At 38.1% G+C, this 128699-nt stretch overlaps 8 protein-coding genes and 2 pseudogenes across 17 annotated transcripts; 7 read left to right on the top strand and 3 right to left on the bottom strand.

Annotated features, from left to right (window-relative positions):
* Window positions 1–8879: 8879 nt before the first annotated feature.
* On the top strand, window positions 8880–11801 carry LOC126787272 (F-box protein At5g07610-like). Its single transcript, XM_050513182.1, has 4 exons — window positions 8880–9527; window positions 9616–9731; window positions 9775–9862; window positions 11709–11801. Exons 1-4 carry the CDS (start codon window positions 8880–8882, stop codon window positions 11799–11801), a joined length of 945 nt encoding a protein of 314 aa, XP_050369139.1.
* A 200-nt stretch (window positions 11802–12001) lies between these two features.
* LOC126788252 (peptide methionine sulfoxide reductase B1, chloroplastic) lies at window positions 12002–15509 on the top strand. The gene is made up of 5 exons (XM_050514221.1): window positions 12002–12216; window positions 14394–14499; window positions 14810–14875; window positions 14965–15162; window positions 15262–15509. The coding sequence occupies exons 1-5, from the start codon at window positions 12033–12035 to the stop codon at window positions 15287–15289; spliced, it is 582 nt and encodes a 193-aa protein (XP_050370178.1). The 5' UTR covers window positions 12002–12032; the 3' UTR covers window positions 15290–15509.
* Window positions 15510–30523: 15014 nt separating this feature from the next.
* LOC126787271 (uncharacterized) lies at window positions 30524–31072 on the bottom strand. The gene has a single exon (XM_050513181.1). The coding sequence runs from the start codon at window positions 31070–31072 to the stop codon at window positions 30524–30526; it is 549 nt and encodes a 182-aa protein (XP_050369138.1).
* A 7827-nt stretch (window positions 31073–38899) lies between these two features.
* LOC126786810 (probable anion transporter 5) lies at window positions 38900–41459 on the bottom strand. 2 transcript variants are annotated; one of them, XM_050512741.1, is made up of 2 exons: window positions 41333–41459; window positions 38900–40836 (listed from the first exon to the last, which is right to left on the bottom strand). In XM_050512741.1, the coding sequence occupies exon 2, from the start codon at window positions 40598–40600 to the stop codon at window positions 39272–39274; it is 1329 nt and encodes a 442-aa protein (XP_050368698.1). In that variant the 5' UTR covers window positions 40601–40836; window positions 41333–41459; the 3' UTR covers window positions 38900–39271. The 2 variants fall into 2 exon arrangements, with proteins under 2 accessions (XP_050368698.1, XP_050368697.1); XM_050512740.1 differs by lacking the exon at window positions 41333–41459 and adding an exon at window positions 41220–41316.
* LOC126787267 (SUMO-activating enzyme subunit 2-like) lies at window positions 41388–53727 on the top strand (annotated as a pseudogene).
* A 2419-nt stretch (window positions 53728–56146) lies between these two features.
* Window positions 56147–59250, top strand: LOC126787991 (nucleolar GTP-binding protein 1-like). Its single transcript, XM_050513927.1, has 3 exons — window positions 56147–56278; window positions 56558–58602; window positions 58919–59250. Exon 2 carries the CDS (start codon window positions 56572–56574, stop codon window positions 58591–58593), a length of 2022 nt encoding a protein of 673 aa, XP_050369884.1. The 5' UTR covers window positions 56147–56278; window positions 56558–56571; the 3' UTR covers window positions 58594–58602; window positions 58919–59250.
* Window positions 59251–62224: 2974 nt separating this feature from the next.
* Window positions 62225–86770, bottom strand: LOC126785958 (uncharacterized). 4 transcript variants are annotated; one of them, XM_050511644.1, is made up of 35 exons: window positions 86546–86770; window positions 86245–86412; window positions 86061–86150; window positions 85013–85149; window positions 84830–84917; window positions 82416–82498; window positions 82189–82295; window positions 81711–81863; window positions 80924–80988; window positions 80272–80359; window positions 80094–80172; window positions 79827–79935; window positions 78142–78201; window positions 77901–78019; window positions 76374–76755; window positions 76104–76288; window positions 75899–75971; window positions 74705–74855; window positions 74455–74624; window positions 73501–73848; window positions 72725–72892; window positions 72351–72644; window positions 71956–72132; window positions 70707–70970; window positions 69870–69968; window positions 69596–69780; window positions 67307–67642; window positions 66745–66898; window positions 66523–66633; window positions 66212–66379; window positions 64830–64956; window positions 64352–64510; window positions 64152–64264; window positions 63183–63242; window positions 62225–62624 (listed from the first exon to the last, which is right to left on the bottom strand). In XM_050511644.1, exons 1-35 carry the CDS (start codon window positions 86702–86704, stop codon window positions 62424–62426), a joined length of 5430 nt encoding a protein of 1809 aa, XP_050367601.1. In that variant the 5' UTR covers window positions 86705–86770; the 3' UTR covers window positions 62225–62423. The 4 variants fall into 4 exon arrangements, 3 of the variants coding, with proteins under 3 accessions (XP_050367601.1, XP_050367603.1, XP_050367602.1); XM_050511646.1 differs by having other exon boundaries at window positions 64352–64507; XM_050511645.1 differs by lacking the exon at window positions 79827–79935 and adding an exon at window positions 79294–79402.
* A 7608-nt stretch (window positions 86771–94378) lies between these two features.
* Window positions 94379–99666, top strand: LOC126785932 (protein transport protein SEC23). Of its 5 annotated transcripts, none has more exons than XR_007671138.1 (6): window positions 94379–95181; window positions 95868–97537; window positions 98639–98730; window positions 98886–99097; window positions 99183–99237; window positions 99315–99666. XR_007671138.1 is itself a non-coding variant. In XM_050511613.1 (2 exons), the coding sequence occupies exons 1-2, from the start codon at window positions 94471–94473 to the stop codon at window positions 97521–97523; spliced, it is 2367 nt and encodes a 788-aa protein (XP_050367570.1). In that variant the 5' UTR covers window positions 94379–94470; the 3' UTR covers window positions 97524–97808. The 5 variants fall into 5 exon arrangements, 1 of the variants encoding a protein (XP_050367570.1); XR_007671137.1 differs by adding an exon at window positions 98369–98507 and having other exon boundaries at window positions 99183–99666; XR_007671136.1 differs by having other exon boundaries at window positions 99183–99666.
* A 6535-nt stretch (window positions 99667–106201) lies between these two features.
* Window positions 106202–109272, top strand: LOC126788576 (ABC transporter G family member 32-like). 2 transcript variants are annotated; one of them, XR_007671386.1, is made up of 5 exons: window positions 106202–106507; window positions 107407–107559; window positions 107919–108320; window positions 108443–108768; window positions 109106–109272. XR_007671386.1 is itself a non-coding variant. In XM_050514577.1 (5 exons), exons 3-5 carry the CDS (start codon window positions 108018–108020, stop codon window positions 108674–108676), a joined length of 441 nt encoding a protein of 146 aa, XP_050370534.1. In that variant the 5' UTR covers window positions 106202–106507; window positions 107407–107559; window positions 107919–108017; the 3' UTR covers window positions 108677–109272. The 2 variants fall into 2 exon arrangements, 1 of the variants encoding a protein (XP_050370534.1); XM_050514577.1 differs by having other exon boundaries at window positions 107919–108058; window positions 108155–108320; window positions 108443–109272.
* A 1575-nt stretch (window positions 109273–110847) lies between these two features.
* LOC126787266 (DNA replication complex GINS protein SLD5-like) lies at window positions 110848–121719 on the top strand (annotated as a pseudogene).
* The last annotated feature ends 6980 nt before the right edge of the window (window positions 121720–128699 follow it).

Genomic DNA, 128699 nt, shown 5'->3' with positions numbered 1-128699 from the left:
TGGTCATATATGTCAATGGTTAAATGTGTTTGTATAGCTTGATTAATACCGCTTTAGTTTTCATGGTCTGATCAATGAACTGCGTGTTCATCTTCTTTATGTACTCATCTATAAGAAAAAGCAAAATGGACAGTTGAAGCTTGATTTGACTCGTCAGGATATTATGGAGTATGGACTACATTCGGTCTGACAAGTTTAAAGGAATTAAGTTCAAGTGGGGATCAAGGTTCAAAGGTGCAAATATTTCTGGTCTTTGTTTCTCCTGACTAGATCAGTCACAAATGGATTTCAGCTACACATGTATGAAAGAAGCCGATCTCTCGGGTGCAAGCAGTGGCGGATCCAGGAATTTAAAGTTGTCTAGGCTAATTTATATGAGGACACCAAATTGTTTTTTTTTTTAGGTTTGGAACCGAGTGAGAGCCTCATCCTCACACCTTTATTACTTTCAATCAAAATATAGACTGAGGGGGACATAAAACCAAACCTCGTGAATTGAAAATTACAAGCATCAAAGCGTTATACGCAATAATAAGCTACCTAAAACGTACCCTACGAGACCTGCTCAATTCAAACTCTGTAATCACATGATCATTATCAATGCTATGGGTAAGTTCTTTTTCAATGTAGAGAACCATTAAATCATCAAGAAATTCATCTTCCATTATGTTTCGAAGTTTGTTTTTTTATGATGTTCATAGATGAAAATGCTCTCTCCGTTGTTGTTGTAGAAACTGACATAGTCAAAATAAGACAAATCAATATATAAATCATAGGAAAGAATGTTCATTTTCTTGACTCAACTAACCGCCGACACAAATCAGATATAGATGTTATGTTGGCAAATCTTGAATCCATCTGAATATCTGCTAGAAAATACCCGCACTCTATATCTAAAGCAAGCAACTCATATGAAGTAAAATCAGCATGATAGAATCTCAAAGCAAGATTGTGAACATCTATTCTTCTAAATGATTGAAAGTTATCATGTGTATCAAATGTAGCACTAAGAACAAGAAGCTCCACAGAATCATCAGGAAATCTACTATTCAACTCTGCCAACTAAAAGTCAATCACAGCATATAATACATTGACCCGATAAAATTGATCAATTGTGATATCTTGTTCACAAGCCCTTATGCCTTTCTTGTAAGGAGCATACATATCTAGAATAAGAATATCATACTCACAACAAAATGATATGACCTTCATAATCAAAGCATCCCAACTATTATCTCTCATATCTTGAAGTTTTGACTTTTTGAGTGAAAGAAAGCGGTGAGCATTCAAGATGTCTATAGATTTCTTTTGCAATGATTGACAAAGAAAATTAGTAATCATCATGACATCATACATCAAATACAAGCAAATCACAAAATCAAAGCGTTTCAATGCCTTATAAACACCACGTGTTTCATCTTGTACTTTATTTGGTCCACTTATAACTAAATCTCTACTAGTTATCCGTGTAGCTCCAAACAACTTGATTAGACTTGAAATAAGCGAAGTATGAACCCCAACGAGTAGCCCCTGCTCGTTGTAAAGTGGAAGACTGATTAACCCCTGAACCTGTCTTAAGTGTCCCAACAGCCACTAATTCAACAATTTCTTCTTTTCTAATATCTCTTAAAGTTGAATGTCTTTTTGTAGAAGAATCAGCAAAGTTAACAATCATATTTAGAGTAAAAAAGAATCCACTAATACTATGCACTCCTTTAGCTGAAGCATTCAGAGCAAAGCAATGAACATAATATGCAGATGGACATTCTCTTATAAACAAAGCTTGTAACCCATTATATATACCCCGTATATTGCTAGCACCATTATATCCTTGGCCACACATATCTTCGACTTAAAGTTCATTTTGGATAAGAACTTTCGTTATCTCATCTTTGAGAGTTTGAGAACAAGTGTCATTCACTTTGAAAAACCTCTCTCTAATAAAACCATGACAATCAACAAATTGAAGAATTATATCCATTTGTTCCCTATTGGCCACATCAACCGCTTCATCAACAATGATACAAAATTTGCCAACCCCTACTTCATCTCAAATCTTTTTTCTAACTTTGTTACCAAGTATGTTTACAATCCCTTTTTAGATACTTGGAGCAGGATACTTGGCATTCCCAGGAGCAGTTTTTTAACTCTAGAAACTTCTAAACTCACTCTTCTAAAAGAATTCACAACAACATCAAAATTTCCACCATTAGAAGAATTAGCTGATTCATCATGTCCTCTAAAAACACATCTTTGGTGTGCCAATAGCCTAGCACTTTCTATACTAGTAATAAGCCAGAGTCAGTTATCTACTATTTCTTGCGATGACTATGTACTAATCAATAGCTCAATGTGATGGGATGGGTTTCTCAACGACTCCCACTGATGCATGGCTTTTCTATGTGGGGAATTGATGCCTCCCATGTGAATGATCATGCTAGATTCTTAGAACTAACTGTAATAACCCGATTTTTTGGGATGATTTATTAGATTATTTCTAAAGTACTAAAGTTTGTGAAAATTATAAGTCGTGTTTGTTCTGCTTTGAGACGTCGGAAATCGAAAACGGAAACGTTATCGGAACGTTTATTTAGAAAAATGTTATGTTCTGCGACGTGAGAATCGATTTTTATTCCGTCACTCGATTGTGAAAATTTCCTTCACGAAAGTTGTAGAGCTCGTCGATACGAGTTTGTAGACGCATCACGCGTTCGAATCGGACGTCGGACGTGAAATTTATCAACGTCGGAAGTTAGTTTCTGATTTTGGAAACGAGTATAAATAGAACATTTTAGGGATTAGGGTTTCCATTTCTGGAAACCCTTCATCCGCCTCCCCCCTTTCTCTCTCTCTCCTCTTGCGATTCTCTCTCTCCCCGATTTTACCTCTCCCTCAAATCGCCTCCGGCGATCTCCTCAGCCGGAGCGACGTGGTCCTCACCGCCACGCCACACGGCCTCGCAAGGACCTCCGTGAAGCAGCGTGCCACGACCGAGCCTCCTACGATTCTCGCCGCCGCATGCTCCGCACTCGGTGACGCAGACCTCGGCGCTCATCCCCTTTGCCGCTACTCACTTCCAGAGCCACCAACGGAGCGACCGGTGCTCGAATCGCATCGCTCAAATCGCAGATTGCTCGATCTCGACTCCGCCGACATCCCGAGTTCTCCAGCCATTCTAGGGCATCATACGGGTAAGGAATCCATTTAATTCGATGATCTGATGTGTGTGGATGAATTTGGGATTGATTTGATGAAGTTTTGTGGCGAAATCGAAGGAGGAGGATGAGGAGAGATACCGCCGTCTAGGGCGGCGCGTGTAGGGGCGTAGAGTGGCCTAGAGGCGGCGTGAGGCCGTGGGAAGGGCGGAGGAAGGAAGAGGAGAGGATTTGGGGCGGCGGTGGCGTGCTACGCGCCGGCCTTAGGCTCGGCGCGTGGGCCCCACGCGCTGCCACAGTGAGTAGCGCGTGAGCGCCACGTGCGGCGGCGCCTGAACAGTGATTTCAAAACATAAATTTTGTAAACATTTTTTTACGTCGGTGAATGTAAAAAGGAATTTATGTACTGTAAATGTAAATTTATTTTACGTACAGTAAATATAAATGTAAATTACGTTCAGTAAATATAAAAGTAATTTCGGAAGGGTAAATTGATAATTATTATTTACTGAGACATTAGTTATATTTGAATAGTATGCATACGTACAGAAATACGTAAACAGTATGTACACGTACAGAAATACGTAAACAGTATGTACACGTACATGAGTACGTAATTGATGTGTATTTGTACAGAATTACGTAAATAGTAAATACGTGAAACGTAATTTTGTAAAACAAAAAATTGCTGAACAGTAACATATTATTACTGTTTCGGCATTTAAGATTTACGTAACGAATCTAAATTCTTTTCTTATCTTTTCAAGGTGATCGATAATTCAAGAAAAAGAACTACTGTCGGAATTGTGGAATTACGCTCGACTTTATAAGGTGAGTAAAATCTCACATATTTACGAATCTACCCTTGCGGAGATTCAAGATTTTGCAGAATTTAAAAGAATGAGATATGACATGTATATGATATAGTGGAATATATATATATATATGTATAAATGGGAAATAGGTACATATATATAGTTTGCTATATTATATACTGTCATGATTTCGTTGTGAATATGTTCACGTTGGTGATGAGATTTATATATCGAGCATGTGATTTGAATTGTACAATATAACATGATGATTATTGTACGTGGTTTTAACATTGAGTTTTGTTAAAACGTGTTTTGTCTTCGGACGTGATTTTGTCTTCGGACGTGATTTTTGTCTTCGGACGTGATTGATGTCTTCGGACGAGTTTTTGTCTTCGGACGTGATTGATGTCTTCGGACAAGTTTTTGTTTTCGGACGTGATTGATGTCTTCGGACGTGATTTTGTCTTTGGACGTGTTTATGTCTTCGGACGTGTTTGGCATGTCGGAACCAAGCCTTTGGCCGAGCGAAAGTTACGATACAGTTAGAGCTCTAGTCTGTCTGCCAGAGTACTGCATGTGATGTAACATATGGGTTATCGGATCATGAGTACTCATATTTTTGGACATTGGGTAGCAGGAGGTTGCCTAATGTCGGCGGTGTACTACATGAGCGGTAACAGAGGTGTACCAGCGCTCATGAGTACCCGTGTTATAAATGCATTTGGGTAAACAGAGGGGTTGCCCAATTTCTCATGAGCACATTCATTTTCATATTTTTGGACAACCAGTGGGTCGTCGATTGACTCATGAGTGCATTTATATTTGTTGTTGATTGTGGATTTTTCGTATATATTGATATGCGAGTTATATTTTTATTTTACTCATACGAGCTGAAAAGCTTACTGGGTTTGTGTTTACAATCCCGATGCACCTATCCGATGGTGTAGGGAATAACTCCGTAGGTGTGGATTAGCGGAAATCGACGGATCACTCAGAGGGCTTGAAATTATTCATTTCCAGCTTGTAGTGAGGACTTTGTGTGGATTCTTTGTGAGGATTTAGTGAGGATTATACATTTCCATTTGTTATAATGTTGAATTATAAATTTGGTTTGTAATAATCGGTTTGACTGAGTTGTATTTTGAATTCAGAGATGATCCGCTGTGACATTTAAATGATTTCGATTCATTGAGATTGTTTTAGTGTTTTTCATGATCGAAATTACGAGTTTCACACTCGAAATTTTGGGGTCGTGACACTAACATTCTTCCATCCATTAAATTTATCGACAGTAAATGCTGGATGATGAGATGGATAAGTATCAAATAAGAAACAAGGGAAACAAAATGCTTTATCCTTCTCTTCAGAATACTCAAGCTAAGGCCATTGCTTGAACTATTTGGAGTTAAACTTTCGACCTTGGCCTCCATCAAATGAAAGTGGGTAAAAACTTGAGCAAGGTCAATAAGGTCCTAATACCACATAAGCTTTTCGAATACGGTCACGCATATCCATAGCATGTGTTGATATAGGTTGGTGTAATCCCGGATCACACTGAAGAGAATTAGTATCAAACCTTTCAGACCTCTCTTCTAATGGAATGGATGGAGAAAAGTTCAAACCAATATCATTAACAGAATAAGAGGTCACTAGTCTACTCCCGCTCACACTTCCAATCACAGCCTCTGCCTCATCAACATTATCACTTGATGAAGCTACAAGTGGTGATAAAAATGAAAACAAATTTTTGAACCTCTTCGGTTTCCGGTGATCAATCATTTATCCTTACCTATTATATAGATATCACTACTAAGACAAAACAAAATAACAAGCAAATATACATGCTTAACAAGATGATTTAAATTAATCAAAATAAACGAACCTCAATTGCAGCCTAATTGCTTTACAATAACACATTCAAATAGGCAAACTGTATGAGTATATTTTATGCAAAAGCCTGCCAGAGGATGAAAGTAAATGAAAATGTGACAGAGACAAAGATTACATGGCTCAGAACCACAATTCATGACTTAATCAAAGAAAACAGGTACATATAAGGCATGCTCACATTTCATTCAATACTCACACATTATCAAAAAGAGAGTTCATGGTTGTTTGACTAACACTGGAAAAACTCAAATCTGTGTATGGTCTTGTGATATAGAGCATAGAGCATTTTTGAAGCACATGGTGACTAATTCTGCAATCTTAATCAACATGCCAAAACCAAAATCCAGGTATGATAAAGCCGACGACAACAAACATACATGCTACATTTAAACTAATAATTTTAGATGATGACATCCATGAAGAGATAGAGGCTAATATGAAACATGGAATCAGATGTGATATAGACATGATCACAGTAAGAATGAAATATTGAACTATAAGTTACTCATATTTGACTACAAATAACATTAATATCTGAGAGTAACTAAGAGGTATAGGTCTACTCGACATTTATCCAGCTGAGCTCTCTAAACAAGTAAGAGCGATCTCATTTCCTTTTGGTGTATACCACACCTCCAAGAACCAATACTAACTAATGAACAGTAATGTAGCTCTCAGGTTTGCTTATAAACTGACCTATGGTACCCAATAATTTCCATAAACATAATCAACATATTATGCACTCACAACTTCACATATATCCTCGTGTATGAAACATTATCAAAACAAGGGTACCCTCAAAACAACACTAAACTACACACCTTGAAGTATGAACTATCGAAGAACCAGCAACAACAATCAGACTCCATGTCTTGCTTTCAATTGCACAACTCCTTCCCTTCTCAAACACAATTCCACCTCTTACATCTGAAAACCAATCAATTGGAATCAACTAAACGCTTGAAACAGAGAAAAATAATAAACTTTCACAATCCCCACAACAGAATAGAATTGAACTTGGGCTCTCATATCACCACAATCTAAACCCAATTGCCCAAAAGGATACCAAACACAAACCCAGAAATGAAGAGCACATAAACTAAACATACTAATATGGCTTTGGAGCCTCGCTCCTTGAAGATAAAGAAGAGCTCAGCCTACAGTAGGCTTCACAAGTATTTAACTTGAAATCTTTGAGAGCAAATCTAGACAAGGAAGACATTGGGTCAAAACCAAGGGATTCAATCAACAGGAAAAGATCAAAACCAAGGGATTCAATCTTTTACATAGTAGACCTGGAGCTCCTACGACTTTGATGTGCAACTCTCCAACATAAAATGAAAGCTCTCGACTTTTAGTGTTGGAGTTCTTGACGGAAAATGCATGAAGAAAACTGCGTTTTTGGATCAATACTCTTCACTCTTGCAACTGCGGGGAGTTTGAGTTGTTTTAATACATATGTAATTTTTTTTGATAGCATATATATACTTGGTGTTTTTTCCCCCAAAATTTTGTATGGGCTCAAGCCCATAGAGCCCTCTGACTGCATCCGCCCCTGGGTGCAAGTCCTACACATGCCAAATTTGATCATGCAGATGGTGAGGACGCCTCGTTTCGAGAAGCAAATATGTAATACCCTGAGTTGTATCAGGCAAATTTTCCTAACGCGTCCTTTTCACATGCTGATCTCTACAATGCAAAACTGCGTCATGCATGTCTGAAAGGTTCTTTATTTCACGGTGCAAAGTTGGGTCACGCTGATCTTTCAAATGCTAATTTAGAGGAAGCCTACATTAGAAAATCGTCCCTGAAGTATGCCAAGTTTACTAATGCAAATCTAAAAGGGCAAATCTTCTAGGAGCTGAGTTAGAAGGAGTGGATCTTCGAGAAGCAAACACTGAGGAAATAAAATTACAGGGCTCAGAGTTCGGTTGGGGATATGATCCATCCTTCAAGGGCCGGCAGTAGTGAAGTGACTCGGTCTACTTTGATTTTAAATAAAGTAATGTTCGTTGTTATGGAAAAAAAGTGCTATGATTAATAACTGTTATGACTCTTTAGTTCAATTGAATGTGTTACGGTAACCTCAAACTTCAAATTTTCTTGTCAAGATGTTTGCGATGAACGTAGATAGAGTAGTACGTTTACGTAGCTAGGCATGAAGCAAGCAACGAATGTGCAACCCTCAAAATTCCAAATATATAGTTAGCCTTATACGCTAGCCAGTTAGCGTAATATCAAATTGCTGGAACTAAACAAGGATTTTCAGGCGGAGATCTTACAAGCTTAATTGGTTATCTCACTTATCTGTACTGCCGGCCTGTACGTACAGATAACAAAACTCGAAAAGATGGTGCTAGCTAGAGAAGTGAGCATGGCTAATCTTAAGTAAGCGGTACGTACGTGGACCATATACATCATTGAGCATCGAAGCCAGAATAACTTTCTTTGGACCGTCATGAATCGAAATAAAACCAAAATAGGGACACAAGGTATGATCGATCGGGTCGTCCACATTGTCACCAAATCGAACCGGAGCCTTCCTGTATAGACAGACGTAGTTTTAGGAGGAGGCACAAACTGATATGATCCTCGATGGGCAATGGCTAATAATGGTTTTATTGCTGCCCGGGAAGTTATAAGGAATAGTGTGCTGGAATCCATATGTAATATATATATTAGCTAGGGTTGAAGCACTGTGATCTTATTTTCTTTGCTTGTACTAGTACAGGGCATCAATTTGTAGATACTAAGAATTAGCAGGGCTGCTGACAGGGCATTCCCTCTTGCATGCAAACGGTATTTGAAATCACAATAGTCGTTAGCTATTATTATGTTCTCTGTGCTACATAATCCTTGGAGTCTCAACATAATTTATATCGAGCCTTTACCAAACCCTTATCTTACTATAGAACGGAAAAAATTAAATCCTAGTAGTGAGGGAATAGCAATAACTATTTTCTTATATATATTGTAGATCGATCGGTACTTAGATTCCGGAAGTAAAGAAAGCATAAAAATGCAGAGGAAGAGCAGAAGAATTGACCTTAAAATCAAATTTAGGGTTCGCTCAGTAGCAGCAGAAACCCTAGGCAACATCGAAGAACTCCTCACAGAGATTCTTGTGTCCTTGCCAGTTCGATCCTTGCTCCGTTTCAAGTGCGTCTCCAAGCATTGGCTCTCTCTTATTTCCAACCCCGAATTCTACGAGAGACACACCCTCCGAAATCCCAACCCTAGAGTCTCTGCTTTCTTCTCCAGTATAACCCACAACAAGATTTTCAATTCCGTCCCTCTAATTGGTAAACATGAAATCCCTATTCCCTTCAAAGCTCTTAACGAACAAGTTCCAGGAAGCCTCGATATTATTCAGTCCTGTAATGGTCTATTCCTCTGCGAGCCTAGAGATAGATATCAAAAAAGAATATATGTGGTAAATCCCACAACCAGAAAATTCTGTGCTCTTTCCCTTCCAAAGGGACACGGTAAAAGATCGTTTGTACGTTATGGCCTGGCTTTTGACCCTTCCAAATCACCTTATTACAAGGTGATCGGTGTAGGTAATTACACCTCCATCGTCGACGATCGATATGATGGCAATTATCAAATAGACATATATTCTTCCAGGACTCGAGATTGGGAGCTTCTTAATGTTCCTCTCGTCTCCGTACTATGGCTGGATTGACAGCTCAAGCTTTGACTACAGTAGCGAGAAACGTGCCGTGTACTGCAATGGTGCAATTCATTGGATACAGAGGCAAACAAGTTTAGACACAGTTGAGGAAAGACTTTGCATGTCAAGAGATGAAAATGATGTGACTATTTTGACATGGGTGAAGAAAGTCTGCGAATCACCGCACCTACTCCGCCTGTGCATCATCTGAAGGGTTTAAACCTCCACGATTAACACACAGGTACTTTGGGGAGTCTTGTGGTCATTTGCATTTGATTGATTTTTATGAGAAAAGTACCACTCAGTTTGATGTGATGGAGACTACTCTGGTCGGTTCATCAAGTACGTTGTTGATCTTAATGGGCTAACGACGCATTTTCATCGACATGCTTTGTTGAAATTTGTTGTCTTGTTCCTTTCACGAGAGAAAAAAGCAGATGGGATTCTTCATCTCTTTTGTTGCATATGCCTGGTAAGCTAGGTCATAAATTATAATGTTAGGAATAAGACCTTCAAGGCATCGGTTAGTTTAACTGGTAGCTTTCATCTCTTAGATATGAATTTCCCTTAAATGGAGACTTTGGCCTCTGTGTGAGGCGTGATGATGCATGATCCTATATTCCTGTTATGCTACGTATTGTTGGCATATATGTAAATATTTCTTGTGTATTTGAACTTACTGATCGATTTGCTTATATGTGCATGGTACGGGTTGTCATTCACATATATGTGGTTGTCTTCAGAAGGCCCTAATTTTCTAACCAATGTTGAACTACAATTTGTTCAAGAATTCCGTATGAAATTTCACTATGATCTTTCATAACAATTGACCTAAATATTTTCATGGGGGCCTTGATCAAATTATACCAGATGAAGTGCTCAGGAAAACTACAGTAGTATAAAATTTTGGTAGTTGATACGTACAGGAGTGAGAGCACATTATAAATTCATACGTATTCACCCAAAGTTATAGATACACAAACACACCTAGCACTTTATCAGCTATGGTTTGTTCAATCCCATGCATCCTTTTCAACAACTTCTCTAGCTATGCTCCGCAAACCTCAGAGCCTTTAGAAGTTTAAGAAACAAATTTGTAAGTACATTGTTCATCTTAATTGCCACGATTGGCTTTTCCTCGATCTACATGCTTCGGTGGCAATTGTTATCTTGCTCCTTTCACGTACGAGAAGAAAAGGCAGATGAGGAAGAGGATTCTTCATCTCTTCTCTTGCATATGTCGAATTAGGTCATAACCTTCAAGGCATCTGTTAATTTAAGCAATAGTAAAAACAATTCTAGTATTAATGGATAAGAATTCTCAGTCCGAAAGTTAGCCTGATCTGCTCCTCATGGTTCTTTCTGTACGTTTGGACATCAGAGTGCGTTTGAGATCGAGTATACTCCTTGTATCTCTTCATATGAATGAAGTTCTCCTTGATCCAAAAAAAAAACTTATTCATGAATTCCAATATGAAATAATTAAAAGAAATTTGTAGCCACTATGATTTTTCATAACAATTGACTTATATACTTACGTGGGAACCTTGATCAAATCATACCATATGAAGTGCTAAGGAGAACTACACAAGAATGTAGCTACATACGGGCTACGGTCCATCTCAAATTACTAAAAAATTTATCTTTCTAACTAAATTTTAGTATAAAAATATAAATTTTAAATATTAACCCACCCCAAATTTTTATATATAGTTAATAAATAATTATAAATTTTTTTTCTAACCCAACCCATTATGAAATCCTCGCTCTGCCCTTAGAATTACCAAGGACGTAACTACACGGGCTAGCCCACCTCAAATTACTAAAATATTTGTTTTTCTAGCTAAATTTTAAATATTAGCTCACCCCAAAATTTTATATATAGTTCATAAATAATTATAAATTTTTTTCTACCCCTACCCATTATGAAATTCTGACTCCGCCGTAGAATTACAGTAGTGTAAAATTTTGGTATTTGATTGTGGAGTGTATAATTCTCATATATTCACCTTAAGTTCTAAATCAACACCTAGCACTTTATCAACTCTTCAGAGCCTTTAGGGTTTTAATAAATAAGTTTATGTTTCGTCGGACGGTGCACTCCGGCGTAGGACGTTAGAGAATGACCGGCCCGATGAAGGTTAACTTTTACTCCTTAATGGATGGCTTTTCAAGGATGCGATGCAGTTGGCTGGCTGGTCTAGGGCATTGGGCTATAAATTTCCGTTCTTCGGAGGATCAAAGATTCCGATGACTTACGTGGCATAAAGAGAGCCTCTTTCTTCTATACACCAAACTTATCTAACTTAATGCCACGTGTCAAGAAATATGAATCACATGCTCGTTAGCTCATTTTAATACAGCTGCTCTACACCATCACTGTCGTCAAGAGACGGATCATACATATCTAAGGACTAAATTGACGGTTGAGATTCTTGTTACAGACGGCCAACGTTCTTAAAGGAAGTTGCAACACGTCGTAGCTTAAAGGTCGCCAAAATGGCATTTCGTGTTCACCATATGAACCTGAGCTTACCAACAACAACTAGTTGTGTTTCTTCAACAACCCAGTTCGGTTTTGCCTTGAAACCCAAGAGTTTAACGTTTGAACAACCCAAGAGGCTTTACTTCCCACTTCGTGCAATGGGTTCATCTGCTTCTTCCCCAGACCGCACCACTCAAGGTACATAGATATCATCACTTTCTTTCCCTATGTGTTATTATGTAATACGTAGTACTCTGACGCAATGAAGGATTCAATCTAATTGATAATATAGTGTTTGTGATGATATGTTGATTGGATTTCGAATCAAGATTTTTGGTTGTGTGTGATTGGATGAAGCTTGCTATTTCTAGGCAATTATTCTTCAACAATTGTTATCAATGGATTATGAATGCCTCGATCGAGTTTTTTTATTGAGCTTTTGAATTTGAACTGGTTAGATATGTTTCATATGAACTTGTGCTGTGTTCATTTTGTCTTGTCTGATATTTTGACAGTAACTGAAGGATATCCCACAAATTTACTTGGCCTATGTCCTCTATTAATTTTCTTTTGAACGTTTTAGTGCTTCTTATCATAATTCCTCAGAAACTTGACATAGAGTGTATTGTAACTTGTGGGAAGTTTATGTTTGGTGTTGCCTCCTCCATTCTATAGCATTCTCAGGATTACAGCATGGATTGTATGCCTTAACAGACTAAAACATTTATCCTAAAAACCTTTATTGAAACACTTGTTACTAGAGTCGGACACACTCCTTTTTCAATGGAAAATTTTCTCTTGGAAGTCTTGAGGATGTGCTTGACAAGGTCCGTGTACTAAAGCTTAGTTCTTCATTAGGTTACTCTCATTTAATTAGTTTCTTTAATTAGCCTTGGAGGATCCATCTCTGGTAGTTGTTCTCATCAATTCTCAAATTAACTGTCAATTCGTGTTTTAGTCTACAAGTCTGTATATATCGTGACCAGTTTAATCCTATGTTGCACGGATACGGCAGGCAGAGGCGTGTCGCTGTGTCCGACACGTCCCGACACGCCGATACGACACGATACGCCTTTTCGTCGTATCGGACACGCCATGTGGTGTATCGGAAAAAGTTGACTGTTGGACACGTTGACCGACACGTTGACCGACGTTTGAAACCTAAAAATCTCTCTCAGCCGTTCTGCTTCTCTTATGGCTTTCTCCTTCTCCTTGCAACTCCTTTCTCCCTCAGCCTCTGCCCTCTGCCTCAACCTCCAGCCCCTGCCTCCAGCCCCAGCCCCTGCCTCCTCCTACCTCCTGCCTCCAGCCCCAGGCCCCCAGCCCCAGCCCCAGCCCCAGCCTCCTGCCCCAGCCCCTGCCTACTGCCTCCAGCCCCTGCCCCAGCCCCAGCCCCAGCCCCTGCCTCCAGCCCCAGCCCCAGTCCCTGCCTCCTGCCCCAGCTCCTGCCTCCTGCCCCAGCCCCTGCCTCCTGCCCCAGTCCCTGCCCCCGCCCCCTGATCAATATGAGAAGATTTACTAGGTTCATATATAATTGGCTAGCTTTATCACTTGCATTTTGACTATTTGATGTTATTTCTTAAACATTGTTACGCAATTGATAGATTTTACAACTTTATAATAGTATTGTTAATTTATTTTATATATCAAATTATATATAAATATTTTTTATTTGCTGTATCGGAGCCGTGTCGAAAGATGAGTTTTTGAGATTTGCCGTGTCGCCGTGTCGCGCCGTGTCGTGTCGCCGTGTCCGTGTCCGTGTCCATGCAACATAGGTTTAATCTGTTATTTCTATATGTAATCTATATGTAATATTCCTTATGAGGGAGCTGTATGCTTTCTATTGGCGATCATTCTATTGCTAGTTCACTTCTGCCTTTGAACTAATTTAGTGGTGAAAACTGATAACTGGACAGTAAGGTTACTTCTTTTAGTTGGAGTGCCATGCATGTTGTATCATTCTTGACTAAATGTATTACTTCTTGATTCCTAATATACTGATGTTGTCGATCGACTGGTAAAATAATAAACGATACTATTTTACCTTAACTTCCTCAAAACCAAAAATATGAATCGTTCCCAAAACTTTGTACATTTTGAAGTGACATTTCAATTCTATGCTCTTTCTAGAATCCTCTGTCATTTGACCAATAAATTTTGTTCTCACTTATCAAACTTCAGATGTTCTGTACAGTTAACATGTTGCTAAAACTCTCCTATTAAAGTTTATGCTCTACATTGTATAGTAGGTATAACAAGCATAAGTAGATAACTGAATATGTTTTTAACATTCTTTCTGTTCACTTTAGTATAATCATATCAATTAATTCAGTTAAATTACTATTTAAAAACTACTTTTGGGACATGTGCAGAGGCCGGTGATTATAAGTCTGTAAGTAATGAGGAATGGAAAAAGCGGCTTACAAAGGAACAGTTTTACATTACTCGTCAAAAGGGAACAGAACGGGCGTTCACTGGGTATAATTCTTAATTTTACTTTTCTTCTAGGTGTTTGCCTTGTTGGTTTTGATAGGGGAATCAAGTACTTCACTTACTCTCTTCGGGAGCTTTTGTGGATCTTCTCAGATATTTTAATGAAAGGGTAGATGAGTTGCAATCACTTGAGAGCTTGTAAAATTTGAGTATCTAGTTCAGTTTTCTGCTACCCTAACTTCTTCTGACCTGATGAAGTAGTGAGGCTTCTTCTGTGCACTTTGATAGGGAATGTATGAGCAGATTAGTTTATTGATTCTGCCATCTCAGGTTCTTATTCACCTCAAATGTGCAGGGAATACTGGAATAGCAAAACTCCCGGAAATTATCATTGCATATGTTGTGATACCCCTCTTTTTGAGTAAGCAGTACTTATTCATTTTCATCAGTGTAACAGTATGTTCTTAAAAATTTGGCACACTCACATGAATTTTCTGTTTCTCCACTCAGATCATCAACTAAATTTGACAGTGGAACTGGTTGGCCATCTTACTACCAGCCGATTGGAAACAACGTGAAGTCCAAGTTAGACTTGTCCATTATCATCATGCCCCGCCAGGAAGTTCTTTGTGCAGTTTGTGATGCTCATCTTGGCCATGTCTTTGATGACGGTCCACCACCGACAGGAAAGCGTTATTGTATCAACAGGTAAGGAATCAGTTGTTTTGATTTTTTTTGTCCTTTTTTCTCAATACGTTTGAAATTGAGGAAAAAAAAACTGACTTCACGCAATTACTTTCCCTTCAGCGCTTCCCTGAAACTGAAACCAAAGTAGGAGTCGGCTCGAACAAAATTCTTACAGAAGAGCAACGCTTGTATACACGCATGCCACGGTGCCGCCCTATCACATAGTATGCTAGTCAATTGTGGACTTGACTTCACAAACTTATATATGTATACTATGAGATTGTAAGTAGGTGTAGTCCTGTTCACGTGATAAATAACTGATATCCATGTTCGTTAAATCGCTATGAGCTCATATGCTCTACTTCATTCTTTGGTCTCAATGTTACAGCCGTTCAAATTTTGAAAGTGAGTGAAGAGCAGTAAAAGATGGAAGAGCAACATCGTTTCTAACTACAAAAGACAACTGCAAAATTAGAAACCTTAATTTTTTTTTTCTTTTTTTCACTTGGAGTTGGGAGAAACATAAGTGTAACAAAACAGATTTCTCAGTTGGAGCAACTGATCAACTGGTAGCGGTTTCTAATCAAACCTCTTTGTTCCCATATTCCTGTGCAAGAATTTGAGAAGACAGTGGTACAATTCATCTTTATATTGTAGAGTAGTTGCAAATCATTTTCATATTTGCGTAGATCAAAGTTGTACATATATATCAAGTTATCAACCAGGTGCTCTGTATAGTATTTGAGCGACAGGTACATCACATTTCAGTGTTGGTTGTTCTGTTGGTTGCATCACTAAGTAATGATTATGTGTATTTGTGTGTGAATCTACCTACTGGTCATGTTTTAGTAAGGGAAAAGTGTAGAGTATCGTACCCAATGGGATTGGGGGAAACTCAATTATAACTAGATTTCCACAAGAAAAACTAGAAAAACATGCATTTTAACTTTTTACAAGTTCACAACCTTAGCCATTTGGAATCTAAGAGATGGAGATGGTATTAATAAGTGGTAGTGAATCGGCTTGATTTATTTTAGAATTAAGGTAAGCAAACTAATTCTTGCACAAAAACAACAAAGAAAGATAAATGTAGAGATATAATCAAAAGATGAGTAGAGACTTAGGCATTGCATCTAACCTTATTTATGCACAAATGTAACTCAAGATTAATGCAAAAACATATTTGACAAACTTCCCCCTAGTGCTTTGGTGAAGCTACCAAGAAACGAACTAATCATGCAATTTAATAAAGTCTTTTGGAGTCAAATTAAATCACACAACCTTAGTCTCAGTTATATTACCTTATAATACAAGTGGGCTATGTACCACAAACATAACACCCCCTTAGAGTAATTACACTCATGACACAAGCATTAAGTTCAAGGTAAGAAATTCAAGCAAGTTAATATTTCCCGTAAGTAACACTAAGACACCACCTAAAGGTTGTTACGACCCGAATCTTTTACGATTCGTGGCGATATTAGTTTAATCTTTTACTCGGAACGAGAGTCGTACTAAGTGTGACGACTCTAAAAGTTGACTTTTCGATACGTACGTTTTTCGAGAAAACTTCCTTCGCGAAAGTCGTAGAGCTCGTCGATACGAATTTGTGGACACATGGCACGCCTAAATCGGAGTTCGTATGAAGAATTTACTAAACGTATTTGGGCATTTTTGGAATTTAGTATAAGTAGGGGGTTGAAAATGGAAAAAGAAAGGGGGAGAGAAAAATCCGAAAATTAGAAAGTTTTCGCGCCACTGTTCATCCCCGACCCCGAGATTTCTCCGGCACTGTTCTTCGCCGTCCGGTCACCGATCGGGGCGCCACCGGTCCCGTTCGAACCCTCTCGCCGTTCTCTGTCGTTTGGTACCAGCCCCGACGCCTGCCGACCGCCGTGCACGGCGCAGCAACGCCCGAAAGATCCGGTAGAAGTCAACACCTCCGTGCGGCCTTTTTCCGGTGACTCCGGAGCTCGGGGTTATCATCATTCGACTTGGTTCTTCATTCTGGGCACGAATAGATTGGAGTTGGGCGACGAATCGAGCTAGACCGCGATTTGGGAATTCGGTGAACTGTTCCGACCTTCCTCTGCGTTTTCTGACCACTTCTCGGCCGATATGGGCTTCGACGCCGTCGTGAAAAATGTGTGTTTTCTTGTGATCTATAACTTTCATGTTGGAGTCGAGTTGATTTGGAGAGGTTGGAGAGGGGTGGCGCGTGGACCCACGCGCAGCCACTGTGGCGGTGCGTGCGACGGCGCGTGGTGTCATTTTTTGGGCAGTAGGTTGCCCCTTTGAGTAGCATTCGTCGATACGAACTTATCGACATATTAATCGACCTATTTGGTTGTTGTATGTTGTTGGTAATTTAGATTATTGTATAAAAGATTAATGTGATTGTTGTGTGTTTGATGGATGATGGTTATAGTGATGATTGCGTATGTCGGATGTGTTATTGTATGTGATATACGAATCGGAATGGTTATGCAGCGCGAGGCGTGCATCTGGGTAGCTCCGCTCTGATGGGAGACTTGGTTGCCGAAGCTAATCGGACTTTTGCTCCGTGGGGAGACTTTGACTATGCGGTTGCGCGATAGTTTGTTTGACGTTGCGTGTGTTATTCTGCGCTTTCGACCCTCCTTATATAGAGAACACAAATTGTTCTTTCTTGCGAATCAAGTCCTCAGAACCTCCTAGTTGATTTAGATTCACCTTCCTTAATCAACTCAGATTCTATACAGCGATAGTCCCTTAAATCTATTCCAATACGGCAGATAATCTTGCTTTGTGATATACTTTCCCCAAATATCCGGTCCACGGACCTAAGTAGTCTAAATAATATCAGAGTATTATTTTAGGCCCAAACAAAAAGAGCGAGATAGAGGCGATTACAAAGAACATCGATCCCATGCATGTAAGTAATCTGCAAAACAACATGCACGTTTAGCGAAAGGACGTTGATGATGATGAACTGTCATATTCTCAAGATTTCAATGGTGTCATTCCATCGATCTTGTTCGCAAAAGATAGTGAAATAGAACGAAGTTAAAATCTACCAACTAATAAAAAGAGAAAGTGTTGCAGGATAATGAAACGAGAATAATAACAACGTAATAGAACATAATGTAATCATTTATTGATTGACCATGTGACCTATATAAAGGCATTAAATAACCACAATCTCGTAAGATTCGGAATCCTAATCTATTACAGAGATGTGAATCTAGCTCTAATAGGAAACCTAATAAGACTAAGACACACAAGGGTATGATAGTAATTCTTCTGAAACACTCCTACTTGTGTCGCATGCCTATGTTGCATGGTGCACACATCGTTGCCTCGGTAAAAACCTTATCAAGCAAATTAAAAACCTATTGGGTGAAAAAAAAAGGTTGATCGAAGATAAAAATAGCACAACACACCGTCTACAATTGACAGCATCATGTGAGGTAGACTCCTCTTGAAGTCTACGAAACAACTCTCCCTGATTAGTGTCGTAATCATGGAGTACAAAAAACAACGTATACAACGTTCATCACATGTTTGTCAAAAGTAATCTTGGGCTAATGATTAATCATTAATCTAGCCATACATCCTTAGATCATACATGCTATACTTAGTCAAACTTAGATCTTAGGAAACAATATTGCATAACAATTCAAAACAAGAGTTTGCAATGAAAATCAGATTCTCGGGTAGAATGACCTTCACTCACTTAAATGGTTATAACTTCTTCGTCACAGTAGGTATCAGCAAACCGTAAAATGTTCTTGAAAGTAGACATCCGTGTCTTTCCAGTGACAATCTAATTCAATCGGAGCAGTTCATAGTGATCTGTCGAAGTTGACTGACTTGCAAATTCTCGAACATAACTGTCATACTTTGCTAAAATGGCTATAACTCACGCAATACGATATCTATGAACAAATGGTTGGTGACCCTGGAAAGTAGACACATAGGCCTTTCCAACGGTATCAATTTCATCATATTTCGTTGAGTGAGCTGTCCAATAGGTCGCATTGAAGTTGACATACGAACTGGACATATTCTGATTTGTCACATTCAATGTGTTTTTCACAAAGGAATGGGGGAATGGACCAATGAAGGACTGACTTTAGTCCGAGACTAAGTCAATACGTATCCTCTATGTTACCAGTGTCAACAACAACACTAACGTGTACGCTAGTGTGTATGAGCTGCTGGCGGCGTTGGTGTGGGAGGAATGTATTGATTCGCTAAATGTAGAACTAGACCCATGTCAATAGAACAATGCAAGTCCAATGACGATGCATCGACGCATAGTTAATCACATCATAATGAAAGTAATAGTGTCCCAACAACACTAACATATATGAATCCATAGATCATTGAATCTCTTCATCATCTTTAATTAGACTAAATAGAGAGTCCAAAATTGAATTTCTTATGAACACGTATGAGTTAAGTTCTTGCAACCGATTGTACTACGTTCTCTCGAACGTCGCAATCTAATTACATGACCCTCCGTAGTCTGGAGCCATTTAATCAAGCAATTAAGGTCCTTCAGGTACTTTCATATCTGTGTTAAAATCCCTGTATAGATATGTTATGACCATTATCATATGCTGCAAATCAGTTTTCATGGACACTACAACTGATCGAGTAGGAGAAAACAATTATATCCATAACGAGAGAATATAACTCATCGTAGTCAATACGTAGGATAATTAGACAATGTTTGCGCCATAAGTCCTGCAAATATCACATGACTTCATCTTTCTCATTACACTTACAAACAATGAGTAACATAACAAGTCTAGTTCAGCCTATATTGATTCTTTCCACTTCAGTTAAGTTGCTCATCGTTGATACTTTACAATGGAATAAGATCATGAGAGAATACATTATCATTCATGGGAGATTAATCCATTAAACACACGCACGCGCTTATACTATCAATTTGAGAGATTTTTTTTGTTCTCGAACATCAACAAAAAGGGTCTGTAGCGTCCCACATAAACTTAGTTGATACATATGTTCAAAGAATATCTCTTGATTATGGGTGAAATACTTGTGCTTACACACCTCGCTTCTTTCTGGTTTTTGATTCCAAAGAATTTGATTGTCTCCCCCTCCTCTAGGTAGGAGCCAAGACCGAAGCAATGACCCTTACTAGTCCATCTTTGCGTTTGCCGCCCTTGTTTTGTGGTGCAATACTAGGGGCGTCGACAACACCACAGCATACGATGGTGCCATTGACAGCTTCCTTCCCACTATCAGGGATGGTGCCAACGGTGCTAGGACCAATTCATGTGAAATTATCTCATATTCTGAGAATTCAAACTTTACCGGCACATCACAGCATTTATGTGCGATCTCATCACTTTCGCAATATTGGTAAAGTCATTAAGCATCGAATCTTTGACTTTTTGGAGATCGATAATGTGTTGCACTTATTCCTTACTCGGAGCAGTGCGGGATATTAATGAGACATAGTGCCACACCACGTCAATCCATGGCGTTAAAACCAGAATGAGAGCATTCCATATCTCCCCTATAACGACGGGAAGTATGTCTCATCAAAGAGACCGTCTGCGGATATCGCAGGATAGAAATCCACAGTTGTAGATTGGAAATAGCAGACAAGTGTTGGTGATTCATAAATCATAACCAACCAAAGTACTTAAGTGGTTCAAGTAAACCCATTGAGATTACTAGAATAGAGGCACATAAACAACGTAACCAAATAGGCGTTAGTGAAAAAAACGTAGAGATCATATCCAGTAACCATCTGGTACGCAATAAACGCTTGGTGAGTTGTGGGTCTGAAATGAATAAGTGTCACTGCATGCAACATCATTACATATCCCCATGCAAATACCAGTAGGTTAGTACCCATAACCAAGTCCGAGCCTCTGCTAGATCGTTTTGTGAAAGAACATGAAGAATTATATGTTCAACGACGATCCCAATAGACATGCAAAACGAAATCATCAAAAGTCTTGGAGGTGAATGCTCCAACAGTATCCAATCGAATAAATTGGAGAGGATGGGAAGGATGGTGAGCCCATAGTATGATGCTCATAGGTAAAAACTTAGCAAATGTAGCATTCAATGTGGATAGCAAAGCGACGTGTGACCAACGCGTCGATGCTCTTAACCTATACCATAAAAATACCAAAAAATGTCCACTTTCGTTTGGATAGGGTCAAAGTTCGGTTGGATAGGATCCACTAATGTCACCTTAAAATACTTTGTGAGAATGAAATATTCTCGGTTGGAGCCTTAGCAAATGAAGGACTTTCTTGAAATTTAGCAAGAGAACAAATTTTGCAAAATGAGCAACGAGCATTAGAGATTACCATGGAGGGATAGAAAATACGGGAGGCATCACAAATTCCTATGAAGGAGGGGATGCCGCCATCGACGAGAGGGGTAGCTCGGCCTCACCGTGTGGAGCACGGGTGAGGTGGTCCTCCAATCGCTTCCGGGATTTGAAAAAATGGATGACCATGTGAATTCGTAAGAATTCTAATCATCATATCATGTCGAGGATGCCCGGGAAGGGCATGCCAAAGATATAAAAGTCTGAATCACAAAAGTGGCATTCAACCGCATATGATTCAAAAATTTGAATGGAAGTAAGATACAAACTATCCCGAGACTCTTTATCTTCCCTAAGATGCGGCGCTGGGCTGCTTTCTTAGAAGTAACACAAAGATATTCCTCTCCATTCTCAATACAAGTAGAAAGATGAAAATGTATCATTGGCAACCAAGGCACGAAAATATAAAACACAATCTTCGCACAAGATCCGTAAAATAACTACCTGCGCCATGGGACAGTGTGGGTGACAGACCCGCTCCCAGATATCCCCCTTGAAATCCGAGATGGACATGTGTAGCCAAAATTAGAGAATGATTGTGTCGAAAATTCGGCATAACCTCCCCTAAAATTTGACTAACCCATAACCTGTAATTCAAAAATTGCACTTCTAATATCATACATAAGTATTAACTACCAAATAACACCTCTTGTCCCTAATAAAATCATCCACCACCAACTAAAATATGAGGTCACTAGCCTAACTATTATAACTAAAATTCCCCTATCCAACTTATGGTTACACTAGAGCATAAACTACTAAATCAATTGAAGAAAATAAAAGCAAAAGAATGCGAAAGGAACAAATCCTACAAGTCTGAAAGGATGACGGTGGATAAGGAGGATGCCTCAACGTGATGCGGTCCGACATCAGAGAAATCTACTACCTGGGCAAAACGAAAACCAAAGAGCCCCGAGAAAACATGGAAAATGTGAGACAAACTCAGTGAGAGGACAAAATTATAATTATAAAACTATATTTCAAGAGATAAAACTCATAAGAAAATATATCATTGTCATAATATAAACTCACAAGTAAAGGAAGAGCTGAAAAATAACAACAACACTCCTTGCATCTTGAGTTGGGAAAAACTTAAATTACTACCAAACTTGTACCCAAAACTAAATTGGTCATACACCTAATGTGACTAAGTCAAAAATTAGGCAGAGCGTGGCGAACTACTGGTCGTACACTTATGTTGAATTCGTACTCAACATAAGCAGAGCGATGATGAGGGATAACTAGTCATACACCTGTGCGCATCAGGCAGAGCGGGGGTAACTGGTCATGCACTTGTACGTCCGCCGATACACAAGCAGAGCGTGATGGTATACGTGCACGTAACTGGAGAAGCTGCATCACTGTATTCCTCTACTACTGGGGTTGGGTACTCGTGACTTAATTGAAAACAAAAAAATATTTTTCTCTGAACATATAGGCTGCCTATATCTTGTTGATTTCAAAGGAATAGCCGAGTTGATAGGGATTGACTATGCCTCGTTGATTCTAATGAGATGCCGAGTTGCTAGGGCTTGGAGGAGAAGAAGTGAATAACCAACTTAATATTAAATATGATTCTCATTCCCAAATAATAACTTAACTAGAAACCGAAAGTTCTAAACTCAACAACTCTTATAACTCAATATCAAAAAGAAAATATTCTCACTAAAATATAATCAATTATTTACGAAAGAACTTAATAAAATTCCATGAATAGTAGATTGAATAATAAAGATCTCTTAAAACATAGAAAATATATGTACTTTTATTTTTGAAACATAAATAACAAGGAATAATAGATTCTCATGCAAATGGAATAATTAAGTCAAGGAATTTTAAGTTAAATGATTAATTGCATGCACTTCTTTAGAAAACAGTCCAACTCACAATGAGGGTGGCTAGGTGTGTCCCGTCTTGGGATCGTCCTCGGAAGCTTGCACTATCAAATCACCTAACCAAATAATAATATAATCTAGATTTAAACTCAAATTTAGATAAATTAAGTAAAGACAACATGGATGCATCCTAGTAATCGCCGCTCACTCCTTGACGAAACCCGACATACAATCACCCAAGCATCTCTATTAGTAACCAAACCTATCGTAATTTAATTCCACTTCACATCCTCAACACTAACACTTCCAATTCAATTTTCACCAATTACGTCTCATCACCAAATCTAATTCCTCACCCAAAAATTAACGATTCACCTAGGCTAATTCCCACATACTTAGAAAGGTATAATAAGACCTAAAATTGATTAAAAATATCATGGAACACCACCGAATGCGGCGGAGCCGCGGTGGTTCATGGTGGTCAAACTTCCAATCTCCAAAAACCTCAAATATAGATACAATACAATACTTAAATGATTACCCAAGAGGTATAGAAAATAAGATTATAACTTGGCATTCTCCAAAATCTTGACCATATGGCCGGAAATTGCGAATTTCACTGGAAAAGCTTCAATTCTTCTCTAATCAGATTAGTTGGGGACAAGGAGAAATAAACTACATAGCTAGTATGAATAGCAAGAGGATGAAGAGACGAAGAGAATGATACCAATTTTTTGGCCGGAGGTGGCCGGTGTTGACGGCGGCGAGGTGGTCTTCACGGTGGCACCAAGGAGGCCGTGTCTTTCTCCTTCTCTTTCCTATTCTCAGTTTTTCCCGTGGAAAACTGATTAGTGGGGGATACTTAATTAAACCCATGGGTTTACGTAGGAAAAGACCAAAGTGCCCCCTCGCATAAAAATAGTCGTAATTTCTTCGTTTTAACTCTGTTTAACGTACCGTTAGCGGCTATGCTTTCGTACCGTCAAACTCTACTTTTCTATACTATGAAATAAATTTTTGAGAAAGTAAAATTTTACTCCCTAATAAAATAGGCTAATCTGACGATAATGCTAATGGATATTCAAATACGATGTTAAAAAAATTAAATACTAGCAATTCTTAGTATAGGGCATTACAGTGGGTGGTTACGCAATTAGCAAGACTTTGAATTTCAGTGCTGAACATGCTCAAAATAAAATTAAGAGAATGAACAACGCGGTGAACTTCTCTATACAATACGCTGTAGGATATTGTAAGAGGGGGGATTGAAACAAAGTGGAATCTCATCGAGTGTATCACATGGCAATAGATCTACATTCTTCAACTTAAAAGTTGGAAAAAAAACATAGTATTGGAGCAGTTGAATACCAAACAATTACAGCAAAGTTATTTTACGACTATAGAAAATAAAAGTCAAGTACAAGATCGAAATCCCAAAACAAATGAACTATGGTCGGTTTGATCCCAAATAGGGTACGTAGCTAATGTAGCGACCCACTAAATACAACTACAAATCCAAACATAATCTCTGACTGCACTAGTTAAATTTGACACAAATTCAAACAGCATTCTGACACAACCAGTTAAATTCGGCTAGTCCCAAATAAGACACTAAATGCTGTTACATTCTCCAAACACTAGAAAAATCATATCTATGGTTTAAACACTAGAAAAATCATTCTCCAAATGACACTAAATGAATGGGTCATCTACTTGTTTAAATTGTAGAAGCCGGAATAACATATGGTTTGACCCCGGAAAAGGTTGGTGTGTCCCATTTGGAACCTGTATCGATGGAACGATTGTTGAGCGTAATGCATTCATCATAGCACAGTGAACTGTAGGCTTGGTTAAATTCCAAGACGTAAAATTGTGACTTTAAACACTAGAGATGCAAAGCAATGAGATGTTCACACATGAATGAAGTAGTGCATGGAACTATGCATGCACTTAAATAAGGCTCAAGTACTCACAATATGACATGTAATAGCTCACACAAGTCTAACAATGCTTCTTATATTCAATACCTTGAAATGACAACTATATGCATAAAGTAAAACAAACACTTGATTCATAATGATGATTTGAAAAATTAGAGCTAGTGAACTTTACGCGTATGACGTCTTTGGACGCTGTCTTTAACCATAGTGCGTCTGTCATATCGTAGTGAACCTTACGCGTAGGACGTCTTTATACGCTGTCTTTGAGGGTAGTGTGTCCGTCATGGCGTAGTGAACTTTACGTGTTGGACGTCTTTGGATACTGTGTTTGAGCGTAGTGCGTCCATCATGGCGTAGTAAATTTTAGGCGTAGGACGTCTTTGGACACTATCTTTGAGCGTAGTGCGTCCGTCATAGCGTAGTAAATATTACGCGTACGACATGTTTGGACGCTGTCTTTGAGAATAGTGAGCATTCCCAGGACAGTTCAATTTCGGGGATGTGACATTAGTGACCTCAATATGTTTTTGAGGTGTCGCCTCAATGACTCGCGTGCCACATGGCAAGATCTGGAACGACGCCTTTTTGGTCAACGACTGCGATCTTGTTTGTGCCACAATGGCTGGTAGTGGCCTGTGAGCGATCGACGGTTATGATCAAGTGTAGGGTTAACATAAAAGGTGAAAGAGAGAGAGAGAGAAAGTGTCATTTTCATCAGATTGAAGTTTTCGAATTCCCGAAAGCTCTCGTTCCATCCTCGGCTCTCGCTCCTCTTCTTCGTCTTATGTCAAAATCTTGCCTAAGTTGGTGAAATTGTTCCTCAAGGTACGTATCTCTTGAAATCCCTTATCCTTGATTCCATATTTTAGTAGATTTTGGTATGTTTTGGGTTGTGGATGGGTTGGTGAGGTGATGCAGTGGGTTTTAGCCTTTATTTTTCCGACAAATTTCTGGTTTTGGGTATGTTTGATCTGTGGGGATGTGTTTTTCGGTGAGTTTGGGTGTTTGGGTGGTTGTCGATGAATGTCGCCTAGATCTAGGTTTGTTGTTCGTCATGTTCTTCGTGTTCGTCATTGCGGTATTCTTGGTTAGATCTGATCGACTCTCTAACTTCTAGGTTTAGGTTGTTCGTGTTTGACTACAGTGTTGCTTGCTGTGGCGTAATGCATGGCGTAAATATATTAACTGACAGCGATTCCGCGCCTACATAGGGAGTTTGGTTCGCGTCGACTTCGTCCGATTCTTGGACTAGTGAATTGGAGACCAACTACATGGACCTGTTGCGACATAGCAGAGGGAGCACCTTGCGTAGTAGTAGTCACGCCGCAGTGTTTGCGGAATTGGGATAGTAGCGAGTCATCGAATCCAATGAAGTCCGACCTTGAGAAAACACGGGAAAGTGGAGCTCATCTGGTGTCGAGCCAGGACCTAGATGTTTGTGAGCGTATCACGAGCGCATCTGGGATGTCTACGTCGAGTCAGGCGTTAAGTCCAGTGCATGTATGCCGCTAGCTCGATGGTGGGGTGAAGAAGTCAGAAGTGGAGGAGCCTTAAACGGCAAATCACATGAAATGCTTGGGTATGTGGAGGAGTTCAAACTGCCAAATATGGTCATAGCACGGACCATTAGGACCAATGAATATGGCACGATACTGCCTGAAGGGTAAACGTTGGTCAGCCCATCCGTGTTGCGACTGGGAGTTGAGTTGCCATTAGACCCGCGGTTGCAGTATTTAGTGGCGTTGTTTGGATTGGCTTTTGGCCAAGTTAGTTACAATATGTGGAAGGTAATTCTGGCCTCTGCTCCATCTTCCACATGTCGGGATGCTCGTTCTCCACTGCGGCGGAAGTGCCCCATTTTTTCCGGATAGACTATAACCAGTACAACGGGAATGGAGGGGCTGCGTGGTTCATCAAGAGGGACGAGCATAGCGAGTTCCAAATGCTGGAGAACTGGCCCTCCACGGGGACAGGCTGGCAAAACAATAGCTTCGTCTTTGAGAGTGGGTGGAAGTATGGCCTTCTCCACGGGAATGAGTATTTCCCAGAAAAGCGTATTCATTCCTGTTTTCAAGCTATTAACTGTAGGTGTCCTAAGTTTGTTGATTGCTTGTTGGGTATCGATTGTGTATTTAATGTGTGATTGTATTTTGTGCAGTTGGGAGGAAGTTAGCGTTGTCAGATCGTGAGGTCGAGCGTATCAACCGAGTAACATATTTGTGGAGGTGCCAGGGGTTGCGCCGCCATCGTAAGTGATAAGACTACACTCTTTCTTCTTCTTCTTTTTTTAATGGCGTATTCACCCGCAACTGTCTACGCAACTATTACGCTTAAGAATTTCGAGAGGTTGGAGCGTGTTTGCTACCCGAGGTTCCGACAACAAGAAGACCCCGACGTCACTGTAGAAACCAAAGGCATCACATTAACTATGCTGCAGCGAGTGATGGCCAAGTACTCTGCAACGGCGAGCAAGAAGGTGAACGTTGGGGCAAAGAGGGAGGAAGATGCGCCGCATGTGATCGACTTGGCGGTGCCGACGCACACGCCATTGCCGAACGAGCAGGGCATGCCACACCGGAGCGATGCGGAGTGGGTAAGGTGGATAGACTCAGATCTGCGGCTGGCCGTGCCTGCGGAGTCCTTGGAGGGAAAACGGAAGAAGAAACAGCCGAAGGTGGGCGCTGTACAGCATAAGGAGAAGGCTGGTTCCTCGGGCTCGTGGGCCGCACTAGTGTCTGAGGACGTGGTTTTTATGACCGTCGCAGCTCCGCACCCCAAGAGACAAAAGACCGTTCAGAAGGGGCCCCTAACCTTTACAGACTCCCGGGTATATGAAGACCTCTCGACGCTTGACCGTAGTTACCTCAGTAAGCTCAGTGCGGCGGACCTGAAAACGTTGGCACTGCTAGGTAAACATGCTGGCATCGAGGGACTGCGGCGACCTGAGCGATCAAGTTTGGACGTTGGTAGTCCCTTAGGTCTACCCGCGACCAGGACGACGTGGAGCGAGAGGTCATGGAAGAGCAACGCCTGCTTGCTGAAGTGACGGAGCGAGATAGCGGGCACACCACAAAGATTCTTTTGTTGGAGAACGACCTTGCTAATGCCTGGGCAAAGCTGGAGAATGTGGCAAACTTGCAAGAGGATATGCGGTAGGAGGTTGCCATGCGAGAGCTATCTGAGTCGTTGGCACAGCAGCTAACTGTGGGAAAGGCAGAGGATCTGCTGCAAAAGGTTTTAGAGGACTCAAAAGCCGAGAAGATGCGTGCCACTAAGGAGGCCGCGGTGAGCTCGGTTGAAGCATTCAAAACTTCCCCAGAAATAAAGAAGTATTTTAAAGGCTATTACGCCGCGGCTGTGGGCGACATGGTGGCGCAGCTCCAGGAGCTGGAAATGCTGGATCCGGTGGATTATGAGGTGCGTCTGAAGCAAAGAGGATTATAAGCGCCACCCATACCGCATCAAGTAGTGGCACCCTTCTCGTAGCTGCCCTCTGCTGCGGAAGACGCGTGTGTGACGAAAATGCTAAGGAATTTTCTGACTCTTCTTCTACTGGTTTATCTCGTGATAATGACAGGTCTGATTCTAATCCGGAGACTCCTTCTCCTACTCCTCCCTCGCAGAGCGCTAGGATGCATAGTCGTCATAAGGCGAACCAGGGCAAACAGCGGACTCGGACATTCCGAGAGCAGATGACATAGCCTGAGCAGTACGGCAAAGTCCGAGCTGCGGGAGAGGAGCAGGAAAGAAGTGTATCTGAATTCGCGGTGCTTGAGGAAGAATGAGGTGGGCGAAGAGGAAGAACCCCCTTTGTACTTGATACACCATCTTCGAGAGTTTTCTCTTTGTATTTGTCATGTTTTATTTGTAATAGGCCTTGTAACATTTGTTTATCATTTAATGAACTAAAGCCCCTGGGCCTTCTAAGTTTCCTCGTTTCGTTTGTGTGTTTATCCCATGACGAATGTTGTGTGATTGTGCTCTATACTTTGTTACGCGCCAATGAAATAGTCTGCTTAAGGAATTTAATTGTTGTAATGTTCCAAAGTGTGTTTTGGCATATTAAGGATCAATGGTTTGAAAAATTCCTCATTTCATTGATAGCTTGGCCGTAGGCTAATATTTACAAAGATAGCTTTGGCAGTGTGCCATAAGTACTTAAAATAGTCCAAGTCCCTAAGTGTTGCGCTATGCGCAGACTTTTACTTGTAGTAGTACTTAAGTTGTTCCATGTTCGAAGGGTGGGCCAGTCTTTCTCTGTACTTGTCTTCCAGATAGTATGTGTTGGGTGCAATGATATCCACAACCTTATATGGTCCTTCCCACCTCGGGCGTAGTCCGGTAACCTTAGCTTGAACTTTCTTTAGGACCCAGTCCCCGAGTTGAAGTGTTCTGCTCTTAACACGAGAATTGTAGAAATATGTCACGCGATGTTTGTTCAGGATGTTGTGGCGGTGCACTGCAATGCGTTTCTCTTCCAAGATGTCTCTGTCTAGTTTTATGTTCTACGAATTAGTCTCGGGTTCAAACAGTGTAATCCGTTTTGTTGGTTAGATTATTTCAATGGGGAGTACTGCCTCTGTGCCGTACATGAGGCATAAGGGTATCTCGCCCGTGGCCTCTTTTGGCATGGTTTTGATTGCCCATAATACTTCGTCAAGCTTCTCGGCCAAAGTCTCTTTGCATCATCCAACTTCTTCCTTAGGAGACCCTTGATTAGTTTGTTGGCAGCTTCCACTTGCCCATTAGTTTTGGGTGTGCGACCGAGGCGAATTTGAGCGTAGTCCCCCTTGATTTGCACCATGTGATTAGGAGGTCATTATTGAACTGCGTGTCATTGTCCGTGATGATGGTGGTAAAAGATATTGTGCTATTGGAAATGTTGAACTTTCTCAGTTGTTATTGTGGCCAAGGGTGCAGCTTCAATCCACTTGGAGTGATAGTCGATGCACACTATGACCCACTTGAACATGCATTTTCCTACGGGGAGTGGGTCAATCAAATCCATGCTCTAGAGGCAATTGATCCATGGGCTGACTAGGTATGAAATTAGTTCTGAGGGTTATCGCGATATAGGTCCATGTATCTGACATTTGTGGCAAGATTATGCTAACTCATGTGCGTCAGCAGCAAGTGTGGGCCAGTCATAGCCTGTCCGCAGTCTCTTTCCGGCTAGTGCACGACTGGCATAGTGGTTACCGTAGTCTTCATTGTGAATCTCTTGCAAAATTCGTTTGTCTTTTTCAGTTGTGACACATCTTAAACTGGCGTTTAGAAGGCCTTGGCGAAATAGTATGTCGTTTTGTAAGTGGTATCTCACTGATGTGGTTGCGCGTCGTGGCAAGCCTTGCTAAGGAATCTACCCTTCCGTTACTGGCCCTCGGGATCTGGGTGATGTGATAGAATTCGAATAGTTTCAATAGCATCGTAACGTATGTCAAGTAAGCTGCCAATTGTTCGTCCTTGGCGGTGAAATACCCGGTGACCGGATTGACTACCAGCTGGGAGTCACTGAATACGTTGATACTCATTGCACCTGTGCTTAAGGCTAATTGTAGTCCTGCGATTAGTGCCTCATACTCCGCTATATTATTAGATGCAGCGAAGTTGAACTTAAGAGTGTACTCCGGCTTTAGTCCCCCCAGTCCGCTCAAAATGATACTTGCACTGCTAAACTTGGCGCAGCTGGAACCGTCCATATGTAAGCTCCATGGGGAAGCTGTGGTGCTTATCATTGCACTGCTCGGCGCTGTACCAGAGTCAACTATATCGGTCTCATCTCGGGGAATCATTTCTGCAATAAAATATGTTACGGCCTGGCCCTTTATTGCGGGTCGTGGCTTGTACTCAATGTCAAATTCTGTTAACTCAATAGCCCACTTGTTGAGTCGCTCTGAGTGTTTCGGATAATGGAGGACTTGTTTGAAGGGCTGGTTAGTAAGGACGTGGATGTTGTGACCTTGAAATTAATGGCGCAATCGTCTAGTTGCGACGATGAGTGCGAGGGCTAGTTGTTCCAGTGTCGGGTACCTTGTCTCTAGACCGTTCATGGCCCTTCTGGCGTAAAATACTGGAAGTTCTTTTGTTCCATCCCGGCGGACTAATGCACTGCTAACCGCGGTTGTGGAAACTGTGAGGTAGAGATATAGTGTTTCACCCGGTTGCGGGGTTGACAACAATGGTACTGCGGCGAGGTAGTCTTTTAGCTCCTGAAAGGCTTCTTAGCAGTCTGGTGTCCACTCAATCAATATGCTCTTGGAACGTTGTAATAGTTTGAAGAATGGTTCACATTTGTCTATCAGTCTCAAGATGAATATTGATAACGCAACAAGTCTCCCCTAAAGGGCCTCCACATCCTTCTTAAGCACTAGCTGCGCCATATCCAGAATGGCCTGCACTTTTCCCGGGTTTGCCTCTATACCACGTTGACTAACGATGTAGCACAGGAACTTGCTTGTCGTTACACCAAAAACACATTTTCCTGGATTCAGCCGCATCTTGTACTGTTTAAGCACGTTGAAAACGATTCTGAGGTTAGCCACATGGTCCTCGATCCTGACACTTTTGGCCAACATATCGTTACATAGACCTCGATCTTACTGCCGATGTGCTTATCGAACATTTGTGTGACGCAACGTATGTATGTAACACCTGCATTCTTTAATCCAAAGGGCATGACATTGTAACAGTAAAGGCCTCTGTCCGTAATGAATGTCGTAGCTTCTTGGTCCGCAGGGTTCATGCAGATCTAGTTGTACTCGGAGTAAGCGTCCATCATGCTTAGCAGCTCATGGCTTGTTGTTGCGTCAATTAATTGGTCAATTCTAGGTAGAGGGAAGCTGTCTTTAGGGCATGCCTTGTTCACGTTCTTGTAATCCACACACATCCGCCATTTGTCGTTAGCTTTATGCACCATTACATAGTTTGAAATCCACTCTGGGTACTGGACCTCCCTAATGAACTTCATGCCCTTTAACTTGTCGACCTCTTGTCGTATCGCAATACTTTTTTCGTCATCAAAGCTGCATCGCTTTTGTTTGACTGGGTATGCGGAAGGTTTGATGTGTAGCTCATGCATGATGATGTCAAGTGAGATACCAGGCATATCCTCGTATGACCATGCAAACAGCTCCATGCTCTCTCCCAAGAAGTTCGTTAGATCATTTTTTACTGCGGGGCTAAAGGTAGGGCTAATTTTGACCTTTCACTCTGGGTGTTGTGGGAAGGGCGTGATGCTCTTCAAGGAAGTCTCATGATTTGCCGGTGTCTTGGTTTCGTAAGGCGTAATCTTTTTCTTGCCCTTGTTCTTAGCGACTTCGTCGTCTCTCATATCGACGACTTTGTCGGTTAAGTTTCTTGGAATGCACCGCCAAGATTTCGTGTCTATTGTGCTACGCCTGAGTGCGTGTGCTTGGCATTCCTTTGCCACAGACTATGATCCACGGATCTACCCTGTTCCGTTTGGGGTTGGGAACTTGATGAGCATCATATATCCCGCAATGAAGGTCCGTATTCGGTTCAGAGTAGGCCGACTGATTATCCCATTTTAAGAACTGTAGGCATCAACTACGATGAACTCAGCTTCGACGCAGACTGTGCATGGTGCAGTTCCAATGCGTATTGTCATGTAATCCGAGCCCAAAGGTTGGGTTATGTCCCCGAAAAAGCTAATCAGTGGTTCGTGGTCTTGCACTAGCTTCTTACCACTGCGCTCAATCTTTTCGTAACATCCCATGAAAAGAACATTAACTGCGGATCCCATATCGATAATCATTTTACCCACGTCCCATTGTCCACCCAAGACTGCATCTATGAGAAATGCGTCGTCTTTGGGTAGGGAGATGTTGATTTCCTCCTTTTTGGTGAAGGTGATCTGTTTCCATCTTTCCTTCTGCCTGTTGGCGTTTCCCCCCGCAATGGCGCACACTTGTCTCGGGTGATGGCTGCGAGGGAACCGTTTTTTCGCACGGTTGGACATGTTTGTCATTGGGGCTCCACCCTCGATTATGTTGATGCGGCGCATGTTTTCAACCACCGCCACAACATTCTGCTGTGCTCTTGGATGCATCTCCCTAACTCTCGTATCACTGCTGGCTCTCATTGCGCGGAGGGTTCTACAATCATTTGTGTTATGGACCCATTCTCATAGAACTTGCACCACTTACCAATATTTGCGTCGGCTTGAGGGTATCTTCTTGGCTTTCTCAATGTCTCATTGTGTTTGTGGAAGAAGTCTTCAAGGGTTTCTTCCCTTGGCGGTGTCCGGTCACCGTTCATCGCCCTGCCTCATGTGTTTATCTTGGCCCCCCTGCAGATCGAGATTACTCCCGTCGTGACGATTTGATTGTTGCTAGTCCCTCTTCCTTACTTTACTGCGGTCTTCATTGGCTGGGAAAAGCTCGCGCTGTATAGGGACCGTGCCTTGAAATATGGACGGCTGCGTCGCACTACTCTTATCTGATGGCACGGGCGTTCTCTTTTCCCCGTAGGTTACATACTCTGCTTGAGCATACCGTACCGCCTCTGTCATGATTTCATCATAGGTGGCGTCACGCATCCTTGGGTCCACGTTGATGTGGAATAAGAAATTCTCATACCGCAGTCCCTCCTTGAATGCGCCGGAGTAAGCGTTTTTGTTGAGGTTGCGGCATTTGGATGCGGCTGTCTGCCATCTTATCACAAAAGTGCCCAAGGTCTCTTTACTTTCCTGCTTCACCTGGAACAAGCCGTCTGTGGTGTGCGCTGCGCTAGCCATGAGGATGAACCTGTTAAGGAACGCCGTGGTCAGTTGTGCAAACTAGTCCATGGAATTTGCTGGCTGCTCGAAAAACCAATTCATTGCGTCACCATCCAATGTCTCGCTGAATAGGTGGCAAAGTGTGGCATCATCGAATTCTTTACTGGCAATGACTTTCTTAAATTGTCGATGTGCCGGAACGGGTCTCCCTCACCCGTGTATGGCGTTATCTTCAGGCTCTTTGACTGTGACGGGCGGACAGTGTTCATGATGCGCGTGGTAAAGGGACCTGACTTGGCTGCAAATATTGGTTGGCAACGCAGATTGGCGTCCCACTGCTCTGTGGCAGTCAGCCGCTATAGTATTAAGGTCAGTGTGTTGCCAGCAATTTAGGGTCGTGAGCGGCAAGTTACACTCATCTCATACACCCTTCCTCGTGGTTGCGAATGCGCTTAGGGGATGGAGATCATTTCCTAGCAAGCTCGGAGGGGGTTAAGCTAATGGTCAGATAACTTGATCTCTCCCTTTTGATTGTGCGCTGCCCTCGCATTGTGAGTCCTCTTGTCGCCGACTGCGCTCGGCGTTTTCTAACTGCGCTCTCATTATGTCAAGTTCGGCCTATAAAGCTGCAGCCTTCTCGCGCTCCACCGCCTCCAACTGCTTAGTGTGTGGAAGAAGAGAACATTCTTTTCACCCAGAGAATTTTTCGTATCAATGAGGGAGAAGGGAGCACCCTAGAAAAGAGCAGATGTCCTTTTCGATAACTAGTGGAATGGTTTCAAACTATAGATCTCCTATTTCGATCTTCTACATTTACCGAGGCAACTCTCAACGAGGAGGTCCTTTGCCATGCTCGCTAATTTTACGGCGACAACGGGGTCAGTGTTGCGCTTGTGCTCACAACAGTCCCAGGGGTGGGGGTGAGGATTATGAAATCTTCGTTTGGGGAGGGCAGGGGATGGTTTAAGTGACCATTCGCCGGGTTGGGTGGCAGGGAATTAGGGGTGCTCATTTCAAAATGCAATTTCTTTGCGAGGTGTTGCATGTGTATCACTAGAACTTTTTGTTACGGCTTCCCACAAATGTTAATGGTATATACTGCGTTGTAGCAATATACTCCACTACTTGTGTACTGACTTCTCTGTGGTCCTTGCTCTCTTTCTGTCACAAGTAGCACAACTCGTCAGAATGGAGACCACGGCGACGTGGTCTTTAACTCTCTGATGCTTAAGTCAGATATGTAGTAATTTCTGCAGAGTAACAGTAAGTAGTTGGGATTGCTTACCTTATGAGGTCAAGGGTTTGACCTTTAATAATTGAGTTGAGGTAAATCATTCACTCATCCTCCGATGTGGGACTTAGTCCAATTGAGATGTTCTCTAGAGCCCTTTGAGGTGCGCGTGTGGGCGCGTCCGTAATTGGTTTGAGCTGCGGGGCGGCTCATTACACAGCTGGCGTAGCTGGCTCCATGCCTGTACTGCGGAGTTTGGTTGCTTTTGAGCCTACGTGTGCTAATTGTCGTGCTGATTATGGTTGGGCATAAGTCTATGCCAACATGTATAGTTAGTTGAAGCCCCTAAATTTTTAGATATCATGAGATATTCCTTTGCATGGTGAACGAATGTCCCAGGTACTTTAGATCAGGAGGATATTCAAATCTGTTGAAAGGTGTAATAGATAGATCTCGTCAGACTTTAGAGTGAAAACCTAATATCATTAGACTGGCAAATTGTGAGTAGTGGCCTATTTCTTTCAGATTAGTCCATCATAGTTCAGTTGAGAACAAGATTTCCTTGGCCTCTTGGCATTGGTATGAGAAGAATTTGATGGGACATGAAGAGAATTTGTAAATTTACAGATCAATTATTTTCTTTAATACTTAGCTATGGAGGATCCATCTCTATTAGTTGTTCCCATCAATTCTAATATTTTAAATGTCAGTTTCATGTTTTAGTCTACAAGTCTATATATATTGTGACCAGTTTATTCTGTTAATTCTATATGTAATATGTCTTTTAAGGCACCCATATGCTTTCCATTGGAAATAATAATATTGCTAGTTCACTTCTGGCTTTCAACTAATTTTGTGGTGATAACTGGACAACAAGGATATTACTTCTTTTAGTTGGAGTGGCGTGCATGTTAGTTATATCATTCTTGACGAATGCAGTACTTCATGATTCCTAATATAATAAAGTTGTCAGTCTTACTGGTAAAATAACAAGTGACTCTATCTATTTTACCCTAACTTCTTCAAAGTACTTTTAAACCAAAAATATGAATCATCACCCTCGAAACTGTGTACAATTTGAAGTGACATGTCAAATTCTATGCTCTTTCTAGCATCCTCTGTCGTGTGAGTTGTGACCAAAGATTTTGTTCTTACTTCTCAAACTTCAGATGTTATGTACAGTAAACATGTTGCTAAAACTCTCCCATTAAAGTTATATGCTCTACATTTTATAGTAGGTATCGCGAGCAGAAGTTAAACTACTATTTAAAAGTGAATAACTGAATATGTTTCAAACATTCTTTCTGTTCATTTTTATTATAATCATAACAAAAGAAGATTTAAAAGATACTTTTGGGGCATGTGAAGAGAGCCAGTGACTGGAAATTAAAAATATTTAAGTAATGACAAGTGGATAAAGCGGCTTACAAAGGAACAGTTTCACATTACTCGTCAAAAAGGAACAGAAAGGCGTTCACCCCGGGTATGGTTCTTAATTTTACTTACTTTCTTCAGGAGCTTTTGTGGACCTTCTCAGGTATTTTTATGAACAGTGGAAGAGTTGTAGTCAAATTTTAATTAAAACTTGCAAGTGCACGTATCAGTCGTAGTATAGCTTATGCAAGTACGAGGTCGTTCTAACTATGGATTGATAATCAACTCTTAATCCTAACTTAATTGATCAAACAAACACACATAGTGAATAAAGAACTAAAGACAAATCGGAAAAAGAGTTTGTAAAACAACGACGGACAACACTATGACTTCTAACTTCACCGTCACAATCCTATTCGAGTTCCTAGTCTTTTAATTACTAACTATTAAACTCGTGTCAAACTCTCAGAGTATCGAAATTGAGATCCGTAAAATTCTACATAAAATAGACTTCAAGGGCTTTCTTTTGATATATTACTCGTCATCTGGTTCATCCTGGGTCAGCACATAATAACCTCCAAAGGTGACTGATATGCAATACTGCTTCAACTTTTCAGACTTGAGACTTTCCTCCAACGGTTTTGCTCTAGTTTTGCTCCTTTTCCTCACCAATGCTCTTCAAACCTGTAAAACACTAAACTAAGTAAAAATGACTATAAACAATTAGAATTAAACATATATATCAAGGGTAAGAGGTATACAAATATAGCAAAATATGAACTCATCAATCACTGGAGAGTTTGTTAAAATTAATTATTCTAATCCAGTTTTCTGCTACATCAATTAAGTTCTTCTGACCTGACGAGGTAGTGACTAGTGAGGCTTCTTGTATGCCCTTAAATTGTGGTTGTTTAAGTTGTTTAGATCTAGTTATAGTCTTTTACTGTACACAGTATGTTAGATTGGTTAGATTTACTTTTTCCTTGCTATTTAGTCTTCCCTTGTATCTTGTAATCTTCACAACTGAAATACAATTGGAAAATTCTCCAATTTCATCTTCTACATTCTCAGTCCATATTTCAATAATAGATTAGTTGGCAGAGTGACTCTGCCATCTCAGGTTCTTATTCACCTCAATGTGCAGTATGTGGGTGTTACCTCTAGTGTGTTCATGCATTGTATGGATACAGCATACATTTTACTAGTATAAAAAATGTTGGGTTTAATCTTGTTTATAGCAAAAGTTTGTATTAGGATAATCCTCATTTGACAGTCTGCTTTGAGGTCAGTTTGGCATCCAACCTATGTTGCTTAAAAATGAACAATTTTTGGTTTGTATGCATATTTCTTTTTGGGGGTTGAAAGATTAAGAACATAGAGAAAAATAGATTGATTTCATTTTTTTTTTGGTGTTTTTTCTTTCATCTTTCAGGGAATACTGGAATACCAAAACTCCCGGAAATTACCATTGCATATGTTGTCACACTCCTCTTTTTGAGTAAGTAGTACCTATTCATTTTCATGTGTTACAGTATGTTCTTGAAAGTTTGGCGCACTCACATCAGTTCTGTGTTCATTTCATCAACTAAATTTGATAGTGGAACTGGTTGGCCATCTTTTTTTTTTTTTTTGAGAAAACTGGTTGGCCATCTTATTACCAGCCAATTGGAAAACAACGTGAAGTCCAAGTTAGACTTGTCCCTTATCATCATGCATCGCCAGGAAATTCTTTGTGCAGTTTGTGATGCTCTTGGCCATGTCTTTGATGACGGTCCACCACCAACAGGAAGGCGATATTGTATAAGCAGTCAGATTTCTGTCTGTTTTTTTTTTTTTCCTTTTGCTGTCTATATGTTTAATTGACTTCATGCAATAAACTATCCCCTCAGCGCTTCCCTGAAACTGAAATCAAAGTGAGCAGACGCCTCTATGCACGCCACGGTGCCACCCTTTTTGGTGCTCGTCACAGTTGCAGAAGTGGACGTGCCTCACAAATTGAATTATACTCTGAGATTGTGAAGTAGCTGGAGATTGGAGTCTTGTTCACGAGATAAACAACTAATATCTATGTTCGTGAAATGGCTATGAGTTCATAATGTTATAATGTGAATATATGGGCATTGGAATTTGCCAGCGAATATAGAAGAATTATAGGTGTATAATCTACATTCTTTGGTCTCAATGTTACAGGCGTTCAAATTTATAAAGTAAGCGAGAGTGAAAGGCAGATGAAAATGCAAAAGCGGCATTGTTTCTAACTACAAAAGACAACTGCAAAATTAGAAACCTTATTTCTTTCTCTTGGAGAAACATACAGTAATATAACAGATCTCTCTCAGTTGGTGCAACTGATCAACTGATAACGATTCCTAATAAAACCCTCAGACAGTCGGGCTTAAACAATAGCAGTAAAATGAATTACATGCTGAAAGGAGTGAATAGCATGCGATGTAAATCATGTAACCTCATCACCAAGTATAGCTGACTATTACAAAAGTTCATATGCTTTCCCATTATATGCCTACACTAAATCAGCAAGCTCACTGCACTGACTGTAAATTTAACATCCAAATAACAAACAATCGTCAATTCATCATCCAAATACTGTCGAGGAGCTAGAAGAGAGATTTGCGATAAGGCTTGCCTAACTCACTCAAAAATTCTCTCCCCTGTTGAGAATAGTAAAAATACACAAGAACTGAAAATGCAGAGCAGACCCGGAATTAAAAACACCAGTCTCCAGCTCTCTGGACTTGAAAGACTCGAATCAGCAGTTCTTGCAGCTTCAAGAAGCTTGCCAGTTAGATCAACTCCAATAATGCCAGCTAAGGTACCAGCAGTGTTTGAGACTCCCATTACAATACCTGCATATCTCGGGGCAATATCCAAGTGATTTACTGCAAAGCCAGCCCTCCCAAGTGCCAAAAAACCAAGAGCCACCGATGAACAAAAGACAGCCCCATCAGAAGTTCGGAAGATGGGAATTGCCATCAATGCAAGAGAAGCAACTATGAAACCAACGGTGTTCAAGAACTTGCGAGTATAAGTAACAGAGAGTATTCTCTTGGTGACTAAGTGGTCAGCTACCCACCCACCTATATTTGAGAATATAAACATGTTGAAATACGGCAACATCTTAGAAGAACCCATTTCCTGAAGGCTAAGCTGGAGGCCTAACTCAAAGTATGTTGGCAGCCAGTTCATCAACACATATAAAGCATAATGGAACGTGAAATTATTAACCACGATTGCCCACACTGGCAAACTGAGTAAAATTTTCTTCCATGGGATTTCGGCAGTCCTAGTGATACTTCCTCCATTCTCTACTTTCAACTTTTGGTTTCTACCGATCGGCAACAAAGATTCCCCAAAACCAGCAGCTGTTGCTTTTGGATGTTGAGAGGAGGGTGGATCACTGGCATATTTGAACCACAGCAAAGACCACAAGCCACCTAATGCTGCCTCCACAAGAAATACAGATTGGGGGCCTCTGTACTTTACAATGCTTGGAATGAGAAGCATTCCTGCAGCTGCTCCTAGGTACATACCAGACGTAGTCAGAGAAACAGATCTAGATCTTTCATGAGGTGGAACCCACTGAGCAAGAACTGTGTGAATTGAGGGGAAAATGAAACCTTGTGCAACACCCACAAGCAGCCGAGCCAACACTAAGACAAAGACTCGATTGGGGTCTAGGGGCACTAACGCACACGTAGCTGACCATAACACAAAAGAAAGAAGAAGAACCTTCCTTCCCCCAATCTTCTGAGCTGCCCAACCTCCAGGCACTTGTGACAGAGCATAACCATAATAGAATGTCGAAAGAATTGTGCCTTTACTCGACTGGTTTACCCCCGCAGCATCAGCAGCAACTGTATATGCAATCGAAAAACCCACCCGTTCTATGTAGCAAACAGAGGTACAGAAAAAGGTCAATATGACGATCAAGTAGCGCTTAGGAAATTTCACCATCGTCATACTTCTCCTCTTGTGACATCTATGGGTATTTACATCGCCAAATTGTCACCAATCTTTTCAGTTTTCCGCACAAAAGTTCAACAACTACCTTACTCTCATTAGCTGCAGCAACTACGGATAATGTGTTCAGATGAATACTCTCGAGAGCTCACTTTTCACCTAAAAAGTGTTTTGGAGACGAAGTGCAGCAGCTTCACTAGCATTACATATCAAATGTGGCGATAAGCTGATGAAATCTATAAACAAAAAGAAGTAAAGTAAATGTAGAGTTTAGTTTAGTTCAAAACAACCTTCACTATATCAAGTATCCAGCAGTGTATATGATATAACAAGAACAACTACACCGTTGAACAAGATGACAGCTTGAAACAAGAGAAGACAACAACAAAACTGCGGGAACAGCACATCGAAATACACAAACAGATATTCCGAGTAAGATATAAACCAGGATGAATTTTCAAGAGAAGTGAGAAATGGGGTAGAGCATTGACTAATTTAGCTAGAAGATCCAATCTCAAAATTTTCATGTTTATACACAAAACAACCCAACAATTTTTCAAACTAATCAAAGTAATGCACTCCAAATCACAAATAAAAAGATGGAAGAAACGAGAATTACCATCAAGAATCGAAAGAAATGCAGCAGCAGATGGACTCGAAGCATAGATAATGGAGATTTCGTTTACAGTTGAAAATAGAAAGATGAAGAAGAAGAAGAAGAATCAAGGGTACCTGTAGAGCAACGGGTGGAATGGGGGTTGATTCAAGAAGAGAAGCAATGAGGTGAATGGTTGACGAGGCAGTGAGAGTTGAAGAGGCAGACGAGATCTCAGAGCCGTCACCAAGTAGAGAGAGAGAGAGAGAGAGAGAGAGGGAGTCGTCTTTCCTTTTTCGGGGGGTTTTAAGGCCATCTCAGTTTGGCTGACTCGTAAATTAAATTAGGATAAAATCATAAAATAAAGGGGGGTTGCGGAAAATAGTGGCAGCACACAAAGCTAACATTTGCTTGGTCGTCTCTCTCTCTTCTGTATTCGAAAACATTGGCTTGGTCTTTGTATTTGCATCGTCTAGAACTAAGATAAAATATTAAACTTCTGAAATTAAATAGATAATATCAATTTCACCTTAGCTGCCGTCTATTAGAGTGGTGACATCCTCAAAATACTTTTACTTTGCGAAACTATTGCATCTTAGGAAGATTTGTGCATATTATTTTTAGCGTTGCTAGAAAGGCGGCCCTTCTTCACTGCTTATGGTAGAGTAAGAACTAGGCTACTTATATTAGCAAGAATAACACTCTTTTAGTACTTGATTTATATCTGCTTTGTGTCTGTTGACTAAAATTGTGCACGTAGTGAGCGAAAATGTCACTCAATATAATTTCACTCGTATTCATATGGTGAATAGAGTTTTAATTATTTCGGATTCGACCCATTCAAGAGAGAATGTGTCCCTTAATTACAATATCTTATTTGTAGGAAAATGTCATTTGATTTCATTTATGAAGAAACCAAATATGTGGGATGTGTGTTTGTTTGTTTTTGCGGCTGCACTCGGAAATTTGAATGGGTTGCCTACGTATCTTAAGAGAGGCATCAAGTCACTCGTAGTTCGAGAATTCCAATGCATGAATAACACGTTTGAAGACTATGATTTTGGAATGGGAGTAGTGTTTGGGACCAATTTGGTGTAATTGAACCAGGGACTGGATTTTATGTTTAGAATGCTGGTTTAGAGTCGACTCAAAGGCCACCCTCAAGTATAAGGGTCAAGTTATAGTGTAGTGGGATTGTGAGTAGGGGATGTCGTACCCAAGGGATTGGAAAAACTCTCTCTAGCTAGGATAACCTAAGGGATGCTAGAAGAATATGCAAATGTACAAGTCATAAATCAAGGCTCACAAGTAAACTCAAATTCATGGTGGATATATGCAAGATGGTGTAGGGATTTAAATTTGTTTCAGATGTGGAGTTACTTCTAAAACCTAAATGACCACTTAAAATGTAAACGAGATGTGATGAAATGGATGGAAGTTAGGACTTAAGGTTTCCACCTCTAGCTTCTCTTGTGAACAATGATGCTACTAAACTGAATGATGACACTCTAACTAGCCAATTTCTCTCCTTGTATCCCTCTCGGGTATGACAAGGGACAATTGTCTTTGTTGGTATCAAGCAACCCCTCTCGCGTGTAGTACTTAACTACTCAACTCATGCATATGAATCCGGTTAAGTATCAAATGCATTACCATAAGTGCATAAAGTTTGGAGATGAAGAAATCATGAAAACCAACCATGCTTATCTCTAAGTGATTGTAGTTCACAATTATAACATGCACATATGATATGCTATCATGCTTCAAACAACTAAGATTAATCAAGCATTAATCATTTATCATGTCATGGCAAACAATCATACACAAGTCGATTAAGTTTAAGCATGAATGTTCAACATTTGAACTAGCATATTAGAGTGATAATAAAAAGTTCATCAAACACAATATTTATATCAATGTCATACAAGATTAGCTAGGGCTTTCACCCTAGCCCCAACAAATTAACTACTCACTCATAACCAAATACACAAGCTTCAACATGTTTATGAACATCAAAATAAAGAGAGAGTAGAGAGATGACTAGTGAATCTCAAGTTGAAGATGATGTGGATGAACTCATAGAGGTCTTGACATGGTGGTGATAAAGGTTGTGGTGATGGAGATCCTCAAATGATGCTAGACTCCTCTTCTTTCTCCTTGCTTGATGATGGTGTATGAAAAATAGTGGATGATGAGGTGATGAAACTTGGTGTTTTTAGAATAAAATGGGTAGATGAAAAACTTCTTTGTCTTTCTCCATTTTCTTCTCTTTCTCTTTTGGTGGTGGTGGTATTGGAGGTTTTTGTAGAGGAGGATGGTGGTGGAAAAAGTAGATAAAAGTGAGAGATAATGGTGTAGTGAGTGGGGTGGTTGGTTATGGAATAAGTAGATGGTCATGGAAGAAGTTGGTGATAAAGAAGGAAGTGGGTGATAAAGAATGAAGTATGTGATAAAGAATGAAGTATGTGATAAAGGAGGAAGTAGATGATAAATGAGGAAGTGGGTGATAAAGAAGTGGGTGATCATGGAAGAAGTGGGTGGATGGCTAGATAATGATGGACCTAGAGGTGATGATTATACTCAAAATTAAATTAGATTTTTACATGAAATATAAGTGTGGATTTTTAGACAATAGAGACTCATGATTTTTGTGAGAAAGAGAGAAAAGTGATGTAGTTAAATCCCAATTAAAAAGATAAGATCTAGTCGTGATAGAACAATGTGAAATTAACCGGAAAATGCATGGCACCACCAAAAGTGGTGGTGCTCAGCCATAATAGTGCCGCTAAAAGTGGTGGTGCTCAGAAAATTGCTAGGACTTTTTCTCTTCTTGTTAAGATATTCTACAAAACATAGAAATGAATTTGTCTAAATTAAATTAAGCACATAGAATAAGTAAATTTCATGTTTTAGAGCACTAGAATATATGAGAATTATGATCCAACACCGAATGCCAAAACATTTATATTGTTTGTTTCCCTCTTTTCATTTCCCTTATGAATTTCATTTTCATAATCTACTGTTTGCTAAGTAAGATCGAGTATGTTGAATTGTAGATTGATATGGACACTATAGAAGACCCAGTGACATCAATAGACAATTCTTCTTTCGACAATCAGTTGTTGGGAAATACAAGGCCACTATAACTAGTCCTATGATATTGTTTGTTTCTATTTATTCTATGCGGATTCAAAATTCATTTGAATATTTTTGATAGATTGTTTGGCGTGTTGTCTTGAAATTCACATAACCATTACTTCATACAGTGGAGATGGTAAGGACCATCTTTTTGATGCATACTTCTTTTCACAATTTAACCTTGTTTTGAATGGACTTGACAATTAAGATACCAGGCTATATGTGATACGCATGTGCTGGAAATTTGATGTTCCTTTAATCCAAAGTTGGACTGCTGGGTTCCTTGGATAGGTGATTTATTTCTTTAAAATTGATTTGCAAAACCTTATTAATCAAAATAGCTTGGTACTTTTCACTATGTAATGGTTAAGATGTTGTTTGTCTGCTTTTATTTTTCAAAAAAAGTTTTAAAACTTTTTTGCTTTATACTTAGTTGTTATGTCAAGTCTTATACTGGAGAGTTTCTTGAGAGTTGTGTATTGAATTATTTAATAAAGATCTCTTTGACCAGAGTTTATGCAGTCAACTACTTTTTCTCAATCAAACGTATTCATCTCTTTTTCTGAAGTTCATGAGCTAAGGATCACAGTAGTATCTCTAATGATAGGATGCTATGACATTGAAGATTATATGTCCAGTTTATTCACTTTATAGACTCACATCAACCAACACTATGCCATCATCATCTTCTTAGCCATCCTCCAGCCAAATGGATGAACCACATGTTCTATTTTTTTTATCTCTCATTCTTTATGTTAGTCCTTTGAGTGGAAATAACGTAATTTGTTTGACCAGTGTTGAAGTTTCACTACTTTGATTGCTCTATTTGTCCAGGCATGTGTTTTATAAGAGGAGGGGGGATGCAATTTTTATAGTGCACCTTGATATATTATTTCAATCCTTTTAAACTATTGACTCTGGAAGCAAGTGACCGTATATGTGAAAGGCAAAATAGAATGCTATGAATGCCAACATATACCTTCTTCCAAAAATACCATGTCTGCACCATAACCAGTACTCATTCAAAGGTATTGAGACTTGGTTTTTTTTCTTGATGCTAAGTTTTTAAGTTTGCTTATGTTCTTTTTCTTCTTTGTCTATGAGTCTCTATTAGCACCCGTTGTATTAAATATCATAATTTTTCTTGATAGTGAAGTTATGTACATCCTATGAAATAAACTTTCAAATGTACTCTAAGAAAGATATTCATGTACATGAGAGACAAAAAATTTATTGGGAATGGGCCCTTAAAACAAAAATACTTTGTTCAAGCTGGATTTAGCACCCAACATGTAGAGAATATTTATTACTGTTTGGAGGGATGGTTATTTGCCACGAAATCCATTATTTCCAGGTGTCCCTATTTAATGGATTCTAATATTTGAATTTAGAGTTTATTCACTGCATTGTATGGGCGAAGGAGCTTGTCTTTGCAAGGTTGTTTGGGAACATGAGTCAGGCCAATGATTTGAATGACCATTCCAGTGATGGTGCTAGCTCATTAAAATAGGCAGAAGATGTTTTTGATCATAGGAAAGATGAAGACTGAAGAAATATGGAATCAAATGAACTGAAATAAACAAGAACTTGAGAGATACAAATTTCAATGACTAAAACAGATAACTTCATTGATCTTTTCAATAAGATAGACGTGAAGAAAGAATTAGGACAATGCCTATGTTCACTTGAGTTAATTAAGTCAGTGGCTCATATATATATATATATATATATATATATATATATATATATATATATAACAGATGATCGATCGAACTGTTGTGCCTCACACAACCATGGCCATGTTCTCTGTGATGATTATGTGCAGGCATGTTACTGCTATGAAAGTTTGATCTTCATCATTGTTGTGCCTCACATGGCTGCATGTTCTCCCTCAAGCTGCACGTTCTCCTCTAGTACTCCCCCTCAAGCTGGATCGGGGGAGTCTCTTGATCCAAGCTTGGCAAGCAGACGATTAAATTGGGTTGTAGACAAAAATTTTGTGAAAATATCTGCCAATTGATCATAAGATCGAATGTACGTAGTTTGAAGGACCTTGGACTGCACTTGATGTCGTTCCTATTAAGCTTTCCCGCCTTAAGAGAATAGGTCATGTTCGCCCCGCCTTTAATGAAATGACCATTCTTTTGCATATAAATGCCTTTAGTGACAGTTCCTTTCAAATATCTCAAAAGTCGTTTAACAAACTACAAGTGAGTGGATGTGGTAGCATGCATGAACTGGCTGACCAAACTAACAACATAAGAAATGTCAGAACGAGTAATGGTAAGACAAATAAGCTTCCTAACAAGTCTTTGATACACAGAAATGTCAATTAAAGCTTCTCCTAGATCATCAAGTTTCAAGTTGCTAGGAAGTAGAGACTGAGCAATGCTACTGTCCTGCATATTAGCTTCTTCCAAAAGATCCACAACATACTTCCTTTGGTTTAGAAACAGTCCAGAAGATGAATGATCCATCTCTATTCCAAGAAATTACCTTAGAGAATCAAGATCTTTAATGGCAAATGTGGAATGCAGAGTTGATTTAAGAGACAGAATCTCATCCTGATTGTCTCCAGTAATGATCAAATCAAGCTTAGAATACCAAGCTCTTGGGGATTGTTCAAGCCAAATAGCTTTATGCAATTTCCAGACAATACCAAGTTCATTCTCTATCATGTCCTAGAGGTAATCTCATGTAAACATCCTCCTCCAAATCTCCATGTAAGAAAGCATTTTTGACATCCATTTGATGAAGAGACCAACCACTATTGATAGCTACAAAAAGTAAGACTCTTACATTATTCATCTTTGCCACAGGTGCAAAAGTCTCCTTGTAATCCACTCCAAATGTTTGAGTGAATCCACGCGCCACCAATCTGACCTTGTAGCGTTCAATAGTGCCATCTGAGTGAAACTTGATCTTGTATATTCATCGAGCTCCAAAAACTTTGTGACCCTTTGGAAGTTGAATAAGACTCCAAGTTTGATTATCATTTAAAGCTTTTAACTCTTCTTGCATAGCATCTCTCCATACTTGTGACTGATTTGCTTCTTCAAAGGATTTAGGTTCTCTAAAAACACAAAATTGATTTAGAAACACAGAGTGAGAGTGAGTTACCTTGTTAAGAGTTGCAATATTCCCAAGTGGATGCTTTGGAGTATACGTTTCAAAACCCTCAAGTCTAACATTAGGTTTCCTAGTCCGACTAGGATACCTTCTTTGAGATTGCTCTTGATCTCTTACATCATTACTTTCACCAGTATATTTATCTACATTATGATCAGTATTGTCAACATCATGCTGGCTAAGAGAGGGATTAGATAAAGTCATGTGATCAGAAGAATAACTTGATGAGGTCTGGCCACTTTGTTCATCATAAACCTCTCCATTTTGCTCATCTGCAATATGATCAACATTGTGTTGTTCTTCACTGATAATAGATCTTGGTGTAGCAATATCAAACAAAAGCTCCCCCTTAAGATCATTTTCCTTGGACTGAAAAAAAGAGTGAGACTCATCAAACCTTACATCTCGAGAAACAATCAACTTTCTGGATGAAGGATCATAACACTTATACCCCTTTTAGGATGATGAGTAACCAAGAAAAACACATTTAGATGCTCTCAGGTCTAGTTTGTCATGATTGTGTGCTAATATATGAACATAACAAACACAACCAAAAATTCTCAAATGATCAATGTTGAGTTTTCTTCCTTTAAGAACCTCAAATGTTGACTTGAATTCCAGGACTCTACTAGGTAATATGTTGATGATATAAGCAGCAATTTGGATTGCTTGAGACCAAAAACGTTTTGGAACATTTGCCTGCAACATGAGAGCTCTTGTCTTCTCCAACAAATCTTTGTTTTTCCTTTTGGAAACACCATTTTATTGTGGTGTTCCCACACAACTTGTTTGATGAAAAAATCCTTGATCACTTAAGTAATTTTGCATAACTTTGGATGTATATTCAGTGTCATTATTTGATCTTAAAATGCAAATGGAAGAAGCAAAGTAATGTTTGACAAGGTTGTGAAAATCTTGGAAACATTTTTGTACTTCATTCTTATACTTCATTAGATAAACAAAGGTTGTTCTTGTGAAATCATCAATGAAAGTTACATAGAATCTATAACCATCAAATGAATCAACTCTTGCAAGACCCCAAACATCCTAGTGTATTAATTCAAAAAGCTGAGATGCATTGGACATAGAATTGGAAAATGACAATCTTGTAGACTTAGACTTGTGGCATGTTTCACATTCATAAGATTGCTTACTAAAACTCGGAAAAAAAAAAGACATAACATGACTTGAAGGATGAGCTAGACGTAAATGCCATAGATGTTGAGAGGATAATTCTACAACAAGACCTTGAGAAAGACTCGAAGAAGACGAAATGTAGTAAAGGTCATTAAGATAGAATCTTTCACCAATCTTCTTCCCTGATACTCGATCCTGAAAGACAATATTAGTTGTTGAGAAGATTGCAAGGCAATCTAATGAGTGAGGAATTCTTCCAACATAGAAGAGTTTAAATGAAAAAGATGGAACAAACATAATATTAGAATGAATGTGACTCAAGAATAACTTAAGCTTCCCTATTCCCAAAATTGGAACCTTTTTACCATTTGCAACAGACACATGAGAAGGTGTTTCAAAAACATGTAAGTCACTCAAGTTGGTAGCATTATTAATCATGTGATCAAAGGCACCTGAATCTACAATCCAAAAATCATTATCTTTGCACACATCCAAAGCAGTTGAGATAACACAAATGATACCTAAAATTTCTTCTTGTTGAACCAGATCACCTTCAACAAGGTAGCCTGCAACCTTCCCTAACATTGCAGTGGTGTCTCCACCTTGTACATTCCCCTGCCTCTGCTGAACAAATACTGCAAACTTATTAATGAGAGTAATTGGGTTTGCAGTATAGTTAGGCATCCCTTCTGCAGCTGAGAGGCAAACTTGATTTGCCTTTGGAGTGAAGACAGGCTTAGACTGTCTCTTTGCATCATGAAACTTGTTTTTTAGCTCAGGGTGAAGAATCCAGCAAATCTCTTTAAGGTGACTAATACCTTCTCTCTCAATCTTCTCACAATGAGTGCACTTGAGATCAGGCCGTCTTCCTTTATAAGGTCTACTAGAACTAGCAAAAGCTCTTATTTCAGCAACCTTCTCTATCTCATGACTAATAGTTAAATCCACATTCATTACTTTCTTTCTAGTCTCCTCTCTCTGAATTGTGTTGCAAACATTTGTAAAAGTAGGCAGCTCTGATGACATTAGAACATGGCTTCTCAGATCTTCATATTCTGAGCCAAGACTAGATAGTAACTCAAAAATTTTGTCTTCCTCAATCCTCTTTAAAAGAGTAGCACGATCAGTAGTAAAAAGTCTCTAGATTTCTAACTCATTCCATTTCACAGAAAGATTTCCAAGATGCTCAATGAAAGTAAGATTACCTTGTTGAGTCTCTGCAAGCTCCTTCTTGATTTGAAAAACTCTAGCAAAGTTGTTTAGATCACCATACAAACCCTTGATTGCATTTCACATGCTCAGTGCCGAGTCCGAGTATTGAAAGATCTGCACCATCTTTGGTTTCATGGAGTTAAATCATCCAAGCTCTGATGAGTTGATCTTGAGGTAACCAAGCATCATAATCTGGAGATGAAGCTGCAGGCTTCTTGATCTTGCCATTGATGAAACCAATCATCTTTCTTCCTCCAATAGCAAGAGTCATGGCATTAGACCAGGAGATATAGTTGAACTCATTCAACAAGGTAGATGTAAGACGCAGGTTTGTATCTGTAGATTCAGAGTTAGAACCAGAAGAGGATGAATCTGAAGTAGGACCAGAAGAATTTCCTCCAGTCATCTTTAAATTATATGAGAAATAAGATGAATCTTAAGAAGCAGAAGTAGGTCCTATGAGGATCACTGCTCTGATACCATGAAGAAATATGGAATCAAATGAACTGAAATGAATAAGAACTTGAGAGATACAAATTTCAATGACTAAAACAGATAAACTTCATTGATCTTTTCAATAAGATAGACGTTAAGAAAGAATTAGGACAATGCCTATGTTCACTTGAGCTAATTAAGTCAGTGGCTCATATATATATAGAAGATGATCGATCGAACTGTTGTGCCTCACACAGCCATGGCCATGTTCTCTGTGATGATTATGTGCAGGCATGTTACTACCATGTTCTCTGTGATAATTAAGTACAGGCATGTTACTGCCATGTTCTCTGTGATAATTAAGTACAGGCATGTTACTGCTATGAAAGTTTGATCTTCATCATTGTTGTGCCTCACATGACTGCATGTTGCTGCATGTTCTCCTCCAAGTTGCATGTTGATGCATGTTCTCCTCCAAGCTGCACGTTCTCCTCCAATAAAGACATTGAGCAGTATGGAAGAAGAATATATGATCATATATTTGGCAATGATATTGAGGTAGCTTTGTCTAATGAGGACACAAGGAAGAACTGCAATAAACCAAAGCCCATTTATAGTAGGGATGCCCTCCCTAATCTCTCGGCCGTTAAATAAAGATATTATATCTCTATCATCTATTTTCCACAGGTGAATACCGAATTCAAACTTTCTTCTTTTATTAGTTTTTGTTGTTGTCATCTGGGTCTGCAGGAGATTGGGAACATGACTTTTATAAAGATGATCAGTTAGTTGTAGTATTTGTTACTGCAGTAGCAAACATAAGGGCCAAAGCTTTTGGAATCCCACTGCATTCTCTGCTTGAAGCTAAATAAATTCTTGGTAACATTGTCCCTACTATTGCAACAACAAATTCAATTATTGTTGGGTTGATTGTCATTGAGACAATCAAGGTGCTACAAAATGACACAAAAAATTATAGGTGTGTACAATAGCAAAATGCAATTATTGTGTTTAGTATTGCTGAGAAGTATGTTCCTTAGTTTCTCTACATAGTTTGAGTTTTTCTAAAGATTCAAGCAATCAGTGTGTTTTTGTGGTTTGTAGGACATATATAAAGAAATTCACAGTTGCAGATGTGTGCACCGTCCGCACGGTGCAGATTTGGCAATTTTGGCGACCGACGACGCGTAACGACGACACGGATGGTGAGGGCCGGCTCCCCCCTCCTGGCGCTCCTGTTTGTGCCGGCCGGAGTTTCACAGTACACAAAAACTTGAAATTTTGATATTCCGGTCACCGTGGGCCAGCGCTGCAGCTCCAGCCGGCATAGAAATGAATGCCGGGAAGAAAGGAGCATATGCGGCATCATCCGCGCCATCGTTGAGCGTTGCCGGTCGTCGAAATCGCCGAATCCGCACGGTGCGGACCGTGCAGACATTCACAGCAGAGATAGACTATATATATATTTCTTAATTTTGCTTATATATAGTATATGAACACCATTGAACGCACTCACACTTATGCAAATGCTCTCTTAAAACCATATTTCTGGGCATCAAGGAGATGATCAATGGGGTTCATGCTCACGTACATGTTAAGGAAAAGATTCTTCTACCCCATAAGGACTGAGAAGTTATCCATGTGATTTGGTATTGTTTCGCTGGCATTTGCATTTATTGCGTGGTTCGGTATGTGTATATGACTAAGGGTGGTGTTATTAACACACCATTTTTTTCTATTAACACCTTTTCTCACATGATTCTTATAAAAGATGATGTCATCAATACCATTTTATGTGGAATAGGGTGTGTTGATGACAAAAAAGGGTGTGTACATCACCCTAGGACTAATAGAATCCACTTTTAAAGTTTAAATTCATTTTAGCGTTTTCTTGTCTAAAGGAATATGATTTCTACACTTGCAAGTTTTCCGAAAACAAGTCTTGCATTGTTTAATATCTGGATGCTTGTTTGGTGTGTGTGAATTGGAGAAAACTATTTTAGACGTGTCAAATTTTAGAAGATGGTGTGTTTTTGAAATGAGTCCAGAAAAGTTTGTGTTGTGAAAGTCTTTTAATTTTACTCGTTTTGCAACTCATTTGATCTACCCTGATTCGGTCAAACAGGATGATTTATTGTCTGGAACATCCATAAAAAAAGATGTTGCTCATGCCAGTGAAACCATTTGAACCTAACAAGTAGTGCTATGCATGTTCGAAGGTATGCAAAATGCTTTTTTCTGAGTTCTATCTTTGTTGGTCTCTTCCCTTCATCTGAAGTCAGATGGGCATGTGCTTATGCTATGTAATTGGCTTTGAGCAGGCACCACTATCACTAGAGATCAATACTAAACATGTAAAATTGTGGGACATACTTGAAAAGGTAGCTAAGAACAAGCTTGGAATGAGCTCTCCACTCATTTGGCACGGGGAAACCCTTATTTATGAAGTTGGTGGTGACCTGGATGCAGCTGGCATAATAGATTACGAATCAAACCTTGATAAGGTAAGGTTTTCATAAAGTCACTTGCCAAAATCTGCTCACATATAAATTAATTTATTGAAGAATCTCGTTTACATTGTGAATGAAATTTAGGTGTTGTCTAAGTTTCCTTCTCCAGTTACTAGTGAATCCATGCTGTCAATAGGGGATCTTTAGCAGCCCTTGCCCTTCGATATCAATATCAAACACAGGTTTATTTATACTTAATTATTTTTTAATCAACTATCAAGCTTGACAGCTTGCTACATGCATTTTTCTGGGAGATAAAGTATTTCTTTTTCTCATTCGTTGCTAGAATTAATATTATGTTTGAAATATGTGATCTTTTTCGAACTGCATAGTACAATGTTATGCAAGATTGTTGTTGTCCTTGTGTTACTTAAGATTGTCAAAACCATTTGTTGCGGCATTGTTTTTGTTTGTTTCTCCTCCAGTTAAATATGGTATTAAGGCTTGGTTATTTGTACAAAATAAAGCTGATCTCTTCTTTGTACAAATTGGTTTGAAGTTTTTCCATTGGTAAGGTCTAGGTAGTACTGTTTCTATTTGAAGTGATTAAAAAAAAAGAGCTTTTGTTTATGTGTGACAAATATTGGTCGGTACATTTGGCAGCATCATCCTTCTGTATTTTATTTGTTATTGGCATCTAAAAATGGAACTGCAAACAAACAAGCTTCAAATCCAAAGAACTAAAGGCTGCTGGAGGTGCTTCTTCTACTCATCTGGTCATCGGAGGAAAAGGATGTCAGATTTGTGGTGATATCCACCACCACACCGTTAATTGCCCGTTATTGGTGTCTGCTCCACCTAGTTTACTGTTGGCCCTGACTATATGGTAGTATGTGCCACATGTGCAATTGTGCTTGTCCAGCCTATTTCAAAATTTTGTTTCATGTGCAGTTAGCAGGGAGGACGAGTGGTGGAGGCGTCTAGTGTTGATGGGATGTATCGCTATGACCAAAGTGAAGATTTCGATCTAGTTTCACCTTGTGAATATGAGGATGAGTTAATGGACAAAGACAACACACACACACACACCATAATAAATGAACACTTGATATATAGTTAAACACCCTTGACATATAGGAGTCCTCAATTGCTTAACAATTGCACGAGTAAGACTTGGCAACAAGATGCAAGTATGCATGCCCTCGTTCGGCATATGGTTATGATTACTTGTAGCATTGCAATCTTGTCACCTAGTTCATGTCATTAGATGTGGTTTGGCCATGCTCATTTACAAACTTGCTCACATGTCGGCGATTAAATTTATTATGAACCCTAAATATATATCAGATATATGAAAAATGCTTTACTCAATTATTGTTACAAGGTTTTCCATATGCCCGGGTTGAGAGGAGTCGTGGCTGAAACTAGAAAACTTCACAAGTTCACAACTACATCTTTATGTAGTTGCTCTCAAGTTTCGAAATCTCCCTGATATTTCTGATATATCATTCGATATCTCTTAAAAAAAAGATATATCTTAGGAGTAAATATCTTATTTTTTCCCGTATTTGCGATATATCTCCGATAACATAAAATATCTCCGTTATTTATTCGATATTTACGATATATCTGATATATCTTCGATATTTTGGAGAAATATCCGAAAAATTTTATTTAAATTTTTTTTATCTCAACTTGAGGATGTCTCTGACTCTCGAAGATGAGTTTTTGATTAATTAATCACCTCGAGAGATATCAAAAAGAAGATTAGAAGAGTAGTCCCTCAATCGACTAATTTTTAATTTTTCATAAAAGAAATATAAATGAGGAGTGAAGGGTAAAGTCTTAACTCTTAAGAGTCAAGCTATATCAGTGACAAGTGCTCTCCTTGAGCTCAATGATAAAATTGGCAACCTCCTCCACACGTCGTAGAAAAGACAACTATTTTTGGAATTGATGTAAACAAGGTATCATCTAATGAAGTTAGAGATCCGGAAAATAATTCTGATAATGTTAGTGTGTGGGGCGACATAGCAACTCTAGATAGTTCAAATGGTGGTGGTGGTGGTGATGGTAGTAGTGGAGATGCAAGGTTTGAATATGAATAATCTTATGTAGGTGGAGGATTTGAGCAGTTTACTTGTGAAATTAATTTTGATCATGCTACCCAAGATGAGGATCATGGATCTAGAGCAGATGGTCATAGTGTGCAACAACAGAATAGGTGCGGGAGGAGGACAAGAAGAGCCATTGATGATCAAAATATTACATCTGATGTTACTTTAGTTGCCTTAAGTTTTAATTCTATATTGATAGAGCACAAAACATAGTGGGACGTAAAACGAATCACATGAAGTCAAACTATCTATCGTATTTATGATTATGATTAGTTTGGAGAAGTATATGATTAATTATCAAGTTGGATTTATCCTTATTATCCCATTCTTGGAGAAACTATCGGCAACTCGAAAGAGATATATGTCTATCATGTTAACCATTACAATTCGTACTATATGGCTCGCATGTCTTGAGCATAGTATTATAGTTTTGTTGACCAACGTGCATCTTTTCAAGCACCTAGAGGCTTTTTGGGTACTAAATAAAGTTAATAATTTTATATATTTATATGTAATTTAATAATAAATAATTAAATAATTTTGGAACATGAACGATATATTTTTTCCAATATCCCCGATATATCTGGTATCTCCTTAAAAAAATGATATATCTACCGATACTGATATTTTAAACCTTGGTTGCTCTAAACATTGCGATGATGTTGTTGAACTGTGAAATATTAATGTTGAGGTTTTACATAGTGCTAAACATGTTGTGATGTTGTTGAGTAGTCATATTTAGTTTACTCATACCAGTTGTGAAACTGACCGGGTTTGTGTTTGCAATCCCAGTGTACCAACCAATTGTGCAAGGGGTAGTGTTGCAGGTAGTATGTAGTTGTAGTTGGAGAGTCGAGCAGCTAACAACAATATGCTGTTTTGATTTCAGTTCTTTTAGTTACGGTGAGACTTGAGTGGAATCTTACAACTGCATTTATTTACTTAAGTGTAAACAGTGAGTTTGGATTCAAGTTGTAACTGAGTTATTTGTTTGAACTCAGAATCGATATTCAACACTTCATTCTGTAATCAATTTCTCCATTTACATTTTCATTCTAAGTTAATAAATGTGTTATAAGATCTAAGTTCTAAGTTCACAATTACATCTTCATATAGTTGCCCTAAAGCCTAAACCCTAAAACGTAATTTTTCACATGCACTAGGTATACGGATGACTGATGAACCGGCCGGTGACTTTATTGAATGATCGGAAGGGTCCAAGGGTTATGCCATGAATACTTGAAAAAATAATGGATAATAAAACTAAACATGAAAGCCAAACCCGAGTAACCAAATGGAAACGAAATGGGTACTGCCGACCCGACCCGACCCAATTGCACTTGAACTAAAACCCTAAAGCCTTCATCGTTCATATATAAGCCGACTGATGCCTAAACCCCTTTCTTCTCTTTCCCCAATAGAGCTCTCCTTTGAGCTCTCCAGGCCGCGCCTCCCCGTCTCTCCTGTAAGTCCTTCTCCACCCTTTAAATCTTCTTTTCATTCTTCTTGTTTTTATATGTTTCATCTGCTATCAATTATGTTATGTATAGGATTTGTTGACATACTTTCTGACCCAGAAAGATCTGGGCTTAAGCATTTTCTCAGTGGGTTATGTGTCTAGGGATTCTGGGTTCATTGAGAAATCGACTTTTATGCAGTTTTTATTGTGATTATTTGAGAATTGTATAGTTTAATATTTCGGGTTTTGTTTGGTGTTTAACTGTAGATTCTTTTGTTGAAACAGAAAGATAAGTAAAGATGGTGCAGTATAATTTCAAGAGGATGACTGTTGTTCCCAGTGGGAAGGACTTCATTGATATTATCTTGTCACGTACCCAGCGGCAGACACCAACAGTTGTCCACAAGGGTTATGCCATCAATCGCCTGCGTCAGTTTTATATGCGCAAGGTCAAGTATACCCAGACAAATTTTCATGAGAAGCTCTCTACAATCATTGATGAGTTTCCTAGGTTGGATGACATCCACCCTTTCTACGGCGATCTTCTGCATGTTCTCTACAACAAGGACCATTACAAGCTCGCTCTTGGTCAGATCAACACTGCGAGGAACCTTATCTCCAAGATTGCTAAAGATTATGTCAAGTTGTTAAAGTATGGTGATTCACTTTACCGATGCAAGAGTCTCAAGGTCGCTGCTCTTGGCCGTATGTGCACGGTTATAAAGAGGATTGGCCCTAGTTTAGCTTATCTAGAGCAAATTAGGCAACACATGGCAAGGCTTCCTTCAATTGACCCAAACACCCGCACAATATTGATCTGCGGCTATCCCAATGTTGGTAAGAGTTCTTTCATCAACAAGATCACCAGGGCTGATGTTGATGTACAACCATATGCTTTTACCACAAAGTCACTCTTTGTGGGGCATACGGATTATAAGTACTTGAGGTACCAGGTTATTGATACACCTGGAATTTTGGACCGACCATTTGAAGACCGTAACATTATTGAGATGTGCAGCATCACAGCATTGGCACATTTGAGAGCTGCTGTATTGTTCTTCTTGGACATCTCTGGGTCATGTGGTTACACCATTGCCCAACAAGCAGCCCTTTTCCACAGCATCAAGTCTTTATTCATGAACAAACCATTGATTATAGTCTGCAACAAGACCGATTTGCAGCCATTGCAGGGTATATCCGAGGAAGACATGAAGTTGGTCACAGAGATGAAATCTGAAGCAATGAAGACGGTAGGAAGTGAGGTCACAATTGATGATGGGGTACTTTTGACCATGAGCACTTTGACCGAGGAGGGTGTTATTTCTGTAAAGAATGCAGCTTGTGAGAGGTTATTGAATCAGAGAGTTGAGCTGAAGATGAAATCTAAAAAGATCAATGATTGTTTAAATCGATTTCATGTTGCAATGCCAAAGCCGCGTGACCAAAAGGAGAGGCCTGTATGTATACCTCAGGCCATTTTAGACGCCAGGGCTAAGCAAGCAGCTGAGAAGGAAAAGAGAACTACTGAAAAGGATTTGGAGAATGAAAATGGCGGTGCAGGTGTATACTCGGCCAGCTTGAAGAAGAATTATATCCTAGCTCATGATGAGTGGAAAGAGGATATCATGCCTGAAATTCTTGACGGGCACAATGTGTTTGACTTTGTTGATCCCGATATCTTAGTTAGGCTTGAGGAGTTAGAGCGGGAAGAAGGAATCAGGCTGGCAGAGGCGGATGATGATAATGTTGAGATGGGTGGAGCGGAGTTGACTCCAGAAGAGAAGAAGACATTGGCTCAAATAAGGAAAAAGAAAAGCTTGCTCATTCAACAACATAGAATCAAGAAAAGTACAGCTGAGAGTCGACCTAAAGTACCTAGGATATTTGACAAGGACAGAGAGTTCACATTAAAGAGAATGGGAAGGCAGCTGTCAGAGTTGGGAATTGATCCTACCAGGGCGATTAACCGAGCCCGCAGCAGATCTGTCTCTGTGAGGGGTCGAAAGAGAGAGAGGTCAGTTGACAAGGGTGATGCCGAAGGTGACAGCATGGATATGGATGTGGATACACCCAGCAAGAAGCTGCGCGCTATGTCTAGGCCACGTTCAAGGTCAAGATCAAGGGCACCTATTGATGTTGTCCCTGGTGATGGCTTCAGGGACTCGGAACAGAAGTCTAAAGCACTAGACAAGGCCCGCAAATCTGTGAGGGACAGAAACAAGAATGCCAGTAAAGGAGAGGGAGATAGAACTATTCCCAATTTGAAACCAAAGCATTTGTATTCTGGAAAACGCTCAAATGGAAAGACCCAAAGGCGCTAAGTATCTCAGGTATGTGCTGTATGACACTGCACTATCCTTTGGTGTATGCATGATCTGAGTATGAGATTTGATCTCAGAACCCTTTGTCCAACAAAATAACATCCCTTAAAGCAATGTTCTAATGCTCAAATGTTCACAGATGCATATGAAATGCTTGAACTAGCTATACTCCAAGATTGTGAAGAGATCATACTATATTTAATTCTATAATCACCAGCTTCAAGTTTTTTTTTAAATGTTTTCCCAGAGGAATGCCTGGAGACATTGATTATCATATCATGTTTCACAATTATGAGGTATTAAGTCGTGTGTTTTCTAATTGCAGGAATCTTTTGCAAAGAATGTGGACTTGTGCTTTTTGGAAAAGAGTTTTCTTGTCTCATTTCCAGTTCGGTAGACTACAGAATGAGAGGGAATGAGAGTGCGAGATGATGTCAACAGAATTATCATTTTCCTTTTATATTTTATTGTCTTATTACCTGTGCAATTTTTTATTGGAGATATGCTCTAATGATATTACTACTAGTGTTTTTCTACTCTTTGAATGTGAACTTTGGATCACATTTTTTATAATTTTGAAGAATTTGTTTCTTTTTATCAGAGATATTTCGATATATCTGTAGTCTTCAGATTATACAATCGCAAAGTTTTGGGGTATTTTTCCTTTTCTTTTCGTTGCTATTCGTTGTGCCTGCATATGATTTTGAATACCAACCATCAATTTGATCTGAATTGAATCCTTTACTATAAATTCTGGATCTTTATTCGGCTTTGGAAATTGAGGAATTGAGTCGTGGAGTTGTATCTTTTTCACTTTGTTTTTTTGTGTACATTGGCTATTGATTGGGACTGGGTTATTTTATTCGTTCCTGGATATTGATTGTTACTGGCTGCACCATTCAGTTATATTTTCCTGGGAATTTGGAGGGATTATGGGTGATTGGGTTCACCCAGTTAGTTGCTTTGAGATGTAAGTCCTCTGTCATGCTTCGGTTGTGGTTTGGTTTGTTTCTGCATGTGTTTTTGAGTTGGATTTAGATTGGATGTTATGTTTTAGTGTAAGGCTATATATGATGATGTTTTTAATGTTTGTTAGAAACCATTAAAGAACTATTGTTATGTTCCTGTTTAACGTATTAGGTCTCTTTTTAGAATTTCAAAGGTGGCTTTAGTTTTAGTGTATTTTATTATTCTGCAGTAGGATGATGGGACTGTGTTTCATGAGTGGCTAATTTCAATTATGTGAGGCCTCCCACCCCTCCCATTTGAATTTATATCACAATTCCTATTATTTTGAATCTTTTTTCAGCTTTACTAATTAATTACAGAAATATTCTACTCCAGCTAAGCTAAATTGACAAGGTCTGTGCACAGAACCATTTGTAGTGGTTTCAATGGTTTTCCTATTTCACTCACATTCTCCTGTTGCTATCATGATTGTGTTTCTTTGTCAGTTTAGTATCGTAAGGTAGTGACTGTAGTGTCATGGTTTGCAGGTTTTAAAATCGTGTAGTTAAATAAACAAATTTTACATTATACTTGTAAACATGAAAGGGGTAGCGACGGAAAGTACACTCCAGATAGTGGGAGACCTATGTGTGATCTAGTGTTGGCAGGTGATGAATTGCCTGGCTGAGAAGTTATATTAAAGGTAAATTCCTCCTATGGTACCTGATGTATGAAAGCGGACAATTTGGTACCTAAAGTTCTCAAATTTAGGTCATTTTGGTACCTCTATCAATTTTGATCATATTTTCAGGGTTATTTCCGTCATTCTAGTCCTAAATTTATTAAATTCACATTTTTTTTTATTTCTTCTTATAATTGCCTTTATTTGGAGATAATTAAATTGATATATATACTCCACTTAACATCTACTTCGCATATATCGAAAATAATTTTTTTTCTTAATATACTTATTGTATCCTAATTATTTTCTGCAAATGAAATAAATTGCCTTTATGCAATTGTAATTTTTATCAATTTTTTTAATTACTTATAATTAAAATTAATTTAGATTGATAGCTACATTATGAAAACTTATATACGTAAATCATCACAGATACTAAGTGGATGAGTTATCAAATTTTTAGTGATAACTTAGAGGCAATTTGGAGGTATTATAAAAAAATGAAGTAAAGTTGAGATAAGATGACGGAAATAACCCTGAAAATATGGTCAAAATTGACATAAGTACCAAAATGGCCTAAATTTGAGAACTTTAGGTACCAAATTGTCCGTTTTCATACATCAGGTACCAAATTGTCCAAGTAGCCAAACATCAGGTACCATAGGAGGAATTTACCCTTATACTAACTCATACAGTTCCAAATAGCTTCTAAGACCAGTCCAAAGAGACCGACTCCTCTCCACCTCATCCTCTGTAACATCCTCCGGACATCTCGTTAACTGCGTTTGGTTACCTGCCTGTGCGAATCCAAGCAAACCCGAACACTCTCGACTGTTTGGTGCTTGGTTCGCTTGTTTCCAACAGACTGCCGCACCGCCTCCGATCTTTATGCTCGAAACATTCAGCGTACTAATCTTTGGTTTAGGTCATTTGTGGGTCATTGACGACTATGTTTACTGTTAGAGGCCAACGTATTCACTTTGAGAGCACTTGGACAACGATACAAGTCCCTTGCAAGTTCCCATGTCATATCAATGTTCTAAAACTCGGTCAACTCGGCCGAGTATTCGGTACTCGGTTGGTTACTTACGCGATTTTGACCTACTCAGTGCCTCTACTCAGCGGGAAGAAAATCGGCCGAGTACTCGGTCCAACTCGGCGAAATCGGTCAACTCGGTTAGAAAAAAAAAATTTAGGGTTGTTTCGGATCTTCCTAGTGAAAGGGTTGGAGAGGAATCGGGAGTGGATGGTGGCTTAGAGTCTAGGAGAGGTCTTAGAATCCATGAAATTAAGGAACTTGATAAGGATGATTTTATATCCGATGATGAAGAGGAAATAGATGACTTGAGTTTTGATTTTGAGTCGGATTCGAAAGGAGTACAAGATGGTCAGATGGATATGGAGAAGAAGAATTTGAGGCATAGTTACATATGCTTGGGATTGTTTGCAAGAATTGAATTTGGTTTGCTTTTATTACTTATGTTATTGTAATGGACTAATGGCTGTTTTTATTTTTTAGACATTATTATTTCTCAAATATTATAATATTTTATGGACTATTTTTATCATTTTGGACATTATATATTAGATTATATGTTTTAAAAATAATTAAAAAATCCAGAAATTAGAATCCGAGTACTCCCCGAGTACTCGGCCGAGTACTCCTCTACTCGCTACTCACCGGCCGACCGACTAACTACCGAGTAGCGAGTTTTAGAACCTTGTGTCATATACAAAGTGAGAGGTTTCTTGTCAATGAGGCACTTCATTGGATCTCTGCTAAGCGCTTTACTAATATGAGAAAGAGCCCCTTGATTCTTTTGATCGGGATTAAGTACACAGATTTGAAAAAGAAAAGATCGTAAAATTCATCTGCCCAATATTCGTATGTCAAGCTGAGAATAATTGTTATTTGGCACTTGCATAATAGATATAACTACTGTAGGCAAAGATGATTTTCAATACCCGAAATGGAGATGATAAAGGGAATTGCAAACGAAGTATGGTAAAATGTATGAATGAAAGCTTCGGGTATTGGTGTATCATATGAAATAAATTCATATGTACGAGAGTATGTACCTCGGCAGTTAACGCATCTCTGTAGTGGCAGATGTAAAACCATTCATACATGTGATTTAGATCTATGAATTTTTACGCTATCACTAATTGGTTCGGAGTTCGGACCAACATTTTATGCAATTCAGTTATCCCGGATTTCTAGTTTTATGTTTTCAAGGGTATTTAAACACTTTTTCAACACGGACTTTGCTTCACCATTTTTCTCCACTTCGTACAGATGTAAAAGAGTACCCTCAAACTGTAGATTAGTAGAGTTGATGGATCCAAGGTCTCCATAAAGCTTGAAGATGACTATTAGGCACTCTGAAGCAGTTAAATGTACCTATATATGAGGAAAGAAAATGCAATATACATAAATAGGTAACAAAAGCCGAGTAGTATCTTGTCCAGTCAAAACTACTGTCTTATCAAAGGCAAAAGAGTTTCAGAAATCATCTAAAACTTAGGTAATTAGTAGCTGCTAAATCAATGTTCATTAACAAGAAAGTATAGAACAATTACAAAGATTAAAAAAGAATCATTGAGAAGATCCAAAGTAGCAAGAGAAAGGTGGAAACAAATGCAAATGTAAGAGGGTGGTTGGTACTTGATAAGGTTTTCCAAACAAATTTACAGTTTTTAGATGAAAAAATGCACGCATTTCACAAAATTTTTAGAAAAAAAGAAAAAGAAAAAAGAATGTCGAAGATGCTAGCAGGGTTCTCAGATTTAGATCATTTTTTGTATCTTCCATTCCGATAAAAGAAGAGAAAAACTAAGAAAGAAAAATAAGAGGCTCAAACTACAGTAATCAAGGGGCAATAGAGCACGATCCAAATAACGGACAACAGGATACCAAAAGTAATGTGCACATTGTAACAAGAGGAAAAAGGTCACTAACCTGCCCAACTTTTATGGTGCTTATGCATTCGACAACTAGAGGTGCCACTGAGTGAAACAACTGAACAGAAGCAGAAAAGAAATAGATATATAAATAAATAAGATGTACATATTGCATTAAAATATGGGGAGTGAATTTGCACTCCCCTAATAGTTTTATTTCCATAAATACCCCTTATGAGTCATGACTAATCACTTTTGAGTTTTGAGTCTCTGACTCCCTTCCATCCAGTTCTCTACATTCCCTTCGTACTCAACCTCCTTCATTCCTTTCAATAAACAATAAGCTGATATATAATGAACAAAGGGGCTGCTTTTTGAAAATGAAAAGTTCTTCATTTGAGGGGTAGTAGTCCAGCAACCCACCAAACAAAGCAAGAGTCCATAATACAAGAAGCTCGATCTTTTATTTAAGAAGCTTGAGGGAGGCAATCTCTGTTCTTACACACTAAAACACTCAAGTTTGATTGCGTAGAAATTCTGATATACACCCAAGCTTTGATTTTTTCGGAATATGTTGACACCAATCCAAAGCATTCCTTTGAAAAAAATTTGGGGATCATAATCTCCATGGAAAACTGAGGTGTAGTTGACTGAATTTATTTCTAGTAGTATAGTTCTGGGTTTTCTCCTTTAGAAGAATAGTTCTGGCCTTCTGGGTTTCTTTGCGATCAAAATGATTTCCTCCCTGAACACTACTAGATTGAAATTTGATGGTTCCAACTTCCAAGTCGATTACACTCTTCCTTTAATCTCACCAATATGATACCCATTAATTGTGATATATGCAAATAGGTGGAACTCATAGGGGACGCAGGTCAGAAACACAAAGGGATAAGACAAAAGAATGAGGAAGATAATAAAAGATGAGGGTAAATTGGGAATTTCCACGGCATAGGAGTGTAGTTTGTAAAAAGGGTAGTGGAAATTTCACTCTCATAAAAATATATAAAGGAAAGATCTTGCGTACCTCCTGAACAAACAAAATAATGTTGGCATCAGCATTACTTTGTTTGGAGTCTGCCATAACCTTGTCGACACTTGAACCAAGTTCCTTTATCATAGAAAAGGCAGATACTTTGACTGCCACAAAAATCAAGTGCAAAAGACTTAGTCTTGTAAGGATAATTATAACAAAACAAAAAAGAGGGCCACACCACAAGAGGGTACCTGTCCATGAAAATCCAGGTGAAAGAGCAGTGGTCAACACATGCATCAAGTTCTTCTGCTGTTCAAGAATGTCTGTTATATTAGCCACATGAATGCAAGCGGTCACGCAGTCCAAGATTTTCTCGTGTGGAACAGGAACCTGCTCAATGTGTTCCTCTTCTGCACAGAAAGATATGCTCATATAAAGACATAAGTTTCAAAGAACTGCAGTATATATAGCATGACTACAAGGGACAATTTACTAGTGTTCCATAGAATAATGTTGACTTTAAAACATGCAGAAGCATGGTGGTGCTTATGTTCTCTTGGAGAATCGCCAAAATTATATGGGGAACAATCATTGACGAATTTTCCGCATACTAAACTTTTCCCGTGTATGGTACCAGGCAGATAAAAGTTTTCTTTTTATAAAATGAATCAGAAATCAAAGTGAATTTTGTGGTTATCTCTGCATAAGATGAGAACTATTTTCACCAACCTGCTTTAGCACCATTTCCAGCCAAAGTTGCTTTCCCAGAAACACTGAGAGTGGAAGCATTACACATATCATATAACAACGGAAATGCCTCGTTGAAGAACTCTTTATTACCAAAGGCCTTTACAACCTGAAAACAGATACAAGGAAAACTATGTTAACAGGCACGTTAAGAACTTTGCTCATCCATTAAAAATAAAAATAACTTTGCTTATTGTATGGGAAGAAGAAACCTAATATGTTACCCTAAGGCTCATCAATGAGTCAAAAGAAAGAATATAAACGCAGGCATACAGCTAAACGATAATTCTTTGGACTGCACAGTAAATTGCAGATGGAAAGTACGAAAGAAGTACAATAACTATTTTGACAGGAAAATTGTGAAGACCAAGATTAAAATATCATCAGAGAGAATACTCTGGTTAACTAAATCAATCACAGAGGAAAATAGATCTGATTCCGAATTCTTTAGACATTCAAGTTCTGTAAAAATTCAACCAATACCACATCTTGTTTAACCAAATGATTGTCAATGGGTGGAGAGCTACAATACTTTGCACACTATTGGAGCTCCGAACACAGGGGTACTCAACTCTTAAAAACATACTGTTCATTGAAACAAAAAGCAATTTACAAGGAGTAACATAAAGATTTTGGGAAGGCTTGTGGCACACTGAGGACAAATACATTTAATGTTCTTCAAAGAAGACCCAAATGTTGTGCAAAGCTGAAGGAGTAAGTGTTGATAATGTCTTTGCCACTGTGAAGTGGCTAATTTCTTCTGGAAAAAGTTATTTATGGAGGCAAAAGAGGACTGGTTTACTCCGTTAGAGAGGAGTGGCTTGCAAAAACAAAACCCTTCAGCTTTAGCTAAATGGAAAAGGGCCAGAATCCTTTTGGGTTTTGGGATTTTAGGGCACTGTTACAGGCTTCTACTTCTAAGGATTTTAGGGAATAATATTTCTTCCATTATTCTTACCTGGCATGGAGTGGTAGTATAAGCCCCAAAAACTTAAGGTTTGAGTTTATCATTAACAATGGGCTGCTACGCCTCTATGCCTTGCTGCCCTCCTTAGCTTTTAACGCATTGAAATAATCTTATAACTAAAGCGAATATAGTCTTCAAATTTCAGGTACAGTAAATCAAAACATGAATGTTTAGTTGTTTACCCAAGGCAGGCATTAGAAAAACCATTGCAAAATATCTCAATTAAAAGTTAAAACCCTAGCATGCATCACATCCCAACGATCTCATACTAGATGAAGCTGATAGCTTCTTCCACGACTGTTATAATAATACATTATCTAAACTTCTTCATGCATTAGAAGCGAGGCCAACATCACAAAGGTTTTTAATTTGCCGTCGATCCAAAATGGAGTCTTACCTGTTCAAGACAAGATAGAGCAGCTTCACGATATTTTTTTGTCTTTTTTGTGCATGCTGAAGATACCACTCTCAAAACATCATTCAGAGTGTGACAATCATCTGTTAAAATTGCTTTATGGCAAGACACAGAAAGTGAAGCAATTGAATATAAAAGAGTTTCCTTTCCCTGCCCAGACAGTGAAAACAACTATCATTTCAAGGAAAATATTTAGCTATGGCTGGAAATTGGGAAGTAATCTCTGTATCACAAATAAGGGATCAGTCAGTAAAACATCTGGCTTATTCAAATAAGATGCATCTGTTCTTTACCTCCCATAACCGACCAGGAATCTCTTTCATAAGAGATTGGAGAAGGACATTATAGTAAGATGCCAAGGATTCACCCAAAACTTCACTGAGCTTGGAAATTGCCTGGGCTGACTGCGTGTTGAAAATGGGATTATTTATCAATATTCAAATTATGAAATTAACCAAATTGCAATTCCAACAGAGAAAGTGATGGCAGGGTAGATACAAAGCAATTACAGATACCTTTTTTTTACTTGCCCAAGACGATGTTGCAATGCTCTCACAAATAAGAGAAACAATTTCTGCCAAGTATAACTGAAGGGCTACACGTTCACTACTTGTATGCTCTTCCCATAACCCTTCAAACAAGCCAGAAACATACTTGTCATCGTCAAATCTGCACACAAACATACTAGATTATAAGGCAAATCAATATTATATGAACAACAATTTTATGTTTCAATGAAAACTACCAGAATCTCATTCATACAGGTATACCAAGTTGGCTACTTAGAAACACAACGAAATAATGCAAATGCCATGGAGGAGATTACCATTAAATTTCAACTAGCCATTTGATATCAATTCTTGTAACATTCCAAATTTCATGATTTTCAAAAATAAGTTTCTATGGACAAGAGTCGGCATGTGTAGTGTCCGAGAAAACAAATATAAAAATGAAATAATTTTAACAGTATGTTTGAGTAATAGCTCAGATGTCATGTCTACTCAGGAGATTAACAAAATGAGGAATTATTCCTTCTGGACTTATAACAGTAATAAAAGGAACCAATACTGTCCGCACCTTGAAATAAAAATTACTGGAAGTATAGCTGCAAGATATCCATCCACAATGTCTGCAGCCTTGGATGAATAGCTTTTCAATAATACCGCACATGCAACTTGAGCATTTCGGTCACCACTATGTAAAGCTGCAGTGTCATCGATCAACTTTTCAGCCTGAGAGGCTACTGTATGTTTTAGAAGTACTGCACATGCATCAGCAAAGGCTCGTTTAGATGCAGCACTTTTTTCATCCTTCACAACTGGAAACAACAGCCTCAGTAGCTTGCTTGTATATGGCTTGATTTCAACACCAACTTCTTGAACTAGTAAGGTTATAAAGCTGGCAACACCAACCCTGCACCATAAATGAGATAAGTCATTAGAGTATTCCTCATGTCAGTAGTAGCATTTCTTTTGAACAAGACCCGAAAATGTGTTGTGTAGACACCCCTGGATCTTTTACTAGGTACTTTACGATATAAGCAAAGCTAACAGATGAACTTGAAAACAGAAACACCGCACACACAGCAATTTATAGAGGTTCGGCAATGCCTACGTCCTCTGTGAGATCTCTCCTGAGATATGGAGAACAACAACTTGATTACAAGAACTTATTGAAATCCCTATGCTACTCCCTGCCCCTTGCTAGATCTCTCTATCACCCTTATCTCCTGGTTTTCTGTGCTCCCTGCCTTAACCTTAGAAAACCCCCTGCAGCTCCTATTTATATCAATAGGGGTTGCTGATACAACATGGTTTAGGACTCCTAAACCTAATACACCAAGTCTATTATACAAATCCTAATAGAACCCTAAAAGACCAACTTTCTTAGAGATTATAGAAAAGCTGCAGCACTGTCCTCTTTCTATTCTAAACTCAGATTTGCCTACTGAATCCTACAGTTCCAAATTGTATCAATGAGCCAAAAACACACAAAAAAATCCTTAAATTCTAGGGAATACAGGATATCAAAGAGAACAATGTAACCTCAGCTCTCAGCCTGTAGTTACCTCTCATGAGTCATAGCAATGGTGGGGCACATTTAAAAAAAGATTAGCTTTTGAGAACCAGTGCAAAGTACTAACAAATGCCTATATTAACTGAATTATGATGGGCACTCTTTAACATCGGGAACTAAGAAGAGGCCAACCGATCAGAGGCAGTGCAATAATAAATAATACAAACAAGTCGCTACAGCTAAAAAATGCTTAGTAGTTCGGGGAGTAACACTTCTAAGAAATATAATAATGTTACACCAATGACAAAGATTTTTGTCCAGAGGTTTTATGCTCATCATGAAAAAGTTTACAACTAAAAGTAACATTATGTACAGTGAATTACCATGATACGTATAGATAAAAACAACACATACAAAAAAAAAACAAAGACTCGGATAGCTCAAGGTGGCTTGGTTTGAATGGAGAGGAAAAAAAATGACCGAACTTGAAATCTTTTACAGAGATATCCATTGAAGGTGAGGGCAGGGACATGGGGGAGTTAAATTCCTTTCTTCACATCCACTTCACTAGAATTGTGTCAATATTTGGTGTGTGTGTATGTGTGTGTGTGTGTGTGTGTGAATCAAGGCGGTAGAGGCGGTAGGTGGCAGGTATCGTGAGTACGGGAGACAGCTTATGATTGACAGCATTATGAATGACATCATGGGTACGTGAGTAAAAAAAAAGATGTTGGATGCTGTCATGCGTACTTAGGCCTTCATCTTGTCTGGCAATGTTGGATATTGTCAAGCCAACTTTGGATTACATAGCATATCTAAAAGCTAGATAACAGGTCGCATCCGTACTTGGGCTAATGTGGGCTTATCTCTCACAGCAATAGAACAGTTATATATCCTTAAACCAGAGGGCTATAAGTGTTCCATACCAGGCAGTCACATGATCCTAAGGAAAGGAGAAAGGTAAAGATAATTGTATCATCCAACACAAACTACTTGGGGCTCGATATATATTAAAAAACATAGTGAACAGGAGATCAAGAACTTGATGCAGGCCTATTTTGCAGACATGGTATATCACAATCATCTTAAACTCAATCCAGTGTAACTGTTCCCTTATACAGAGCCATGACTGGAAAAAGCACAATTTTTTGGGAATTTAGTGGCACTGACGACAAGTGCATAAATGATACTTCAAACTCCAACAGTTCAAAGTGTTTATAATGTAGAAATGTAAAGGATTTTTAATTCCTCTAATAAAAGCATGTTTTTAATTAGTAGGAGAAAAGAAAGAAAAGATCCATTGACATCTGATATTTATGTGTGCTAAGTTTAAGTTACAAAATTAAATACCTTGTATTGAGACCCACACCAGATCGAACCAATTGACCAAGACGGGGAACCAATTGATCTAATGATCCTGCATCCACAACTTTTATGCAGAGATCAAGAGTTTCCCACATAGGAGAGCCTTTTGCAATCGAAATTCTCAAACTTTCGAGCTTTTCTGTTTGTATCCCAGCATTTGCTGCATGCAACTGGAAGTTGGAAAGGAAATTTTGAAAATCTATAAGTAGACAGAATGTGCTAATTTCTAAACAAATTTTACAAATAAATTCTGGCTTACCTCAACATAATTAAGCCCTTGGTCCTCAAGACTCGATAAACTTTCCAGCATGCAACAAACTAAATCAGATAAATGTGGGCGAATTGCAATGCCAGCCCCCTATAACAATGCAAAATATAAAAAAATGGTCATCAATAACAATTGAATCCTAAGACGAACAAGAAAAAGATTGGCCATTGTGCTGTGGTCAACTGTGCTTATAATGACTACGAATTACATGTTAGACATGCCACAAGAGTTGAAAAGGAAAAGAGAATTAGGATTTAGAAAAGAGTTAATGTTCCCTCAAATGGAATTAGTAAGACAACCCTTGGTGAAGGAGCCAACTGTAGAGTTAACACAAAATGTAATGACATTACAAGTTTTATCATGTCATGGAGTGTTCAGCCAGTTAGACGTTACTGGTAAAATGGAAGGCATTATATTCTACTGAGGTTCCATGTGGCATTCTCCTATAAGACAACTCCATAATGTATTTATATATACTTGATTTCGCTTGTGAGGTCTAGCTTTTGGATCTATCATGTACATCATGTGGAAGTCTGACTATCTAACACTCGTTGTTTCATAGGTTCTACTATAACATCCACTATAGGGGGTAGTCTATTCGTTCTGTATATTTTCTGGTACTTGCTTTCTTCCTTGAGGGAGTATTCTGTAAGACTTCCTCTGATAGCGTCTTCTTTTTTTTCTATAGGAAAAGATTTATCTGGGTTGCTAGTTGTTCAGTATCATAAACCGTAGTCACTAAAAAAAATAAAGAGAGTAAAAAAGGAAATGCCATTGATAGAAAACAGACAAAATTATTTTTCTATAAAGCAGACGAACAATTCTAACCTTTGCAAGCTTCATAACAACCTCTATAGATGCCTTTCGTATACTATCAACTTTACTTAGTATGCCTTCTGAAAGCAAAAGAGGTAGAACAAGACCCATTGTTTGGCTTGCATCTGATACATCAGTTAGGGTGACATCAGAAAGCCTCACTGTCAATGAAGTTAAAGTACGGCGTAACTTGTCACCAGAGTTTCGAACAGTCTCTTTAATATCATCCATGACACGGAATGCCGCTGACCATAACTTCTTTAAATGCTTCCCAACCTTTATTCCCACAATATAGAAATGAATTAGAGCCAAAGAAAACCATATTAAACTTGATCAGTACAGGAATGTGAAGACTACCACCTACATAGCTATAACAGGGGTCAAAACTCAAAATATGGGGAAAATTAATACTTGAGTAGAACAGACATAGGCCATGTTTGCGAAGTCGGAGCACACACCCACACCTACAACCTAACAAATTTTAATAGGGTCCCACGAAGTTTCAAGATTCTTTTTCTTATGTATATATATTCAGAGTTCAAAGTTTAATCTTATGGTTAAAGGCAAAATAAAAATTTACAACATGGTGTAACCTTACATACATTGATGAATTAGACTACAGCAACAAAGACGTTTGTCATTTCAACCTCCATTTGGACATCTATTTTAATTCCTTGACCAAAGTTGCACGAGCAGGACTTCACACGAGATCACACTAATGAAATAATGGTGCCATAAAGTCAGGATTGCACACTCTGAGTTATCTGAATTTTAATTCTTAAACATGTAATTTATATCACATAAAAAATATTCCTAGTGTTTACACCTAACTCCACCTACATCAATTTGCACTAGTAATATGATATATATATAGGAGAATTTTCAGGTGCGGACGTCCGTACCTTACGTAAGGTACGGATTCACCGATTCCGGCGACGGCAGGCCGCAACGGTGGGGCGGACCAGCACAGCCGCACTCCCCACTTCCCGGCAATCCCATCTGTGCCGGTCGGAGCTCCATCAGCGACCCGTGGCGGCCGGAATCGCGAACCGCCGGAATCTGCCCAGAAACTTGAGTTTTGCAGATTCCGGCGGCCACGGGTCGCCGATGGAGCTCCGACCGGCACAGATGGGATCGCTGGGAGGTGGGGAGTGCGGCTGTGCTGGTCCGCCGCGCCGTTGCATCTTGCCATCGCCTGAAGCGGCCTGTATATATATATATATTTATACCTGAAGCGGCCTGTATATATATATATTTATACCTGATCAAACTTGCGGCCCTGGATGATATCTGCAAGGGCAAGACAGGATGCCTCTCGTGTGCGCCAGAGCCTAGATCCACATTGTATTAGCAAGTCATCAATAATGAGGTCCAAGTGTTCATCAATGGTTTTCTTTGAATCTTCCACCAGTGACTTCCATATGTGTGACATAGCATCCTATACAAGTATGAAGAAAAGTTAATACAAAGATGAATACTTTCATTTTGTGACAACTCATGATAGAAGGTAACATGAATATAGGAGAGAGACATTATAATCATTGGATAATGAGAAACAGATACAACAAATGATGTACAAGTTATAGAATCGGCAGTGATAAGAATAAAAAATCCAAAGTTTTCTTACTTTAGGGAGAATACCAGCTTATCACATACCTGCACATTTTTGTCAGGATCATACTGATAACGAACAAGCCTTGGAATTAAGGACCGCAGGTGTGGCTTCAGAGCATCTCCTGCTTGCTTTGCTATCTTTGAAAAACCAAAGGCAGCACCCCTCTTTGAATTCAGAGAAGTTTGATAATTAGCCAGATCCATAAACTTATATATCAGATCTGGTTGCCCCATTTCATTCGCTACATTGCACAGCTCCTTGTATGTACTGAGTTTCCCTCCACTAAGACCTTCACCAATAACCCCCTCTTGAAACACTTCAGAGTCTTCAGCAAGCTAAATAACAAAAATATGAATGCCTAAAAAATACAAGGTATTCAAGACTGACAGAGAGAGATTAGAGAATATATACTAACCTTTATAGCTCTTTTTTTCTTCTGGGAACCTGTCAGAGTATTTACAAGTGCATTTACCAAGTTTCCTTTCATTGATGCATCACCAATTTCATACACAACGCTCATCCCTTGTGAGGCCAGCTCCTGCGTGAGTTCATTTTGTTCCCCCAGAAGGTGTGAAAAGGCCTCCTGCATGCACACAAAAACTTATAATCACATATTTTAAGTCACAACATCCATCATATGTCAAAATAAATATTCATCAGAAATGACTGGTATGCATAAATTTCCTAGCCGTAACCATCGCTTCAGAGTAGATATATATGACAGTCTTAAAAAATGAATTAGACTAGAAATTTATGTCCATAAATATCATAACAATTATTAATTTTCCATAGAATGAGGAAATTAATTATTTTAATAAAGATGAGCGTCATAGTGATACATTTGATATATGAGGAATAGGTAAGATCAAATACAATAGAATAAAGATGTTTAACTCAATGACTTAAAAGCAAGGAGACTACACTACCAAACATCACATTTTCATTTATCAACTCAAATAGCATTTTTCCTTTGGTATTTTAAGATCTTATGTTCTAGTCAACTTAAAATATTTTTGTCTTTGGGTAGCATTTTTGCAAAGTACCCTGAAATGTAAAATTAATGCACTTTCATTTTTTTAAGTATTGTGATGTATGGGAAGGTAGCTATTTAAATTGAATCCAGTGAGAATGTGAATCAAATAGATATGAATGGCTAAATGATCACTGAAATTCTCCAAATAAAAACAAGACCTGAATTTCGGGAAGCATTTTCTGAATAGCTTGTTGATGGCCACAATACATGGTAATTGATAATAGCCATACAGTTCCAGCACAGCGATCTTCCTTTCTTGTACTGTATAGTAGATCGTCAAAAAGCTTTTTAGTAATTGCTTCTTGAACCATGGCATCACGATCTTTATTAGCTTCATTAACTTCTATAGAGCTATGTATTGAGAGAGATAAATTCGGATCTCCCATGAGAAACTTAGAAGCCATGGAGAGGGAATAATTAGTTTTGAGAATCAAATCAGCAGTCACCGGAACACCACCCCACAAAAATGATAGTGCCTCGCCAGCAGCAAAGAGTATATCTTCAACCTGTGATAATCAACAGTTGCAAGGATTAGAGATTTTACTTTCACATGTGGTTGCAACTTGGCATTTCCACCTAAATTTCAATTTACCAGCCTTTGTTAATTTCCATCCACTATGAGACTATTTCATGAGCTTTTGGAATGATGGTGGACACCTTTGAATACTTGGAAATTTCCATGTACACAATTTTCGGCTTGTAAATAACAAATTAACAAGCATGGATAAGACAACAATTTACATGTTTTCTAAATGGGCATCTACCTTCTCATGTTTAAAAACTCCAGATGCTTAACATACAGCCACACTGAAATACTTAACTTCACGTAACAATTTTCATTTATCTTCATTAATAGTTAACCTACCAACAACATAACCTCGTACCATCATTAAATTTCAAAAACTCCTTAACCAGAACCAATCTAACAACCTTTAATGATCTATTTAAAAGCACTTGATTTTTATCTTGTCATCCAAGTGGGCTTAGGAAAATAGGGACCAAATATTTTCTTGACTGATTGAGTTGGCACTCACAATCGCGTTTTCCACTGATGGAGAGCCTAATTAAACGAATATTAGCTTGCAAGAATATAAGGATTAGTTTATACAAACCTTAGATCGGGAGAGAATGAATATTAACTCCAGGGCAATATTAAGACACACGGATGATGTCTCCTTGACACAGATGTGGCCCATTGATATAATAATCTTCTGAATTGCTTTGGAATCATCACCCTTAAGTAGCTTTCTCAATCTTTCTTGTAAAAGCACCAGAACCTCAACTGCAGCTCAATTCTGAGTAATGAATATCTGAAATTAATGGTAAAAATAATAGATATTATGAGAAAAATGAATGGGATACCTGACTTAGACTCAATAATAAGAGAAGGCAATGCAACAATCAGTCCAATATGACCCAATGCTTGGACTGCTACTGATGCTAGTGTTGCAGTCTCAGAATTAACAACATCGACAAGTAACTTAAGTGCAGCTTGAAATAATGCCTCTGGGATCTGTGGAAATATAGACATAGTCAGACATAATTCCATAAAACAGGACAGGTAACAAGTTCAAATTTGAACATAAGGAAACTGAAGACTTTTATTGTTATAGAAAAGAAAAGAAAAGAAAAGGTCCTTTAAGTTACAAAATAGACTTGTACTTTGCTTTTTGTTTTAATCAAATGCTGTATTTTTTTTTTTTTGCAAAAAAAAGAAAAAGATAAAAGGGAAGATAAAAGAGCAGTAACTGAGACAAAAAAAATTATTCAGAAAGCAGCAGATAAAACCAAAAGAACTGAAATTGAGAGTAACATAGCTGGCATACAAATTACCAAGGGAATTATAATTCTATACATAATCCAAAATGATGCAAGAATCTATGGGCCAGCCAGCCTACTTGACTATTCTAAACTCTGCCAGCACACACATTCCTTGCAGAGAGAACCAACCACTAGATTGGCCTGATGACTGACCATCTGAAACGAAGGATGAGTATGGCATAACTACTTAGCAAAATAACTAAATAAAACAAAAGAAACTAATAAAAATTTTAATGAAGTACATTTAAGGCCATGAACAGGGGCTTGCAAGGCCAAAATATTTTCTTAAAACAGAAAAACAAACAAAATTATTTCTGAACTACTTAAGAAAAAAAAAGCTTTCTGAACTACTTTATGTTTGAGATTTTTTTTTCTTTTGTGTATTCAAGACTACTTTCTATGAAAAGAAACCAATGAGTTGCACGACCTTCCTTGCTTTGTTAATTAGCATATGCAATTTTTTAAAAAAAACTCTGCCCACCCAAGGGAGTGAAGGGGCAGTTTTAAGGGGCTATGGGGGGCAACTGGGCAAGTGCATCTAAACCACATATACTAAATCTAAGAGCATAAATGATAACATCTCGAAACTTTTATTTTTTTCATCCGTTAGATTCACTTGTCTCTCAAAATTTGTCCTTAGGTCAGCAGGCCTCATATAGATATTACAAAGGAAAGCTTGAGTATCACCGGAACATCTAAAATATAGAATGAGGGAACAGCGTTTGTGCGACTTACAGCTGGTTTTCTAGACATACAATCTGCAGTTACGTAACCTAATGCACATAATGCTCCATGTTGAATCTCAAACCTGGTAATATTATATCAAATCATAAAATGAGATGTAATGTCACAATAAAAGAAAAATGTAAAACTAGAAGAGAATTTTCCTAATCACAAGCGTTTAAACATTTTATTTTTGGGAAAAGATAAGGCAACTAACCTTAACTTATGTATTCCCCTTACTGATGCAATTATTTCAGAAATCAGAGCACACAAAGCATCTATAGGAAGAACGGAGGAAGCAATCCCAAGTAAACGTGCTGCAGCTTCACGGGTATCTAAGTCTATATGACTCAATAATTGTTTTAGCCATGGAACTGTTTTTGCATAACGTGAAGCCACCAGCTGTAATGAACTATGATTTGTCAGATGCCCACATGAACATTTAAGGGAAAAAAGACATAACATAAATGCAGTCATGAGTTATGACCTCCGGTACATGAGATCCAATTGCAATCAATGCATTGGAAGCCTTGGCATGCAACTCAACAGAACCTTCATATGCCATAGCATGTTCCAGAAGTAAGCACATTGCTTCTACAGATGAGTGAAACTGAGATGACCCTTTAATTGAATTATTTTTCTCCAATTCTGACTCAAAGCACTTCAACAAGAATTCAATAGTAACTAGATACGTTTTTGAGGGAAATTGAAGCTTCTGTTCCCTGGCCTCAGCTGATTCTGACAAGTTTGGCTGCTGGGAAAGGATATAATCTAGCATGTCTCCCAGTTTGGGGTAATGTAGCTCTTGTATCTTACTCATATTTGACCCGTCATCTTTAACAGGAAAAAGGCCTTCAAATGCAATCTCCCTACATAAAAATTAATACATTAGGTTCCCAAAAATATATATTTACAAGGATATTACAAAGAAAAATGCAATAAAGAGGATGTAAATAGGTAATGATAATAAAAGGTTCATATTAATGTGTAAACTTATGCATGCACATGTATAATTTTCCTTTTCTTTTATAGAAGCAAAGACACAATCAAACTGAAACAAGATACAAACAAGGAGGATAAGAACCCAAAGAAGAAGCAAGGAAAAAAAGAATAACAGACTAAAAAACCAACCAGCAAAAATTAGGACTGGGACATTTTCATCAGTCGGATGATGACTTCTGTAGTTTGAGGATCCACTGTTGGATTTCATGTACTAAATTTCTGTTTTTGTTGAATTAGGGCACATGACCCAAAAACAGAAGGGATCTAAACTTATAACTAATAAATAGAATATCATCTTAGCCAAGACAGGTTAGACTAGTCCAACAGTGCAGCACCAACACTAATAGGATGCTGAGATTGAACACAATTTCAAAGACTGCAGTTACCCTTCCATTTTATAAAACACTCTGCATCCAACAAAATCAAACAAATAAACATCCTGGATCCAGTTATCAATTACTCGCTTACATCCACTTGAATTGCAAGAATTTGGCAATGGGATGAGGAATAAAATGTGGAGTGGGACGAAACAACGGAGCTTAAGCCCGGTAGGTTAGGTTGGATTTATTGTGGAAATCAGTCCTCACACTGCTTTATCTCTGTTCATATTTAATATTTAATAGGTTTACTATTATATTATAAACGTGACCCTATCCAATGGCCTCCTTATGAGTTGGGTTCTGCATGGTGTTTTAAAACTTTGATAATTTGGTGAATACTATGAAAACAATGTGAACAAACTCAGGACTCGTATGGTAAAAGTATAGATGACTAGAAAACCAAACCCTTCAAGAAAGTTATATCCCAAGTCCATGCAACCTAAGCAAGGGCAAAGCCACTCCAAAGTGGTCACAGCTTATGGAGTTTTTGTCATGCCTACTGCTTTTGGCTTGGCTCCAGTAGAATTAGGAGAAGATGATTCAGCAGAGAAAAAGAAGATAGAGGTTTGGCTTCAATATTAAGTACTACAAATTGATAATGTAAAAGCTAAAGAAAGAGAAGATTATATTACCTTATATCCAATTTAGTATCAGCAGCCCCAAGCATACAGATATACCGACTTGGACAATGTTGCAACTCATATAGAGAAGTTGCCCATCTTATAGCGCAGAATCTTACTTCACTTTGTTCCTGGTGAGCAAAAATAATTAGAGCTCCATTAGTAAAAGTATTACAAAAAACCCATAAAGAATATATTTTTAAATCACAGAATTCAGAAAGAGATCAATTCCACCAACATGTCAGTAAGATACCTCCCGAGTATACTTGAGTAAAAGAGTCTCCAGATCCTTTAGCACTGTTGAGGGTGCTCCCTGTAGGTTTGATAGTTATCAGTATCACTGATTAGTGTTAATTGGTTGTGCATTATTTCTGGGAAAACAAAAATAACTATGCATTGCAGTAGTTGTTTAAAGCAAATTGAAAAACAAAATCATCTAATAATTAATACAAATATAGAATTCATATATGTAAATTCTAAGTGTCAGATTTATATTGGACGCATAACCATCCATGAAGATACCTACACTCTGTTGGGTTTCCAGCCCATGTGTTCCTAAGATGGTTTCTTAGAGCGTGGTGTTCCAGTAAGGATAGGGAATCCTTATTGATGATGGTTTACCTGTAGGAGGAGGCTTTGCAGCCTACCACTATTAGGAATAAGATTCCTATTTGGTGAGGAAACATGTTTGTCCTTATGGCTATATAAGGAGGGGTTATGCTCTAGGTTTAGGCATCACAGAGACAAAGAGCAAAGTGTATGACATTCTCGTTTAGAGGGTGAGAGAGGGCAGAGAGGAGGACGATAGGAAGAGAAGAGTCCTTGTTTTTCTTAGTCTTTCTTGTGTACCCATTATTAATATAGTGGAAGTGTGTTTCTGTCCGGTGGATGTAGGCAAAGCTATTTGCTGAACCACCTTCAATCTGTGTTCTTCTCTTTGTGGTTGTTTCTCTTGGTTTGCTGTGCTTGTTCTGTTTCTCTGACTAACACACACTCTACAAGAGTCCATCAACTTTTACAATAAGAAAGGTTTAGCTACAAACCCAACAGAGAATAAAGTTAAAAAAAATTGATTCTTTTTTCTTTAGTCTTTCCTGCTCTCTTTTTTTATTGCAAGGTCAGTAGATTTCTAAGCTTAATATTTTATCTTTCCTTTTATTTAAACATAACCAAATTTCATTAAACTGAACTGCTGTTTCCTGATACCAAATAACGATTTGATGTTTAGCTCAGTTTGTAGTCATAGATGAGTTGTAAATACTCAGGTCAATTACTGTCCATGCTGAACTTTTTCCAGTCATTGAAAGAAAATAATTTCGAAAACAATAAAAAAATAATCAATAACTATTAATATTGAACAATTATATGAAAACAATTTCAACCAGAAAGATAGAAACTAGTATACCTTGTAAGCAGTGGCAAGAGAATTTGTTGCTTCTTGAATACTAAGGCGAAAATGTTGGGTCTCTACCTTCAATGCATCAAAGAGACGCACAGCCATGTCAGTTGAATCTCTGAAAAAGAAAACTCAAAATTCAAAATTCCAAAAAAATTTCCAATAAGTTCTACATAGAACAGACTTTAATTTGAACACCCATTGTTACTAGATATTGACTAATAGTATTTCCTGCTCTCTTTTTTTATTGCAAGGTCAGTAGATTTCTAAGCTTAATATTTTATCTTTCCTTTTATTTAAACATAACCAAATTTCATTAAACTGAACTGCTGTTTCCTGATACCAAATAACGATTTGATGTTTAGCTCAGTTTGTAGTCATAGATGAGTTGTAAATACTCAGGTCAATTACTGTCCATGCTGAACTTTTTCCAGTCATTGAAAGAAAATAATTTCGAAAACAATAAAAAAATAATCAATAACTATTAATATTGAACAATTATATGAAAACAATTTCAACCAGAAAGATAGAAACTAGTATACCTTGTAAGCAGTGGCAAGAGAATTTGTTGCTTCTTGAATACTAAGGCGAAAATGTTGGGTCTCTACCTTCAATGCATCAAAGAGACGCACAGCCATGTCAGTTGAATCTCTGAAAAAGAAAACTCAAAATTCAAAATTCCAAAAAAATTTCCAATAAGTTCTACATAGAACAGACTTTAATTTGAACACCCATTGTTACTAGATATTGACTAATAGTAATTGATACAAAAATTTCTAACCACAAGAAAGAAGGCATAGGAATTTAACCTGAAAAGCTGAGGCATCCGCTGTGCAAGCAATCCTATAGCTTGATAAGCGAAAGTTCTGGAGCCCCTATGAGTAGCATCTGCGTAGATATGGTACACCATATCAGAGTGGAATCCGACCATTTTAATATAATTGTAAGAGATACAAATAAACAAAACTTGCAGGTTTACAGACTAACCTGATTCTGAACTTGAAGCAATGTCAAGTGACTTCACAATTCCACTCAGTATGACAGGGCCCATAAGTTTAAGTTGATCGATTATGGACTGCATTCATACAAATTAAAAGAAACAAATGTTAGAGGACTAGAAAAAAAATTCCTGAAGAATATATAAATAACTTAAGAGTTAAAATCAATGAGAACAACATAACAAAAAAAAGAAGAAAATTCAACAAAGGTTAATACATGAAATGTGTGACAAGAATCATACGATAAGAACTAAAGAAAAATTGACATGTTTTTATTTTAGTTCGCATCTAACCAAGGACCTTCACAACTGTCTATACTGTACCCAAAACTAACTTACTACACGAGATTTATATTATAAGCCGAAATCAGACTTTGTACTGTCACCTTTTTCAATAATTGTACTGAAAATGGTGGGAACAAAACTCAAGTCCAAAATTCAAAGGAATACATATATTGGTTTTCTTTTACATTTTTTCATTTTTCATTTTGAAACCAATAGCTTATTACTGACAACCATAAAGCTAACATGTCAAACTGTAACCAAGTGACGCTTTCTTCAGCATACCTCCTCAAAAAGGGATTTGACAGGAAATTAAAAGGAAAAAGAAAACGGATAATTATCAAATTATGAGGTCCTTACATGTTTAAATACCCAAACAGTGAATTCCATTCCCAACTGCTTCAACCTTGATGTGGTATCACTTCCTATTAGGTTTCAAAATCAATAAAACAAAAAGGGTGATCAGTAATATAACATTGCAACACATAGATAACATACAAAACGCATATAATAACAGTCAACAAAAGTATATCCAGAAAAAAGAGATACAAGATGGGTCAAAGTTGGAAGTTGACATTATCTTGACATTCATTCAAGAGGAAGTTGGCTGCAGAGATATTTATTTTCAAATGCAGTCAAGATCACTCGACTAGCATCAGAGGAATTATTTTCCTATGTGTTATATTTTGTTTCGTTATATTTTCTTGGATAGATGACGACCTAAAAGAGACTTGGTTTATTCATTTAATAAATTGAAATTCATTAATGTAATATGTTTACAGAAATTAAGAAAACAAGAAAAAAAAACTTCCTCAGCTTCGCAGCTTGGAGTATACAGATAGCATCTAGCTGCTAGAAAGTCTGAATAATTTCCATTGGTGATTTTCAGACACTTCATGCAATTTTGGATCCTTTGCTACAGATTGTTTCAAATTTAACAACATTGTTGTGATTTCTAAACAAAACATGAGCAAAACCATCCAGATATGCAAGCGACAAGTGTTCACCTACTTACACTCAGAAAACCCAAGAAATGAATTAAAATCCCACTGAAACACTCGTTACCAGCTTTCGGTTGCAAATGAGAATTTGATCAAAAATGTGGGAATTCAATTTGTTTTTTACCCTGAGAAGAGAATTCGCATACCATATATGCAGCCAAAAATGCACTGCAAAGTTGAAGGGAAACTGTTAGCTGCTGTAATGGACCGGCAGAATATAGACATTAGTCTTGCTTTCAAAGCAGGACTTGATGGAGTGACTCTTGATTCGGGACCAACATTTTGAGATGTAGCAGTACCTGCATTTAATTGGCATATAAATTTGTTAGATACAGCAATTTAAATATAAATATATATTCCATGAAAATAAATATACGTTTTAGGCCCTGTATATCAAAAACAAAAAGGAAAAATGAATGATCTAATTTGACTGATAAAATAAAACTACAGAGTATAGATACATGGCCTTTGAAGACAAGATAAGATGTTGGAGCAAATGCCATACTTCTTTCATACATTCTTGTAGCGGATGAATCCGAGTAGTTCTTGCTTAATGATATAATTAGAAGTAAATATTAAAATGCAAAATCATATATGGAAATAAACAAACTTCATACCCCTTACCATTAAATAACAAGAAAAGTCTGTTTATCAGGACTGAATCATCTAAATTAGCACCAGCAGCTTTCTTCTTTACAAGCTCCTCCCCTCTCTTCACGATAGGCTCTTGACTAGATTCAATCCATCATTAAAAAAAAATACATATACAAATATTAACGGCCAATAAAGATATGAAGGGAACTAATTAAAATAATATCAAGATTACATGTAATGGGAAGATTCGTATATACCAATCTATAGAGGCAGTCAGGTACAAAGGATAAACGAGCTCAGGGGCCAGTTCCATGGCCTCAATAACATTCAAGATCCCTAACTGCTAACAGAAAACAAAGTTACCAAAATGTGCTATTACCCAATATATGTTTACAAATAAAATAAGATTAACACGCACCATGAATAATATACAAGGGCTAATGATGCTAAAAAATTTCAACTGTTAAATTAAAATAGAGGGTCAAAGGGCAGATAATCAGTCCATAGACAAGGGCTATGCAAAAGAACATAATAAGTGATAGAGTAGCAGCTGGAATAACAAGAGAAACAATTCTCCTAAGCATAAACCAGTAAGCGCACTTGACAGTAAAAACCTTCCACTCAAGATTTTCAGTTCCAATCGATCCATTCGAAACAAGAAACTGAATAACTACTGTTGTCAAAAAAAAAACTGAATAATTACACAAAAATGCCAACAGCAAGCTCTCCGTAGCTTTCTTGGCTTTCCCCAAAGTCCTGGAAAATATTACTCAACAGCTGAACAGATCCCTATAGAGAACACAACACTTCCCAATCTTTTTGAGACTGGAACACGTAGATGATCTCTTTTTGAATGAGGAGACTAAAACAGAGGTATAGTGTAGTTTTTTCTTTGACCCACAAAAATCCTTAAACCACCCAATTTAGGGAATGGAAAGAAACAAAAAAGTTTATGATGCTTAAAGGTTTTTGACAACATGAGCATTTAAGAATTATACATCTAAGAACGGTAATAGAAAACCATTTAACCATATCTCTCTCCTAACTCTCATCCAGATAAGGAAAAAGGCTATATAGCATGGATACGGCAAAAAAAGGGTATGTTTGTATCGTACCCGAGTTAGATGCAGGTACGGCTCGGATACGCTGCAAACACGTATCCTTGACAAAAAAAAATTATCTTGACCATGTAATACATAGTTGACCCAGCGGATACGCCTTGGGTGCGGTTTTGGATACGTTTTTGGGTAAAATAGTCATTGTAACATTAAAATTATCATGTTTAGAAAGTATTATCTTCTATTTTGCTTGAACTTATTACGAATTTTAATTCATGGACTTAGTTTATTGTAAAATTGATGGGATTTTATGTGTTCTAAGTGCTATTATTTTAATTAAATTCTGGAATTTATCATATATGTATTATATATTATTTTACAAAACGTATCCAAAATATATCCGTGTAGCGTTTTTTTTTTTTAGGAAAAAACGCATCCCTGTGTCATGCCATACCCCTATCCGTGTCCCGTACTAGTGCATCATAAAAACACTTCCCCTATATTTTCTTTCTTCATTTCTCTCTCTACCAAACAATAAAAATCATATTGCATTCCTTGTCTTGTAACTGTCGCATTAGATAAACCAAATAATGTCTAGATAATAATAAGGATTAAATACTTGTGACACCCTAAATTTTAGGTGTAAAAACAGTTTTGTCCTTCTATTTTCAAATTTAATCTATATATCTTTTAACTCTTATTTTTTAACAGTTTTGTCCTTTTACTTTCAAATTAAACTTGTATATCTTTTAACTCTTATTTTTTAACAGTTTTGTCCTTCTTTTTTTAACAGCTTAGTCAATTCCGTTAGTTGACCGTCAAAAAATTCCGTTAAGCCGTTAAAATGCCTAGAATACCCCCAATTCAAATAAGATTTTTTTCTTTCTTTTCTCATGCCTTTTTTATTTTCTCTTTTGGTTTTTCTTGGTTTTAAATTTAATTCATCATATGTGCTATCCAATATATATAATTGTAATCAACACAAATTATCAAATTAATTATAAACGAGAGGAGAATTAATGACAATTGCTTAACATCAAGTTGGAAATAAATAATTTGAAACTATTTTTGCATCAAAGTATGGATATGATAGTAGAAGTCTTTTTTGTCTTAGCATTATAGAAATTAATCAAAATATGTTTGTAAAGCATCATAATATAAAGGAAGTTTATAACTGGATTTGAGTACTGGCACTCACATGTCATTTTAGGCATTATCCAATTGATTATAAGATGTTTACAATTAATTTGATAATTTGTGTTGATTACAATTATATACATTTGATAGCACATATGATGAATGAAAATTAAAAACAAGAAAAACAAAAAGGAAGACCAAAAGAGAAAATAAAAAAGGCATAAGAAAAAAAGAAAAAAAATATGATTTGAATTTGGGGTATTCTAGACATTTTAACGGCTTAACAGAATTTTTTAACGGTCAACTAACGGAATGGACAAAACTGTTAAAAATTAAAAGTTAAAAGATATACAGATTAAATTTGAAAGTAGAAGGGCAAAACTGTTTTTACACCTAAAGTATAGGGTGTCACAAGTATTTAACCCTAATAATAACTATCCTCACTGAAAAAGGTTTTCAGCTTGTACTAAACCTACCTTTCTTGTCAGAAGCATATCACTGTTCAGTGATTTTTTAGCTGTTACCCGGTTGGCTTCAGTAATTGATAGTCCTGGTGGGCATTCTCTGTTTTCAAGAGGCATGAACAATTTTCAGTTTGATGTTAAAAAAAATTATCTTTATAGAGGAACTGCTCTGAGATTTATACAGCTCCACTAGACCTTTGAGATGAGTGCTGATATAAGATTGTATGAAGGCAAAATTCAATAAAAATGTTCATGTCTTGAGAATCGTTTATCGATCCATACTTTGCAGCAACTTCTGCATCTATTCCATTTGGGTGACATTCACCAATGACCTGAAACCAAGTGAGAACACAGTTACAAATATTCATAATAAAGAAAACCCACCCATCTCAACACTAAATGTAAGATTTCATTCACATAGGAAGATATTGTTTCCAACTTGGCTGGTTTACCATCTTTTTTGTTTTAACAAAATAAATTTTTTTATGAAGAAAGCAAATCGTAATACAAATGAGTGTACAGGTAAGTCCACAGAAAACACTAAGGAAGATAGCAAGACCATTAAACTACATATCTCGGGGGGTCATGAAAACACGAAGTCTGGAAATCCTGGACCACAACAGCTTGCTTATTTAGAATAATAGAGGATAGTATAGATACAGGCCCCAAAAAGAGGCCCCAGAACTTGAGACTCCCACAGATCTTCCATCTCGCATCCCCAAAGAATTTTAGCCTTTTTTTTTCACTTTCCCTTTACAAATCAATTTTGCCTGCCTCCTTTACATAAAAAAAAGTAGGCACTTCACAGTGTACAAAAATATAATCAGACTTCACCCTTGAGCGTTGCATAGAATACACCAGGACGGAGAGAAACAACAGCGTGGTCTCCTCCCTTGAAGAACATTACAAGCATACCAAAGGAGGAACCTTTGGTTTCTGGAGAAAGTTTGCCAGAGCCTGGTCTCCTGACTTCTCTAAGACACGATTGGACGTCATATACCGCCATGAAATGTGCCTTTATTATGATTTAGCCAACATAGAAAATAGCATTCACAACTCTTAAGACTTTGGACAAAAAAATGGCCATATATATACTCTATACAGTGTTGTTTCTTCTTAATCCAAAACTATGACAGTATAACTCTCTAAAATGACAGTACAGAGATAAAAGCAAATATACATATTGATGCTATAAGTTATAGAAGAAACTGAAAAAAAAAAAACATATAAAACTCTCCGATACCTTTACAACAAGTCTGAGTATAATTTCTTGGTGCTGATTAGGAAGCTTGGAAATGCCCACCAGAAGCACAGGTGACAAATTTTCTTTCTCCTACAACACAAGCACAATACATCATTCGATTCTGTCCGAAACTAACTAATGAATAAAACAACTGTCTTAAGCATAAAGGAGTAAGAAGAAAGACCTTTATATCGGCACGATCCATCGCCATTTCGATGTAGAGAATGCAGAAATTCCTGACCATTGGAGCAGAATGAGCTCCGGAGTATATAGTCCACAGTTCAGACAACGGCAGACCAATCTCCGGTTGATGCTTCACTCGCTTGTTCACATGGCTCAGTATTTCCATAACCTATTAGAAATCCCCCAAATTTCAATTCAATTTCAACTCCACAACTGTTAAAATTCAAAACGAGACTACAATCTACACAATTTTAGCTCTGAAATTGCACTGAAATCCTAAGAGAGAGAGAGAGAGAGGTGACCTTGTTGCGGACGGCGGAGGAGGGAGAAGAGAGGGAGGAGATGGTATAGGGGAGGAGCTGGGAGAGTAGAGCTTGGAGTTTGGAGTCGTCGGAGAGAGCGAGGCGGGTGAGGAGCCGGTCAAGCATCTCTTCTTTTTCTTCGTCGGATTTGGCCGCCATTTTCTTTCTCTTACGGAATTCGCCGGTAAAACTAGTTTCTGCAGAGACTGCGGGTATGGCTGTGTGATGACTCTTACATTATTATAGAGACTAGTGATAGCTTGTGCAACATTCAATCTACGATTCCATGTATACTTGCTTCCCCGCAAAATAAGAATGAAATTGTACATTAAATTATTAATTTCTTATAAAATTAAACTTGAAAATAGTGAAAATGAATCGACTTCTCATTTCAATACTGAAACTCTTCATATAAATAGTCATTACTATGATAAATCACTAGTACTCTAATTCACTTACTTTAGTTGTTTTTTGAAGGAAACTCTCATTTATGGCTTAGTTTAGCGCCGAGTTTTGCACAAATTATGGAATTAAATTCTCAAATAATCTGACCAAGGTGTTTGCTAAATCAGCTTATTTTCTAAGTTCACAAACTCCAATGCAAATTTTATGTAGATTATGAGAGCTACAAAATTGAGCTTTTAAAAATAGCTGCTAAAACAAATCTACAAACGCAGATTTTTTTAAATTCAACTCGGGGCCAAACTGGCCCTATACCAAGTCAAAGACGAAATGATGCATGGATTGTTACTTCAACAGTAAGAAATATAGTTTTGATCTTAGAATTCCTTAAGATTTAGTTTGTTTTTGCAAAAAAGTTAATTTTTTTTCTCAAGCCCTATAAATCTATAATCTAGATTGTACTCTTTGCTCCATGACATTTTTCTGAAGCTAATAATGAATTGGACAAATATAATTTCTCTTGATGACCTCTCCCAACTCATAAGAACAAAAAACACTTTTATGGATGTGTTTGTTTACCAGGATATAAGGCCCGAATAGGATTAAATTTTGCCAATCCGACTTCATATGATGTTTAGAAAGCCCAGATATGGTTGGGCCAGAAAAGTTAAATCCTATCCGACTACAATTTGAAATCATATTTAAAAGGTGTTATTAAAATAGAGAAAAATGTCTATTTAATACAAATCTAGCACCATTTTTGCCCATTTCAATAATAAATTCCAAATTGTGCCCATTTCAACACAAGGTAACCAAACATTTGCCCAATTACTACAAAAACTATTGTTTTATATGTTTTAAGACTATTTTACCCTCATATAATGAAAACAATAATAGAGAGAGAAAATCGATGAGAGAGAACATTAGGCCGGAACCCCGCCAGACTCCAGTTATTGATCGCCGAACTTCAGTCACCGATCGCTGGAATAAATTACTGACCTCCAGTAACTCGTAATAAATTTCAAGTCACCGGTGGTTGGAATCGGAAATTCAATCATTGGTCACCAGAATTAAAAATCAGGCCACCTATGAACAATAAATTATTGACCCCCAGTAACCATTCATGACACCATGGTTGCTCTACTTGCTCATTTCCCTTACATACCAATAATCAAACCTTTTCTTCTTCCTTGCTCCCTTCATCTTCTTTCTTCTATATTTTTATGTGAACTCTTCAACTACCCACCCTCATATCATCGGAAAAATAACCCTACCCTCGAGTCCTCAACTTGCTGCCTCTGAATTGAAGAGGAGAGGAAAAGCGAGGATAGGCGCAAGTCCACATTAGTATTGCAGAGATACATATTTGAAGGAGTTCAGCATGAGAACTGGAAGCTTCTCATCGGAGTCGAACTCGGCTCTTCGATGCTTTCTCTTTTCTGACTATGGAGGTAGTGGTGCCATAGATGTGAAGAAAATTAAGGTGGAGCTGTGGAGGTAGCGAGGGATGTCATCGATTATTGTGGTCGAAGAGAGAGAGAAACCAAATCGGGAGATTGGAGAAGTAGGAGTTTTGCACTGTCTTATAGAGCTTTGGTGGCGGTGAAGGGATAGAGATCTAGGTGGCGCTGACATCGTAGAGGCAGAGGCGGCGGCATCCGGTGTCGTCACTCAAACGAGAGAGAGAGAGAGAGAGAGAGAGAGAGAGAGAGAGAGAGAGAGAGGAGGACATTTGTAGATAGAGACAAACGGTGAGAGGGGTGAGAGTCTGAGTGAGAAATCGATTCCTTACTCGACTAGGATTCTACTTTCCTATTTCATTCTTTCATATTCCTTAATCGTCGATTTCTTTTCATGAAAGACAAATCTTATTTAGACAAGGAGTAGTGATGTCGTGATGCATTCCTAGTGAGACAAGGTGATCATGTCTAAGTTGGATAAGGAGAGAATAGGCAAGCCTAGCCATTTCCTCGTTGAAGAAGAAGAGATGTCGTGCAGCCCTTAATTGTTTCCCAATTGAATTTGGTTTCCTACATCAAGTTTGATTTGGAGTACACTAATCAAAGTCCATATCAAAAAAGATTTCAGCTTCTCAATCTGATTCTATCTCCTATTTAGGACGGCAAGGCTATGTTTTGACTCCTATATATAGAGGCACGGCCTCATTGTTCAAGTATCATTAACCTTGCGCACATACTAGCCAAAGATCTACAGAATTTCATACTCACCCTTCCAAGAAATCCTAAAACCGATTCCACCATTCTTCCATCATCCTTAGCTTCGAAACACGCTTGTGAAGAAGTCAATTCCCTTAGAAATCCATGATAAAGTGTAACCATGATACTCTCTTTGTTAATTTCGGTTTTTAGTTTTTCTTGTTCTTGGTTGTGTATGCGATTTATGTATTGTAAACTTTTTTCGATTTTATCTATGAAATAGCTACTTGATTCGATTTATATATATTACGATTTCAAGTTTCGGTTTTATGAATTTAGATTTCTGCCGTGATATATTCTTGAATGATTTCGATATCTATATGTTATGTATACGCTTTGTGGCATGATATTTAGGTTGTTGGATTAAAGACTTATGCTATGAACATGTTTTATTCTTTCTATGTAGTTTCAAAATTACATCATTGTTAGTTAAGTAGGTGACATGCTTAATGAATTCAATTGCATGGCGTTGGAATTACATGGTAGGATGAGTATGTTAGATTTCGATTAAGACCGCTTAGGAAGAGTTGAATGTGCTAAGTGTCTATGTGTTTAGGCTACTGCTTAGAACCCTAATTGCATGATCAAACCTTAGTTATCCATGAGTATGTCTCGGCATAATTCTTAGAGGAGGATTAGAACTTGTTTTCGTTATCTTTATATGAATTATTTTGGTGATGGTTTGTGTAAGTGTTGATCAATCACTTGTATATGTTAGTTTATGTTTTATTTTCTGTTTAGCAACCGATCCGAATCCATATCAAAATTTATATCTCTTTGTGAATTCGTTGTTAAATGTTTGTGATTCTATGCCCTGGTGGATCTCCGGTTTGTCAACGATACCTTCTTGCTTTATACTACTAACAATGCTTACATGGTTAATATTGATGTCGAGTAATCGAACCGATCATCTGTGACTTCTTCCTCTCAGGGAAGAGAGTCTCTCTTGCAACTCGTCTCATCTCTTGTGACTCTGATCCTTTCTTCTCTCTTCAACGGCAACTCTGATTAATTTTTCGGGCAACTACAGGTTCTTCCCCGTTGCCAATTTCATTTCATTGTCATAAGGTGACGTTACTTTATTAAGAACTATGATTTGTTTTTTTTTTTCAATCTGCTTTTTTCTTTGGGGAATTCATCTTTAGTCCTACATAATGACTTTCTGTCTAATTTCATAGGTTTTCTTCTCTTATATCTTGTATTAAAAATTTAATTCATGGATAGTATAATTTTTGATTGACTAAGATCTATTTTAATTCATGGGTATTATAATTTTACAAATCTGCGCCTATGCCAATCAAATCTAGTCTTGTCAGGATTGGATATCAAATCCAATCCAATCCAATCTTGGATGCCAAACATAGGGTATAATTAAGCTACTTTTCTATTATTCCAATTCTGTTATTGATGAATAGCTAAATTTAGTGAAATTTCTGTCAAGTCCCTATAGTCCCTGCAAGAGCTAAGAAGATGTGGGGCCTAATATAATAAAGATTTCTTAAGTAGGGACGCTTTGGTGGGTTCAAATTTTGGGGACTTATGAGAAAGGGAAATGTGATATTTAGAATTAGAGGCGAGTGCTTCTCTCAAATAGTGATGAATCTAAGATCGAAATATAGGGTGGGCTTGAAGTTTGACTGAAGGTCAACACAAATTTTGTCTGTGCAAGTGTATAACCATGCAAAATTTAGATGTTAATGAATGTTCAAAAAATACAAATATGCATCAATAGAAGTAGGAGAATATTCTGAAAATTAAAGAAAAATTAAAATATGCAACAATTTTTTCTCAAATTGTTAGCTTCATACCACTTCATAGCAATGAACTGGTGCAGTTGTTTGTTAGACTCCACTATTGAAGATGTAGATTTAGTTTTTTTTTTAAAAAAAATTGTTGATGTTTGTCATGAATATTTTAATTGTCATAAAAAGGCTTTAATTCCTGTTTTATTTAGTTTAAAGAAATAAGATATAGTGGCTCACAACGTGTGTCAAAAGTTTTGTAAAAATTGGTGTCCCTTGAACCTGACCCAAGTAATTATATATGTTCTAAAATATAGGGACTAATATACCAGTTAACAAAATATTATCTGATGATCAAATTAAATTTTTCGAATTGACTCGCGAAGTGTATATTGCTGCTGGTAGTGGGAGTGGCAGTCGATTTAATAACTTACATCAGAATTTAATTACTTTGGTAAGTATATTTGTATGAAACTAACTGGCCATAGTAGACTTGTTTTTTATTTATCATATCATAATTTCTACAAAAATCGCAAATCAATACGGGGTTCGCCAATATTAAGACACTACAACATGCAACCCAACGTTTTTTGAAAAAAAATCGCTTCCCCATGATAGTTTACTAGTCCCAATAGTTTACTAGTCCCGGCTTTTTTGTAGCTGGATGAATGATGTAAAAAACGGGTGGATGTTCATTACAATTCTAGATGTAATGAGTGTCGAACAGTTGAATCATCGATTATTTGCTAATGGTCCTGCAAGAATTCCTTATGATGCATGGAAAGCCTGATTAAGAAATCTTGTTTGGGTTAAAGAGGATGATAGAGACTCTGAAGAGATTGAAGCTGTTTACCGACTATTTTTTCGGATGACGGTCTGATCATTTATTCACCAATATACCATAGGGATTACAACGAGAAGAGTTTGTATTACTTGAGTGCTAGAAAACTCAGTGGATATAGTGGTGGATCCAAAGTATAAGAGTGACTTGAAGTCGAAGCTTATTAGAATCCTAAAGCTAGTATTGGGAGATGCCACTGTCAAGGAAGAGTTGCAACATTTTTATCGAATGATATACTCTCTAATAGCCAAAAAATTTTGATGTTAAAATATCACCCAATACTTATGGATATCATGAAGAGATATTTCTTTCCGCACAACACAATCGTAGGGATTCAAGACACTGATAATTGGGAGAGCCAATTCACTCAGTTTTTTGCTGTAAATATTGGTCCATCAGTACATTTCAATGTGATATTTATGGAATTATCAAATGATGCCCTGAATTTCTAGATGTGTACGATCAAAATGATAAGCGAGATCTAAAGAAAATGTTGTCTAATGATTATGTGGGAGTATTAAGGTTTGCAAGAGTTGTAGTGTATCATAGTGCTGATCTTGGTAAATCTCTGATACCTAGGTTTGTGGAGCGTGAAATGTGTAATCGGTTTCCTATGTTGTTGCTCCCCTTGTTGCATTGTTCGATGGATAGGAGATTTACCGAAGATTATCTTAGTTTTCTAGTTGACCAAATGTATATACTCCTATTTTTGTTTTTGTTATTTATCTATCAATCTTTTGTTGTATTTTATTTGTAATGGTTAACTATAATGTAAAGAACATAAGTATAATGGTTAATTGTATCCGCTCTTTTAGTTTCTTTGTTTTGGTTAATGAAACTCCTGTTATTTCTTAAAAAAAAACTCATTAGTTGGGTTAGATCAAAAGAAGCACCTATTTCATCATCCACCAAAGATAAATTAGTATGAGCTTGAGTATAACCCACGTGGACTCCAGCTAACCTAACTTAGAGGTGGGTTAATCCTCAACCCATGTAATAGTTTGAAGTCTGGACCAATTCAAATGCGGACCCACAACTAATTTCTTAACACTTGCAACACTCACTAACATGTCACATGTCTTCACACAAACCTTTAATATGGGTCGTTGGATTTTAATCAGACATACCATATAGATATATATATATATATATATATATATATATATAAGTGCAAATGTCAAATGGTTGAATCTAATGACTTTTTTTAATACAAATTCTTAATCTTAATTTAATTTCTTTTTAGATATTCTATACACAATTTTATATATAGATGTATAATTATTAAATTCGATGATATGATAGATATGAAAATTGTTTATCATACAAAAGATTTTTTTTCTAAATGTAAATAATAATTGGTCTTTCTGATTGGTGTATCATCCAACAAAGGATCAAAACCTAATTTAAATGAATAGAATAGTTGATTAACCCGGGTTGAGGATTGGACCAACCCACCTAAAATGGGTGCAGTTTCTCTAAAATGCAGTGGGGGCACTATTGCTTTCATTATGATGTCATTAACTATGTGCATATAAATAGTTATTGGACTATCTTTAAGTATATGGTTTGATACCTGAATAGTTCCATTGACATGAGTCTTGTTTTACCCTTAGCAAATTGTTACAAATTCTTCTCACACCAACACCGCAGGTAGCTCCAGCAACACCAAGGTACACTTGGGTGCGGCCATCGATACTGGCAGTTGGGGGACGTGTATGGTTCAATTTTGGACTAATCAGTCACTCATTGACCCATTCCCAAATTCTATTGTAAAATACACATACATTGAATGGGGAAACTCAAAATCTGTCCAGTTTCATAGGTCAAATTCAACGAGATTTACATGACAACTCACTCAATCTAAAATGTTTAAATTAGTACGGTTGGAAAAGTCTATGTGTCTACTTTCCAAGTACACAACTATTCAAAGTATGATAATTTTAGCAAAGTATGATAATTTTATTTTGAAATTTGCAAGTCAGTCAACTTTGACAAAGTTTTTTGATCAACTTAGATCGAATTCGGTTGTGAGCTTTATATCACTGGAAAGCCACATGTGTCTAGTAATACTTTTTACGGTTCACCCATACTTATTATAACGAAGAAGTTATGGTCGTTTAAGTGCGTGAATGTCATTCCATGTGTGAATATGATTTTCATTACGAGCACTTGTTTTAAGTTGTTATGTAATATTCTTCCCTAAGATCACAATATGACTATATATAACATGCATGATCAAAGGATGTGTGGTGAGATGAATGACTAATTGTTTGCCAAAAGACTATTTTTGATAAGCATGTAATGAGCGTTAATACGTTGTTATCTGAACTCTAAGATTGTGACACTAATTAGGGAGAGTTGTTTCGTAGATATCAATGAGAGTTTACATCACATGGTGCTATTAAATGTAAATGGTGTGTTATACTCTTTTTTTCTTTCTATTAAGTTTTTATTTTTCACCCAAATTTATATTTACCAAATGTTCATTTATAGTACCCTCACGGCCTCACCCCTTGCCTTTGCCCTTGAGATTGAATTTTATGGCCGTCATAAGGAAAAAGAAAAAGAAAAAAAAGGAGAGAACAAAGGAAATGGTAAAACGACGCAGTTTTGGAAGCGCACAATTCAAAAGCCTCCTCTGCTACGTCACTCTTTCCCAATTTACAGACAGAACAGTAGTGGAGAGAGAGCACATCACCCACCTCCTCCTCTCTCTCTTCTCCGATGGATTTCGTAGAATTGGAAGCTATAGAAGGCCTCCGATGGACCTGGAACTCCTGGCCTTCCTCCAAAGCCGACCAATCCGCTCTCGTCATCCCCCTCGCCGTCATGTGCACGCCGTTAATGCAACAAGCCGAGCTCCCTCTCCTCCCTTACGACCCCGTCACCTGCTCCCAATGCGCCGCCGTTTTGAACCCCTACGCGCGCGTCGAGTACACCTCCCGCCTCTGGTTCTGCTCCCTCTGCCTCCACAAGAACGCCTTCCCCCACTCCTACTCCAACATCGGCGACACCAATCTCCCCGCCGAGCTCTTCCCCACCTACAGCTCCGTCGAGTACTCCCGACCCTCCTCCTCCTCTCCGCCTCCGCCGCCTACGCCCACGCCGAGCCGCACCTGGTCCAACGGCGGCCGCCTCTCCTCCTCGTCGTCGTCGCTGTCGTCGATGGTGTCGTCGTCGCCGAAAAACATCTCCGGGCCGGACGATCCGCGGGCGATCCGGCCGGCGTTTGTGATGGTCGTCGACGTGGCCACGCCGAGGGATGAGCTGGTGGCGCTGAAGAATGAGCTGCTGCTTGTGCTGGAGCAACTGCCGGAGACGGCTCTGGTGGGATTGGTGACGTTTGATTCCATGGTGCGTGTTCATGATCTTGAGTTTTCCGAGTGCTCCAGAGTGGTGGTGCTTCACGGTGACCGGGAGCTCTCGCCGCTTCAGGTTAGTATTAGCTTTGTTTATGAGCTCTATTTATTTGACTGCTTAGTAGAAATGTGGACTAGACTATTAAGCTTGGTTTGGTTTGGAGATTGAATTTGAATGCAATGCCTTGGTAATCTGGAGTTTTATTCGTTGCGAATTGGTTGATAGTCTAAGTAGGGGTTGTCCATTTCCGGCCTTTTCTAAGCATAGAAGTACTCATTGTTACCCTCACTCGTGTAGATCTGAGTTTACTTAGGGAGTGAGGGATGATTGATTTGTTTGCAGAAACGAAACGATGATACAACACTTGTTCAGCCTTTGTTTTGGTTCCTTTTAGTAATTGAATAATCAATAGATGTTTACTTTTACGAAATGAGCTAGGCAAACAATGCTTTCGAGTTGATACTTTACAAGAGATTGATTTTTTAGGAAACTAAAGTTTGGGATAAAGAACGGGCACAATTTAAAAGACAACACAACACAACAAACAAAAGCGTAGTAAATGCAAATACAATATGATCTGCCCAGAGGTTAAATTCTCAGCTAGCACACTTGTTTAGGTTCATAATTCTTCTTTGCCATCACAGTGGGTTTGCTTATGGTTTTCCTTTTCAAGATAAAGCTGTGTTAGAGTGCTTTCACGAATTTGTTGTTTGGTTATAGAATGTAATCTTAGTCTAACCTATCCCCCCTTAAACTCTTAGATTCAAAAATTTCTGGGCATTTATAGGCCTAAGCAGCAGCAACTCGGAAAGATGCCTTTTTCCCAAAAGCAAGGGTTCTTGCTACCTGTATCTGAGTGTGAGTTCAACATTTCAACTGCAATAGAAGAAATCCAGTCTTCAGTAGTCAAGCCTGGCCAGCGCCCAGGAAGGTCAACAGGAGCAGCAATTTCAGCTGCAGTAGGACTTTTGGAAGGATGCTTGGTAAGCACTGGCTCCAGAGTCATGGTCTTCATGTCTGGACCTGCAACTATAGGCCCAGGAATTATTGTCGACCCTGATCTTGGTTATTCCATAAGGACTCACCGAGACCTCATAAATGGTCATGCCCCTTACTATAGTAAATCTTGCAGCTTCTACGGTCAAGTGTCACAGAGGTTAACTGATGCATGTATTGTCCTCGATTTGTTTGCATGTTCCCTCGATCAAGCTGGCTCCGCCGAGCTTAAGGATCCAGTTGAGAGATCAGGTGGTTTCATGATGCTAGGTGAGTCTTTTGAGTCAAATGAGTTTAGAAAATGTTTGCGGCACATTTTCACTCGTGATGAAGAGGGATATCTGAAGATGTATTTTGATGCAACTATTGAGATAGTGACCACTAAAGATGTTAAAATCTGTGGAGCCCTAGGCCCTTGTGTATCTCTTCGGAAAGTTAACAGTCTAGTAAGTAGCAGTGAGATCGGTGAAGGCGGTACTTATGCATGGAAATTAGGTACTATTACCAATAAAACATGCATCGCCTTTTTCTTTGAAGTTAGTGATGCGCATAAAGTTCAACTTGGGTCGGCATTTTTCATACAATTTATAACACGATACCGACATGGGAACATGGGAATCCGGAAACGGGTGACAACTGCTGCAAGAAGATGGGTTGGTAACCGTTCAGCAGAAATTGCTGCCGGGTTTGATCAAGAAACAGCGGCTTCTGTGATTGCCAGGCTTGCTATCCACCGAGCTGAGACTTGTTTTGCTCGAGATGTTATTAGATGGTTGGATGACACGTTAATCCAATTTGCTTCACAATTTGGAGACTATGTGGAGGAAGATCCATCTTCTTTCCGCTTGGCATCCAACTTCTCTATATTTCCCCAGTTCATGTATTATTTGAGGAGGTCTCAGTTTATTGATGTCTTTAACAGTAGTCCTGATGAGACAGCTTTCTTCCGGCTGATGCTGAACCGTGAGGGCGTAGTGGGTTCTCTTATCATGATCCAGCCTACACTTCTGCAATATTGTTTTGATGGTCCACCTATTCCAGTTCTCCTGGACGTTCGCTCCATCTCTCCAGATGTTATCTTGCTGTTTGATTCTTACTTTCATGTGGTCATTCATTATGGGTCGAAGATTGCTCAGTGGAGGAAGCTTGGTTATGATAAGGATCCAAATCATGAGAATTTGAGGAAGCTGTTGGAAGCCCCAGAAATTGATGCACAGCAGTTGGTGGCTGACCGTGCTCCTGCACCAAAGCTCATTAGATGTGATCAGCATGGTAGCCAGGCAAGGTTTCTTCTTGCAAAGTTGAATCCATCAGTTACCCAGAATTCAACATACACGAATGGCTCAGATATTATCTTGACTGATGATTTGAGCTTGCAAGTGTTTTTAGATCACTTGCAGGGCCTGGCAGTGCAAGGCTGATGTGGAGGAACATTGTATGTCGCTTTTTTTTTGTCACTGTCGTCATACAAAAAGAAATTTGTGAATGGTTTGCAATAGTAATGGTGTCACTGCATATTTACCAAACAGTTGCTTTCGAGTACAAAGAGCATTTGCTTTTCCTTTTTGGCTTCCTCATTTAGTTATCATTTTTGTAACTAAATAAGCTATAGTATTGGAGCAACCATGTACATTGTCCTGTATATATGTTCAGTATATTCACATTCTCGACCTTTTTCAGTTTTGCTTTCAACCCCTCCATTTTAATTCATGTCAAAGGCTATAGCTTTGAACTTTGTGAGGTACTTATTTCTTTTTCCAATGTTGGATTTTGGCCTTTTATTTTGCATTTGAATACTTGACAATTGTCTGTCATTGCTTTTTTACGTTGATGTAGGTTTTATTTTATTTTATGCTAGATAGAGAACATATTAAAGCAATAATCGCTGCTGGTTGGGTTAAGGTTTTAGTATCTTCTTTCCTTTCCGGCCGAAATTACTTGGTCATAACTTTTAGCAAAGATAGATTTTGGATTGTACATGAGTAATTAGTTTCTACTTTTGTTGTGGTGATAAAATTGAGCTGATTTAAGTGAGGAAGTATTATATGAACTTTAAGACTTCTACAAAAACAGGGATTTTTCTTATTTTTAAAGGGGATTAGGTCAGAGGAATAACTGCATATATGGCTCAAATTCTGGATCTTGAAACTTCATTTCCCGAAAAGGCAACAACGTATTCTACAGAAAGCATAAGAAAGTATTGCTTTTAACTCACTTTGAGTTTGGCCTCTTTTATAGATGATGATTGCTAGTTTTGTATGGGTAGGTGCTACTTTAGGATCCACTGAAGGATAATATGGCCACTGTTGTTGATGAGCTTCAAAAAAAGTTGCTCCATGTGAATTCCACATGGAAGTAAAACATTTCGGAATGAGTTATGACTGGGTGAGCTGATACTGACACGGGTAACTTTAATGTCTCTCATTGTAGAAGAGTGTCAGTGTTTAGTGTGCATGATTATGTGCTTATCCTGGCACCTGCAACTTCTTTTATGATTCTGATGTCTTGTTTTTACGTTGATATCTGATTGATCTAGATTGTGCAATGTAATAGCTCATCTTCTGGACTGGCTGTACGACAGAACTGGAGACTACTGCTAATCTGGTACTAGATGAGTTTACCTGTTAGGTTGGACATAACTTCATTATTTCTCCCTTTTGTTTTCTGAATTGCAGCAGTATAACTTGTGTAATCATTAGAATGCGATTTAACACAGCATGCCTGTGTCCTCTTTACTTGTGCAAATCAAGGCAAAAATCTAATCATGCAGTATTTGCTTGCAGCTGAGGGATATTCTTGATTGGCTGATGTATGTTGATGATAATGTTGCTGATCTACTTGTTAACATGTTGGCTGGTGCATCCTCACTAGCTAGTCGGCATCTTCGTTCCATGCCTGAGGCTTAGAATATTGCTATCAAGTTAGCAGATAAGGTGATGTTCATTAGAATGAGAAGACTTCGACTCTTCCAGGAACTTGAAATGTGTGACTTGAGGTAATGGCATCCAGATGCTTCTCGCATGTCTTGTTTTAGTCATTTTTTATATCTTATACTAAGTTGGTTAAAACTACCTTTGCAGGCTCTTTTAATTTTTCTAATTATCCACGGTGGGGCTTGTCTTTCACGTCAGTTTGGTAGGAGAATTGAACTTAAGATCATTCCTCATGAGATCTGTAGTTTTCTATCTACTAATCTTTGGATAATTTCGAAGCATGAGGTGCAGTCTTACATACAAGTACTTGGTATGAGAAAGAACATTGGAGTTGGTACTTATAATGACCGGTTATAATCATGGTCTAAAAGCAATCAGAATCAGCCCCCCTCCGCCCTTTCTTTTGAGTTGCTTCTTTTATAGAGGCTCTCCATCACTTGACGGGTAATATGAAAATGGATTTTGGAAGGGCCAAAAGGCACAGATACATATCAACATGATGTGCAGTTTGAATGGCATAATTGTTTGTTTTTGTGAGCTAGATTGCATTACGCCAAAATTTGGATCTTTAACACAGAAATGCAACTGTAAGCTATGCTATTACTTATTTGCATTTGTCTACTACGTGAATATACTTTCTTCTGGACTTTCTTTACCAATTGATTTCTACACCAGTCAACATAATGTGCAGTTTTGAATGGCATAATTGATTGCTTAGCTAGTTTGCACCGCTCCAAAACTTTGATCTATAACTTGGTATTTCACGTGAATATACATTTATCTAAGGCTATGATTACTACATTTCGAATGTTTTACCAATCAATTTCTACACCAGGCAACTTGATGTGCAGTTTTGAATGGCATAATTGATTGTTTTTGTGAGCTAGTTTGCATCGTGCCAAAACTTTGATCCTTAACATAACATGGGATTGACACTAAGTTATAAGCCTATAATTGGTAATTTTTGTAATACGTACGTAAAAATACATGCTTCTGAAGGGACTAAACTGAAATGTTACACATTCGAAACATCCAACTATGAAGCATCAGGTTTTTTGTGGAGATATTGGAATGGCAATTCAAAAGTCTAGATAGTTTTTCACTCGATAAATTTGGTGTAGTGTGCAATTCTGAATATCTCGAATCCAAAACTTCTCTATGTATTTTGCTTCAGTCAGATAGAGGAAGGATCAAGAGAGGATGTCCTTTAAGAATTTGAGGATTTTTCTTATTCTACAATAGTTATGACTTAATTTGATGATTTCAACTATTCATCATATGGATTCTCATGCAAGAATGATGTCTACAAAAAATCAACTAATTCTATAATCATTTGGTTGTTCAAAATTGTGCACACAAATGTAGACTGTTTGATAAAATATAAACAAAGATTATGCTAATCAAATGGTTAAACGTTTTCCATTTTCACTAATTTTTGTATGATTCATATGTGTATATGTATCTAGTGAATATTTGGTTTAAATTGTTGAATACATGTCACAACCCGAAATTTTAAACAATAAAAATTCAAATTTAAGATTGCGAAAACTCCAAATTAAACTCAATATAATTGAAATTATATTACAACAGCTGAATATCAAACCTGAGTTTAAACAAATAATTTAGTTTAAAAACCAAATTTACATACTCACAAAATTACAGAAATGTAATTAAGTAAAGTTTGTACTCTCTCACAGTTCTCACCAAAATCTAGATGTACAACAGCTACAAAATAGCAAACAACTGCCAAACTGTCCAACTCTCCAACTGCTGCTAAGTATTACCTATAGCACTACCCCTGCACCATTGATTGATACACCGAGATTGTAAACACAAACCCGGTAAACTTTACAGCTTGTATGAGTAAACCAAAGTTAGATACTCACTTAACATCAACTTCTCAACCCATGCAGCAACAATGACAATATGTAACGCATCAACATCTCACAACTACAACAACATCAACAACAACCATAACAACAACAACACCACAATTGCAACTGCGTACGAGCCAACTCACCCAACACAATAACTGGGATTACTGCTACCGAATCATCGCCTCCCTTAAAACAATAACATGTGAACTGACTCACTCGACAAAAATTATGGGATTACTGTGATCGACTCATCGTCTCCCTTTAAACAATAACATGTGACCCAACTGACTCAACACATTTTCTGGGATTACTACGACGGACTCATCGCCTCCCTTTAAACTTTAAACAATAACATGTGATACACAATACACAACACCAACACCACAAACCCCCAACACCCATTCATACCAGAAGAAAATGCAAGAAAACAAATAGTGAAATCTGCAGGAAAAATAGTTCAGGATTTCACGTCACATGCAAATATGATAATTGTAATTCCTGCATAATAACTTAGTTCAGGAGATTACACCTATAGAAGAGAAGTACAGAATAAAAATTAGTGATTCTTGCAATAAGCGTAGTTCAGGAAATCACTTTAACAAACAAATACAATTATATACAACTCAACAATAATCAAAAGTATCAACACAATGATACTCAACTTTTAACATAGTCCCTAACCATCAACCTTTTGAAACCATTTATTAAAATCTCATTTACTTACCTATGAACCGTAGTCGATCAAGTCTATATATTTTAAAACAAAACATATTTTAAAACGATGTATTGGTTAATGGTACAAGGACTATGTTAACACAACCACAACACAAAAAACATACCAACGTTATCACCATAACCATAATCAAATCTATTTTATGGGGAAGTACCTTCCTACTCTCCTGGTCCCTTCCTCCACTATCAATACACAATTTCCTTTGTCAAAATGGCCGCCGCAAAGGCAAACAACTTAACAATCACAACATGCCTCATTGGCAAAACTACACAAACACATAGATATTGCCGGAATACATTTTCTTTCATTTCGGCCAAACAACACTTAAACTATACAGTTATTTTATCCACAAACATCCATATCACTGAGAGATACATTTTCTTCCCTCTCGGTCACATCCTCCACACAATATAATCCCACAAAATTGCACAATAATATAATCATACAAATAAATAAAATAAAGCTACATCACATAATTAATGACTAATATAAGTGCACTATTTTTACCATTTAAATACACATATACTAACCACCAATTATATTCACAATCGCACCATACTAACTACAACATGCATTGGTGCAAATGACTTTAGGTACCAGCAAGGCTAACTTGAAACAAAAATGAGGTTTACTCACCTTATCCCCGCTAGCAACTTTGCAATTTCAAGTGAGATTCACTTACTTGCTTCCACACTAACTAAGCATCTAAGTGACAAAACTTCACTTAGTATAAAGAAAGTCCATATTAAAGAAAAACCACTCAAAACTCACAAAATACCCAAAGGGCTTTGTGCCCTTTTCCCACATCTCAAACACTCTCAAAACCACTTAATACCAATTCAACCCACACGGCCTCAAGTCCCAAAACTTAACAACTTAAATAAAATCACTTCCTCAAAACTTCGAACCAACACCAACCAATATGCTACTCCCACTGCCCAAAACACAATGCACTTCATTCCAATCAAACACCAACACAACCCTCCCATTTACTCATAAAATTCTAAACCTCCACAACTCAAATTCAATCCTAACCTCATGGTCTCATTCCAAATTCCTCTTTCTCACCCACTCAGCCACAAAGACACAACAACCATCCACTCACCTCCACAAAAAACCCCAAACTCTTCAAACCCTCACTCTCACTAACACCCTTTCACAATTAGCACAAAGATTGCTCAAAACCTCAGCGTGCCGTGCGTTTACAAATTCGTATTGATGAAACCTACGATTTTCGTGAAGGAAATTTTCTGAAAATAGTGACGGATTAAAAGTCAACTCTTAGGTCAATTCAACTTAATCAAATAACACACCTTTGGCTCTCGAAACCAATTTCTACTTATACATGCTAGAAATAAAATATCCTCACTTTAGGGGTTTAAGGACATCCTGTCTTGATCCTCCTTCTATTATCCTTCCAGGTGATCGGAAAATAAAGAAATAGTCAATATATTCAAGATAATTACGTATTTATAAAATACCATCTCACTTTATCCTATTTCATCAGATCCAGGATGTGATAAGGTTCCAAAAGATGAACTGGACAGTTCCAATAAAATTTTATTCTTGAACAAAAATCTATTTTGTGATTTATTTAATCTATTTCATGACCGAAACAAGGAGTATATATATATATATGTATATATATGTATATATATATGGAGACGATTGAGAGCGAGCGTCCGCAAGTGCGGATGTCGGTGATTACGGCGATCGGCCATGCGGATGGTGTCGGCCGTGCTCCTCCCTCCCGGCGCTCTTGTCTGTGCTAGCTAAAGCTCCATTGCTGGCCAGAATCTGTAAATTTCCCATAAACTTGAAATTTTCAGATTCCGGCCGGCATAGACAGGAGTGCCGGGAGGGGGGGGGGAGCACGGCCCCGACACCATCCCCGTCATCGTTGCGCGTCGCCAGAATCGCCGATGTAGCCCGTACAGATGATCCGCTCCTGATCCGGCCTATATATATAATGATCGGCTCCTGATTCGGCCTATATATAAACTGAATGAATTGGAGATGTGTCCTACACCAGTCATGGATTAAGAACAATCCAAAGGCGTAGTTTGTGCCTTTGCTCTTGACATGTATAATAGGTCTTGAATTTTTTTGCTTTCCAAATTGTACGCGTCTACGTTTCTATGTTGCGCAACATAAATAGAGTTTGCTTCAAGTTCTGGGAAATCCACAATAGATAATGACATTGATTTTGGTTTATCTTCACTCAAGACCAAACCCCGATCTTGCAGACATTTCACCTTCAAACATGCCACCTCCAAACATTCCCCCTGTTTGTGAATGAAGTTTAACTTATGGACATCGTAGTAGAATCGGCCGGAAACTAGGAGGTTCTCCACAACCAAATCTCACCTAGTGATTGCACAAAATAATGTCTTTTTTTTTTTGTAATAAACCAAATAATGTCTATAACTCCAGACTACCTTCCTTCCTCTCCGGAGGCTGGAAATCACTGGTTATTATGATTGGATAGTTTCCCCCAAAATTCCAAACTGAAATTGATTTCGAGTATCCCCTTGTGGGCAATCCATATAGAAGGTTGTGATGGAAAATAATTCCATCAAATATGTTTCCACTATCCAAGTGAATCCAAGTTGTGTTGTTTCCATCGTCACCATACTTATGCGTTGTTAATTTCGTCTTTGCGTTCTCTACATAGAGTGCCACCACGTACAACGTTTTGTTGCGAGACGGGTCTGAAGATAGTAAAACTCTATGAACCTCAAACCTTAGCTTAGAGGAGGGAGTAAAATTCTAACCCTAGAGATAGGGTTAAAAAGATGGACTATACTGCATGCTACAAAGTCCCAGATCGGTAAGCGCCATCCATATGATGAACACATCATAATCATCTCATGTTCGCCGAAACCCTGGAACAGGTTCCTCATTGTATAAACCTTTTTGTCTGAGAGGCTAAAAAACCTGCAAGGATCAAAGTCTCCTCATTTTGGAGTTAGCATGAGCCATGGAGATTGAGGCATGAAGGGTTTGTAAATGGGGCTTGAGATATCACACTTTGCAGCGGCATTCCAGGATGATGAAACGAGCTTAAAGGGAGCGACGTCGACGAGAGAAGGTATTTTCAAGATCAATTCTAATAGTGGCAGGCCAGACCAATTCCTTGTTGCTTTCTTTGAAATACTATTGATCATCATTGTGTTACAATCACAATTTACTGACCACTTTGTCTTCTTGCTCTGAATTTTTCTGTTGCTCGATCTTTAGGGTTAGGCTAGAGAATGATTCCTTCGCAGAGAAAACTCATATATGATCAATAACATTCACCAACCATACTGTACATTAAAACACATAAAATTACGTACATGATTTTGATTGAAATTCGAAAGCAAAATCGAACCGAAAAACCTCCTTTCCCTGTAAAATGTCATCGTATGGGTTATAGTGTAAATGGGTACTAACAACGTTGACAGCGAACGTCGCAGCCTCGCTCAGTGGTAGCCTCTGACTCCGCTCAGTCAATTTGAGTATCTCTCTCATGCGATTCACTCTTCATCTCAGATAGATTCTCAGGTATCTTTCTCTTTCACCTTGATTCTGCCAATTCCGTATTTGTAAGCTCTCGATTTGAGCCCCAAGCTTTCGTGGTGTTTCATTGTTATACATTGCGTTCTACTTTTGGTGTTTGTCTGCTCACTCCCTTCTTGTGTTACTTTTACGTCTCATTGTTCTCTGATAGGATTATTGTTATTTATTTGATTCAAGCATTCACTTGTTTTAAATTTGGGTCTCTTGTCTTCGACATGCTTATTCTTCTTCATCAGTTTAATACATGTTTGGATTTCTGTATGTCGTCAAAGTGCATTACAAAGTTTATACTGTATATGTTATAATACTTATGTCATCATTCTATCTAAAGACTGTGGTTGAGTTTAAGAATATTATGCTTGCTTAATAGCTAAACTACTTTAAGTTTTACTGATTGATTCTACATTGCTAACTCATATTTATGATACTTATAGTGAATTAGTGATTGCCTGATTACTGTAATTGATAAATCAAAATCTTGGTCCTGTTGATGATCAATATCAAGTCTTCTACGCCTGCTCTTATTACTGTCATCTCATTCCAATATCAATACCTATACAGTAGCATATGAAATCTTCTACTGACATGCTCTTAATAATGTCATCTCATTGTACATGTGCAGATGAGAAAGTCCAGAGTGAGTGAAAAGGGTGCAAGGAGTGGACGGATACGGGATCAATTATCTTCTATAAACTACAAGAAAACTGAGCATTAATGACGCAAAATATATGGTGTGCATTGATGCATGCCCCGTGAATAAGTATTATTTACGACATGATTTTAATGCACGCCGTAAATCATATGTTTTTCTAAAAACATTTACGGTGTGCATTGTTGCACGTCGTGGTCTTGTGCCATAATACCAGTTAAATTTATTCCTTCCAACTCTGAATAACAAATCTGAAAACTCACAATAAAAAGCTCAAAAACTCAACCCGTTCTCTCTTCTCATATCTTCATCGCCGGACAGAGCCCAATTCTCTCTCTCTCGTTAATCTCTCACTCTGAAATTAGGGCTTTAAAGCTTTGCACAGTACCGATGGTGCTCTGCTTCATCTCCGATTCAAATGACAATCCCGGCGAATCTTTCCCGGAGATTCTCCACAATTGTTCAATTCCTTGGGCAATTGCAACACATACCTCAGTTTCGGTGTAGTTTCAGTTTAACTTGGGGTTCCAAATTGAATTGAAGCTGCTCTAGTGGTTTCTGCGATGGTGCCTAGCAAAACTGTTCAGGCCACCACTGCTAGCCACCAATGGAAAGTCGACAATCGAGGATGAAGAAAACCTTATCGATAAGCGTAAGCCTTCGATCGTATTCAATTTTCGTTCAGAATTTTCAATTTTCAATATTGTTTGCTTCGATTTAGTTTACCTATCCTAATACTCATGGCCTCAATCTCGATTGCTCTCGGTGTTTAATTTCTGATGAATTTGCTTCATATTACTTTGAAAATTTCCAGAATCTATGAGTATTTCTTCACTCAATTAACCTAATTTCGATTTTGTGCACTGATGTACATTTAGACGTAATGTTTGTGTGAATTTCACTATTAGCAAATGAGGAAATAGATTATGTAATCGGAATTCAATTTGTGCAGCAATTATATTGAAATGCTTAGGACGTAGGGATTGACACATGCTATTGCTTGATGATGCATATGTGAAACTGTTGAGAAGATAGTGGTCAGTGGTAGACTATTGCATGATTTCCAATTATATTGCAATCTTCAAGTTGAATTATGGTTTTGAGTTGTTTTAGAGTTTTAATAATTCATTTGCAACGTTGGACTTGAATATAGCTGAGGTTATGTGAAGTTGGACTGATCACAATACAAAGTTAATGGGGCTTTTGGTGTTTAGAATTGGGTATATTGGCCTTATATATTATAACTATATGAAGCTTAGAATTTGTTTTACTCGGAATCATGTTAAAGAAAATAATCAGATATGGACCTTAACCTTTTCTTGTTGTTTGGTTTCGGATAAGTGAGATTAGGAACAATGCAAAGTGAAAATATAGTATCATCAATCCATGTAATTTTGTCTACATGTGGTAATGGCCTCACTCTTGTTTATAGTATGCACTAGTTCTTGTTTTCATTAAGGTAGAATTGTTCAAATGTGTTTTTATGTGCTCGTTTCATTAAGATGTAAACATGTTGTATTTAATAAATTGATTTTATTTGTCCATATGCAGTTCCTTACACGAAGATAACTCTTAAATGTTTTGCTTGTAAGAATGGAGACATTGATGAAGCATGTTCCTCTCTCTGGTCAAGAAGGGAGAACTGAAATTAAGAAAATTGCTGCAAGGTTTGAGGAGAAGGTGTATGGTGCCGCCAAAAGTCAGGTACATATTGTGGATGGACTATGGAGTGACATTAATATCTGTTGTTCTGATTAACTTGTTGCTTGGCAATGTGTTAGCTGGTTTGGACAATGCTAAAAAATGTGTCACAGAGATGGTTATATGGTCCTGGTTTGAACCATCATAATTCTCCTTATACTTGAATTATGTCAACTATAATGGAACTACATATCAAATGTCTATGATCCTTGTAGTTTGTGAATCTGATCCTGATTTTCCTGATAGTGTTTAAATAATGCAGAAATATGTTGTTTGTTGTGCTGCTTCTTTTCAAATTCCAGCTTGTTAACCAATTTTCTCCTAATCTAAATGTATGCAATTTATATCCTCGGAATTTCCAGCCTTTTGGCAGAGTGGTATATAATTGACATGGGATAGAAGATTTTGTACCGAAGAGGACATCAGCTTATATTAGTCAACATGATCTCCACATAGGGGATATGACGGTGAGAGAAAAGGAATTGCTGACTTTCTTCAAGAAGTAATCTTCTGAATGAAACTGTACCTTTTTTACCACTTTATTGCTCTTTAGAAAGGTTGGAATTCATTATAACCTCATTTTCTTGTGCACCATAAGTGACATTACCATTTATGGGTATTCGAAAAAGCAAGAAACAGTTGCTCAGATATTTGGATATTGTGTGCAAACCGATATACACTCTCCTCATGTTACAATATACGAGTCTTTGGTGTATTCCGCATCACTCCAGTTGCCCCCTGATGTTGACTCTGCAACTAGAAAGGTATGTTCCTAATGTTTATTTTGTTTTCATTGCGGTGCTTAGTACAAGTTTATGAATTAAGTGCTCAATGTTCTATTAAATTTGTTAACCATATATGATTTGATTTGATTAATGGCTTGCAGATGTTTGTTAAAGAAGTTATGGAGCTTGTGGAACTGACACCGATAAGGGAGTCACTTGTGGGATTTCCAGGAGTGAATGGTTTCTCAACTAAGCAGCGAAAAAGGCTAACCATTGATGTAGAACTTGTTGCCAACCCTTCCATAATATTTATGGATGAGCCAACCTCTGGCCTTGGCATATATTTATGGATGAGCCAACCTCTGGCCTTGATGCCAAGGCAACAACTATTGTAATGGGAACAATGAGAAATACAGTGGACATAGGGCGAATTCTAGTCTGCACAATCCACCAGCCAAGCATCGATATTTTTTATGCTTTCAATGAGGTGAGATGCCTTTTTTGTATTTAAAACTGATCAATTTATAAATGCCTTTAATGTATGGAATTTGGTAACCCTTGATGTCTGAAATAATATTTTAAAAGTATGTTTCTGAATATATAGTTGTTTATAAATATGATGGGAACCTATCAAATTGCACATAGCATGAAAGCTACAAGGTACCTCAGTCTTTTATATTTAGTGAGGAAACTTTATTATATCACTTGTGCATTTCTTACAGTCTTCCATAGTTAGTGGTATATATCTTCTCTTATTTGTTGTTCAATTTACTGATGAAACACACACTTCTTTCATACTGACCTTTAATGTCTTTCTACTATAGGGACACCAAAGATAAACAACCTGAGTAGAAACATTGGTTCTTTGATGTACCACTAGACCAAGTCGATTGTCGGTGGTAAAACTTATACTTTTGGTTCATTACTTTGGAATGTAGATCGATTAGGACCAAATATTTAGATATGTATCCTTACATTTAAAAGGATTAATTCATTGGAGTGGAATATTAACTTTCAAGAAAGTTTCCATTGTTCCCTTATTTTGTTTGATTTTTATGCTATTAATTGGTCTCTTTTATTTAAATACATATATTTTTTTTATAATCAGAATTACATTTATGACGTGCATTGTGCGCCGTAAATAAAAAAAAAATTTACGTTGTGCAATTGCGCGCCATAATTGAAAATGACATTTTATGATGCGGTCTTTAACGGCCTGCTTTTGCGCGTTGTAAACCCACGCCGTAAATGGCCATCCTATTGCACGCCGTAAATGACCATTTTTCCTGTAGTGATAACGATCTAATTTGGTAATGTTTGGAGCCTCAAATTTTTGTTTGTGTTAGAGTGACCGTATACCTTCGTTTTCTTTTTTAGTCTGCTTGAAGTTTCACTTTTTGAAATTGTCAATATTGGCTTGTATATGAATTCCTGTATGCTATTTTGGGTTTTGCTTCAAGTTTCATTTTTTCTAACGAAACTTCTTCCCTTCATCGGTTGAAGGTTTACTTCATCCTAGTCTTACTAACGTGGCAGCACTAGAGCCACAAATTTGGTTCAATCTTTTTATCTGACTAATGTCGTCTTGTCAGTGTGTTATGGACTTTGTTCTAAATATCAGATATATCGGTGGTATTTAGAAAACGATACGATATTGCCCATATCGGTTGAATATATCGGTCAAATATTGGTCAAACTCGAATTGTTTAAAAAAATTCATTTTTTTTTCATTTTTAATATTTATTTCCTCTCTTTAAAAAAAACTTGTATTTCTTTTTTCATTTTTTCATATATATTTCTAATTTTTATATCTTTTGTATTTTTTTAAATATATATAATGAATTTTGAGCCTAAACAATTCTTCTTAAATACCCATTTTTATTATTAGGTGTCGTTCGTGTACTTTAATTGTAAAAAACATTAAGTATTTATTTTCTTTAGTTTATTTAGTATTGTTTCTTTCGTTTATTTGATACATTTTGAAGTATAATTTTATAAATTTTATTGAAAATAAGGAAATCCGATAAAATCGATATATATTGATATATCTTCGATATATCCCCGATATATCGTTTTACCCCTTAACCAATACGATACCGATATTTAGACAATTGCTTTCAACTGACCTAAACACGCGCTAACAGAGTTGTAACGCGCCGTTAGTAAAAGAAAAGGTGAGAGTTTATTGGGTGGAGGGTAGAACCTCAGTTTTTCTAACTGTTTCTGTGTCTTGGAGCTGCTTATGTGTCAGACTTCTACAAATTCAAGTTTTGTTTTTTTAACAGAAACTAGGAAAAAAAACAAAAAAAAACTGAATAAAGTTTTAGTTTTTGGAAAGACGAGAGCCAAATCGAACCATTTGAACCGAATTCCACCCCCAGTTTGAATCTCTTATTATTTTTTGTTTAGTTGATCACTTGTGTTATTAACATAATTGATAGTGTAATCTGATATGGATTTGTGTTTTATTGAGAAAATCAAACTAAATAAGAAAAATATTGATGTTTGATTCCTGGCTGTTATATGTTAAAATGAGTTCTTGGGAGTGCTGGTGTTTAATTGGTGTTTGGTTTTAATTAAGATGCTTTAAGAGAGATAGGGGTTTTGTGTTCTATGAACTAGGAATCATACATTTGATTGAATTATTACCAAGGTTGAGTTTTGTAACTGAGTAGATGTTTGGATAAAGAAGCAGATACTTGGAAAGATCAGATTTGATGGATGAGAGAGATGGAGAAGGGTTAGCGGAGGAATACGAGATGTTGATTCAGACAACGGATGTGGAGCTTCCGAAGATGGCGTGGAGGCAAGAGAAGGCAGACCCTGAGATTTTGAAGTTCGAGAATGATTTGATTGCTAGGCTCACCGGACAAATTGAATTACTGGTGATTCAACACTTAAACTTTGCTAATCCCTTAGCAAACACTAAAAAAGAAAACTAAAAGATAAAACAAAAATCAAAACAACTAGACTAACACACGAAACATTCTAATGCCTTCAACATTTTGTCTCAGAGGTCTTCACACTCATAGCATCAAGAATAACATTCAATCGAAAATAGATAAGATGAATTCAATGGTTAATAAACATGCGATTTTGTTTAACAAGACATGTCAGAAATAAAGGTGATATTAAGCTCAACATGTTAAAAACAAGTTCAAATTCAACTCACAAGGATATGCACTCCGAATCTTTTCTCTCAAGAACATGGCATATGCTTAAAAGCTTTTCATACACAAGAGTTATTAACAAATAGTGAATAATTCAAAAATCTCATGAAAGATACCAATCATATGCATAAATGAACCCAAATCATATGCTTACTCATGAAACAAACTCCACAGATCAAGAGCTACTCATTTTAAGAATCATGCGGATCTTTATAAAAGGGATGTCTTAGGTTCGGCATGTATATCATTTTTCAGGGTAAAGGAATCACAAAGGTCGTCCTGAAGACTTAGCAGAGCAAAACATCCACTTTATGTCGCCATACTCCATAAAATAAGGGCCAAATATCATCATGTTGGACCCATCTTTCACTTTAAACATTGTGAAAACAGACAAAGGCTTAAATATAACATTATTGAGCCTTCAACAAATACATCACAACTCCAAATTCACAAAGAAAATATGTATGCCGTAACTTCTTGTCGTTCATTCTTTTCGTTTGTTGTTTCAAGCCGTGTATCATGTATTTTTCCTTCTTCTTCTTCACACGACATCTTTATACATTTTTCATACTTCTCATGGCATACTTACATACATAGCATAACCCCACATTTAAATCAAATCATCACTCCATATTAAAACCAAGAATCGGCTCTGCCAAGCCTCAAAGACAAGGTAGAGATATAACTATACTAAGAAAATATATTAACATGTTGGTAATGAAAGAAAATGCTTAACGTAGGCTCAAAGGGGTTCAAACTAAGGTGTCCCAAGCAGAGCTCAAATAAGGATATACAACTTTTTGGTTTAAGTGGTGGAAATCCTAAATGGATCCAACAATCATTTTCAAAATCAGAGTATATTATGATATAAAGCTTCGAAAGTTTCACAAAGTAAGTTCTAGCATTCTCTAGTTCATTTCAATTCTATGGCATATGAATTGATCAAAATAGATGTAATGAGATTATAAAGCCAAGAAACGATAGATAAAACCCTCTAAAGAAAGGCACATATATGGCTCAAAAATCACATAGGTTACATGAATCAAAACAAGTAAGGAACATGCTCATTATGTACCTAAGTTTGAAAATCCTCATCTACTACATGTTTGTACAATTTATACACATCGACTAAACCAAAGAATAACAATTAAGTTCAATTCAATATCGTGATCATCTATCAACCAATCATTCAAAGATCAACTCATCCTAGGCATTTAAAGACATACCTAGAACTCAAAACAAAAACAACTTAAACTAAAAATCGAAAAATCGGAAATCAAAATTAAAAACAACAAAATCAAAACACATAAGCATCAAACAATAGAATACAACGAATGATGTATACCCCACCCCACACTTAGAACTTACATTGCCCTCAATGTACAATATGATAAGCAACAAAAATTAAAAAGAGAGATGAGATAAGAAAATGCAAATACTCGTTGATGTCTCCTTCATTGGCTTACGTTTAGAGTCTATAGCCTAGACGTTTTCATCTTCATCCGCTAAAAGAACACGACATTGTCATCCTCCTCATCATTGGAAGATATGATCATGATGTCGCCATTATCCTCCTCATCGTCACTCGAGTTCGAATCACTGTTTTTCTAGCTCGAATCCGAATCCACTTCTTCCTTCAAACTCGGGTCCTTTTCTTCCTCTTCCTCATTGACACGGCTCTGAAACTCCACCTCCTCAATTGTGAGTTCCTTGCTCCCTTGCTTGGAGTGAGCACAAATGCCAATTCCAAAATCGATTGCTTCATTTCATTGATCATCTTGTCTCGGCGGTGCTCCGCTCTTGTGGGTGTAGTCTTAACTCTAACCGGTCTACCTTTCCTCTTCATGCCAACTGGAGACTTCAAATATTCGTGAGTGTTCCCACACTTCCTAGCTTTCATTCCATCTATCTCCACTCCAAAGAACCGAGAAGTACCACTCACTCTAGAGCATGACGTCGAAACCATACTATCCCTTCTTTCTCCAAGTGCTCCAATATGCATGATCCTATCTCCTACCTCAAGGTTCATGAAGCCTCTTGGTGAAAACAAATCAATGTACTCTTGATAATCCCTTAGCAGACCTTGGTAGAAAGTACTAGTCAATGCATGTTGGTTCATGTCATGGTCTAATGGTGCCACTACTTCTTGAAATCTCCTTAAGTATTTGTGGTAGGGCTCATCATCTTGTTGTTTGCATGCTCGAATCATCTCTCTCATCCTTGCTCTTCTTGCAGTGAGCAAGAACTCCTTGAGGAATGTTCCTTGTAGCTCATCCCATGATCAGATGGAATTCTCTGGAAGAGAGTGCAACCATTCTCTTGCTTTGTCAACTAAAGTGAAGAGAAACACCTCAAAATACAATAACTCTAAGTCTCCACGTTCCATGGACTGAATAGCATGTTACACCTTCGACTCAAAAAGGAATATAGGAATATATGGACATCATTCTTCTCAATCTTAAACCCTCTGAAGAGCGGCATGGTCTTCAAAATTTTGTATGTAACCTCCATACGGGAATGATTATGCCTAGAAGCCGGCAACACGATGCATCTAGGGTGAAACACAGGGTTGTCTCTCTCTGCAAACATGTTGTCTTCACGAAACGCAAACACCTCTATTGCACACTTTGAAAGTCTCCTTATGAAATAATTGAACAAAATGTGGTAGCTTTCCTTTCCTTCTTATGAGCTCGTGAGTGTTTGGAAAAAGGATCAACAATTATGTTGAACTCGTGCTCTATATATAGAGCAATCTCAATCCTTTTCCATGAGGTAGAAAGAAACCAACAAGGACATGGAAACCTTCTCCCACTCATACTTGGAATCCATGTCCGAATGGGATTTCTACATTGATGACACATGGCAATGGCTTCTCCTACTTCAACTAGGACTTCTTCTCACAGGAATTTCCCTCTCATGACTCAACTAGGAATCCATCTCTCCCTCTACTTTGGAAATCCCAATCCGGATGGGAATCCCTTTCTTGATGACACATGCACGCCGTCCTTGTTCAACTAGGAGTATCACGGCCACTCCTCTTCTAATCCAACTAGGAATTGATCTTGTCATCTCCTTAATTTACTCCATGGATCCGTTAAGCATCAGTGGTAGCTTCCTTTGTAGCATGGCAGAAACTGCCTCACTCATTTCACAACCCCCCTCTTTCGAGTCATCCTCCTCTTCTTCTTTGCAAACCTATTGGGGAATGTACACGAGCAAGGACATTAGTTGAAACAATCCACTTGAGTTAGAAAGCTTACCTTTGTCATGCACGACATGATCAACTTGGGACAAGGACACGTCGTCATTGTCTTTGGAAGGCACGGCCTTCTTTGGTGGTGGCAGGAGAGTGTCTAACTCTCCCACTCCTTTATCGCATAAAGAATACAAAAATCATACAAGAAACATACAAGGTTTCGTTTCAAAAAGTTTTCACAAATTTTTGTTCAATCGATTTCATGCTTCTACATTAATATTAACAAAATGAGATTTTACCTATTCCGTTCGATTTACAACCTACAACAATCATTCATTCAATCATCAAAACAACATCCTAAGATAAAATTACTATATGTTACAAGAAAATAAGATAAGAATATACATGACCAGTGAATTTGAAATTAAAAGTTAGATCCTAGTACTCGACAACGACGCCATTTGATCAGTTTGATTACTCGACATCAATATTAACCATGTAAGCATCGTTAATAGTACAAAGCAAGAGGGTATCGTTCACAAACCGGGGATCCAACCAGGGCATAGAATCACAAACATTTAACAACGAATTCACAAAGAGATATAAGTTTGTTATAGGATCAGATCGGTATCAAAACAGAAAATAAAACCTAAACTAATATATACATGTGCTCAACCAACCAACACACAATACATCACCAAAACAAATCATATAAGGCTAACGAAAATCAGATTCTAGTCCTCCTTTAAGAGTCATGCTGAGACAATATCATGAATAACTAAGGTTCGATCATGCAATTAGGGTCCAAAGCAGTAACCTAAACACATAGACACTTAACACATTTGACTCTTCCCAAGCGGTCTTAATCGAAATCTAACATATTTATCCTACCATGTAATTCCAAAGCCACGCATATTGAATTTATTAAGCATGTCACATACGTAACCAACAATCATGCAATTTCGAAAATCACATAGAAAAGATAAACATGTTCATATCACAAGTCATAAATCCAACAACCTAAATATCATACTACAAGCGTATAGATAACACTTAGATACTCTCGAAATCACTCAAGAATGGTACACGGCAAAAACCAAAATCATAGAACTAAAAACAAAAAATCGCAACTTTATATAATTTGAAACAAGTAACTACTTCATAGACAAAATCGAAATAAGTTTACAATACATAAATCGCATACACAACCAAGAACAAGAAAAAACAAAAAAACTGAAATAAACATAGAGAGAATCATGGTTACACTTTATCAATCAAGCGATCCTACAAGGTGTAGCTGTGACTTCTAAGGGGATGAAGCCTCTTCACAATCGTACTTAAAGGTAATGGAATGGTGAAGGGATGATGAAATCGGTTTTAGGATTTCTTGGAAGGGTGAGTATGAAATTCGGTAGAGCTTTGGCTAGTATGTGCGCAAGGTTGATGGTCATTAAACAATGAGGCCGTGCCTCTCTATATAGGAGTCAATATAGCCCTCATGTCGTCCTAATTAGGAGATAGAATCAGATTGGGAAGTTGAAATCTTCTTTGATATGGACTTTGATTCATGTACTCCAAATCCAACTTGATGTAGGAAACCAAATCTAATGGGAAAACACATAGGGCTGCACGGCATCTCTCTTTCTCAAACTAGGAAATAGCTAGGCCACCTCTCCTCTCCTTATCCAACTTGGACATAATCTCCTTGTCTCACTAGGAATGCATCACAACATCACTACTCCTTGTCCAAATAGGATTTGTCTTTCCTGAAAAAATTTCAACGATTAAGAAATATGAATGAATGAAAATAGGAAAGTAGAATCCTAGTCGAGTAAGGAATCCTAGCTCAATAAGGATTTCTAACACTTACACAATTTCATCATCAATTTATCTAAATTCGGCATAACTCTACTATAACACAAAAAGAACAAATACGAAACTAAAACAACTAAATAAGAAGTAACAAAACATAGGAATATGACATATATACATTAAGAACGTCACACTTTGTGCTTCTATCATGAGTTTGAGTTTGCTTCACGTTTTTTGTTTCAATGAAAATGTTAAGAACCCTGATTTTGTTGCTTGGTTTATCTAAAAATTCAATCTTGGTTTGCAATTGAATTATACTATTGGTGCCTTTTTATTCAGGAGTTTACTAGTTTTTAGTTCTGGATGTCAAATAAGTTATATCGGAATGTGGGTGATCTTACTTCTTACAAAGTACATGAATTTTGTGTCCTTTTTAGTGGTTGTGTTATTGATTGATCCCAATTGGGTGTGTGATTTACAGGAAGAAAATGTGGAGCAAGATGCTCAATCTGATATTGATTCACTTACTGTATCACTCTACCAGATGGATTTGGACAGGATTCAGTTCTTGTTGAGATCTTATCTCCGGATTCGGCTGTAGAAGGTGGGGCTAAGTGGCTAACTGCTCTCTTGCTGTGTGTTCATGTGTTTTCAACTTTTCATTGCATTTGAATGGGACTCTTCATCTTTTGTGTGTGCTAGAAAACAACAGCACTCACCCCATGCTTGCTAATCATTTGGCAAAAACAAAATCGTTTAGGCAATTCGTGCTTGATGTGGTTTAAGAAATAGTAATCGCATAAATTCTGCGGAAACATCTACAGGTTTTACATGTTAGTTATTCTTGTTATTTACTTTCAAGTAGCTTTCTTTTGCAGATTGAGAAATACATCTTTCACATCTTAGCCACAGCTGAGTTGTACAACCGTCTCTCCAAGCAGGAGAAGGCCTTTGCAAAAACGTGAGGACTCTAGCTGCTTATTAGTTTGTGCTCTTTTGGTGAAAGCTTACGCTTGAGGTTCATGTTATGTGGTATTTCTTTAGTGGCAGGCCGGTGTCTTGTTGATTTGGAGAAGCATCTTGAAGAGTGTTCAGTCGAAATTGCCTAACAATTACCAGTCATATTCAAGCAATCCATGATCAGTGAAGAGAACGACATGGGTATACACATAATCTTCTTTCCAGATTTCATGCATATATGTGTTTTCTGTTTTTCGTACGTGTGTGGGCGTGTGATTTTGACATCTATCACCTTTAATTTCTGTAAATACTGGCCATCCAGTGCTTTAGTCAATGTGTAAATTCTTTTTCGTCTGTGATATCTGGTTTTGTGGTAGCTTTTTAGACATTACTTTACAGTCTTAGATTTATGATCAGTCAAGATATCAATGTTTTCACAGTTCCGACTTTTTTGGTAACTATAACAATTAAATTGGCTGTAGACATTGTGCCGAGGAAAAATCTGACATAGTTAATACTGTCCATTAGCATTAGTAGCTCTAGTTACAAGCTACTGTGTGGGTAAAGATATTTGAAGCCTTATTTGATCTGATCGTCCATGAAACTATACCAAAAATGATTTTATGTCATTGATTTTGCCATTTTGGTTTGCATTTGATAACTTTATCAGAGGAACAATGCATGAGTTGTCTGAAACTTTTCTATGCCCAAGTCATGTATAGATTTCATTCTCTCCGTCTGGAATATAGGCTATTTTAGAGTCACTTCCAGTGCTGAACTATATCCATTACTGTCACGACCCCGAAATTTCGAGCATGAAACTCAAATTTCGAAGTCATGAAAACACTAAAACAATCTCAATGAATCGAAATCATTTTAAATGCCACAGCGGATCATATCCGAGTTCAAAATACAACTTAGTTAAACCGATTATTACAAACCAAATTATAATTCGACATTATAACAAATGGAAATGTATAATCCTCACAAAAACCTCACAAGAAAGTCACACAAAATCCTCACACAAGTTGGAACTGAATATCTTCAAGTCCTCTGAGCGGTCCGTCAATTCCCGCTAATCCACACCTGCAGAGTTATCCACTACACCATCGAATTGGTGCACCGGGATTGTAAACACAAACCCGGTAAGCTTTACAGCTCGTATGAGTAAAAACAACAATAAAACTCGCATATCAATATATACGGAAATCCACAAAAATATCAAATATAAATGCACTCATGAGTCAATGGACGGCCCATCTGGTTATCCCAAAAAAATTATGAAAATGAAAGTGCTCATGAGAAATTGGGCAACCCATCTGTTTACCCAAATACATTTATAATACGGGTACTAATGAACGCTGGTACACCTTAGTTACCCCTCACGTAGTACACCGCCGATATTGGGCAACCTCCTGCTACCCAACATCCAAAAATATGAGTACTCATGAGCCGATAACCCATATGTTACCTCACATGCAGTACTCCGGTAGACAGACTAGAGCTCTAACTGTATCGTAACTTTCGCCCGGCCAAAGGCTAGGTTCCGACATGCCAAACACGTATGAAGACTGGTCCGAAGACATAAACACGTCCGAAGACAAAACACGTCCGAAGACAACTCACGTCCGAAGACAAATCACGTCCGAAGACAACTCACGTCCGAAGACAAATCACGTCCGTAGACAACTCACGTCCGAAGACAAATCACGTCCGAAGACAAATCACGTCCGAAGACAAAATCACTTCCGAAGATAAATCACGTCCGAAGACAATTCACGTCCAAAGACAAAATCACGTCCGAAGACAAAATCACGTCCGGAGACAATTCACGTCCGAAGACAATTCACGTCCAAAGACAATTCACGTCCGAAGACAAATCGCGTCCGAAGACAATTCACGTCCGAAGACAATTCACGTCCGAAGACAAATCGCGTCCGAAGACAAATCACGTCCGAAGACAAAAACGTTTTAACAAATCTCAATGCTAAAACCACGTACAATATTCATCTCATTATATTGTACAATTCAAATCACATGCTCGATATATAAATCTCGTCATCAAAATGACATATTCATGATGAAATCATAACAGTATATAATATAGCAAACTATATATATATGTACCAATTTACCATTTATACAAATATATATATTCTACTATATCATATACGTGTCATATTTCTTTCTTTAAAATTCTGCATAATCTTGAACCTCCGCGAGGGTAGATTCGTAAATAAGTGAGATTTTACTCACCTTATAATCTCGTGCGTCATTCCACAATTTCCGAAAGTAATTCATTTCCTTGATTTATCGATCACCTTGAAAAGATAAGAAAAGAATTTAGAATCGTTACGTAAACCTTTAAATGCCGAAACAGTAATAATATGTTACTGTTCAGTAATTTATGGTTTTACGAGTTTACTGTTCACGTATTTACTATTCACAAATTTACTGTTCACGAATTCACTGTTCACGTATTTCTGTACAAATAAACATCCATTTACGTATTCTTGTACGTGTACATACTATTTACGTATTCATGTACGTGTACATACTGTTTACGTATTTCTGTACATATGAATACTATTCAAATGTAAATAATGTCTCAGTAAATAATAATTACTGAATTACCCTTATGAAATTACTTTTTACATTTACTGAAAGTAATTTACATTTACATTTACCACACGTAAAATAAATTTACATTTACCGTACGTAAATAACTTTTACATTTACCGCACGTAAAAATAAATTACAAATTTACCCTTCGGAAACACTGTTCACGCGCCGCCGCACGTGGGCCTCCTACCCCCTCCACGCACCCACACGCGCCGCCTAAGGCGGCGGTACCCTCTCCTTCCTCCTCCCTCTCCGATCTCCACAAAATCAAGCCAAAATAACCAAAAATCCACAACCAATCCATCAATTACATCAATTCATACCTTAATCGAAGCTAAGAACTCCAATTTGGCACCGGAAGAGCTTGGATTGTCGGTGGTGTTTCGATTCCTCGGGGAGGACTTGAATCGTGCGGTTTTGCCCCTAAGTCGATAGCAGAGGGCTCCAAGGGCGAGGATCGGCGTCGAGATGCTCTCCTCCGTGCCCTTGCGTCGCCGAAGGTGGTGCTCGACGATGGCGATGAATCTCGCGATCTCGGGTTGGAGCGCGGAGGCTCACGGCGGCGCGAGGAGGTGCGTCGACCTCGGGGTCGACTGCGAAGGGTCGCACGACACTTCCTGGGCCGGCGGTGTGTGTCACGGAGACCGGAGCTTGTCGGATCGTGGCAGAGGAATTCTGAAGGAGAGAGAAGAAGGGAGGGAGGCGGAAGAGAAGAGAGAGAAAGGGTTTCCAATTATGGAAACTCTAATCTCAAAAATGTCGTTTTATACTCGTTTCTAAAATCGAAACTAACTTCCGACATTAATAACTTTTACGTCCGACGTCCGATTCGAACACGTGACATGTCCACGAACTCGTATCGACGAGCTCTCCAACTTTCGTGAAGGAAGTTTTCGCAAACGATCAACAGAATAAAAGTCGATTTTTCACGTCGCGGAAACGTAACGCTTTCCTAATTTAAATGTTTCGATAATATTTCCGTGTTCGATTTACCGCTTCGCTAAGCAAACAAAAGTCGTTTACATGAATTTTACAACTTATAGAAATTAAATAAAACCAACATCGTCCCGAAAAATCGGGTTATTACAATTACACCTCACTGCAGAATCGCTCTTACTTCTCTCTGTAAAGCATGTACTTGAAAATTGAACAGATTTGATTTCTGGATTTTGATACATTTTCTTATCTTTGGCTTCCAGTGGCAAAGCCTCAATTAGACACGTTTGTTGTGTGCAAAACCAAATACTATCTCGGACATATTCAGCTTGAGGACAATGAAGAAGATGGCCATCAGATGACAGGCAAGTGAATGAAGTGATGGTTCATAAATATATATTTCTACATTGAAACGTTCTCTGTCTTTTCTTGCACTTACGGGGTTTTAACGTCCTTATGACAGGGCGAACCAGAGACCTTTGGAGGAACCTTTCGAAATGGAGCCTGATGTTTTATACTTTGTGCGTTACAAAGCAATAAAGAGATTCGTAGAGGAAGGGAGGATTGATTTATTCTGAGCACCGTAGGGGTGTAATGATCTTACAGTATCTTTTCCATTCTATTGCTTTACAAGCTTGTTCTGAAACTAACGATTTGTAAGTCATGGAAGTGACCTGTTGAGCAACAATTTTTGTAGTTTTATTTGACGGTTGTTGAAAACTTGAAATATAGTTGTTCTCGATCTTGTTTACGTAATTTTTTTGCTTTTACTAAAAAATAGCCTCATTACTAGAAGAAGAACAGTATGATATAACGTATTGGAGATATTGGCTTTACAAGATATGAAAAAGTAAGAAAGCAAAGTGTATAACCTGTCTTCTCAAAAATTCGGAGACGACTTGTTTGTATGTGTTTCACATAATCTGATTCTGTCTGGAGAAAATTGTTAAATGCTGACTAAAAGTTCTATATATGGAGTGAAGTTTCACTCATTTGATAAATTTGTAGTGTGTACATTTCTAATTTTCTCGAATTCAAAACGAGGCGTAGTGTAATATAGATGCAAATTCCATATTCAGACATGGATAAATTGGAGATGTGATCGTTCTAGTATATATCTGAATAAATTGGAGAAGTGTCCTATACCAGCTGACATGGATTAGGAACAATCCAAAGAAATCCTCGGTGCCAATCCCCTTGGGTGCCTTGGGATGTATAATAGGTCTTAAAACCTTTGCTTTCCAAATTGAATATGCCTACGTTGTTTATGACTCTCATAATGTTGTCTGGCTATGTAAATAGAGTTTGGTTTAAGTTCTGGGAAATCCAGAGTGGATAATGACATTGATGTTGGTTCCTCTTCACTCAAGACTAAAGCCCGATCTTGCAAACATTTCACCTTCAAACATTCCACCTTGTTGGGAGTAAATTTTAACTTATAGACCTCATAGTTTCGAAATTCTTTCTCCACAAGCAATATCTCATCTAATGATTCCACCAAATGACATTTACAACTTTGGCGGTACCTATTATGGAGTTTGGAACTCGATGGTTTTGATAGGATATCTTCCACCAAAATCCCATATCGAAATTGATTTCGAGACTCACTCTGATAATCCAAATAGAAGGCTGTTATGGATAATTATCAAGTCAGGAAATCCTCTATGTGCAGGATCCAACTCAGTCCAAGTAGTGTTGTTTCCATTATCACCATGCTTATGGAATGCTAATCTTTTCTGTCTTTTCTTTACGCGTACGTATTGTACCACAACGTAAAAGGCATTGTTGCGAGATGGGTCTGAGGATAGGAAAACTCTGAGAACCGTAAATCCTAGAGGTGGGAGTATAATTCTTAACCCTAGAGATAGGGTTAAAAAGGTGTACTGATTTTTGTATCTTCGAGTCCGACATCAGCAGCCACCCGTGTGACAAACCCAGCAAGTACCTGTCATCTTTAGAGAAACCTTGGAATAGGTTCCTGAAGGTGTAAATCTTTTTATCTGAGAGGCTCAAGAAGCGGCAAGTATGGACGTTTTCGCATTCTGGAGGGAGCATGAGCTATAGAGTTTGAGGCACCAAGGGTTTGTAAACCGGGCCGGAGGTGTAAGACTTTGCAGCGGCATTCCAGGATGAAGAGAGGAGTTTAAAGCGAGCAATGTCAATTAGAGCAAGTCTTCTCAAGATCAATTCTAACAGCTCCAATGGCAGGTCAGACCAGTTCCTTCCTGTTTTCATACTCGTCCTTGATTGTGTTGTAGTCCTATGGACGACTTTGTCTTCCTCATGAGAGATAGCGATTTCATCGATCACAAAGTTGGGGTTTTGTGGTTTTCTTCTGTAGCTTAGGAAATATATATACAGAGTACGACTATGTATTTTCGATATCTCCAACAAGTTTGAAACAAAGAAGACAATTACATCTAGGCCTAGCATATCGAATATATATATATATGTATACAAAATATTTTGACAGATCAGTCACTCCTAATTGAAGTAGAGGATACAAAAGACGACTTAAATTGTTCATTGAGGAAACCTCATAATTAAGTTAATTGATTTCGCGCCTTTACATCAATGGTATCACACAGGTACATTGTCGTGCTCCACAGAAAACGGGTTTTAAAAGATCTTTAGTAATAAACGGGGTTTACATAAATGATCTTTAGTAATAAACTAAACTTTTGAACGGTTAAAATCGTGTATGTATATTCCCAAAGGGTGCAAATAAATGAGAGTTTGAACGCAAGCGCACATACTAGTTTGTACGCAAGTTTTTTCCTTAAAATAATACAAATTAAAAATGAGCTTAACTCAAGCATTCAACCAAATTTCTGTTGTCAAAATATATGAGACTGAAACAGTAGAATGAATTCAAGAGAAATAACTGTGATTTTAATGATAACATAGAGCCTTATATATAGGCATTGCAACAAAGATCTTGATGAATCAGGGAAAATATAGCATTCTTTATCTAACTAGGCTATATTAATTAGGACAAGATACACCAAGTATGAAAAGGAGATGATTCTCCTACAACACTCCCCCTTGTATCGCGATCCTAATGTGACATAGTGCAATACTGTTGCCTCAGTAAAAAACCTTGCCAAGCAAAACAAAAACCTCTTGGGTAAAATTAAAAGCTTTGGTCAAAGGCGAAAAAGAGCACAACTTTGATGTAGACTCCCCCTTATGTCTAAAAAAACCGCTCATCCTGATCTTTAACTCAATCTTGGAGCTCTGATAGATAATGCAAGCCAATGCGTCTCACATGCTTTACAAATGTAGATTTTAGAAGAGATTTAGTGAACAAATCTGCCACATTATCCTTAGAACGAATCTGATTAACTTGGATATTCAACATTTCTTGTTGTTGCTGATTATAAAAGAACTTTGGCGAAATATGTTTTGTGTTATCACCCTTAATGTAAACTAACTTCATCTGCTCAATGCAAGCAGCATTATCTTCATAAAGACATGGAGGTTCAACTGTAGTAGAACTTAATCCACTAGCCTCTTGAATATGAGTAATGATTGCTCGAAGCCAAATACACTCTTTGACTGCTTCATGCAATGCTATAATCTCAGAATGATTCGAGGAAGTAGCAACAAGGGTTTTATTGGTTGATCTCCAAGAAATCGTCGTATTTTCCATGGTAAAAACATAACCAGTTTGGGAACGTCCTTTGTGTGGATCTGAAAGGTAACCAGCATCAGCAAATCATACCAATTTATCACTAGAAGTTGTAGGGAATGAGGAGAAGCAGCACCCGCAGCAACACTGGCGGCGGCGGCGGTAGGGCAGTGTCCAGCTTTCCGTGATAGCATGGCGGCGACGTTGTGTCGATCATCACCATCAATTCTTGTTGGAATACTGATAATACAACCCCATATCAATGGAACCTTTCAAGTACCTAAAGACGTTCTTACTACCGGTCCAATGATGCATAGTTGATGCAGAACTAAACCTTACCAACAAGTTCACTTAGAATGCAATGTCTGGACGAGTACATTGAACTAGGTAAAGCAAAGCTTCTATGGCACTCAAATATGGATATTCAGGATCAAGTATCTCTTCATCGTCATCTTTCAGATGGAATGGATCTTTCTTGGTATCCAGACTTCTTACGACCATGCGAATACTAGAAAGGTGCATAAATATGTCCATACAGAATCGGCTGAGCATCTTTTGGACGTATGCAGACTGGTGTACAAGGATTCCACTAACTCTATGCTCAATTTCCAAACTTGAGCAAAACCGAGTCTTTCCCATGTCTTTCATCTCAAATTTTGCTTTCAAGTAGCTTATCGTCTCACTAATCTCGTTAAGAGATCTAATTATATTCATGTCATCGATATAGACAGCTACTATAGAAAAACTAGAACTATTGCGTTTGATAAACACGCAAAGGCACAGTTCATCGTTCTTGTATCCCGTCCCAATCAAGTATTCGCTCAAACGTAAATACCATTCTTCCGGCATGTTTAAGTCCATAAAGTGAGCGTTGTAACCTAATGGCATAGGCATTGCGTGGCTCACTTGACTTGGGTACTTGAAGTCCATCAGGAACCTTCATGTATATCTCCGTATCTAGATCCCCATAAAGATACGCGGTCACCATATCTAACAACTGCATGTCAAGTTTTTTAGATACCACTAGACTTATCAGATATCAGAAGGCAATAATATCCATAACCGGAGAATACATCTCCTCATAGTCAACACCAGGACGCTGAGAGAATCCTTGAGCAATGAGTTGCGCTTTATACCGTAGGACTTCGCCTTTCTCATTCAGCTTGTGAAAAAAGACCCATTTATGTCCAACAAGCTTAACATTCGGCGGTACTTCAATGACCAAACCGAAAGGTTGCCTTTTATTCAGAGAGTCTAGTTCCATCTAGATTGCTTCCTTCCATTTCGGCCAATCTTCTCTTCGTTCACATTCTTCAACCGAGCGCGGTTCCATGTTGTCGTCGTCGATGTTTTTCCGAGCGATGGAATAAGCAAACACATCATCTATCCGCATGGAATTCCCATCCATGACTTCTAGAGCATTTAAGTCGCTCAATGAGATTTCTTTGTTCTTTGATATCAACAATGAGTCCAAAGCGTCCCTCAGATCATTAAGTGTTGATTCATGGACATAGCTATAATCAGATATAATCTCGAAGCTCGAATTGTTTGAGTCTATGATAAGTGGATCAGTTTGTGCATTGACTTTAGCTTGTTTTCTTGGCTGTGAGTCAGTGGAACCTTTTGGCCTCCCCTTCTTCTTGGGAGAACCGTGATCGTTGCCATGCCTCCACCTAGGGTAGGCTCGGCTGAGCCTTTCCTTGGTACGATGACATCTTGCCTGAATTTCGGGACTTCTAACCTCGCAGGATAGTTTGCAACATGTATACTTGATCTCGTCACTTTTGCAATATACGTAAAGGCGTCAGGCATCGCATTTGCCACCTTATGTAATTGTAAAATACGTTACACTTCAATCTCAGGATGAGATGTGCGGGGATCCCAATGAGACATAGTGGGGGTATTCCACGTCAATTCTCGACGTTTATCTTGAACATGTATGTTCTTATCTCCCCCTAAATGTGGGAAGTGTGTCTCATCGAAGTGACAATCTGCAAATCTAGCAGTAAAGAGATCTCTTGTCTGAAGGTCAAGGTAGTGGATAATCTTTAGAGAGTTAAATCCAACATAAATGGACATTCGTCTCTGTGGACCCATTTTCTTACGCAATGGAGGTGTAATAGGCACAAAAACCGCGCAACCAAACGTGTGTAAATGTGAAATTTCAGGCTCATATCCAGTTAGCAACTGGTACACACTAACCTGTTGTTTGGCGGTGGGTCTGAAACAAATAAGTACGGTTGCATGCACGATTGCATATCCCCAAGAAGTTATGGGCAAGTTACAATGCATAACCAAAGCTCGAGCTATAAGCTGTAACCGCTTAATTGTCGCTTCTGCCAGTCCGTTATGAGAATGAACGTGGGGTACAAGATGTTCAACATCAATCCTGATTCATTAAATGTCTTCGAAGTGAATTTTCCTGCATTATCCAGTCTAATAGACTTAATTGGATGGTCAGGGTGGTGAGCCCTGAGTTTAATGATCTGAGCAAGGAACTTCGGAAATGCAGCATTGCGTGTAGACAATAGATCGGCATGTAACTAGCGTGTCAGTGCATCTACCATAACTATAAAGTATCGAAATGGTCCGCATTCTGGATGTATTGATTCACATATATCACCTTCGATCCTTCGTAAGAATGGAATGTTCAGTGTATTATCAACTGCAAATGAAGGCTTTACCTGCATCTTTGCGATTACACAATCTTTACAAAATGATTTATGGGCATTAGAGATCGCGGAAAAGGCATCGCATAACTCAGTGGGCTCTATCACGACCTTAGAGGACCGTGGAAAAGCCTTGGCAGGCCGAGAGGCCAAGCCATGGCCGGACACAGGTTCCATGGTTGTGCTAGCATCATTCACGGCTTGTGGGGTTCCCACATGCCTGTTGGTTTTGAAAAATGGATGACCGTGTGAAGTTTTTAATATACAGATCATCATATCACGTCCAAAATGACCTAGATGATTATGCCATAGTTTGTAAGCGTCAGAATCATAGAAAGACTTGCTAACTGCATTGGATTCAATTGCACGTAGTGTGGTAAAGTACAACCCACTACTAACACGCAGTGTAGTAAAGTACAACCCACTACTAACACGCTCAAACATCTCTCAGATGTGACGATGACGTCTGTAACAAGAGGTAATACAGAGATACTCCTTTCCATTAACAACTTTGGTGTTCAGGTGATAATCGTTGGCACAAATATCCTTAAAACTGAGCAAGTTTCGGTTCCCCTCTGGTGCATAAAGTGCATCTTTGACTGTGATGGGAGTACCATTAGGTAGCAAGAATTGCGCTATACCACGCCCTTGGATCAATTGATTAGTCACAGAGGATTCGTAAGGCACAAATTGTGTAAAGAGTTGCTTATCCCGCAAAAATGTGTGAGTCGTTCCACAATCTGCTAAATATTCTATCTCGCTGGTTGACATCTACAAGTAAATTGTAAAACCTAATTAGTCTTTGAAAATACAAGGCAGACGTTCTCTAAGAGAAGAGAAAACGATAATATGAAGGATCAAAATAAGTTGTGATCCCTTAAATGTGCATAATGGTATCATACATACTTAGAGAATTCACATAAGAAACTTATGTGTGTCAAAGAGTAAGCACATTGCCATTGGATCAAGTAACTATGATCGGCGAAAGACAAAAAGTAGCACTGCAGGGTCGCATGGCCATAGCGGAGCTGCAAGGCCTGGGCGGGGGTGCCTAGGCGGGGCTGCAGTGTGGCCGTGCAGGGAAGCTGCAAAGGCCTTACAGGGGGAATTGAAGGGGGGCCGTGCAGGAGACCATCGGGGCGGCTGCAGGGGCCATGCGAGGCTGTTGCAGGGGCCGTGCGAGGCTGTTGCATGGGGGGGATTGTAGGGAGGCCGCGTGGGGGCGTGCAGGGGTGCCATGCAAGGGTTGTGCGATATAACGACAATCAATCGACATGGATTGTATTCAAAATCAGGAGTGGAAAGAGCCTCATGACCGGCTTTCTCTTTCTCTTTTGTCTGAAAGTCTTCAACTTTGAGCTTGATGGTAGGCATTAGCATCATACATCTTCACATCTTTAACATAGTTGCTTTCATTGGAAA

Source organism: Argentina anserina, chromosome 3 (assembly GCF_933775445.1).
Source record: "Argentina anserina chromosome 3, drPotAnse1.1, whole genome shotgun sequence".
In the NCBI taxonomy this organism is placed as follows: domain Eukaryota; kingdom Viridiplantae; phylum Streptophyta; class Magnoliopsida; order Rosales; family Rosaceae; genus Argentina; species Argentina anserina.
Note: the sequence above shows the minus strand (reverse complement) of the source record. Positions and strands in the feature narration are given on the sequence as shown.

Excerpts from the sequence above, each read along its gene's own strand:
- LOC126787272 (XM_050513182.1), top strand. The coding sequence starts at position 8,880 with ATGCAGAGGAAGAGCAGAAGAATTGACCTTAAAATCAAATTTAGGGTT. Across the intron at positions 9,732-9,774 it reads TCACCGCACCTACTCCGCCT|GTACTTTGGGGAGTCTTGTG; the intron begins GTGCATCATCTG and ends ATTAACACACAG. Across the intron at positions 9,863-11,708 it reads ATGTGATGGAGACTACTCTG|GATGCGATGCAGTTGGCTGG; the intron begins GTCGGTTCATCA and ends TGGCTTTTCAAG.
- LOC126788252 (XM_050514221.1), top strand. The coding sequence starts at position 12,033 with ATGGCATTTCGTGTTCACCATATGAACCTGAGCTTACCAACAACAACT. Across the intron at positions 14,876-14,964 it reads TGTGATACCCCTCTTTTTGA|ATCATCAACTAAATTTGACA; the intron begins GTAAGCAGTACT and ends TTCTCCACTCAG. Across the intron at positions 15,163-15,261 it reads AAGCGTTATTGTATCAACAG|CGCTTCCCTGAAACTGAAAC; the intron begins GTAAGGAATCAG and ends CTTTCCCTTCAG.
- LOC126787271 (XM_050513181.1), bottom strand. The coding sequence starts at position 31,072 with ATGATTCCCCGAGATGAGACCGATATAGTTGACTCTGGTACAGCGCCG.
- LOC126786810 (XM_050512741.1), bottom strand. The coding sequence starts at position 40,600 with ATGACGATGGTGAAATTTCCTAAGCGCTACTTGATCGTCATATTGACC.
- LOC126787991 (XM_050513927.1), top strand. The coding sequence starts at position 56,572 with ATGGTGCAGTATAATTTCAAGAGGATGACTGTTGTTCCCAGTGGGAAG.
- LOC126785958 (XM_050511644.1), bottom strand. The coding sequence starts at position 86,704 with ATGGCGGCCAAATCCGACGAAGAAAAAGAAGAGATGCTTGACCGGCTC. Across the intron at positions 73,849-74,454 it reads TCATTCTCTCCCGATCTAAG|GTTGAAGATATACTCTTTGC; the intron begins GTTTGTATAAAC and ends TGATTATCACAG. Across the intron at positions 72,893-73,500 it reads AAATGCTTCCCGAAATTCAG|GAGGCCTTTTCACACCTTCT; the intron begins GTCTTGTTTTTA and ends GTGTGCATGCAG.
- LOC126785932 (XM_050511613.1), top strand. The coding sequence starts at position 94,471 with ATGGATTTCGTAGAATTGGAAGCTATAGAAGGCCTCCGATGGACCTGG. Across the intron at positions 95,182-95,867 it reads GGGAGCTCTCGCCGCTTCAG|ATTCAAAAATTTCTGGGCAT; the intron begins GTTAGTATTAGC and ends TTAAACTCTTAG.
- LOC126788576 (XM_050514577.1), top strand. The coding sequence starts at position 108,018 with ATGACGGTGAGAGAAAAGGAATTGCTGACTTTCTTCAAGAA. Across the intron at positions 108,059-108,154 it reads TTGCTGACTTTCTTCAAGAA|TGACATTACCATTTATGGGT; the intron begins GTAATCTTCTGA and ends GTGCACCATAAG. Across the intron at positions 108,321-108,442 it reads TTGACTCTGCAACTAGAAAG|ATGTTTGTTAAAGAAGTTAT; the intron begins GTATGTTCCTAA and ends AATGGCTTGCAG.